Raw genomic sequence first — 144,179 nt, forward strand, 5'->3', positions numbered from 1 at the left:
TAAGAAGTCATGAGAAGATCAAGGGAACACTTTGGAGTGACAATAAAAAATTTGGGAGTTGCATGAGTAAAATTCATTATTTTATATAAATAAACAATTACATGTGAACTTGTTCATATGAGTAACACATGGGTGGGTTAATATTAAGCAATAGTAATATAGTAAAATGTATTTTTACATGGGCTCGACAAATGACATAAGCCACAAGAACTATAAAGAGAGAGTTTGGGTTTCATGAAAATCATTTTTATGCACCCTAATGTTGGATGGATATTGTAATGCTACAATAATTTTTCTTTGGTATTTGTTGTGAGTTTGGTCTATGAAGTTTGTTGATAAGTGGGAATTTTTTTTCAACCCTACCGAGGGATCTTGGCTTTCAAGAAAATAGTTTTTATGCACCCTAATTTTGGATGGATATTGTAATGTTTTGATAATTTTTCATTGGTATTTGTGGAGAGTTTGGTTTATGAAGTTTGTTGAGAAGTGGGAATTATTTTCAAGCGTGATGACTTCATTCTTTAATAATTGTTAGTAAGGTACTTTTTCCATACAACCCTATTATGTCACGAGTACTCATGTGGAAGGAGAGTACCCAAAAGAGTCAGTAGAGAGGTCAATTAATGTATCATCAAGCAACCAACAAGTTGACACAAGGCTAGAATTGTTATGGTATATTATAAAATATGAAATGTTGTTAACTAAACTTTGTTATCTAAATGTTGAGGATATCAATGTGTACCCATAAGCTCAATTATTTTAGAAATCTTAAGAATGTTTGGTATGAATTACAAAATTATTTCTCAGCATACAATTAATTGGAATAATGATTTAAATAATGTTATTACCTCAAAGAATTCTAAACTTCACATTTTTCTTGTAGGTGAAGTCTACTAACTAGGGCCCCTATAAAATATGAGGGTCGATTTTTTAACTTAGCCTTATAATTGGCTTAGGGGATCAAATGATTGTATATCCATATACGACTTGTATTAATATATATATAATTTAATTTATATAGAGTTGTTACATCCTATATATATCCACACAAGGACATGACATGTATTATATATAATTTCATTTATATAGGGTCTTTGTGACTTATATGTCCAAGCAAGGTGCATTTATATAGAGTTGTAATTCATTTATATCTATAATTAAATTTATATGTAGTTCTATAACATGTATATTCACATAGGTCTCCATACATATAAAGTTTCATTATATAGAATTCTTGATCTATAAACTATTGTGGATATTTCACAAGAACAATTCATCACAATAGATTTGATAAAGTGATTGAAATCTTTATTGCTAATTTCCTTTAGATTTCATATTCTTTAGTTAGATAATTTTCAATGGATTAAATGAAATAATTGATATACAAGAACTAGAAAACAAAACAAAATACACACGCCATCCAAAATAGACATAAAAATTTCCCTCGAGGACCCTTATGGGAGAAAACCTAGCTAGAAGGTGAGGTTGCTTTGCTCTCTTTTCTCTAGTATGAAAAATGTGTAAGTACAAAGAAATAAGTACTCTTTGTGGATTTACCTAAGACTTGTGGCCTGTATGAATGCTATAGAATATTAACCCTCACTATTTTTCGCTCTTAGTTTCCAATTGTAGTTGCTCTACTCAATTGTGGGACAAAATACAATTACATAGAATGGAGCTGCTACTCCTCCCAGTGGCTCAGTATTTAACATAGCCCAATAGCCAACCAGGGGTAAGGTTTGACTCCCTCAACCCTTAACTAGAGCTATGGGTTTGGACCTTATAAAGTAATGTTCAAATTCCACATGTGGCTAACCCCCATATGCATGAGTAATGTGGGTTGACATGGCATCCACTCATACCATAGTGGTCAACACGAAATGTCAACTTATAGGAGGCATAACTTTTGCATAAAAACTCCATTTGATGCGATTCTTGCACTAAATCAAATGTATTTCAATATAGAATAGCTCCGGATGGTATTGGGAAAGTGTGAGTTTATGGGGCCCAAAAAAGCATTGTTTAATGCCTTAAAATGGTTCAAGAAGGTTCTAGACCCTAATTCTCCAAAATGGAACCCTAGTAAAATTAACCTTGTAAGCTAATTCCTCCATTTTTTCCACTATGAAAGTATTAAGATAGATGACAAATAATATAATAACCTAGTATGGATCAATAATTACGATTTGTGTATCCACACATAGATTGTGTAGATATAATTTTTTTATTTGAAAATCAGTGAGGACCTATGTAATCACACATCATTACGGACTTAACCTTGGATAATTAATAACTTATATGTCGATAAAATATTGCTTGTGCATGTAATTTGTGTTAGTATATTGCTTACCATAGGTTTAGAATTACTAAAGGCCCATACCACACTTTGATAGTCATTCAACTTAGGCAATGAAACATCGTTGAAAGTATAAACTATTCCTTGTTGACCATTCAACCCATGCGATCAACACTGTGAAGAATAAAATTAATATCTCGTTGGCTAATTAACGTGAGGATAGGCTCTATTTAAGTAAACGCTATAAATGAAATTAACCATGCCTTATGGTTCCATCGTGGTATGTACAAGTTTAAACATTACATATAATTTGAAGTAAACTTAGTAGTCCACTTCATGAGAACATCATGGACACACAAAGTAATCTAGATTGAATAATAAATATTTATTGTAAATATATATCCAAGACATTCTTCATTAAGTGCATAAACATGTATAAATACACATGGTGGATGATAGGTCATGTCTTTGATAAATAACACAACTTATCATTATTATTTTTTGTAAATTAAAATTTTATATTCCTTCAAATCAAAGATATACACACCTTCAAAAGTCGAGATAAAGGCATTCAATTGTTTCATTATCGCAAAATAAATAGTTTTGATCAAAATCATAAAAACATAAATACTATGATTATCTATTAGACCTCTAGGGTCATTTTTTATTTAAAAAGTATAGAACTCAAACATAGAAATAGAAAAAACAAAATCTCTATAAGACATTCAACCAAACTTATTAAAAGCAGTGGCTTCGATAGGAATGGGCTCCTTGTTGTTGCCTAGGGAGCATCCATGATCAGGGGGGATGTGTAATTGCTTCTAGAAATGTCTGAGCCTTCAATCCATTAAGATCATGTGCCTATGCATCTTGTTCACGGTCAGGGGGATGTCCTCCTTGATTTCATTTTTGTCAACTAAAACTCTTCCAAGAAGAAATTTCAAATGCCAATAGATATTCACAGTGTACACATATTGGTTGTAGTTTCCCCTAGTATTCCTTGCATCTGGAACCCAATCTACCACCTCCATCAAAACCTCAAGGTTAATGAAAGTGTGCTTTTCATCAACTATCATCCATTTTGCATGAGCTATTTCCTCTTGAACTGGTTGGGGGGTGAGCTCATGGTATTTGGATGCCAAGCTCTTAGCTTGCATTTGTTCCCTTGAACGATCACATTCCTAACAATAAACCATACCTCATCAAGCCTTGGTTCTTTCATGGGGCATGTTGACTTACAAATGAGAGAACTAGTTGAGTATGTCTATGAATTACCTCCACGCATTGCAAAGACTAGAGGAAGCTTCCTATGGAGGATGATGAATCTACGAGGGGTCGATTCTCTAAACATCGGGAAGCCTTTGAGAACTCAACTCGACGAAGAAATTCTAGTCACCTGAGAAACCCAAGGAATCCAGACGAATGCAACAAGCTAAGTGGCCACGTGAGCTTTGTGGGGAGCAAAGAAAAATAATGACTTAGCTGGCTCGATTTGTGCAACCCCAAAGAGGATATTGTGGCATTTACGAATGAACCCCCTAAAACGAAAGCTAAGAGAAGAGACATAATTGCATCTCGATGCCACCCTACGATGATATCACTTGGTGCTAGTTTGACAAGGAAGGCAAGGATAAGAATCTACCTGAGCATACAGAGCGTAGAAGGAAATTTAAACACTGGGGCAACCCAAAAAGCTTAAAAACACTCAAAATGACTAATAATTATTGAACCAATGGGGGGTTGGGGGGGGGGGGGGGTGGGAGGAAGAAGCTTGGTTGAGCTGACTCTACCTTTGCATCCCCCATGAATAAACCCCAATTTTAGCAAGAGCACTTACTCAACAACATATTAGGAGAAGAAGCATGCTAATCTTAACCTTCTGGAAGATAACAATGAGAGTATGCCTAGCCCTGGTATGTTAAACTGCCTTCATTCTAAAAAAGATGCCCTTGACCAAGCCATTTCCATAAATAAGTAATGATTTCTTGTGCATAGGATTATGATCTTAGATGAAATGCCTGCCTCTTGCTTCTGATTGAACATCACTATAGTGCGAGAACCCAAGTTGATAAATTTGCCATGCGACCTACTAAAATTCCACATTAATCCCCCATATTTACTTGTACTACTTTCCAACCCAATTAATGAATTCACCTCGTGGGAATTAATCATGATCTTTTCCGAGTGGTGAGATATCGTATAGAAACTTGCGCACCGCATGTTGGGTAATTAAAGTCTTAAAGGGGGGTGTTGTCAAGTCCCACTGGCATGTAGGTTGGTTGGACGACGACAACGCACCTCCCCACTCGTCACGTCATAGATACCCCATCCGGGGAACACAATTTATCATTATTTAGATTAACGGTTACATAATAATTATTGTGACTGTTATTACAATGATTATTATTTATGACATATTAATCACCATATTATAACCTTATTGTAATATAGTTCATAAAACATGAATGCACCAAAACGAATGTGTTTGTTGAAATAAGTAACTAGGTTCGGTCTTCATAATGACATGTGTAATCATGAAATTGATGTAAATAAGAAAAATAAAAGTATTTTGTAATGCTTGAGTCATGGGTTTCATGCTCAAGGAATTTTATTTTATAGATGAAGCTTCCATTGTGAGCTATTAGGTTTGGCCATTAATTCATAAAGTCAATTAAGTCAATGTCATGTATTGAAGGCTTGTGTGGGCATGTTACATATCGTAAAAAGGAATTTTGTTTGAGTCATTAACCCTCTAAGGCTTTGTCACAAACATTTGTTCAAGTCAGCCTTCCAAAGGAACTAGAGACCATTCTAGAAGAGCATGTCAACATTCTCCCTTACACAAGTTGGCTTATTTCAAGGAGCAAATCCCTATATATAGAGAGTACTTGGCCTCACATAATACACCATTCAATCAAGCATTTGAAATAGGAGAAACACATGAGAAGCCTAGTAGAAGAAGTCTCTCATCAAGCGAAGAAAAGAGGAGAAAAAGCTGAGATAAATCAGATTTGTTTTGGGCCAATATACTTCACACGTGTGAAGAGAATTGATGTCATCTGTTGCAGAAGAAGTCGAGGCTAGCACAATCATCCTAGAGGCTGAATTAAGGAAGAAGATAAGGTATTCATAAAGCTTAATTGTAGAAGGAAGTCTTACTATCCAAGTGAAGGGAATCAAGTTTAAATTTGACGGAGATACCCTCAGCTACAATTAGGGTTTCTGAAGAGATCGAGGGTTGCAGGTCTAGAAGCCGAAATCTGAAGGAGAGCTGAAAGACAAGGGTAAGCAAGTAGTTTGACCATTATTGACTCAAGGAAGAGGAAATCAAATGAAGAAGTTTTGTGACTTGGTCTTGGAGAGGTTGATATGTCAAGGGTCTTGGTCTTGGTATTCGTCAATTGAAGTTTTTATAAGAAGAAGAATTTGTTTGGGTTTTCCTCTCAAGTTAGAGAGGTTTTGGCCCTGGTCGATCGCCTACATCTTGTGTCTCTTGTCTCATTATTGTTTATGGTTTGGTAACTATTTGATGAAGAACATCACTATAATAATCTAAGTAACAAGAAGAACCTAACCTAAAGAAGTAAAAGTTATTCACAAGCAGTTATCATCAAAGAGAAATCACCTCAATTCCTATGCCCTATATTTCTCAATAGTGTTGAGCTGAATGGTTGTATACTATAACTAATGTTGAGCAAGTTAAATTCTCTCAAGTATTATAATTGATGAATCAAAATCTAATAGACAATTCCATTATATGTTGAATAAATGTGATAACATGTACATATAATGACTTTGTAGGTTATAGTGTTTGAAGTGCACGAATAAGCCAAGATTGGAATCAATGACAATTGTTAATCGGCAGCTACAAGTGTTAGCTTTGAGTTTTGATTCAATTTTATCATATGCAATTCTAACTCTAAAAATTGATATAGCTAAGATACAAAATTTAGTATGTAATTTGTTTTAGTGATGCATTTTGTTGTTATTTTTATATTCACTGGGATAACATACATTGTTCTGTTTGTTTGGGACTAACCACACAAGGCTTAAAGCAATTACAACAATATACTTGGTAAGAGTTCAATATTTCACTTATGAGAATTGAACCTAGGTGGGAAGGATACCAATCACCCCCCTCAACCACCTGAGATAAACCCAATTCACAAGTTATTATATATCCTAATGGAATTGTAAAATATGATTATAATTATTTTATTCATATTATTAATTCTTTTAGAATATTAAATTACATAAATAGTTATATGTACATATTTGTTTATTAATGTGATAATGTAAGACAATTTAGACCAAGTAGAGTGTTGAAGACACATAGATTATATTACACACACACAAACACATATATGATTAAATGGAATTATGGTTCAAGGTATTTCTAAAGGATACAAGGGAATATTCTTCACAAGTTGACATAAAAAATGTGATAATCACAATTCTTGACATCATTATAATGGAATATCTTAATGGAATTTTGAGTTATGATAAAAAAAAATATTCAAATTATGACTAGAGCAACTTAGATTGTTGAAGACACCTAGATTATTTTACATTAGCAAGTTGTGATTCTAACATAATTTTAATTCAAGATACTTCTCAAGGATACAAGGGAATATTCTTCATAAGTTGACTTAAGAATTATGATAGTGGTCATCCCTAACATTATTATACAAGAATGGTATAGTTGACTAATAAATATTGGAAGAAATAATTGATTAATTTAAGTTAAAGCTTTTACTAGTTATAATAACATAAGTAGTTATAACCTTCTAATCACAAGGTATACAAATTTATATTAGTTGAATCATACAGAGTCTCATTATTCTTATCTTTAAAAGTGGCGATAAACACATTCCCTCTAATTATAGGACCATTATAATAGCCACATTTAGCCAAGCTATACATAAATATTTTGGAAATGATAATTAGCCTATGGCTAGAAATCCATGATAAACGAGTTAATGGCCAAGCTGGGTTTATTAGATATCATTCAATTATGCCAACTACCTTGTTACTCTTGGGATCATTGCAGAGGAATGTTGTAATAATAAAATTGATCCCTTATGTTGTTTTATTGAATTTAGAAAATATTTTAACATCATTCATAAGTCAAAACTGTGGAAGAGGTTGGAAGAGATAATGATTCCTACTCACGAGTCGAGGGTTGTTATGACAAGGTTGTATGAGAATATTATTTCCAAGTTTAGGACCATTGAGTGTTGGTCGGAGGAAATCGACTACAAGATTAGTGTTAAGCAAGAGTGTCCCTTATCGCATACCCTTTTTGGCATATACATTGATAAGCTAGAAGAGTGTTTGGAAGATGCATGTTGTGTTGGCCTAATGTTCACCAATATAGTCATAACTATTCTCCTTTATGCCAACAATATTGTTCTTTTGGCAAGGAGCCATTACAATCTTGGAAAATAATGACGAATCATCCAAGATGGGTATGACTATTAATATTGAGAAAACTAAAGTCATGATAGTTAAATCCAGAAATATCACATATAATACTTTCATATATGACAACAATAACTTGGAGGAAGTTCTTTCATACAAAAATCTTGGAATCAATATCCATCACAAGCTCAATTGGAATTGTAGCTTTCAGAAAAGAATAAATGGAGAATGAAAATCATATTATGGGCTTATGGGCTTGAAACACTTGTAAGTTAGTATATCTTTGAGTATGAGGTTAAAAAAAAATACCCTCCTATTTGAAACTCTCGTCACTCTAATTATTTTATTTGGATGTGAGGTTTGAGGTTGCAGTATCTCTAGAGAGTCATGTAGGAAGATAGAACAAATCCAAAAGTAATTTATAACCTACAATCTCAAGAATAATCCTCTTGATTGAAGCAAGTCTTTCCCCCATTGAAAGTGTGTCTATGACTAGGCATCTTATGCATAAGAAGATCCTAAACAAAATGGAAGTTAAGAGGTTTCTTGAAATTGCTTCTAACTCTATCGAAACCCCCCATCTTTGACTTGAGCAATGATCGCATAAGGATGCCCCATCTTGGCTAGACGATTGGGGGATAAAGGAGGAGCTCATTTTGCATGATAAGGAAAATATTATAAATATTATTACATCAAAATTCAAGGAGAAATTGTGGGGTGATAAAGAGTTAGAGGGAAAAAGGAACCTAAGATATTATACGGAGGTGATCAATCACAACCTCATAAATAAAAAAAATACTTCATTGTTTTGATTACTATTAAGAAGTAAATAAACATTGCTAAAATAGGAACAAATTCTCATAAACTTCATAGTGAAATCAGGTGTTGATCAATTCCCAAAACATCATGGGATGAAATATTTTGTCACATTTGCAAGAGTAAGAGCGTTGAAGATGAAAAACACTCTTTTAGATTGTTCATATTGTTTTGTTTGTATTCATCAACTTCTCACATCAATGAGTACACAAACCCATTCAACACTATAATTCCAAATTAGATTATGCTAAAGACATATTTATATGAATAACCTTTTCCAACATATTTATATGAATAAACTTTTTCCAATTTGTTATCGTCAAAGTAGATTAGAGTAAACTATTTTCCTAGATTTAATGATAATTACATTGTTTTGTTTGTATTCATCAACATCTCACAATAATGAGTACAAGGTCATAAGGATTCCTTACTAAAATAACACGACTATCTATGTGTAACAAGAGGCTAATGACTACGCTTGCTAGGATCATACATGCACAACTTGCTTCATCCAAGCATTCCTTTAATTTATCCACATATTTGTCAAATGATTAGGGGACAAATGACAACTTTGATTAACCCCTACATCATAATTAATTTTTTTCAACTAACTTCACTATTTTCAAACTTAGCAACAACCCTCTCCTACAATGTTTTAGGTGTAGCCCACAACTCATAAGGGATTCTTTAAGTCTTCCAATCTGTGTGGAAGGTTGGTTTTAAGATGCATTAAAAATCTAAAAAAGAAGAAGAAAAGATTAACTTTAACATTTCAAAACTCCTCAACTATAATCTTAAGAGTAATTTAATTAATGGGCCTAGACTATGCCCTAAAGCTGCTTCTGTTTGGCTAAGAGCTTGTCTTTCTTGGACATAAGGAAACATGTTAAAGACCCAAGACCCAGAGGAGAGGCATCTAGCCGGAGTGAAAGCCTTCCCCCTTACGGACCACCAACAGTTATTTTAGGTGGTGTGGTTTTCCCTGAATAACAGTGATTTCCTGCCCCCTTACGGACCACCAACGATTATTCCAGGTGGTGTAGTTTTCCTAATAACAATGATGAATCAACCTGTATTCTCGATTAATAGCTAAAGCTGACTATCTTCACTACTGATTTAACATACCACTTATGATAAATTTTCCCACCTGTAAAAAAAAGTCGTTTAATAAAAATATTAAAAATAATTATCATTTTAAGAATAATTTAATTTTTAATTAAAAACAATTATCATTTTAAAAGTAATTTAATTAAACAATTAAAGAAAAATAATTATTGAAAACCAATTTACCTTTAACTCTTTTACAGTTACTTTCAAAAAATAAAAAACTTTCACATAACTTTCACACCTCATATTATTGTTCTTTTCCAAAATTATTTTATATAATTTAATTTAAAAAATACTCATCATAATAATTCAAACTAGAAATAAAAAGACTCTACATCTATGAAGGAAATTTTACTTTATTACTAAACTGAATAAAAAATAAATAAAAAAACCAATTTAATAATAAATATCTTTTAATCAATTTGATTTTGGTTTCAATTTAATAATAACTCTATTTTAATCGATTTAAATTGTAAAATGAAATTGCTGAATTAAGATACTTCCACGAGAACCAAGTTCCCCATCTTTAAAATTTCTGTTTGATATTTTGTTTTTCTAAGATCTTGAATGGAAATATAATCTGTGAACGGGAGATGAAGTAACATTAAAAAAAAATAATGTTACATTGTTTGTTGCGAAGTTGGTTTGATATTTGGACAATTTACATATATACCAGAGAATGAAAGATTTTAGAAGTAAAGTAACTGTGAAAGCAATTATGGGTAAACCTGTTTTTGTTGACTGGGTTTTGCTGCTTTGGAACCGTATCCTATCCCTATCCGATCATCAAAATCCACACCAAATCTTTTTGTCTCTAGTGCCAGGCACTTCAATTTTGTAATTTATTTTTTCACACCTGTTCAAGGATGCTCCACCCTATTGCTCTCTTGCTTGCATGATGATTATTCAAATAATCTATTCGAATCTTCCCTTTTCCTTAATATTAATTTCAGCAGATTGCCCACACATCACATTTCTCGGCCATTCTTACATCTGTTCAGGACCTTTTCTTCTCTCATATCTTTTTATCGTCTTCACAGCAGAACCTAATCTGTATTGGCATTTTGGTCATAATCCAATCCGTACCAGGTTGGATTTTGTTTGTGGTTGTATTGTTTCTTTTTAAATTTGAGGTATTTGGGTGCGAGGTTTAAAGAAAGGGCTGAAACTTGTGTGCCCTAATTTGGGTTTTGTTGGCAGGTTATGGATTGGATTTGAAGAGAATAGCAGAGAAACAGAGGACGAGGGCATTTGGGCTGAAGGATGCGAGACTTTTTTTTGTTTGTGGAGGAGATTGAAAAGCAATAATAATGGATGGAGCGCCGTTTGCTGAAGGTTCATCAACATTTCCGTCAGCCATGGATATTATGCCAATCATGCACGATAGCGATCGATATGAGCTCGTTAAAGATATTGGGTCAGGCAATTTCGGTGTAGCGCGCTTAATGCGCGACAGACAGACCAGGGAACTCGTTGCTGTTAAATACATTGAGCGGGGCGAAAATGTCTCTTTGTGATCGTTTCATTTTCCCCTTTTCTTTATAATGTCTAAACATTGGGTTGGGTTTGTCCTGGTTTTGTTTTTCTCCTGCCCAGTTTTATCAACTGATATTGTGTTATTTTGTCCGTGTTTTCAGATTGATGAAAACGTGAAAAGAGAGATCATCAATCACCGCTCGCTTCGCCATCCAAACATTATTCAATTCAAAGAGGCAAGCATAACTGCAAAAACACTTCTCCTCTCTCTTTCAGATATTAATATTCCTGTTTTCTTTAATAGAGAACTGGATGTTCTCGGTCAACACGAACAAGCTACAACTGTCTTATGCTAAATGTTTGGCCACGGTAAGGAAGGCACCCTTCAGCTGAGAGGCCAAGAGTAGGGTAATTATTCCGCCGTAGTGACCAGTGCAGTACCTGTCTCCATCCATTTTGTGCAAGCATTGGTACAAACACAAGCATGAACATGCCACTGAAAAGACTTGAACCCTGATGGAGATATTAATAGCTTCCCACTCTAACTAACCCAGAGGCCACCCTTCACAATATTGCCTATTTATCCATGTCAAAAGGAATGGATTCTACCAACGAAGTCTTAGTTTCATTGGTGAGGTTGACTGTGTACTAAGCTTGCCACTAGGGTTTCATTCTCACTATGTCCCATCCCGCAAAAAATGGATTGTCTAACAAAAGGACGGGCGAGGTGCATTGGTGGAAAAGCTACCTCTCATATTATCCAAAATATCCAGAGAAATACTGAAAATGCCAAATATAAGTAAAGAACATGGCTCTGAAGTATAATGATGATGATGAATTGCACAGAAAACGCCAAAGAAACAAGATAATATCTCCAGTCTCAGCGAATCATATCATATATTTTATAATGAGTGTATTTATTTCATATATATACTAATTTATCTGTCATTTCCCATGGTATGGTTTGGCTCCTAAGGAAATCCGTTCTTTGTGGTGCAGCTAGGGCATGTTTCTCAAAGAAACATGGGGTTCTTGTTTCAATATAGGAATTGGATCGTAGACATAGTCCAATTTGGAATTTTTGTAAACTGTGTGGAAAAAGCGGAAGCAAAGATTTCTGGAATTCTGTTGGCTAATTAGCTCTTCTTTTAACTTTTATAAGGCATATCATCATGGCACTGGGTACAGTTTAATGCCCGGCCATGTAGAACTACAATTTCAGCATTTGAATACTACGAAAAATGTAATATGTTAAATGAAAAGGTTTCCAAGTAAATGCTATAAATTACGGAGAATTATGATATTTTTGGCTAATCGATTTTTCCTCTTCTATTTAAGTTAAAAATTAATACTTGTTGGGATACAGCTTTTGCAATTTCGGTATTAAAACTATTACCAAACAGTTTGAAGATTTTTTTTTTTAAATTTTAGCTTGGAAGTTCTACTGTTACGAGAGGAGTTTTTAGTAACGAACTTTTCTTTGGAAGTTAGCAGCGAACATTTTGAACACCGAACTTTTCTTATTTTAATGTAAAGTTCTCCAATTTGGGAACAAAGATTGTTTTAATATACCTAGTAAATTGAAAGCATTGGATACTTTTATCGGTAATTTTTGCACCGACGACGAACAGCCCCTTTCCAGGTAATGCTTAGAAACCCATCAGAATGGAGCTTGAAGCGTTAACATTCAACACTAATACCCGACAATCCTTTTCTGAGGTACCAAGAGATTGCGCAAACGCATGAAAGGATAATACTCCTGTAAACGAACCAATGCATTAAGTCCACCTGCCTAACAAGATGAATCAGAAAGCCATGATATTGCATCCAGGGTGAGCCACATGAATAAGAGTTACCTCAAGTAGTTCAACACCGACGTCTTCTTTTAAGAATCACTCCTCACCTGCAATGGGGACAACATGGTTAATCAGTTCATTATTGATAAGTAGGATCGGCAGCAAGCCATCCAACGAGAGAGGAACTCTGCACAAGCTGGATTTAGAGGTTAATTTCTTCTCCATCATCAGTGATAATTATGGCCAAAGAACTGAATTTCTGAGTTCAGCTATGATATGGAGTCACTGTCATCTCGTGGATATGCTATGATTGCTATCATCCACATGATAGTTTCTAGAAAAAGCATGGCATAAGTTAGTCACAAAAAATTTGACCCAAAATATGTGGAGTATTCTCAGCATTTGAATGGTTAATACTGTTAACATTTCAGTACATGGTGATCAGATCAACAGAGTTAAAAAAGCTAAGAAAGCTGGAAACTTAACTAACTCTCAAAACTGTTGTTATAACTAGATCTGAACACACAAAGGGAAATTGAAAAATCTGGACAACAAACTAAAAGAAACTCTCAGCACACAGAAAACTCAGAAAACTGTCTGCTGTTTTCTTTACTAACTAAGGAAACAAACAATGCATTCTGCTGATAAAAGGGTATACCTATAACAGAGGCCCCTGCCTTCTTTTATCATGAAGAAATGCCAAGGGTTACATGCTATAAAACCTATCCAAGGCACCTAGAGAGAAGTGCCCAGTGTACATGCAAAGCATTCACTGGGCCTTCTAGAAATGTGTGCCAAAAACAGAACATTTCACCTGCATGCAAGGCGCCCCACTCTAAACTTGAGATCAGCACCTCCTCTCCTAAATTTGAGATTACCAACTCCAACAAACTCAAACTGAATCAGAAAAGTGCCTATTCTGAAAACAAAAGCTAATCTTGGACAGTAGTAACTCTTAATTCTGGAATTGCTCATTTAGAATAGCAGTTAATTCTTGAAGTTCTAACTTCTAAGAACAATGTATGCACAGCTAGAGGACTTCTGTGTGCCATGCTTCTTCCTTAACTGCTGCGCCTCTCCTCTGACCTGCTACCCCTCTCCTCTGTGCTACCCCACTGCTGGAATGCACCATCTGATGTGGAGAACAGCCGAGGAGCAAGTGCTTTCTATCACCATCTTTGCGAGGAAGGTTTTTCCACGATGCTGAGTCTCTCCCTCAACATCTCAAACTTGCCCTCAGCCAGGAGCTTTCTCAAATTTCAACAACTTGTGAATCTAAGAGAACATATTCTATGACAACTGCTCTGCTCTGAACTTTGTCTCTAATGAAGTGATACCAGATCTTAATGTGCTTGGAGCGATCATGAAATATCATATTCTGAGAGAGCTTGATTCAACTCTGATTGTCAAGTAAACAACAGTGGGCTCCAATGTCTTACTGGTCAACTTTGCTAGTAGTTTGCAAAACCGGTTAGCCTCACAACTAGCAGAATTATTTTTCAAGCAAAACTTTGCAGGAAAACTTAAGGGGGTGTTTCCCACCTAACTGGATGGCATCCCTAGTAAACCTGTCAACATAGGCTATTGCATCTCACCACGGGGGATTCAAATTGGGCACTTGTGCATCTGCTAGCATGGATAGCCAAATGCCAAACAACATTGGCAACAAGTTAACAACTAGTTGAGCTAACCCTTTGGGCTACATTGCTACAACTAGTGGTACTTGCTTTCATGTACATTACTTTTGTTGAACTGAGTGCAACTAAAGACTGTTTCTTGCCAAAACAGGATATGGTTCTTGAACCCAAACTGAAACAACACCCTGCGGTGCTCCTCTTGTCACTTGCAGAAGATGTCCAATGATAATAAATAAAATATGCAACAAAAACCCACCATCTTTATCATACCTTAGACAATGATGAACTGTGCTGTTCAAGTATCTAAGCATGTGTTTTGCAGCCCTCCAATTAATTTGTTGTAGTTCAATATTTTTCTGGCTCAATGTGTCACTCCAAAAAAATTACGAGGTATATTATTCTCTAGGTACATAAGAGAATCAATCCACTGCCTGTATAAAGAAGGATCTACCGAATCTAAATGCAAATTAATAGATAAATTAAGATTTGGACCATAGGAGTGGCTAGAGGTTTGCAATCCCTCAATTGGAATGTCTTCTCTACTACATACTTTGCCTATCTGAGGAGGACTTCCTTGGAATCCTAGCAAACCTGTACTTCATGTTAAACTCACTTGACAATTTCTTCTTTGATCCATCCCAATATTTCACTGGCAACGTATCAACTTATGCACAGTCAATTGATTTCTTAGTGAAATTATGTTAGTTTTCTAAAACCCAGCTCGCGTCTGCGAATTTTTACTAAGTAAAATTTAAAATTCTGAAACTGAACTTTAACTTTAACTGAGATATATGCTGAGTTTCCTAACTATCTTGCAGCGGAAATAAGGAACAATTGAAGACAAACACACAAGTGAACAATACACACAAATTTATCCAGGAAAACCCAACTGGAGAAAACCTGCAGTTTTGGTGTTTTTATATTATTCAGCTCAGCAAGAGATTACAATCATGAGGGAAGAACTTCCCTTTGTCATCAGTCTCGACTTCTTTCTCCGCCTTAGCCGGAGCTGCCTTGGAGTCAGAAGCTTCTCCCTTATTCTTCTTCATGGGACACTGGGTTGCATAATGACCCATCTCTCCACAATGGAAGCACTTCACCTTGGAGATGTCCTTCTTCTTCTTCTTCCCGTGTTGTCCCGTAGATGCCAGAGTCGCATCCTCCTCCTCCTCTTTCTTGATTCGACCTCCTTTGCTGCTATTTCCTGCCTTGGTCAACTGTCTGATTTCTTCTTGGCAAAGAGCTGCCCACATCTCTTCCCATCCTGGAAGATCAGCTTTGCCAAAAATGCTTTGGACAAATGCCTCCCAATCCTTGGAGACTGCATTCAGGGTGGTCCTCACCATGAAATCCTAATTCGGTGTGGCTCCTATGGAAGGAAGTTGGTCCTGAATCTCTTGCAACCTGTTGAGGTATAGATCTATCTGCTCCTCCTTCTGCATCTGATACGACCGCGACTGATTCTCTAATAGCATCTTCCACTGCACGAAAGTGCCATGATACAATGTCATCAAAGTATCTCACATCTCCTTTGTCGTATTCTTCTCGGCAATATGTGGTACGACATGATCCTTGACCCCATCAAGGATTATGCACTCTGCCTTCGCCATTGCATCCTTATACTTCTCATTATCAACTGGGTCGATTGGGATAGTCATGGTTCTAAAGGCGAAGCCCTTGATGCGATGTCTATCCAGCACTGACAGGACGCTGGCCTTCGAGATGACAAAGTTGGAAGCCCCATCCAACCTGTCATGATCCCTCAGTTCGTTCACTACCATCTTCGCTCCTTCTTCTGGACTCCCTCTAGGATTCAACTTCCCTCCTGGAAATCTCCCTCTAAGTCATGATTTCCCTACTGGAAATCTTCCCGCCAACTGTCGATCCGCTCCTCTCTGATCGTCTTTGCAATTGCAACTCGGATTTGGATTTCTTGGCTCGAAATATGTCAAGGCAGCGACTCCCTCTATGATGCAGGAGCATTCAACCCAAGAGAAAATCATTGTAATTAAGTAGGCATAAGGGGTCATGCATTTTAAGGAAGTTGGATTCCTAAGTGATGAATTAATGTAATATTTAGGCTTTTGAGTGCATATAATAGGAATTAATAAGATAAGTGAGAGAGAGCTCTTAAAACAGTTCCATGATTCGAGGAACGAGAGAGAGCTCTTAGGAATTAAATGGAGATTAGAAGTGGACATAGAGGATAGAGGACATCTAGGAGTCAGTTTAATAGATTTAGGAATCGACCCAGAATTAGTTCAAAGAACCTTTCTGATATAAATGTAAGCCTACGGGCAAAGTGGAAGGAGGAGGCCACTGATATTGAAGAATAGGCTTGTGAGAGACAAAGAAGTCTCGATTGTAATCAGTTGTTCATATTTATATATACAGAGGTTCATTTGGGAACTGTGTAATGTGTGAAATAAGTATGTAATGATTGATTTATGCGTGAATTCGTAGGTTCTGTAACAGAAGGTTGCAGGCAGAGTTCTGTGGATACGCAGAGGAGGGTATGATTCAGAGGAATCATAAGGGATCTTTGAATCCAGCTGAAGGAACATAGTAAGCTCTGTAGAGGTAGCGAAGTAAGAATTCGCAGAGTTAAGCTCAGAGGAAACGGAAGAGCAAAAATAATGAAACCCTGAAGAAATAACCAAACCCATGGAGAAACACTGAGAGATAGGGTAAAACAAAGGAAAGGGGCCAAGTGGAGTAGTAAAGAGGTGATACACAGGAACCATTAGATCTTATAGATCAACAGTCCAGATCAACCACTGAGGATCGACGAAGAGAAGTTCTCAAAGGCAGATTAGTGGATTTCGGGCGAAAGGAAAGCCGTAAGCGGTTTTTACCGTTTGGCTCCGATTCCATTCATAACTCGACACGTAATAGAGCAGTGGTGAGGGGAAACTGCTTTATCGGGCGGTTAAACCCCATGCTTGTTATCTACTCGAATCGGGGTGAACTGTCGGATCTATTAAAGGAAGATCAACGGTGGAGGATCGTCGCGCAAATTTGGTTGATCAAGCGAGCGACAACCGTCAGATCGATTTCAGATCGACGGTTAAGATTTAATTGGCAATGGCGTTTCGGCAAAGCCAAATGACAGCGGGGAGATGGAATAGTGATACACCGATAGCGATAAAGCAGCGATCGACGATCGAAGGTCGGGACGATTGGAGCAGCGCTAAAGAATGATTGGAAAGTGCAGACCCGATGGAGTGATAGTAGCGAGGTATAATATTTGAGATCCGCTATATGTGTTCGAAGCGGGTTTCCTGTGTGTTCCATTTATTTGCGTTAAAGTGTTGTGCCGAGTCTTTTAAGGCTAACATATATATTATCGTTCGATAGTCGCATATCAGAGAGAAAGGGGTGATGATATATATATATGTGTGTGTGTGTGTGTGTGCCCGTGGAGGAGCAATCCCCGATTGCGATAAAGGTAACCTCGGGATCTGTGTAGAGGCCGTACCAAAGCGGAAAAAGGTGTGTTTTGCGTATAATTCCTTTGTAAATGGGTTATAAAGGAAAAGAGCACCGATGAAAGGTTGCATATGTGTGGTATAAGGGTATTTGAAGGTTATGAAGGGTTTTAAAGTCCCGATGAAAAGGATTTGAATGAAAAGTCGGAAATAAAGGTTAATGAGGATTTAAGCGGGGTGATTAATTTTCGATAGAAAGGAAAAGGTGGTTAATGTTTAGACTTTGTTAAGTCTATGAATCATTCCGCATAAGACTAAAAGAGGGCCTTAACCATTTATGGTTGAAGATTTGACTCCTTTGAGAGTTAAATACCTGGGACAAATGTGTGGATGCATTTTATATGCATACTGTGGGTGAAAGCGGGGGTAACCCTATGTCATTTTGGTATCAGAGCAAAATAAAGAAGCTCTGTGTGAACATTTCTTTGAAAGAATTGAGAACAAAGTTCTGTGTTAAGGTGTTTATGCAGGCAAGATGAAGGATGAGATTCTAATCTGACGGGGAGTAGGCACACAGAGGTGATGTGTAGCAGAACTTGCAGATGCAAAAAACAGAGGACAATCCATTCAAGGTACAGGTGGAATGGTGAAACAAGATCATGCTGAGATCTTAAAGGTGAGGTGATATGTTCTGTTTTGATTTGAGAATCTGTGTTTATACATTGATATGCAGGTGATAGCATAAGAAGGTGAGAAGGTTGCAACATCTAGAGCAAGGAGTGACTGAATTGGTTCTAGAGGAAAGAACTAGAGACATGCTAAAAGACTGAGCTCAAAGGAGAGAAGCTTAGTGAGGCATATGTAGCAAGAAGGAGACTTGTTACTGCAGAGGTATTGTTGCAGCTCACAAAGGTAATTCCACAAAGGATGTGGGTAGAATTACCAAGGTAATGAAGGAAGCTGGTAAGACTTTCTAAGTGAAAGAAGAGGTGGTCAGAACCAAGTATTTCATTGTGATTGAAATACAAGAGGATAGTTGTGTTCTTGAGAAGTGCAGATGAGTTGAAGCCTAGAAGGAGCAGAGAGAAGTGCTCAAAGGAGGTTCCAGAGATAGAGAACCAAGGGCTTGCCAAAAGACCAAGTACAGAGAAAAGCTTGGTGAGGTAAGTTGCAACAAGGAGGACTTGTTGTTACAGAGGCTTAATGCAGCTCATAGTGAGTGAGTGAGGAGCTCATGAAGAGAGAAGAGAAGAAGATGATTACTGATAGTCATAGCAAAGGTTCAGAGAGAAGTCACAGCAGAAGATATGAGAAGAAGAATGCCAAGGCAAATGGCAAGAGGATGAGTCAAGAGGAAATTGACAAAGAGATTGCAGAGTTAAAAGAACAACTTGATGCATTAAGGAGAATACTTGAGGAAAGCCAGAGACTAGGTTGGGTCTTGAGGAAGAAGCCAGTGAAGTGGCATGAGATGCAGAGAAGGCTACAGCAAAAGCAAGTAAAATGGTTGAGGGAAAAACTCAAGGAAGCTGAGTTAGAAATGGAAGAGTCCATTTGTGAACCAAAACAGGGAGAAATTTTGGGAGAAAGTGAAGATGAAGACTTGAAGACTGAAACTTCAAGTGAGGCCAAAGAGTCACATGGTTTTAAATCTGACAATTTGTGTATGTTTGCAGGTGAAACATGTAAAGAAAGACAATTTTTTGATATTGTCATAAAGGAGAAAGAAGACAAGCAGAATCTAAATTCTGTTATGGAAGAAGATGAGATAGATAGGTCTCATATACAGTTGGAGAAAGATATCAAGCAACCAAGTGAAGGGCTTGAAGAGATTGAAGAGGAGACCACCGAAGAATTTCTGAGTCATAAAGAGAACTTGGAACAGCAAGGAGATATGATGGCTGAAGCATCCAGTGAGACCACAGGGTCTTATGTTTTTAAAACTGATAGTTTGTGTATGATGGTAGGTATTGCAGGAGAAAAGCAACCTATTGAAGATATCTTCAGAGTAGATGAAGATCTAGAAGCGAAAGGTGACAAAGAAAACTTCTCAGAAGAAGAAGAATTTGACGCATACAGAAGAAAAATTCTATGGATGAGTCTAAAGAAGCTGTCATAGCGATGAGGAATCAGGATCTTATTTTGATGAAGAATGAAGGAATACTCTTTATTTTAATTTATAAAAATTAGTTTTTAAAATTAATCTAATTTTTATTTAAAACTAATATACTTTTGGTTCCTTAAATTAATTGTTATTATTGTAATAATTTTATTTTATTATTATTATTATTATTATTATTTTTTTTTTATAACTCCATGTTTGATGTTTATAACTAAAATATATAATAATAATAATAATTTTAAAAGTAATTCATTTTATATAATTTTTAATTTAATTCATTTTAATTTTTTCAACATGTTTGAAATTATTTATTTTTTGATTTACTTATTAGTAATTTTAATTTTAAAAAAATATTATTGACTAAATTATTATTTCACATAAATAATTTAAATTTTAATTTTTTAAGAAAATAATAATAATAATAATATTATTATATTATTATTATTAATTTCCCTTTATCTTGGTCAAACTAGTTGTTATCATGTCATTTCTGGCTGTTATTTTTTAGCCGTTGAGTCATGGATTCTCTGCTCTGTCTATTTAATGTGCTAAATGTGATTTGCTCATTCAACTTGTCCTGACGATGAACAACATTGGATGGTTCGAAACGCGTCGACATAAGTTTTTCTATGTGATTTTCGCTGAAGATTCTTCAAAAAGTTGATATGGATCACAGAAGTCTCAGTTCAATAATTGATTAATGTTATTGATGAAAACCAAATGCAGAAGAATATTAATGCAGATGGTGAGACAAGGATAACTCTGGGAGAAGAGTTATAGAGGGACAACAAGGCAAAATGTACTGAAGAAAAAGAGACTATGTTAGCTGAAAACATAGTAAAGGATCATTAATTCACCATGATGATAGGCACAGTGGAAATAGCCGTGGAAGTTGTTGAGACAGTCAGAAAAAAAGAAGGACATCTACTGAAAGATGTTAAGGAAGAAGAAGACTATGCAAAAGACTTAGCAAAGGGAAAAAGGACATCTAATGATTTATCAATAACAAAGGAAGGTATGGAAAATTGTGTGAAATTTCCAAAATCTACTCCAATTGAAATTATTGAGTTATATAGAAAATTAGATTTTCAAAGAAGGGAGTTGGAAAAATAGAGAATAGATGTTCAAGAGAGATTGCTGAAAAAGGAAAACAAAAACATTGTCATGAATGACAATCATAAGAAAAAGGAGATGGTAATGAAAGTTCAGCAAATTGACACTGTAAAAGAAGGAGTTCACTACAGTGGACAAGAGCAAGAAGACATCATTAGAGCAGATGATATGGAAGAGAGACTAGTTGACAATCTCATGAGTTCTTTTGAGAATTCAAAACAACATATTGATGTGCTGACAAAGGAGAAATAAATAGATCAACAAACTGAATTGTTGCCAAAGGAAGATAAGGCACGGAACCCATATGTTTTTGATTTTAACAAGTGTTTTGTGAGTGCAGGTTTAGTTGTAGATGCTGGAGGAAATTTGACATAGATGAGCAGCCAAATAAAGATGAAAGAAGAAGATTCTGTGGAAGAATTCAATCCATGGAACAGAGATGCTCAATTACTCGAGAGAATGCTGGAAAGTCATGATTCGGTGCAGACAGAAATAATCATGAAAGAGGGTAAGGATGATAGGGAGGCAGTAAGCATAGTAAGCAAAGCAAAAGTTGGAACAAGAGCAAAAGAAGAAGAAAAAGTAAACCAACAGCTACAAAGTGGAAGTAACCAGCAGTAGTTTGAAGAATTAGTGGACAACAACAACAACTTGAAGCAAAGAGAAAGAGGAAGAAGTAATTGGCAAAGTATGGACCAGCCCATAGATGTGCTGGAAAAAGAAATTGAAGAATTGTGGCAGTTGATGATGAAGCAATACAAATGGAGGAAAATGGTAGCAGTAGGAAGCATGATCAATCAGAGTTTGAACCTGATTGACAAGAAGAAGAAAATGGAGTAGAAGACAGTAGACATACAACAGCAATAAAGGCACAAGGCATTTGAGCAGTTACAAAACAAAGTATGGGAACCAGGAAGACAAAGATCATAAGACACATGATCAGGAGATCATGAATATTTTCTACTTTGGGAGTGTGATGCAGGAGCATTCAACCCAAGAGAAAATCATTGTAATTAAGTAGACATAGGGGGGTCATGCATTTTAAGGAAGTTGGATTCCTAAGTGATGAATTAATGTAATATTTAGGCTTTTGAGTGCATAGAATAGGAATTAATAAGATAAGTGAGATGTTTTGTAAATGCTCTCAAATAAATGAGATTAGGAATTAAATGGAGATTAGAAGTGGACATAGAGGATAGAGGACATCTAGGAGTCAATTCAGTAGATTTAGGAATCGACCCAAAATTAGTTCAAAGAACCTTTATGATATAAATGTAAGCTTACGGGCAGAGTGGAAGGAGGAGGCCACTGATATTGAAGAACAAGCCTGTGAGAGACAGAGAAGTCTTGGTTGTAATCAGTTGTTCATATTTATATATACAAAGGTTCATTCGGGAACTGTGTAATTTGTGAAATAAGTATGTAATGATTGATTTATGCGTGAATTCGTAGGTTCTGTAACAGAAGGTTGCAGGCAGAGTTCTGTGGATACGCAGAGGAGGGTATGATTCAGAGGAATCATAAGGGATCTTTGAATCTAGCTGAAGGAACAGAGTAAGCTCTGTAGAGGTAGTGAAGTAAGAATTTGTAGAGTTAAGCTCAGAGGAAGCGGAAGAGCAAAAAGAATGAAACCCTGAAGAAATAACCAAACCCATAGAGAACACTGAAGAGATAGCGTAAAACAAAGGAAAGGGGCTGAGTGGAGTAGTAAAGAGGTGATACACAGGAACCGTTAGATCTTATAGATCAACGGTCCAGATCAACCACTGAGGACAGGCAAAGAGAAGTTCTCAAAGGCAGATTAGTGGATTTCGGGCAGAAGGAAAGCCGTAAGCGGTTTTTACCGTTTGGCTCCGATTCCATTCATAACGCGACATGTAACAGAGCAGTGGAGAGGGGAAACTGCTTTATCGGGCGGTTAAACCCCATGCTTGTTATCTACTCGAAATCGGGGTGAACTGTTGGATCTATTAAAGGAAGATCGACCATGGAGGATTGTTGCGCAAATTTGGTTGATCAAGCGAGCAACAACCGTCGGATCGATTTCAGATCGATGGTTAAGATTTAATCGACAGTGGCGTTTCGACAAAGCCAAATGATAGCAGGGAGATGGAATAGCGATACACCGATAGTGATAAAGCGCTGATCGGCGATCGGAGGTCGGGACGATTGGAGCAGCGCTAAAGAATGATTGGAAGGTGCGGACCCGATGGAGTGATAGTAGCAAGGTATAATATTTGAGATCTGCTATATGTGTTCGGAGCGGGTTTCCTGTGTGTTCCATGTATTTGCGTTAAAGTGTTGTGCTGAGTCTTTTAAGGCTAATATATATATTATCGTTTCGATAGTCGCATATCGGAGAGAAAGGGGTGATGATATATATATATATATATATATATATATATATATATATATATATATATATATATATATATATATATATATATATATATGTGGTGTACCCGTGGAGGAGCGATCCCTGATTGCGATAAAGGTAACCTCGAGATCTGTGTAGAGGCCGTACCAAAGCGGAAAAAGGTGTGTTTTGCGTATAATTCCTTTGTAAATGGGTTATAAAGGAAAATAGCGTTGATGAAAGGTTGCATATGTGTGGTATAAGGGTATTTGAAGGTTATGGAGGGTTTTAAAGTCCCGATGAGAAGGATTTGAATGAAAGGTCAGAAATAAAGGTTAATGAGGATTTAAGCGGGGTGATTAATTTCCGATAGAAAGGAAAAGGTGGTTAATGTGTAGACTCTGTTAAGTCTATGAATCATTTCGCATAAGACTAAAAGAGGGCCTTAACCATTTATGGTTGAAGATTTGACTCCTTTGAGAGTTAAATACCCGGGACAAATGTGTGGATGCATTTTATATGCATATTGTGGGTGAAAGAGGGGGTAACCCTACGTCACTCTACCTTGGTTCTGTCCCGTTAGGTATTGTTCTGCTTCGACAACAACAACACCCCACTAGCTTCCTAATCCACAATCTGCCCACAGCTCCCTATGCCCCAGCAACTGAAGAAATTGAGCCTTCCAGCAAAGCGCAATATCGGCAAAGGCTGAAGCACTCCTTTGGCCAACCGCGTCAAGCCTACCTGACTGAGTAGGATGACGTGGCTCTTTGTGACCCCCTTTGCCTCTCTCTACCTCTGCGCTGGCCCTCTCTTTGGCTCGAAATGATGACGCAGGCCCTCTGCGTCGCTCCTTCTTTGCTGCTTTCTGCTTAGGAGCAACTCTGTCTCTCGGGACAACTGCGATTGCTGCAAATACTTCTGATTATGCTGGTGCCTTCAATCCTCCTGTGATCTGCAATGCTTTGATACCATGTTGAAATTTCTTAGTCTGACAGGTCAGAAATTCCTACTGCATTATTTGGTTTATTTCACCTACTTATTTATTCCTTAACAAGTTATTTATTCATATAAATACTGAAAATAAACACAAATGCAGCCTCAACTCATATATAGATCATCAACTGAGATAATAGACAAACACAGAAGGGACACTATTATTTTTGGACAATCGTCCCCGGAAAAACCCAATGCGGGAAAACTGGTGTAGTAGTTCCGAGGGTTTTATTGTTATGCAGATTTCTTGAGTACAACTAGGGTGCCAAACTAGCTCACCCAACAAAGATTTTTACTCGGCAATAATAACTCTTCTCAGAAGCAGATATTCAGCTTCTCAGCACTAGTTTGCCCCACGAAAATCCTTCCAACGCTTCTCCAAGGCTCTGCGTTAGCCCTGCTAGCCTCTGCGTAGCTCTGGAACACCCTGTGTCAGTTCTCTGGCCTTCTGCGTCACCCACGCATGTCCCTCAGCCTCTGCGTAGCCTCCTTAGTCACTGCGTTGACCCTTTGGCACTATCTCTGCCTCTCTGCTATGTACTCAGTGTCCCTCGCTGCAACTCAAATCACTTGTTCGATTTTTCTCAGCAAACCCGCTCCAGAAAATCGAACTGACTGATCAATCTTGGTGTATCTCCAACTGACCCTCAAGCCTCTTCTTATACTTTTCCTGTTGAGTCTTCAATGGCTGAGATTAAGTCCTTAATCGACGACTAAGATTAGATTTGGCTTGATCCATGTCATTCAGAACCTTCTCACCCAGTTTTATATTAATACCCATTAATATTTTAATTTTCCTAAGTTTAGACTTAGGAACTCCATTAAAAATATTAATTATTTTAATATCTTTTTAACCATGTGGAATTTCCCCAAACCATTTTTGGATCTTGGAAATCTCATGTGCTTTAACCTTTCCACCAATTTTCATGGCTAGAGCACATCCGATGCTACCCCAAATCAACAATGTCTAGGCAAACTTGGCTAGAGGGAAAAGCCATAAAGGATGCTTGAGGTTTTCAACTTGCTCACACCATTGATATTTGAAACACCCAAGTTTGTCATTGTCTTATCTAAAGTGAAACCCTATAACTAGAGACCGTGCAAATACTACTTTCTCTGGTTCTAACATTGGTTTCAAGATGTTTCTATGCCCTAATCAATGTTGCAAACATTGCCATTGGGACAAAATTGCCAAGGGTCCCAAAAACCAAAAAAATTGTAAAAATCTAGAAAATATTGGTAAAAATCAGCAAACATTGGCAAAATTAAGATACTAACAAAATATCGGTAAAAATCTGCAAACATCGGCTAGGCCAAAAAATTGCGATTTTGCGATTTTTCCATGATAAAATCGAGATGTTTGCAACATTGGCCCTAATAACCATGTTTTTCTTGAGATTTCAAGCACCACAATTTGTTTAGACAACCTTTAGTTCATGGCTTTGAGTAAAGCCACTCATATCCCATGGCCAATCTGTATCCTGAAATACTGTAGCCTTTCTCCACTACCAATCTCACCTCTTAGATGAGGGCAGTTGGAGGCCAAGCTTAATCTTGAGGTCTTTGGGGCTAAGGCCTTGATTATGTTCTAGAATGGACTTGTTCGTGCTTACCAAGTTGAACTTTTGCTTGAGGCTCAAGAGAGCCATTTTTATGTTACACTGAAAAATATTATTGTTTGAATGGATGCTCTTTCTTAAAAAACCTTCAATGTTGAAAACCAAGTAGTTTTGATAAGAGGTTTTCTTCCAAACTTAACTAGAGGTGGCCACTATAGGTAGTGATTGTTGAAGGGAAGGTTAGTCTAAAGGGAAAGATCCTTCCAGGATATATATGGCTTAATAGCCTCCATGACCATCCAAATTCTCTGTAGACCAAATGTTTCAGCGACTTTAACATGAGAGGGTGTGAGTAGGAGGGTTTGAAATGAGACCCCTTGCCAAGAAATCTTCTCACGTGAGAGGCCCTATTTGATCCAATGTTGATGTAGGACCTTCCATTGTTCCAAGCTTCTTTCCCATTGACAAACTGAATCACCCATTTAGTACTCGGGGATTGAACTTGTAAGGGAGGTTTTGATGATTCCCAAGCCTCCAAACTCTCTTAGGGTGTAGCAAAGCTCCCAATTAATTTTGTGGAACCCGTTCCTTTTGTTTGTCTTGTCATAGAGAAAATTATAAGAACCTTCTCCATTTGTAAATATGTCGCATTAGAAGGAACCCAAAAAGAGAAACAATAGACATGAGCTGCAGCCAACACATTAGAGTGCAAATTTGGAATTTCATAGCTAGTGCCAAGATTTTGGTAATCCACTTTTCAATTTTTTCTCCACCGTCAGCACAACAAACTCCTAGAGGTCTTGAGGCAAAGCTTGGAAAGCAAAGGGATGCCTAAGAACCTAAAGATTTGACTTGACAAGATCCAGGGCCAATTTTGTGAGGCTAATCAGTGAGATGTAATTCATTGGCTTGGTTTGCAACAATACGTCTTGGTCCATTATAATATATTTGACCTCGATGCACAAGGGAATTGTCCAAACACTCTATACTATATAGTGTGAGCCCATGAACTCTGGTACTCGAGAATTATTAAGAAGGAACCATCAGCGAAATGTCCTGTAACGAATAAAATATATAAATAATATAAATATAATGTAAAAGATAATAATTATAAATAATAGTTAGTTAAGCTAGTAATTAGGTTGAAGAGGCATGTCTAATAGGACATGACTCTTCATGAAGAGACACTTGCTTGGTATATAAGCAAGCATCTCGTTCTCATTTGTAATTCATCATCATTCATTCTTATTCATTTTAATATATAATATTTATATCCTAAATGGATATCTTGACATTCCAAGTCTTTATGGAGTAATTAGCAAGCCTCTCGTTTTCATTTGTAATTCATCATCATTCATTTTTATTCATTTAAATATATAATATTTATATCCTAAATGGATATCTTGACATTCCAAGTCTTTATGGAGTAATTAATTTTTAGAAGGAACTTTGTTCGCTTCATTTGGTATCAGAGCAGTTCGGTCCTCTAGGTTGCTTAACAGGTGCACAGAGCTCGTTCTCCGATCCAGGTCTTTGGCTATCGAAATTCGTCAACCTTGTTGCTGTACAATTGAAGCATTTTGCTCAGAATTTGGGGGTTTCTCCTTTTCTCCGTTTTTCTAGGCCTTTGGCCATAAAAAATAAAATTAACCAAAAAAATAAAAATTATAAGTAAATAAATTACAAAAAGAAGAAGAAAAAAAAGTAAAAGAAAAAACAAAACGGATACAAAATCTCATACCAAGTATATTTAAAACTTTTTACGTGGAGAAGCCCGTGGTTTTGCGTGGAGAACATTTTAACGGAGGTTTTAAAAACAACCCATGGTAATAGCCCATGGTATTTTAACATCGTGACCGTGTCATATGAAAAGACGTGACCTTTATATTTATTAAGTGGGTTGACATTAAAAATTTATCAAGGAAGTAATTAAGTATATAAAAAAAGGGACCAATTTATTATTAAAAAAGAAGAAGTGAAACTATTATTATTATAAGATAATAAAGTTATTTTGAAAAGGGGTCTTAATATAAAGAAATACATACATATATAGAGGGAAACATTATAAAGGAGTATTTTTTCAATAAAAGGGTATTCAAGTTTTTAACAATCCACATTAAAGGAGAATATTTGAAAAAGATATATAAAAAATAAGGAATTACTTAAAAAAATAAATTCCCAAGTTCATCTTAACAAAGTAAAAATGGAGTCAACTGTTGACGATAAAGAAATTGAGTGTAGTCCAAAAATGAGAGATGAAAGGTTTCTTGAAACCTTTGGTAAATATGTTGATACATTATTTCAAATCAAAGGATCACTCGCAGGAAGAGACATCATAATCTCTATCTGTCCTGCTGAAAGAAGTAATTATGTTAGTCCTAAATGTGCTAACCAATTGGTGATTCTTGAATCAAATATAGTTGAAACAAATATTTTTGGCAAACAATACGATATAAGCAATTTACACCTAAATATTGGAGATTATACCTTTACCTCACAATTCACCGTGAAAACCTTACGTTTTAATGATAGTGACATTGTTTTGGGTTTACCTTGGATGGAAACTCTAGGTTCCTTTATTCTAAATACAAAGAAGAAGTTTTTGACATTTTCTTACAAAAAAAAGAAAATAACGCTCCAAGAATTTACACTAAAACCAAATTCAGTAACGCTAGAAGATATCTCAGATATTTCAAAAGTAATTTCTCAAGAAGGTAAAATAATATTACAAAATATGCAAAAGGAAATTGACAAAATCACTATTGACAAAAATGAAGAAGTTTCCCGACTTAAAAACCATAGTGAAAAATTGTTGACGCAAATTAAGAAACTTAAGAAGGATAACAAGTCATTAGAAAACCAGGTACAACAACTTATCAAGACGGAAGCATCAAATGTAGGAATTCAAGTTGATGACAAAACAACAAATACCGAGTCAGTGAATGTCACAACTCAGGAAGAAGACAAGCAAGTTGAAGAAAAGACGCGCTTGGATGTTGCAGTTCAGACAATGGACATCCCAAGTGAATGTTCCATAACTAATTCAACAACATCTTCACCAGAAGAAAATATAAAAACTTTATATCGGTATCCGAATCACTAGAGTAGACAAATCAACCAAGCTACATATCAGGACCATTCAGACCAAAAACAACAAACTGATGTTCCAGAGAATAATGACATAAAATCAATCTAGTGTTATGCTGACAAGTCGTTACAAAATTCCAGTGATCAGAATACTATACAGAAGATTAATCTGGGATGGTCTGATCCCTTCTCAGTGCGACAATTATGTTTGTCACTAAGAAGATCATATCAACTTGTATCGACGAGGATGACTATTTTGAGAGACACAGACTTTCGAAGCCGAAAAAGAGATCAAGCCTTTTTCATCGACAAGCTTTGAGGACAAAGCTTTTTGAGGAAGGAGGCAATGTAACGAATAAAATATATAAATAATATAAATATAATGTAAAAAATAATAATCATAAAGAATAGCTTGTTAAGCTAGTAATTAGATTGAAGAGGCATGTCTAATAGGACATGACTCTTCATGAAGAGACACTTGCTTGGTATATAAGTAAGCCCCTCGTTATCATTTGTAATTCATCATCATTCATTCTTATTCGTTTTAATATATAATATTTATATCCTAAATGGATATCTTGACATTCCAAGTCTTTCTAGAGTAATTAATTTTTAGAAGGAACTTTGTTCGCTTCATGTCCATTAACCAATTGTCTGACATTTGGTTCCTAGAGGGGTTCCAATATCCATGCCCAAGTTGACTTTAGAGCACAATAAATAAGTGAAGGCTTCATTGACCAAGACATATAAGGTAATTGCCAAGGGACAACCTTGTCTGATTGGACGAAATTTACCCACCTTCTTGGACTTGCCTCTATTGATGGAAGCACAGGATGATGCACTTGCAAATCGGGTTTCAAGACTGTTGATGAAGTTGGGACCAAACATATGCCTTTTGACATGGAAATGATGAAAGATCATTCCATTTAGTCATAGGTTTTTCTGAAGTCAATTTTGTTGAGCAGGGCATCAAGGGTAGAAGACCAAGTCCATTGCATGCAATCTATGACCACAATAACATTGTCCAAGATATACTTCCCTTGCATAAAACATGTTTCTTTCATGCAAATGATCTTAGGAAGAACACGCTTGATGCCCAAGGCCGACCAAAATTTTATGGGATGTGTTAGGCAGAGTGATGGGTCTCCAATTGGTAATCAACTCCCTGTCTCCTGCTTTAGGGATGAATTGAGGAAACAGTGGTCGATCCTTGCCTTTAAGGAGTTGTTATCTTTTCCTATTTCATCATGGGCAACTCATTCTATCTTTTTTCTTGCATTGATGATGAATGAATGGTTCGCTTGAAACACAGTGGCTCCCAAAGTTATGTGCAGTGAAAGCAAGAGCACCAACCTACATCACCTGGTTCGAGTTTGACAACCTTGAAGTTCAACAAAAGTTCGATGATGAAAATTTTGGGTATAAAATTCTGCATTATGTTCGACATATTACAAAATTTGAAAATTAAAAAATATATATAATAAAATTCAGTACTCTCAAACACATATGATAGAAATGAAATAGCATGCCAACATGATTAATCACTAAACATACATTTCAAAGCTTGTTCATAATCTAAATCCTGTTAATGAAACATAAAATTAAAAACATGAACATTACATCAAAAAGTTTACAAAATTGAGTGTGCAAAAGTAAAATTGGAATGTGAATACAAAATTGAGCCCTCAACCATTTACACTCAGCACATTGAAATACAATGTTGAAGCCTGAAGCCTGAAAGCAATTTGAGGTGGAAGTTAGGACAAGGTCGACTAGTCACCAGAGTGCTTGTCGGTGGTCATGCAATGCTAGTGAAGTGTGGAAATGGACACCATCACACCAGCTGTGGAGCTGAAACACAATTTCTGGTTTAAACCTAAACCTGGAGTGTGTAGCTTGTAAGGTCTTGGTTGGTCATATCTCCTTTGCAGCAATTCATGTGGAGGGAACCTGCATGACATTGACACAGTCGAGGCCGAGGTCATGAAATCCAAGATTAAGGTGTGGAATGAACGTGGGTGGCCACAACCTTAGGGTTTTTTCCCTTTATATATATATATATTTTAAATTCGTGGGTTGAATCAAATTGAACCTCAACGAATTTGTTCATATTTGGATCAGGTTCAGCGATTTTCGAACTTGGAGGATAATGTTTGTTGAACTCGGTGACTTATGCACCAACCATGCAACTGTTTTTCTCCAGATAGTATTGCAGCCACTCAAGTCAAAAGTGGAGCTCAAACAATAATATCCTCATTCCATGAAGAATGTTGTTATTACAACTCAGAGTTTATGAAGTCTGAGCAGAAAATAACCCGTTACTATAACCCACAACCTCAAGGAATTGTAGAAATTTCAACTGAAATGAACCCACCAAAAACTGTATTTGATCAATTTAACCAACAAAATAGAGTATGCAAAACTCTTGGGTGGCTCGAAGAAAAAGAATCAGGAGCTCTCCCAACATTAACAATGTCTAGTGGATATTATCCATCACATCGTCAATTTGTGATAATGGAACTAATGCCATGCTTGTGACTCTGAAATGTGATGTCCAATTCTAGCACACGCATGCGCCATACATTTTCTATGCTTAGTTATTTAAAAAAAAATGGGAAATAGCTCATTGGACTGAAAAACCAGAAATAGCTCATTCTCTTCTTCCCACATTTAATGCAAGAAAGAGGGTGCTGGTACCTTGTCAGCTTATTACTAATAGCAATTTTCACCATTAATAACCACACACACATGGCAATATATCATGCAGGGTAGGAGCATGCTCTCAAGGATTTAAACCTAGGTCATTGTGGTGGCAACCACCCCAAGTTGCCATTAGACCACACCATGATAGATTTCCATGCTTATCTTCATTCATATCTCACCAGTCATTTAGTCACTCAAACATTCTTCAAGAATGATAGCATTCACAATCTGTGAGGCAATGCTGTTTGAACCATTTTTAGACCAGAGCAATAATTTATCTACTTGAAATTACAAGGGAAAATAAAACTTCTAAGATGACAAAAACTAAGGGGATACTCATACAGCAAAGTTATTCAAATATCAGACAGAACTGATTTCTTGCAGAAATTTAAAATATCTAGACTGAAGAGAAGGGTGGGGCACCAAGAGGGTGCCCTCTCTTGCTTGCTTGTTCCCTGTTGTCTCCTGCATTTTTTTCTCACTTTTTTTTTGCCTTTTTCTGGTAACATGCTCCCTTTTTTCAACGCAAAATCAAGTGTTATGCAGAGTTTTTGTACTGTTACTCTCTTTCCATTTCATGATATGTAAGATACATGTTGCCTTGCATTAACCACTAAGAGTGATGCAACTGAAATTAAGAAAACAAGGATATCTATCAACCTTTTTTCTTGCTGATCTTCTTAGATTATTTTAAGAGCTTGAAACTGGAATCTTGAAGAGAGGAGCTCCTTGCTTTGTCAACTCAGCAAGAGTTGGATCCTCCTCACTGCAGTTGTTCTTCCCTAGCTACAGGATTTTGTAGATGGTTATGTGTTACATAGGTAAAATTGGTTATTGGTTTTGTTTAGGTTTTATGTTTCTTTGAATTGAATTAGTTGGAGTCTGAGACTAGCAGGTTCTTTATGAGTTAATTTGGCTAAGCACAATGCTGGATAATGTTGTACTTTGAGATTTCTGTGGTGACAGTTTTCAAAATGGTTTTTTCGGAAGATCCACTGTATCCATTTTTCATATCAATGTTTCAAATCCAGATCCAGATCCTCATCAGGGCAAGAAGTCAATTAGATAAGGGGGATTAAATTAATCCTAAATATGCTGAAATGCTAAGAACATCAGCCTAAGAAACTCAAAAGCCTAAAGGCCATAAAAATAGAGAATAATTTTGAAGATAAATGAAAATAACCGGCATAGATCCATATTAAATATGAATCTAACATGAGTTGAGAGGGATCCAATTTTTTCACGTGCAATTTTTTTATGAGCCTAAATTATTTAAATGTTTTGTATAGCTTTCCTTTTTTTTGTTACTTCTAGATTTTTATTTTTTTTAAAATTTTTATTTTGGCTGACATGAGCAAGATTTCAATTTTGATGACGGACAAACATCGTTACACATCAATACTAGGTTGTAGAATGAGCCTCTTGGCTCAATAAAGGCAAATTCAAGTAAATCATAAATATATATCTCATTTTTTAAAACTAAAACATAAAACTGACAATATAAAGTAAAAGTAGAAACAATAAACCCTAATCCTATAAGCCCTAAGGGTTAGCTCAACTGGTTGAGTCCCCATTGTTAAGTGCCTTGCCGATCGGGAGGTCACAGGGTCAATTCTCCTCTATGCCCTTGGGGTTAGGCCCTGCTAATTTGGTTGAAGGGCTTTAAAAGATTCCCTTCGGGGTTGATCTGCCTAGATTTTCCCGTGGATGTAATGGCCACCCAGTGTCCGTGAACCACAACGTAAAAAAAACCCTAATCCTATGAACTAATAGAATAAAATAAAACACCCAACTATAGTAAAATGTTATGGAATAAGCCTAAAAGATGGAAGAAATTTGTGGATGACACTAATGTGACATCATATAACATGTTAAAAAGAATATTTAGACCATGCAACCCACGATACCTGCCAACAAGGGTCCCATCGACAGTCAAATGGGAAAAGTGAAGGGCTAACCGATGATGCAGAGGATGGCAGGACAACCAAGTCAGAAAAGTTAAAAACTAGTGAACAAGTGAAACAAGGCAAGAAATTGATTGGCACTATAATTGATGAAATAATGGAAGTTAGTGAAAATTAAAATTAACCTTTATGGGACAGGATTCAACATGCCTGTGAACATTATGTTGAGAGCTCTTGTGTTGAATTCATGATCATTGTGTATTTGGTTAAGTGTGGGGTCATCAGGACTTGAACATGAGGAGAACCTGTACCAGTCATTTTCTAATATGCCTAAAAAAAAGATAATAGAGCCAAGTTGTTTATAGGTGACACAATAAATTCATTGGCATCAAAATCACAACATTACAACTAGTCTAATATTATCCAGCACTGTTAAATTTTCAACTATGGCGGCAACTGGAAATTATTCTTCTAATTGTAAATTAATTTTGCAATTTATTTGCTACAACAAACAACGAATAATTCACAATTGCAATTTTCACCAAAATAAATACTGCGAAAGATAAACTGGAAACTGAGGAAATATTGGCACACACAAAAAAGTATAACACCATTATTTTTTGACAATAGTCCTCGGAAAAACCCAATTTGGGAAAACCGGTGTAACAATTGAGGGTTTTTTTTATTAAGCAACAGTGAGAAAATTTTGAGTACAACTGGATGCTAAAAATTGGCAATCCTACAGAGAAAATACTGGCAAAAATTTAGTGAGGAATTTTCCTTACCCCACAATCAATCCTGGCTTAATCAAGCCACTCGAATTGGCTCTTCAACTGCCTCTGCACAGGCCCCGCATCACTTCTGTGTAGGCCTGAAACTCGCTGGCTCGGAACTGCCTTGAATTAGCTACTGACTGATTGTCGTTGTTTGGATGCCTCTGGCTTGGCCCTATGGAATTTCTCCCGACAACTAGCTTTTAAAATGACCCTTCCTCCAGCTAAATCGAATTTCCCTCTAGAGGCTACTGCGCAACCCTTGCGTCAGCCTCTCTGTGGCTATCTCTACCTCTCTGCAAGCTACTCTTTGGAATTGGAAGACTTCCTTCGAACTAATTGTTTCTGCGTCTCCTCTCTGGCTCAAACTCTTTCGGCAAAATGTTGCTGCTCTTTGGAAAATCGAACTTCCTAAAGAAACTCGACCTCAAGTGTATACCTCTATCTACCCATCAACCACTTCTTATAATCTCCGGTTGGGACTCCAACGACCAAGATTAAAACTTAGTCAATGGATGAGATCATTTCCTAGTCGATTTGTGTGAGTTTCTAGAGAAATCTCACCTTCCTTAATTAATTGTTGTTAATTAATCATTTTCCCTAAGTTAGACTTAGGAAAAATGTAATTATTGATTAATTAATTAAGGCATTTCTATGTGGATTTTCCTGAAACCTTTTCTGGGTTCTGGAGTCTTAGTGTTTCTTAGCCTCTTTGATGGCTGTCGAGACTAGAGCACTACCTGATGCTACCAAAACTAACACTCCCTCTTAGCGAGGAAGGTGTACTCTTCCAACTCTAGTGCTGCACTACTGCTACAACACTCTGTCTCTGTAACATCCTCCATACACTACTGATGTTTGACAGGAAACTCTAATGGAAATGACTGCACTGCTCCCTCAGTCACAGTGTTGCTCCCTCAGTCATTGTGTTGTTCCCTTAGTCACCGTGCTAACTTTGATTCATCTGCCACTGATTGTAGCTGAACCATGCTGCATCTGCACTGCAACTCAACTCCCTCTCAATTGTTGTTGCTGCTGACATTGCACTGTACAACTTGTAATGTGGCCAACTCTGCATCTGCACTACAACTCAAATCCCTCTCAATTGTTGTTGCGGCTACTGCAATTGAGAATCATCCAAAATACTGAATCAACTGTGTCTTTGTCTCGCAACTGTCTCCTGAGCGTCTCACTGCTACTAGCCTTTGCACTGGCCACTGGGAATCTGCGTTGCTGCTGACTTTGCCACTGAGCTTCATGCTGCTGCCAACACTGCTCTATGCTCCTCAGCATCTTGACTGCTGTTAGTCTGCAACTGTCACTTTGGAATTGATTGCATCAATTGACACGGATCCTCCTGCTACTGAATACTGTGGGCCCCTGTAGCAAGGTAATGATCCATGAGGAAACACCAACTGATGCTGATCCCAATGGACCTTGCCCAAATCTTTGCGCAACTTTGGGACTATAGCTCCATACCACCCCACCTCACTCCTAGAGGTATAGCTGCAAACACGGCGAAGTCGTCCTCCAACCTGGAGGACAGTTTGTCTATCTCTGGGGATGCTGCCGCCTGGTCTTGCTTCTATTGCTTGTCCTTCTTCCTTTGAGGACACTGAGTACTGTAGTGGCCAAACTCGCCACACCTAAAGCACTTGACCTTAGATAGGTCCTTTTTTCTTCTTCTCCCCTTGTGAACCCTGCCCTTGACTAGGACCCTTTGATTCAAGGGCCACATTATCGTCCTCCTTCTCACCTTTCGATCCCTTGTTGCTCTTTCCATTGATGGAGGTCTTCATTAGTGCTCGCCTCATTTCCTCCTGCTGCAAGTCTGACCACATCCTGTCCCACCTAGGTAGAGTATCTCGTCCCAAAATGCCTTGGACAAAGATTTCCTAATCCTCTGAGACACTGTTCAGGGCCAAACACACAGGCTCTTTGACTTGAGGCGCCTCACCTACGGCTGCAAGCTGATCTCGGATTTCTTGAATTCTAGTGAGAAAGGGATCAATGCCTTCACCCTTATGCATCTTGTTGTTCCTCAACTTCTCTTCCAAGAACATCTTCCGCGGCTCGAAAGGGTTCTAGTATAGCTGTGCCAGAGCATCCCACATCTCCTTGGCTGATATATGCGAGACTATATGGTCCCAGACTCCATCTAGGATCATTCGCTTCGTCTTTGCCATCTCCTTCTTGAATTCTTTCAGCTGATCTGCATCAATAGGTTCTGCCACAATGTTCTCTACATAGGTCTTCAGACCATGCTCATCAAGGAGAAAGGACATCCTAGCCTTCCAAATGACATAGTTGGAGGCACTGTCCAATCTGTCTTGATCTCTCAACCCGACTGTGGCCATCTCTTCAAAAACTCGAACTGAAACAAAAATCTCCCTCTTTCTCCTGCTCGACTGCTAGCTCTGATATTCGCACTCCCTTCTGGAGTGAGAAAATCTGCCTGTTGCTACTACTGGCTGCAACTGAAAATTTGGATTTCTGTAGCTATAAACCCTCTGAGAAAAATTCCCTCTGTGTGTGCACCTTCTCTTCCACTTGATGCTGATTCTTCTCTAGCAAATTTGCTGTAAAACACTTCTGTGCCCATACAAGAAATCTGCTCAGCTAAAATACTGATCAGCTTCATTGGAATTACTTCCCGACTTCACTAACTTCTTGCTGGAACTGCTACTGGGCTCTGCGAATTTTTCTTGCCACCTGCACTAGAAAAATCGAATCCTCTGCCCAACAGTTTGAACTGTCTAGCCTTTGCGCAAATATGAAAATCAAGCTGCTAGACTCACTTTGAATCTGGACGATTTCTTCCTTTCGCCTTTGAGCTTCTTGTCTGATCAAATTTGCTCTGGTACCATGTGGAATTTTCAACTATTGCAACAACTGAAAATTATTCTTCTAACTGTAAATTAATTTTGTAGTTTATTTGCTATGACAAATAACGAATAATTCACAATTGCAATTTTCGCCAAAATAAACACCGCGGAAGATAAATTGGAAACTGAGAAAATACTGGCATAAAAAAATATAACACTTATTTTTTACACTAGTCCTTGAAAAAACCTAATGTGGGAAAATCGATGCAACAACTGAGTGTTTTTATTATTAAGGAGCAGTGAGAAAATTCCGAGTACAATTAGATGCCAAAATTTGGCAATCATGCAGAGAAAGTATCGGCAAAAATTTAGTGAGGAATTTTCCTCACCCCACAAGCAATCTTGGCTCAATCAAGCCAGTCGAACTGACTTTGCGTAGGCCCTGCGTCACTTCTGCGTACGCCTGGAACTCTTTGGCTTAGAACTGCCTTGAATCAACTACTGACTAACTGCCGCTGGTATGGATGCTACTGGCTTGGCCCTCTGGAATTTCTCTCGGCCACTAGATCTTGAAATGACCCTTCCTCTAGCTAAATCGAATTGCCCTCTAGAGGCTATTATGTAACCCTTGCGTCAACCTCTCAGTGGCTATCTTTGTCTCTCTGCAAGCTACTCTTCAGAACTGGAAGACTTCCTTCCTAAGTCACCTGACACGGGGATTCGGGACACGTAGGATTCGAGATTCGTGGTGTCGGATTCGGACACGTTGACCCCCCGGAACAGGACACGTAGGATTCGTTATATATTATTTTATTAAAATATATATATATTAAAAATTAGATATTTCTTACACAAATTTTAATTAATGATACAAATTTATTGATATCAAACATAGATCTTCATCTATAGCTATTAGCATGCATAGTACATACAAAATTCAAATAAATGTCAGTGGTACTAGTCACATAAATGATAAATCTATTAAAAATTTAAATCATGATTCATAATTCATAACTGAAAGACAACTTACAACTACAAGATAGTAAGATAAACACACTGACAACTGTAGTTTTCTCATTAAGTCATCAAATCAAAATGTGTTACATTGGTAGTGCTGGTGCAATGCCAATGGCAAATAGAAATAGAAATAAAACAACTGCAGGTATACAAGCCTCAAGGCATCAATCAACATCAGAATCAACATCAATTTCCTCATCATCATGGTCTCCACTGCTCTCCTCTGCATCCTCCTCCTCCCCTGTATCCATAGTCGCCTCTGCATCTGCTGGTGTGGAGGATGACCCCTCTAAGTCATCAAATCTAACAGGCTCTAGCACTAGATAATTGAGATCCATGTTGGCCAATGCCAACTCAACACTGGTGTCCAGACCCATATCATCAGGAACAGTGTTACTTGGGAGCGGGAGCGACATTTTCAGAAGCTCCTGGTTTGGTGCTCTTGATTAAATACGAGTTCCATACTCTAATACATGACAAAATTCAATGGAAACATTGCAATCCCCCAATCCTAAAATCTTGAAAAACTGATAAGTCTGCTGGATTTTGAATGAAATCTAAAATTCTACTTTCTCCATATGAAATCCAATGAGGTTGGAACCACTCTCAAACATCCTGAGTCATTTCATGGTAATGTTAAAAATTTAAGTAAAAGGATGAAAATGAAGATTAAGGAGAATGTCAAAAGTGACATTCTCCTTAATCTTCATTTTCATCCTTTTACTTTAATAATTTAACATTACCATGAATACCATATCAATACTAGGGCCTAGACTTGATCATGAAGCTGTCAAAACGCTTGCCAAATGAAAATATGCGTGGCTGTAATGACCAAATGCGGCTTTTTCATACCCGCGCAGGTCACTTTTTGAGCCTAGCGAGTCCTGGAAACAGGACACGATTCCCAAAATCGTGACACGTAGATGAAAATCAGGACACGACCTTGGATTCGACGAGTCAGGAAAGGACACGACGTGTCATTGGATTTGGACACGAATCAGGGCAGAATCGCGTTGGACACGCTGGATTTGGGATTCGAGGGGCCTCTAGGACGAATCTGGTTATCTAGCTTCCTTCAGACTCACTGTCTCTGCCCCTCTTTGGTCTTTGTGTCCCCTCTCTGGCTCGAACTCTTTCGGCAGAATGCTGCTGCTCTCTGGAAAATCGAACTGCCCAAGGGAACTCGACCTCAAGTGTATACCTCCATCTACCCATCGACCTCTTCTTATAATCTCTAGTTGGGACTCCAACGACCAAGATTAAAACTTAATCAATGGCTGAAATCATTTCCTAGTCGATTTGTGTGAGTTTCTAGAAAAATGTCAACTTCTTCAATTAATTGCTATTAATTAATTATTTTGCTTGATTTAGACTATGTAAAATTTAATTAATGATTAATTAACTTAATTAAGACATTTCTATGTGGATTTTCCTGAAACCATTTTTGGGTTCTAGAGTCCTAGTGTTTCTTAGCCTCTCTGACAACTGTCGAGACTAGAACACCATCCGATGCTACAAAAACTAACAAGGACTACATTCACGTCTTCTGAAATCAGTCAAAGGAACAAGCTTTGGGTATAGGATTGGTGTAGGCTAGGTGCATTGTAGAAGTTTATCATTTCAAGGAAGTGATACAGTAGTGTGCAAAGGGCTATGACTCTGTCTACATTCTCATTTGTTCCAAATAACCAGATAAGTATCACATTTTGCTTACTCAAGCTTTTAAGATGTTTTTTTACCAAAAGCAAGGTATTCGTAATGGAAGAAGCTAGAGCGTCCTTGGCACAAAATGAGGCATGTGAAACTTATTAACCAATGGAGACAAATTCCTTGGCAAAAACCTGAACAGGAAAGCTGGTATGATTAAAATTTTAGATATTGAAGCCTATTTGTACTTATACATGGTATGCTTTATGAGAACTCCAGGGTTAGAGTGGACCTCTAAATTTCCCAGGTGCTATCTCTGAGATAATATAAAAAGGATTTTATTTGACTGTGAGGTTTTATCTGAAGAAGTGCCTCATCAATTGTCAGTATTCCAGGACAAGATGAAGATGCATATAACTTCATATGTTATTTATGCTTTGTTTTTTGATAATGAGTTTACTAGTTTCCCAAAATACCCTGATTTAAACCCTAAAGTGGGGCATATACAGTTATGGCATACAAAATTTTTGGTTCAAAACATAGTAGCAATATTCATATATGAATTCGAATTGGATTACAGTTCAATACCAGTGTTGATAAAATCGCTGATTTTTTCCTTTGGCGATTTTTTCTGATTTTGCAAAAATCAATATATTTTATTTTTTGTAATATGTGTTGCAGTTTGCCAATTTTTGCTGATTTTTTCGTCGATGTTTCCAAAAAAATGTTGTCTGGATCCTTGTTGATTTTTTGCCAATGCTGATTTTTTCAATGCTGCTCAATACAGAAAATATGTAACGTAGAAATAAAATATGGTTCTGATATGGAAGTATATATTTCATAGATATGAAAATGTGCATTTTGTTCCAAATTTTAGAAGAGTTTCCGCGTCAAGAACGTTCAATACAGAAAAAGAAAAAATAATCCATTGCTTGAAAATTTTGTGATTAATATTACTCTATATTACCCATGAGAGTGTGGTCTAGTGGCAAGCAACAATGTGATATGGGTTGTATTAATAAATGTTACCAGACTCGGAATCAGCAATAAATCGGCGAGGCAAAAGAGCGAAGAGTTTTAATTGGATCGGGGAAAAATCGGTGAATTCAATAAATAAAGATATACACATATTGAAAAAAAAACAATTTTCATTGATATTTATTCAACAAAGCCATGTCTAGACTCCAAATAATGCATAATATCAATAGATGTCCCAAATATCATGAATGAATAAGTATCTCATATATGATATGAGTCGAAACATGATCCAAAGTACTAAGTCCTAATTCCTAACTAGTGACTACATAGAACCAGAAGCATTTGCTTCTAAAAGTTTATAAAATACTGCATACTAATCAGTGAAAACACAGTAACTGAAATCTCTTGATTGCAGCTGAAATGATACGATAATGGTTTGCTACTGAAATCTCTGACAGAGCACACGCTAAAGCTACACTGGAGCACACTGCACACTACGCCTCTATTACACTATGACTCTATTACCTTCTTGACGTATGAGTTTTGGGCCTGAGTAGTGAGAAGTAAGTTACAAACCGACGTTTAATTTTTAACATAACTAAACCACACAACGAAAAATGCGGGAACCCTAAAAGTTAAAACCTGTGCTCACCGAGTTGAGGGCTGAAAATCGCCTCAGTCGCCTAAATTGCAATTAATCAGTGAGTCGCGAGTCAAACTCGGTCAACGCAAGTTTGACTCGCCCAGAGTTGAATCAGATCGTTTGAGGGAAGAGCAGAGTTTGACTCGTGATTAATCGCGAGTGATCAGAGATTCATGTTTCACTGGTATTAATGCAGGGACCTTGGTTCAAACCCCCCCTTGAGTGGGTGTGGATGAAGAGGGCAGATGCAAGTCCTAGGCTACTTTGACAACAAAGATATGCCCTTCATAGTGTGGCAGCTTAACCAAAGAGACTATAAGAAGTGTTTCTCAAAAAATTTAAAAATTTAGATATGTTCAAGATCCTTTTAAATATTTTTGAGGTTTTTGGTCTATTTGTTTTTTGGATTTGTGAGTCAATGAGGATCAAATACACAAGGTATATTATCAAATACAATCAAAAGTAAGTTGACGATACTGTATTTGTACTGTACAAAAAATTAGCCAAACTTTGTACTTAAGTCACCAGATTCGCGCCCCCCCCCCCCCCCCCCCCAACGTGTCGTGAATCCGTGTCAGACACGATTCGCTGTTGACATGTGTCTGATTTTCTGCTGGTGTGTGTCCGAATTTTGGGATTCATGTCAAGGAGTCTGATTTGTGCCTAGAGATAATCGTGATTTTCGGACACGTGTCTACCAAAAAGCGACATGTGGGCTTGATAAAAGCTAGAATTGGGCTGCATTTGTCCATTTGCATTCATTGTTTGTGTGTTGTGGGATTGTGGGAGTGATCGACAAAGGAGATACAAGTGTTTTGGAGGTGATTCAAGCTATAGGCAAGTGGATTTCCCTTCTATTTTTTTTTTCTAGTTTTTCTACAATAGTCTATTGTCCTTTTTGTTTACATGCACAACCTTACAATGATGCGTTTTTATTTTTACAACGTTCGTGGCTCAATCAAGGGTAGTAGGGAAGGGGCAAAAGAAGGGGAATAATGTCCCCACTCTCTCAATTTCATCAGGGTCTGCTAGTCCAGGGCAGAGACAATAGTGTATGTGCACACCAACCTTCGTCTTGTTTACAAGCAGAGGGAGGAGTGGTTGAAGGGAAAGACAAAGATGTGTGATGTGTTCCCTGATGATATGGGTTTGGACAACAGCGTTGAGTTGGCATTGGCCAAATCGGATCTTAATGAACCAGTGTTAGAGCCAGTCACTTTTGATGATGGTGATGAGGGGTCATCCTCCACACCAGCAGACGCAAAGATTACATTGGATACAGAGGAGGAGGGTGCAGAGGAGAGCAGTGGTGGCATTGATTTTGATTTTGATGTTGATGAGCTATAGGCATAGCCGATACCCTGCTGGCATCAATGTATGAGATTCTTCCTTCCTGTTCTATGGTTCCGGGTTCTAGTGTCTACCTTGTTTTGTATTTGCCATTTTCCATTGGCATTTCTAGTTGGGAGTCCTCAAGACTCAGTACTTATCTAATACATTTTGATTTTGATGACTTAATGAGAAAACTACAGTTTATGGTTAATTTCTTGTGTTTGTCCAATGTCAATTTATCGTATTCGTCATTGATGTAGTAGTATGTGCTAGTTGTAAACATGTATCATTGATGAATCATGATTGTATACATAATGTTACAATGTACATGTATGATTGAATTTGTATCATCATGAGAATTTGTGTAATATATATATATATATATATATATATATATATAGAGTATTAACGTGTTCTACATGTCATGTTCCGGGGGGTCTCCGTGTCCCGTGTTGGACTCTCGTATTTGCGTGTCCTGCGGCCCTGTGTCAGGTGACTTAGCTTTGTACTAACACTAAATTACTTTACAACAAAAGTCAATACAGGGTACATAATTCGTGATTGTTTTGTGTCTGGAGCAAAGGAAATGAAAATGGGGAAGAACCCTAACAGGTTGAAACATAATATAAAGAAGAGGGAGATTGCTTTACTGAGCAAAACCACATGTACACAAAGGTTTATTGTTTTAATGGAAACCTTTGCAGAGTTCCAAAAATGGCGCATGGTGAATGTGTACTGATTGAAATTTGTAGACAGTACAAGTATGGTGTAATACTCAGTGTATAAGGCAAAAGAAACAGACTTCCCAAATTTTTATCATATTTTAAGGGTGGAGTATTGCAAACAACCTGATAAGTTTGTTGAAGGTCTAGGTGAGTTCAGATTAAATACATATTCATTGGAAGGATATGATCTTGATAGGACGTTTGAAAAACTTTTAAAGGCTGTTGGTTACTCGAACTTGTTCACTGCTAAGACACACAAAGAAGAAGAAAAGAAGAGCCTTTAGTTGATTCAGGTTATCAGGTTGCTTGCTGTTCAGGAATACCATTAATGTAACAATTTGGGCAAAATGTAAACACAGATTTATCCAAGGAAAATGTTTGACAATCCAACATACCTTTGTAAGTGTTGAAGAAAAGAATTGTGCAGATCATGGAACCAAGGAAAGAGCCAGTGAGGCTGAGAAAATGAATTCAATCAGCTCTACTGGAAATGATTCCTCAGCTGCTCAATCTCTTATTATCACACCCGGTGACATGGTTCTAATTCCCCAGGACTAGAATATTGAATTAATTTTGGATATAGATTGCCAATTTGGGACATTCTAGAGATGCAATACAGATAAGAAATGGTATTCCATGAATGAGCTATCCAAAAAGATCTGTTAAATTTAGATAACAATGGTATGTTCTATGCTTAGCACAATTACTTCAATGTTCCTTTAGCAGCCCAATGACAATTTCCAATAGCAATCACATTAACCATTAATCACATTGACAGTAAAAGTAGATAGAACATGAAACAAAATGCAGAAGACAAGCCAAGACAAGAGGACACCAGATTTGGCGGATGCCAGGGAAAAACCCCAATGTGGGGAAAACCCTTTGATCAATTCTTCTTATTATTATATCAAAATGTTCAGCAGAGAGAGAGAGAGAGTACAAAAGTCAAATTGACTTGCCAAATTCAAAGTCAAAACAACCCTGTCAAAATCTGCAGTCAACTGCAGTCAAATCAGCCCTAACCAGAAAGTCAAAAATGGTCAACGCAACTGTCAAACTTGCCTCCTTGAGCTCGGTCAACCACAGTCAAACTCAGCCTTCCTTGTTGGTCAAAATCAGCCCAAAATAGTCTAGTCAAATTCGGTCAAAGGAGAGAAAATTGCTGTAATTTTCTGCGGTCAAAATTGCAGTCAACCCTGAAGTCAGTGCTGGTCAAATTGCCCAGATTCCCTCGATTTCTATGCCTAGAAATGTAGCCTAAAAGGACAGAAACAATCCTCCAAAAATCACAGTCAAAGCTGGTCAAAGAACCCTTGGTCAACGCTGGTCAAACTTGGTCTGCTTCCTGAAATTTTTGGCCCTGCAACTCAGCCCAGAAATTTATCCTTCTTGTTCCACACGTGAGAGAGAGAGATGCCCAATGTTGTACGAACCAATGAGAGAAGGTGAGTGATGATGATGCCAAATGAGGTGAAATTTCACTTGTATTTATACAAGTCGTTGAGGGTGAAGAGTCATGTCCATTGGGCTTCATGAGCCTACATGATGATGTGGCCGACCTGAACAATTTGCATATGTGTGGGCACGAATTCGAAATTACACTTCTGCTTGTCCAAATGAGATGTTCTTTATATCAATTTTGGTGCTCTCGTAAAGAGGAATTTAATGCAATCACCATCTCCATCAAATGAGTTGTCCCAAGGTGGAATTTGGCCCTAGATGCCAATTTTAACACTCCTCAACTAGGGAGAATTCCACTTGCCAATCATCGATCATCATGTGTTAACTTTAGGTATGTTCTATGCTAGAGCGATTTATTTGAATTTTCATAGTTAGCTCAATATCTTTTTGAGATTAGCAATCACATCAGCATTAAAATAAATTGCAGATAGAACATAAACATAAATCGCGGAAGACAAGCCAAGACAAGAGGACACAAGATGTGGCTCTAGATAGGGACAAACCCCAATGTGGGGAAACCCTTGATCAATTCTTCTTATATGTTCTTCAATAGTTCAACAGAGAGAGAGAGAGAGAGAGAGAGAGATAATACATTTACAACAAAAGTCAACATTTTGACTTAGAGCATAGATCTTCTCTAAGAAGATGATACATGAGATCAGTGGAAGACATGCTGCTTCAACTGATTCTCCAAGGTGACTCCTTCACCTATCATCATGCTGCATCTCGTCATCTTGTTGTACCTCACCGTGCTGCACCATGCTACACTCATCATCACAATTCTGGACTTCATGACCATGCTGTACACATCATACCTATGCTGCATCTCATCATGCTTCACTAACCACGACTGTACCCATCACTGTATTGCTGAGTTCTTCATTGCACTATGCTGCACTATACTTGCAGCTCCCATTGCTGTACCAATGCTGCACCATGTATCGTTGACCACCATGCTGCTCCATAACTTCTGTCATGTTGCCACATAGCCTTAGCAGCTGCCACACAGCGTTAGTAGCTAGATAGATTATGATCTCACAGTCGTAGGAAACACACAATGCTGATCTGTGTGTTATAGGAGCTAGGTATAGGTAGCAGTTCCTTTATCTAGACTGCTGATAAGAACCTTTTGTGACAGCACATAGGATCTCCTCATCTGAAGAGACCTTTCTCTTTAATTTGACTGGTCTTTAGGACAGTGGACAAGATGTGCACCTAAAACACAACAATGTCTCTTTCTTACAGTAGATAGGAGGTGTAGAAGACTGCGTTTGCTGCTGTTCCTTACTGTGATTGGTTAGGGCACCCATGTGCTACAACAACCCTCAAACAGTCACCTAAAACATCCCTCAAAAACTGCGGCATTGTCAAGGGAGGGTATCCTTCATTCGTGTCACTGTTCTGGGCACTTTTCAGCCCAAGAAGCCTCCACGCTATCCCTATTTTAATTAGGCAAGGCCTACGACCTACCACAGAGATTGCTGTCACCTATTAGCCAACCAAACAATGTCACCCTTACCTTAAAGCTGCCCACAAACGGTCTGCAATTCTCCTTACCTAACCCGCCTTCTTTTTAGCGTGGAACAACCCTCCACGCTGTCACCAAGAGGTTCTAACAACCCTAAAACACCCACGCTGTCCCTACCTTCTTTGTTGGTTAGGGCAACGAGTTAGAGAGCCTCTTTATTGCCTCTTTTCCAGCATCTAAGGGCTGTCTCAAACAACGTATAGGGTATGATAAGACTGCGTTTAGGGTCAGCTGTTAGGCCTCCTTCACCGTGCTAGATCTCCCTTTGAACTGCGGCCAAACCTTCACAAGACCTGCGGCTAGGGCATCCTTCTTTTACAATGAATATGGTCTCCGTCTAGACCTGCATTTAGGGCTTCCTCCTCTTAGGCCTCTCTTGCACTAAAACCCAAAACAAGTGGAGAGAAATCAAGAGTGAAGTGTGTGTCCAAATGACAATTAAGTCACCTCTTTTTATACTAAAACGTTGAGCACATGTGGGGTTTATTTGGTTGCTGGCCGACCTTGACGAATTGTCTTGTAACACAAATAAATTCATAACTCCATGAATACTTATCGGAATCGGATGATCTTTAGATCAATCCTACACTTCTCGATGAGAGGGATCCAAGAAAAATATTAGTTGCCATAAATAAGATGACCCACATGGAGTTTGGCCCTAGTTGCCAATTTTAACATCATGCCATCCTATCATCATGTACCATCTCTGTGTCTCATCTCATCTCTCCTTTGCTAAACACTGATATGAATAATGAATAAGAATCGATCGAGAGTGAGTCACAAGACCTTACCACTCTCCACTGATAGATGTTAGTCTTGATCCCAAATCAAGTTGTTGAACACCATGCATCCTAGACATAGGGACTACGTCAGTACACGATGCGTCCATTGATAGTGCTATGGTCCCTATCCACGTTTCCCAACTCATTGGCCAGATGAGAGGTACTTCCCATGAGTCCTAGACTACATGGGTAGGATGTATGCTGGGGCATCAACAGGAGAAGGTGAACCACTCATCTTGCTCATATGCCATAGGAGAAGGTGAACCACTCATCCTATGCATATGTCAATCGTAGGGGAAGGTGAACCACTCACCCTACACACAGTCAACCATCATGGGGTATCACAGGGGAAGGTGAACGACTCACCCTATGGTCGCTCATAGCTCCAAGAAGTACCCCAAGCCCCCAGGAGCTCCTAGAGCTTAGTGTCCAACTCAAGCGGGATCCTCATAGGAGGGTTTTTCCATGACTCCAATTCTCTCTTGGAAGGCTAAGAATTTGACCTTCCCTAGGGGCTTCGTGAGGATGTCTGCGATCTGCTCATCAATCTTGATGCGTTGGAGCTTTATTGCTCCTCGTTGTACCATATCCTGGATAAAGTGGAACCTGATATTAATGTGTTTGGAGCAGTCGTGGAACACGAGATTCTCTGAAAAGAGAATCCCACTTTGGTTGTCGCAGAAGATTACAGTGGTATCAAGCACGTGCTCAAATAGCTCACTAAAGAGCTTCCTCAACCAAACAACTTGACAACAGGGCATACTAACTGCAATGTATTTGACCTCGATGGTGCTTAGAGCAACCGATTTCGGCTTCCTTCTCATCCAAGAAATTGAAGCAGACCCTAATGAGAAGCAACATCCAGACGTGCTCTTACGATCCACCACACTGCCAGCCCAGTCAACATCAGTATATCCATGTAGCCTCAAATTCCCGACAATGTATCTCAGTCCATAGTTGATTGTGCCACGAAGATATCTCAAGAGATTCTTAGCGGCAATCTAATGTATGTGATGAGGCTCGACCATAAATTGACTCAACATATTCACAACGAAGCATATGTTAGGACGAGAGTTTACCAAGAACATGAGGGCCCCCACAAGTTGTCTATATTCAGAAGGATTTGCCAATTTGGGCCCAACAACACTTCCACATAGCTTCTTGAAGTTGAGTTCCATCGGAGTAGACACAGACTTGCAATCCACCATCCCACATCTCTCGAGCAACTTCACAATGTATTTTCCTTGAGAAAGGAAAATCTCACCTGGATTTTGCCAGACCTCCAGGCCTAGGAAGTAGTGCATCAGACCTAGGTCCTTCATCTTGAACTCGAAAGCCAACTCCCTCTTGCATTGATAAATGAGAGGGTCTGCACCTGTCAGAAAGAGATCATCCACATAAAGGACCAAAATGAGAGGCATGTCCTTTTCAACCTTGAAGTATAGGTTAGGATCCGCTTCGCTCCTTGTAAATCCCAACTTCATAAGATAGCTATCAATCCTCTCATACCAAGCCCTAGGGGCTTGCTTCAACCCATAAAGGGCTTTCTTCAACCTGCACACGTGTGTCATTCGATCTTGTACTTCGAACCCCTATGGTTGTTCTACGTAGACTTCCTCCTTAAGCAAGCCATCTAGGAAAGCAATCTTAACGTCCATTTGGTGTAGGCCCCATCCTTGAGAGGTAGCTAGAGCAATAATAGCTCAGATAGTGGTATATTGGGCAACCGGTGCAAATATCTCATCATAGTCCACTCCATCCTTTTGAGAGAAGCCTCGAGCAATGAACCTGGCCTTATATTTTTTAGCACTCCCATCAACTCCATGTTTAATTTTGTATAGCCATTTTGAGGTGATCACAGATTTGTCCTTTGGTCTAGGCGCTACATCCCAGACATCATTTTTCATGATAGATTCATATTCCTCATTCATCGCATCCTTCTAGACTTGGTGCTTTACAACTTCTTTGAATGTACATGGCTCAGATTGAACAATAGTACTCATAGCAACTAAGTACCCTTGATACCTGTTCAACTTCTTGCTTTCACGGAATGTCCCTCTTGGAGCAATATGTCTCTCAACATCTTCGAGAGTATCTTTGAGCCACAAAGGTCTTTTCCTTGAGGTAGAGGGATCACTAGGTGGTGGATCAATGGGATCCATTGGGCCTTCAACATCAGGCATAGGTTCATCTGAAGGAGGTTCATCTTGTTTTTCCGCAACATCATCATTATTATCCTTCCTTGGAATGGGGAGATCTTGGGCCTTCCCAAGGGCAGTATCTTCATCGAAGGTGACATCATGGCTAATTTCCACATCTCTTTGTCTAGGCACATAGATTCTATATGCCTTTGAATTTTCACTGTAGCCCACAAATATACCTTTCTTCCCAGATGATTCCAACTTGTTTCTTTTCTCTTTAGGCACATGAAAATACACGAGACAACCAAATATTCTAAAATGAGAAACATCAGGTTTCTTACCAGTGAAAACTTCTTTAGGTGTCTTGAAATCCAATGCTTGATGCGGGCTCCCATTTTGAACATACACGGCAATGTTGACAACTTCTCCCCATAAGAACTTCTGTAGACCTTGATCACAGAGCATAGCACGGGTGGCTTCCATGATTGTTCGATTCTTCATTTCAGCAACACCATTTTGCTCAGGAGTGTATGGAACGGTTGTCTTTCCCTCTTAATATCAGCCTTTTTACAAAAGTCATTGAATCCATTTGATTCATATTCGGTTCCATTGTCGGTCCTCAATATCTTGATCTTCTTCCCTATTTGATTTTCCACCAAGGCTTTGAAAGAACAAAACCATTTGAACACTTCATCCTTCTTTTTCAAGAAATAGATCCACGTTTTGCGAGGAGAAGTCATCCACAAAAATTGCATAGTTTAAGTGTCCTCCTAATGATGTTACGGGCAACATACTAGATAGATCATAATGGACCAATTGAAGAATGTAGGTATTTTGACTTTCACTTGAAGGTAATGGTCCCCTTGTAACTTTCCCAACTGCACAACTCTAACAAACTCCTTCATGGTTCATGTTGAACTCAGGCATACCTGTGACTAGCTTCCTTACACCAGGTAATGCTTTGTAATGAAGGTGAGGTAATTTTCGGTGCCATAATTCAGATTGAAGAGAAGTATCGCAAGTCAGCGCTCCCAAAGGACTTCCTCCAACTCGATAGAGACCTTCAACCCTAAATCCAAGTGTAAAAGCATCTTTAGGGTTTCTTTGCCAAATACGTACCTTTCCATCAATGAATGCTACCTTGAAGCCCTTATCTTCCATTGCAGAAATAGACACCAGGTTCTTCTTCAAATCGGGCACATACAACACTTCTTGTAGATGAATGGTTTGACCTTGATTCAAGTGAAGAGTGACAATACCTATTCCTTTCATGGGATAGGTGGCATTATCTCCAAGTATGATTTCCAAATTAGTCTTCTTTTCAAACAAATTTGAGAGCGCCATCCTTGTACCCAGTGAAGTGCCTTGAGGCTCCACTATCAATCAACCAATGATCCAAAGTATTTGAAGGAGAGGCAGTGGATGAAGCGGAAATGAGATAAAATTCTTTTTATTTTCCTACTACATTCCTTTCCTCATACCTGGAATGTCTCATCCTTTTGGGAGGTCAACCATTTCCACCTCGAACAATGAGAGCATTCCTCTTTTCTTTATTGTTGAACCTATTGTTCCTTTGGTTGCCATTGCCTTTGCAGTTGTTGTGGTTGTTGTTGTCATGACTCATCATCCCTTGGAGTATCGTTCTTGTGAGGACACTCTCTAGCATGATGGCCAAACCTGTTGCAATTGTAGCACCTTCTTTTTCTTCCTTCTTTGAATCCTTACTTGAATCCTTGACCTTGTTTTCTTGGACCAACATTATTCTTCCTCTTAGCATGAGCGGAGAAAGCAGTAGGTTCATTTCCATTTGAAGGCTTGTCTCTCTCCATCATCCTCGTCTCTTCTTGAGTGCATCTAGCCAATAATTCATCGAAATTAGGAATCCTGTCGTTGTTGAGAATGGTAGTGTTACATCCCATGCTCTTGTAAGACCTTCGAGAGCGATGAGAGTGATCTCCCTATTAGCAACGACTTCTCTAATAGATAGAAGGTCATTCTTGATTTTTGTAATCCTCATGAAGTAGGATTGGATAGACTCCCCTTTATCCATCTTGATTTCCTTCAACTTGTTCTTGAGAAAGAGGATTTGATTTGCATTGTTCACTTTGAACATCCCAACCAACTTATCATACATCTCCTTAGATGTTCCTAAATCAGAAATATAAGCAACCAAATGCTTTTGAATGGAGTCTATAATAATTCTTTTAGCTTTGACCTCACCTTTCTTGTATTTTGTCTTTGCAGCAGCAGGTGCATTTGAAGGAGGCTCCACCACTCTTCCCTTCACATAGTCCATGGCATCATGCTCTTCCAAAGTCAAGTCCAAAGTCATCTTCCATGCATGATAGTTAGATTTTTCCTTGAGCTTATCCTTAGATTTGAAGTAAGATGTAGAAGCCATTGAAGCTAGATCAATAGTCTTGACCAACAAATTTTTCTTAGTGATTGCTTTTATCTCTCTTGCTTGGGCTTTGTCTTCACCTGTGCTCTGATACCATGTTAAATTTAGATAACAATGGTATGTTCTATGCTTAGCACAATTACTTCAATGTTCCTTTAGCAACCCAATGACAATTTCCAATTTAGATTTCCAATAGCAATCACATTAACCATTAATCACATTCACAGTAAAAGTAGATAGAACGTGAAACAAAATGTAGAAGACAAGCGAAGACAAGAGGACACCAGATTTGGTGGATGCCAGGGAAAAACCCCTAATGTGGGGAAAACCCTTTGATCAATTCTTATTATTATTATTTTAAAATGTTCAATAGAGAGAGAGAGTACAAAAGTCAAATTGAATTGCCAAATTCAAAGTCAAAACAACTCTGTCAAAATCTGCAGTCAAATCATCCCTAACCTGAAAGTCAAAGAACTTGCCTCCTTGAGCTCGGTCCACCACAGTCAAACTTGTCCTTCCTTGTTGGCCAAAATCAGCCCAAACAGTGAAATTCAATCAAAGGAGAGAGAAAATTGCTGTAATTTTATGCGGTCAATATTGTAGTCAACCCTGAAGTCAACAATGGTCAAACTGCCCAGATTCCCTCGATTTCTGTGCCCAGAAATGCAGCCTAAAAGGACAAACAATCCTCCAAAAATCGCAGTCAAAGCTGGTCAAAGAACCCTTGGTCAACGCTGGTCAAACTTGGTTTGCTTCCTGAAATTTTCAGCCTTGCAACTCAGCGGCTCAGCCCATAAATTCCTCCTTCCTGTTCCACACGTGTGAGAGAGAGAGAATGCCAAATGTTGTACGAATCAATGAGAGGAGAGAGAATGTGTGAGTGATGATGATGCCAAATAAGGTGAAAGGTCACTTGTATTTATAGAAGTCGTTAAGGGTGAAGAGTCATGTCCATTGGGCTTCATGAGCCTACATTATGATGTGGCCGACCTGAAAAATTTGCACATGTGTGGGCACAAATTCAAATCACACTTCTGCTTGTCCAAATGAGATGTTCTTTATATCAATTTTGGTCCTCTTGAAAAGAGGAATTTAATGCAATCATCATCTCCATCAAATGAGTTGTCCCAAGGTGGAATTTGGCCCTAGTTGCCAATCTTAACAAGATCCCATCTAGGCTTTTTTTTGTTTGTTTGGAATTCATGGTGTTGACTAGTGGGTGTTTTGGTGCATTGTTCATCTGGAGTTCATGAAAACCATGTCTATGTATCAATGTTTTCTTTTAGATTAGCTTGAAATTGATGGAATACATTTACTCCTTTAGTTGTGTTATGTTTTGAACAATCTATTGGTGATTTAAGATTCTTTTGGGATGAAAAACTGTTTGTTTACTCATATTATAATGGCATTTGATCTCACTTCTTCGAATATTAGTTTCAATTATTGAATATTCTTTGATTTGAAGTGTAAGTTTTGAAAGCTAAAGATATATGAACAATATGGAAATGTGTGCATTTAGCTTTTGAGTGTTTGATTATGTTGAAAATGTAACTAGTATCAGTCTTCATAATTGTTGTTTAGCTCATGACATGATGTAATAGAAAAAGAAAATCATTGTAAAGATCAAAGAAAAATATTTTTATTAGCAAGGGTTTCATGCTCATTTGATTATATGAATAGGTAAAAGCACCCATTGAGTGCTTCTAGGTTTGAGTCATGAGTCATTGCACTGGTCATTATGTTCTAGACCCTTATTGGGCTTTTTGTATTAAAGAAATTATACTTTGTATAAGGAGACTATACTTCAATACTTAAACATCTTGCTCAGGTTTTGTTACAAACTCTAAATCACATCCATAACTCATCAAGATATCAAACTCATTATATCTAGGGTTTCAATATTTTTTCAATGACATTGCAAGTTCTTTCATATGGCAAACCCTAGAAACAAATCAGATCAATGAATCTAACAACTTTCAGAATTCATATGTTAGACTCCTCACTAGGATTTCATACATATCCTAGATTTTATACATGAGTTTCAATAATCAAAACTGATCACAAACGTAACTAGCTTCTACTAGGGTTTGATGTACACCCTATATTTCTTATTCACACAATCTCAACAATCACTATATAGATTCATAGATTCTAGATTGTCATATACGAGAGAATTTAACTACTACTAGGGTTCAGCTGCAAAACCCTAGATTTCCCAAACAACATCTTCCTAGAATATCAAACTCAAACAAGGGCTTAGATTAAACCCTAAGAGTTATGACCAACAATAATTAGGTTAGCATACGTATATAGGAATTCATCATCATGTATAACCAAATCACGTGTCAGGCAACATTAATACATTAGACATATACCGACCTAGACTAAGCTAGGGTTTCAACCAAATGAACACACACTTAGGGTTTCATTCCTAGGATTTTAAATACATAACAAAGGTTTTGCATATATATCCAACCAAACCTTAAGGATCTAGGGTTTCAATTCATAACATAGCAGACCCTACTTTAAGTAAAGATATTTGACCATTTTGGAAAATGCCCTAAAATCATGCTCTGTTGTCTGAGCCGCCCTTCTGCTACGCTTCTCGTAACCTTGGCCTCCTGCCGCCGCCATGGCTCCTCCTGAACCACATCTTTCGGCTCGACTCCCTCCAGAAGAGTCCGCTTCAGCCTTCGCTAGTCTCATATCTTCATTAGGACCTCCTCGAACCAAACCTGTTGTCTCCAAATTCGTAAAAAATCTTGAAGATATCCTCGAAATCATTCTACTTACTTCCTTGCCCCGTTGAGATGCTCTTTCATTGTCGGAAAGAGGCTTGGTGGGTCAATTTACTGGCCTTTGGCCCTCTCCAAAAACTGTGCAAAAATGGGTGGAAAGGAACTGGTCTCATTCCACCCATGGGAAAATCTCCATTCGATTTTGTGGTAGAGGATTTTTCACCTTCCATTTTGAAACTAAAGAGGACAAAGATCTGATATTCAGGCATGGGCCTTATATCATGGATACAAAGGGTCTATATCTAAATAGATGGACGCCAGACTTTGACCCCGAGTTGGATGTCCCAAGCGCTGTTCGAGTCTAGGTCCGTCTTCCTCACCTCCCCCTTCATTTCTCGGGAGATGAGTCGGTAAAAGCAATAGGGAATGCAATGGGAAAATACATAGACAGAAGCGAACCAAAGGAGAATATGCATGCTTGCGCAAGGATCTATGTCGAAGTCGACCTAGGCAAAGGACTCTCGGAAGCAGTAAAGATCAAAGTGGATAGCTGGACGCACATTCAACAACTGGACTATGAGCAGATCCCATTCAAATGCAAGGTATGTCACGAGTATGGCCATTTCGCTAATAGATGTTCAAAAAAAGAAGAACCTGAAGTAGTAGAAGCCCAAGAAACAAAATGGGAACTAGTAAAAAAATCTCATTCCACACATGGGAAAATCACCATTCAATTCTGTGGTAGAGGATTTTTCACCTTCCATTTTGAAACTAAAGAGGACAGAGATCTGATATTCAGGAATGGGCCTTATTTCATGGATACAAGGGGTCTATATCTAAACAGGTGGATGCCAGACTTTGACCTTGAGTTGGATGTCCCAAGCGTTGTTCAATTCTGGGTCTGTCTTCCTCACCTCCCCCTTCATTTTTGGGGAGATGAGTCTGTAAAAGCAATAGGGAATGCAGTGGGAAAACACATAGATAGAAGCGAACCAAAGGAGAATATGCATGCTTGCGCAAGGATCTATGTCGAAGTCGACTTAGGCAAAGGACTCTCAGAAGCAGTAAAGATCAAAGTGGATAGCTGGACGCACATTCAACAACTGGACTACGAGCAGATCCCATTCAAATGCAAGGTATGTCACGAGTATGGCCATTTCTCTAATAGATGTTAAAAAAAAGAACCTGAAGTAGTAGAAGCTCAAGAAACAAAATGGGAACCAATAAAAAAGAAGAAGATTGCGAAAAAAACATTTGCCCCGCCAACCCCCTCCTTGTCAGCCCCTCTCCCATCGAGTGCTCCCCTAACCCATTCTCCTATTTTGCAACCCTTCTCATCTAATCCCCTCCTTGACTCCAATCCCTTTGGACCTCTCGACTCTTCCCTCGACCATCCTCTTGCTTCTCCTGAACCTCTCATTGCTAATCCTACTTCATCCCCGTTCCCTCCCCCTTGGAACCTCCTCCCTTCCTCTCTTTTCCCTCTTCTCTTCCCCCACTTTCCCTCTCAACCCCCCCTCCTTCCTTTGAAAGAATCCTCAAAAGAAACTAGTCCAGAGATTACCTCCTCTCTTCAAACCTTCAAAAAAGACAAGGAAGAAAGACCAATAAAGAAATAAGGGACGAAGCAACAACAAAGGAAATGGAATTGGGAACACAACAACCAATGGACTCTTTCCTTGAGAAAAGCACAGGAAACAAGGAGAAAAGCCATAAACCTAACCTAGGGAAAGGACCCTCTGCATCAACCCAAAGCAAGTAATGAATTTGGTTTCAGGGAATCGTAGGACACCCTACGAAATTCAATGCAACAAAACACCTCCTAACATTGGAAAAACTTGATATATTCATGATCCAGGAGACCAAAATCAATGAACATGAAATGGGAAAAATGATTCAAAAACTAAGGAGTTGCGATGGCTCAGCTTTCTAGACAACTGGGGCATCGGGAGGAATATGTACAATGTGGAGAAAGGACAAATGGGAACTGCAAAACCAACAAATAGATCAACATTGGATCAAAACAAAATTAAGAAATAAATTATTTGATCTACAAATCTGCCTTTACAATGTGTATGCCCCAAATCACTATAGAGATAAAGAGTCATGTTGGAGGTCCCTCAAAGAAAACCTAATGCAGGATCAAAACAAAAGCCTTATAGTAGGAGGTGATTTAAACTTGGTTTTGAATGCTGAGGAGAAATCAGGAGGTATTTTTCATGCAGGCCCTTCTCGAGACTCCCTTGAAAGTATAATTGAATGTCACAACCTAATGGACATTCCCACAAAGAATGGGAAATATACTTGGAATAGTAAGAGTACTGGGAAAAGTAATATAAAAGAGAGTCCGGACCAAATTTTAATACAAGACAGTATCATAGCAGAATTTAGCTCTGTATCTTCAAAAATCATTCCCTCAGCGACCTCTGATCACAAACCAGTGGCTATCAGCTTAGGGACAATCGAAAACTTGGGCCCTCTCCCATTTCGATTCAACCCTTTATGGAACAACAAAGAAGAAGTTAATCAAATAATAGCAGTAGCTTGGACTCAAAAGATCACGAGCTCGCCAAGCTATGTGTGGGAAACAAAATTAAAAAGTGTTAAGAATAGTCTAAAAATTTGGGCAAAAAATAATCACAAGGAACCACAGAAAAGAAAGGAAGAATTGCAGAGAGAAATGGAAATAGTTCAGAAAAAGATAAAAGGCAGGGAAGACACAAAAGAGAATCAATTGAAGGAGAAAGAGCTGCAATGGGAAATCTATAGAAACAATAGGAAAGAGGAAGAAGAATGGAGACTCAAATCCAGAAATCTTTGGATTTAGGCCAGGGATAAAAACACCACATTCTTCCATAACACAACAAAGATGAGAAGAATCATAAATCAGATTGACACAATAAAAGGTGAAGGAGACCAAGAGATTAAAGGGAAAGAGGCTCTTAAAAAAGAAGCATACAACCATTTTGAAAAATTATTAATAGTTGGACTAGTAAATCCAGATTTTGAGAGTTTCACAAAGCACATTCCTAAGAGGATAAATGATGAAACAAATTCAAAACTCTTGAATGAAGTTAAGGAAAGTGAGGTCCAAGCCGCTGTGTGGAGCCTTCAGCTCGATAAAGCACCAGGACCGGATGGTTTTTCAATAGATTTCTACCGCTTCTACTGGCCCATCATTAAAAAAGATCTAATAAGAATGATATAAAATGTGTTCCGGAAAAAGAAGTTGGGAGGTTACACAAACTCGACCTTCCTAGCCCTCATCCCAAAAGAAGCAAGACCCTCAACTTTCAATCGCTTCTGGCCTCTCTCTATGCAATTCATCATATAAAATCATCACCAAAATCCTAGCCAATCACATAAAACCTCTACTACCCAACTTAATCTCAAAAAACCAAGGTGGTTTTGTCCCTAGCAGATAGATCGTGGATAACATCATGATTGTTCAAGAGGCATTGCACTCCAGTTTAGCAAGAAAAGAGCAGGGCTTCATTCTAAAACTTGACATGGCAAATGCTTTCGACAGAGTCAATCTGTCTTTCTTATCAGTTGTCCTAAATAAATTTGGCTTCTCTATTGAGCTTATAGAAATTATAAATGCATGTATTGTTGGCCTGTGGATAGCCCCTCTCATCAATGGAAGGTCGTGTGAGTACTTTCAAAGCTCTAGGGGATTGAGACAAGGCTACTCGTTGTCTCCCTTCCTCTATATATTAATGGCAGATTCGTTGAGCAGAAACCTTGAGCATTGCAGAAGAAATTGTACCCTAATAGGCCTCTCAATAAGCTCTGGAACTAAAAGTATAAACCACTCCCTCTTCGTAGATGACACTCTTCTAATGGGAGGAGCTTCTTGTATAGTGGCACGAAGATTCAAAAAAGTGCTTGACATGTTTATGGAAGTATCAGGCTGTTTACTCAATAACAAAAAGAGCAGAATATATGGATGGAATGCACCCTCCCGCACCCTCTAGAGAATTTCACAAATCCTTGAGATCCCCCTCCAAGCATAGTGGAACACTTTCCTATATTTGGGATTGCTAGTGTCAAAAGAAAATCTGAGAGTAGAGCTGTGGATAAGCCATATAGAGAAAATAAAAAAAAATTACAAACTTGGGGCTTGATCTAGCTTAATCTAGCGAGTAGAGTTACACTAATCAAGTCAATCCTGAAAACTCTTCCCCTCTACCAATTTGCAACAATTCTAGCTCCGACAAGTGTGCACAAGCAAATTGAATTAATCATAAGAAGCTTCCTTTGGCAAGGAGGTAAATCTGAGACAAAAAAATTCAGTCTCATAAAATGGGAACAAGTTACATCTCCCTACGAGAAAGGAGGACTCTCAATTAGACTTTCGGGAATGATGAACTTGGCCTTAGGAGCAAAAATAGCTTGGAGATTCATCACTGGGGACAACTGCTGGTGGAAGCAGGTGTTGGAATCCAAATACTTGAATTACTCTTGTTTCTCCTTTCTCTCAAGGAAAACTCCAATCAGGCCCTGCACCCAAATGTGGAAACTCATAAAAAAGGCCCTACCTCTCATCAAGGATATTACATCAAGACTACCAGGTGATGGTCGAGACATAAATATATGGAACAATAGTATAATGGGAAAACCTCCTTTATCCACCTACCCAGAAGTTCAAAGGATAAGGAGGTGGATGAATTCAAAAGGGTTATGTACATTGGATTCAATTTCACAATGGGATCAAGATGACAACTCATGGAAAGAATGGAAGACACTTGATCTACCTCAAGATCTCAAACATCAGTGGGACTCTCTAATCTCCCTCCTCAAAGGAGCAACCCCAATCAATCAAGGAATTCAAGACTCTTTCATATGGGACCCATCTGGAGGAGACTACTCAGTGAAATCAGGATATCTAAAACTTCAAGAACAACAAGGGCACCAGGACTGGTCTCCATGGAAATCGGTATGGAAAACTAAAAGTCTCCCAAAAATTAAATTTTTTATATGGACACTTTTAAAAGGGAAAATCCTTACAGTTGACAATCTCAGGAAAAAAGGTTTCATCGGGCCTTCTCGATGTCCTATGTGTCTCATTGCAAAAGAGAGCATCCAACATCTCTTCCTTGAGTGCAATTTTGCAAAAGAATGTTGGAATCTTCTTGTATGCCCTCTGGACATAGTTGTGAATCTATCTTATCCCATCACTGATTTCTATGTAGCATGGAAAAACAAGTATCCTTACTCTTTCAAAAATAAGAATACCATTAAAAGCTTCTGGACAAGCTTACCCTCCTTCCTCTGCTGGAAAATTTGGCTTGCAAGGAACAATCAAATATTTGAGAACTCTAAGCCAAAAGTTGGCAACGTGCACTAAAAACCATGGGGGTTAGCAACATAATTCAACCAAAGGAACAAGAACAATAGATTTCAACTAGCTACAACAAAAAGAAAGAGCATAGATCAACTATGCAGATAGTAGGCCAAAACTGCCAATCATTCCCAAAAGGAAAGAGGTCAATAAGATCTGGAAAATCCGCTTAAAGGAGGAAGAATTCATACTATGGTTGAACACTCTTAATAGAACTTGTCTTTTCTTTGATGGTGCATCAAAGTCTAACCCAGGAAAAGCAGGTGCAGGAGGCATTATTCTCGACCAAGACAGGCAAAACACTATACCTCTTTTGAGTGACGATTGGGCACAGTCTCAAACAACAAGACAAAGGCATTTGGATTCCTTTTGGGAGCAAAAAAAAAAGGAAATTTACTGAACCTAGTCATTTTGGGAGATTCCTCCTTCCTAATCCAAGCAATGGTCAAGAAGACCAAACCGAAAAATGCAACGCTAGGCCAAATCTTCAGGCATCAACTAAAAGATTTGGGAGAAATCACCTTCCTGCATATCTCAAGGGAAAACAACAAAAATGTAGACAATCAAGCAAATAAACAATGGGCTGATCCCCAGGAGAAGTGTGGATTGAAAATGTAACTATTTTTTTCCAATTCCATAATCATTGCTCTCCCCTCACAATCCAATCACAGTCACTTTGTAAATTGGATTGGCATTCATCAAACTCTGCTCCTATCATTTCAGGACTGGAGCATAATCTCTTCCATATCTTCCTTGTTGCTGCTCTCTGCCCAATATCGATCATCCTGAAATATCGACCCTCTCCCTCTTCCCGTGACCTCCTCTTGTCCTTCTCCCGCATGCTGCTCCCCTCCCTCATGTTTTTCTATTTATTATCTCCCTCCCCCGCAGTTCTCTCCATTCCCTCCCTTCGCATTGCTTCCCTTTGCATTGTTCCCCTCTGCTTTGTCTCATTGTCCCTCCCATCGCATTGTTACCTTGCTACTCGCCCGCAGAGAGCCTCCCTTATCCCTTCTACTCTTTCTGCAAGACAAAGGCGAGCAACCATCTTCGTTTCGGGCTTCCCTGCTCCCCGATGCCTCTCTGCCCTTCAGTATAATTTGGAACTCCTTTTGTCAAGCCACAATTCTTTACAACCTCCTCTTTCTCTGTCAAGAATTGCTGTGTCAACCCTTACTCTGTCAAGGCCTTCGGATTTGAGCTTCTCTCTATCCTCATAACTCCAGTCGGAATTCTGCAAAGGCTTCCAATCGTAGCAAAGGGAAAATGGATCCCCTTGATCGAGCATCCAAGAACGAGGCCTGTGTTCATTGCCGAGCCAACAAGTTTATGATTGATCAACTGAGGGAAACAGTAAAAGAAATTCGATGCCAATCAAAGTCAGAAAATGCATTCTTAATGGGATGACTTGCCAACCAAAACACACAAATTGAAGCTCTGAACAACAAGTGCGCACATTTGGAGAACTCCATAACATTCCTGAAAAGTATCCTCACCAACCAAACTGGGGAAAACTCAGTCTCTGGGGATAGAAGCAGCAGAAACAAGCCAAGAGATGAGCCCACTGTAAATCAGAAGTAGTATGAACCAATATTCAATCTTTTATGGATCTTTTTTGTAGTTTTTACCCGACATCAGCTTTAGTAATTCAAGCTTTGTAACTAATTAGTTTCTTGCACTATGAAATGTAAATGTCATGTATTTTTGCAACAATGTGTAAGAATCTATAAGCAATCAGTAGTAGGTAAATTCAGAATTTATGAAATTAGGAACGTAGCTGATTGGGTAGGTGCCTTCTTCTTGCCCTCCCTTTCAGTCTTGCTGGCTCCAAAAAATCTTGTAATGGGAGCTTGCTCCCTCTTTTTTTGAATAGAAAATCCAATATCCGACTTTGTTAAAAAAAACATAGCAAACCCTACTTTACTAGAATTTCAAAGGTTTGGGATTTCAGATAACACCATTTCAACCCTAACAAGTTAGGGTTTTCATGATCATACCAAAACCCCAAACATGACATCATCAATATATCAAACATAATAGCAATTTCTTTACACCTCATCGATAACCCTAAGTAGATTAGGGTTTCATTCATTATCAACATACCCTTAGGTTAGGGTTTTCTAGAGACCCTGTCTAGGGTTCTATAAGAACAATCAAGGATGTAGGGAGGGTAGATTTATCAAAAGATGAATCACCCTAAACAAGAATCTTTTATGATTCAAGACAACCAGATTTAACGATGTTAGTAATGTAACACAAAGTTCAAAATAAGATGAACGTACTTTTATATATTAAGAGAATTTAATAAGATGTAGAGTCTAAGACATACCTGGAGATGTTCAAACCCTATAAGGATTCCTTGAAGTGTTTTCCTTGTATTCAACCATGATCTTTTATACCTGTAATACATACTCTCAAGCAAAACATGTGATACCAAGAACATGATTTAATTTCTCAAGTTAGGTCTTCTATGTAACCATGGAGGATGGAATCCTATGATATCGAAGATTAAGTTATTGATTCTTTCAATCGACAACATGACTTTTACTTGACACCCTAGATTGCTTGTAAATCCTTAAGGTTCTAATACGTATGTTATCTGAGGATTACAATTTTTACCCTAGACTAGCTATGAACCATTTAAGGTTAGATATATTGCAAAACTTAAAAGCTTATGATTATATTTACCTTGTGTTTTCATACCTCTTATTTTATTAGACTTGTTATACTCGTTGTATATGCATCAATACATGATTTCCTTGAGCTGATTCTTTGTGCTTTCCATAGGACAAACTTCGGGTTCCTTTCAAACTGAATACTTGTTGTAGTCATAGATACCTCAGATCATTGGAGAGTCTAAGACATACCTGGAGATGTTCAAACCCTATAAGGATTCCTTGAAGTGTTTTCCTTGTATTCAACCATGATCTTTTATACCTGTAATACATACTCTCAAGCAAAACATGTGATACCAAGAACATGATTTAATTTCTCAAGTTAGGTCTTCTATGTAACCATGGAGGATGGAATCCTATGATATCGAAGATTAAGTTATTGATTCTTTCAATCGACAACATGACTTTTACTTGACACCCTAGATTGCTTGTAAATCCTTAAGGTTCTAATACGTATGTTATCTGAGGATTACAATTTTTACCCTAGACTAGCTATGAACCATTTAAGGTTAGATATATTGCAAAACTTAAAAGCTTATGATTATATTTACCTTGTGTTTTCATACCTCTTATTTTATTAGACTTGTTATACTCGTTGTATATGCATCAATACTTGATTTCCTTGAGCTGATTCTTTGTGCTTTCCATAGGACAAACTTCGGGTTCCTTTCAAACTGAATACTTGTTGTAGTCATAGATACCTCAGATCATTGGTAGATTTCCATAGGCAGCTATTCTGAGATCCTTTTCCTCAACGAGTTATAGACCGAATGTACTACTTCACTGTATATACATATCACTGCTTCAACACATAGTGCTTTAACTATAAACATATTAATGAGCCCGAATTCTTCTTTATGACTGTGACGGTGACTTCACCCCATCTCTGAAGATGTTTTGAATTACAAACTCAATCTTTTAAGATGATCTGAATTACCTTATTGTCCGAATTTCTTCACTGTGATGAGACCGAGCTTCACACTGTACTTACTTTTGAGATATAACTGAAGTAAAACTCTGTCACTTGATTTGTCTGCTTGAAACCTTGTCACTTGATTTCATTGAAACCTTCTCTGTAATTTAAGTGAAGTATCATCTTTCTTGACTGTGATTTTACCGAAAATCCAGGAACCCAATTTCTGAAATGATCTGAATGATCTAACTCTGAACTCCTTAAGCTGGAATCTTGATCTAACTGATATGTTCTTCAAGACGAATGCAAATAGAGCCTTTCACTGAGTGGTCTTTGAACTGCCTTTGATCATGACCTTAGCTCTGAAACCATGTTGAGAAATCTAAAGAGTGGCAGTTACACGATTTCTCTTATTATGACATTCTCTTGTGATGTTTTTCATTATTATTATTATTTGTTTTTTCGAATTATCTTTTCTTATCATCAAGACTAATGCCAAGCAACAAATAGAAGAGAACACAAGATGTAGGCACACTACTAGGGCAAAACCCAACTCTAGGGGAAAACCTGGTCAAAATTGTTCCTTCAGTGGATTCAAGATGAGACGACCAAGACCCTTTAACTTAGACTCGAGACTACCTCCATCCATCAAGTCAACCTTGTCATTCTTCAGTTCAATAGCTCCTGTAGCAGTGATTCTTCTTCACACTTTGATCCTTGCAATGGCACCGAACTTGTATCTGGAGATAGCAATGATCTCTGAACCATCGGTGTGTGAAAACACCGAACTTACTCTGGAGATAGCAATGATCTCTGAACCATCCTTGTGTGAAAACACCGAACTTACTCACTGAGATAGCACTGAGAGTTGTCCACTGTGATAACATCGAAGTTTATCCTTTAGCATCAAAACCTTATCACTGTGATAGCACTAGCATCGAGACTTTATGACTGTGATAGCATCGAGATACTGGAGAACCGAGACGTCATCATTGTGATAACACCGATCCATTCACTCTGGTAGCACCGAGAGACATCCGCTGTAATATCACTGAAATGTGGTCACTGTAATATCACTGAAACTATGGTAGCACCGAAATTGTCCACTGAACCTGTCTAGTGAGATCATCTCTGTAATTAACCTGAGCTCATATAATAGTATCGAATTTCTGAAGTAGTATTGAAACATATCTCTGAAATTTCTGCGAGCTTTCTTTTCTGTGTTTGTTGAGTGAAGTTCATACTCCAATATATAGTTGTTTCCGTACTGAAATGAGCCGACATGAACATATGAAGAGATACGTCGCTGTATTAGGCCGACATGAGATTATTGAGGGAAACCGACTTGATGATGAGTTCTTTGACAGCAAGGAGACTTTGATGGATGGAGGAGTTTTGAGTCTTCAAACAAAATTGACTTTGACAATAACCTAAAACCTACAATGGAGGCTTGACCTATAACAATTGACCCAAACATGAAACCCATGCTTTAATAAATCAATTAAAAATAATAATAAAATTCTTTTTGCTTTCTTTTGACAAATATATTACATTTTGATTACAAGTACAATTATAAAGACCGGACCTAGTTACATTCTTTAACATTTTTGACATGTAGTTAGACCTACTCTACATCATCATATCAATATAGTGATCATTGATGATATACTGAATTTTGTATTTACAGTCTTTAGATTTGTAAGTTATTTAATGATTTCAGTTCTAATGTTTTGTTTAATGAATGGTTTTTGGTTTTTAACTTTGAATATGTTTTTTTAGAAGTAAAAAAAAAAATTATATTTTTCGTATATGGTGTTTCCCCACTGTATCTGGATCCAGACTTTTCAAAAATTTGGTGGATCTGTATCCAAATCTGTATCTGCCTCTGTTTCTTGGTAACTTAGCATGGTACGTAACTGGCTGGTTTGGTACATACTGGCCATTTCCAGTTCCAAACCTCAGACCGGACCAGTTTGATCCCCAAACTGGTTGGACCAGCTGGTTCCACTGGTTCCAATAACTCTGGGCTGTACATCGAAGGTTTTAAAATCAGCCTTAATACATGAGGCTATATGTGGTGCTAAAACTGAAGTAAAACTGAGCTAAAACAATTATTGGCTACATATCATTGATCATAATAATCCTCATCCTCATCAACAAAAATGGAACAAGATGCTTGTTCAGCAGAAGAGGCGACTCTACCAGTACTTGCAGTTCCACTTACATCACCACTAATATCAAGAGTAGCAAGAGAGAGCTCTAATTCTGGACAATCCACTTCCACATCGCGATCTTTATGAGGTCCACTTGTATATTCTTGATCCCTACGAGACACAAGGCATAGGTTTCAGTGTTTTGCTGCATTTTAGGTACCGGATAGCCCCTGGCTAGCCATTTCCTGCAACATAGCTACGAATCTAAGCAGCTAAAAATATTGGATTTGTGGTAAGAATTATATGTTATCAGTATCTAGACTGTTTGCTGCATGCCAGTTTTAGTCTGTTGTTTTGTTGTGGATTGTTATTGTGTGGTTTGCTTCATCAAACCACAAAGGATGTTTGTGGAAGAAGAGCTCACACTATGCTAAGCCTTGAGGCTTATTTGTTGTTCTTATTTTGCTGTTTACTTCATTAAAATGTTATTTGAAATCCCACTGGCTTGTGTATAATGTTATTTACAGTTTGAGGGAGGTATTGGGGGTATGGGGGAGAAGGAAGAGCAAGGGAAAAATGTTCGGAGGAATGGGGGAGGTGTGATTGATAGGAGCGGCTAGATGTTCACGGGATGGAGGAAGGTCTTGAGGGAGTAGGGCAGAGCAGAGGAGTAAAGGGGAAGGGAGGAAGAACTCGCGGCAGGGAATGTATGTGCAGAGAAAGCAGGGTTCAAACTTCAGAGGGTATGAGCACATAGAAGAGAAAAAGGAAGGGGATGGATGGGAGGGAGGCATGGAGTAGCCCATGGGTGAGCCGTGGTAATGGAGCAGGGATGCAGGCACAGTCACCCAGCCAAGCCACAGATAACAGCTCCATAGGGGGTCAAAGGCCAGCAGATCCTCATCTCGAGTAGGTTCATGAGCTAGCAATTCCATTGGGGTCACAGGAAACCATGTTGAAACAAAAGGCTACAAAACTAGATTAGAATATGATATAAAATATAGGTGTAAGTGCAGGGGGTGTAAACAAAATCAAATTCAATATGTTGAGAATCCAATGCAAGGCTTGATCATCGTGCTCTAATACCAACTAATATGAGTTAGATGACAAATAAAAAAATAAAGGATTTCTTCCACTTGTCCCTATCAAACCAAACACAAACCCCACTACAGAACCCTGTAAATAACATGCTAAGGAGGGGGAGACATCAAAATTTTCTTTTATAAAAAACTCAAAGATTCATGCAAGGGAAGAGCATTAGCTTGGTTAACAATACCAGAGAACCATCCCCCACAAGTCATTGAAAGTGTGTATGGAGATGAACAACAGCCAAAGTCAGAAAGAACAAAGGCAACCATGAAACAACATAGTACAATAGCCACAACGTGGAGCTCGTGGCATGGCAAAAGACTCCAACAGATAATTGGTTGCAGTTAAAAAACAAGAAGGCTAGCTCCATGAACAGTTGCCATATGCCTTTACAGACAAGGAGGCCATCTTCACAAAGAACGATGAGATATCATACAATCAATAAACAGCTTCTTTAACACAGATCCAAACATGCTAAGGAGGGGCAGACATCAAAATTTTCTTTTATAAAAAAACTTAAAGATTCATGCAATGGAAGAGCATTAGCTTTGTAACAAAACCAGAGAACCATCCCCCATGTGTTGTTGAGATAAACAGCAGCCAAAGCCAGAAAGAACAAAGGCAACCAAGGCAAACAAATACCCACTGTAGAACTATGAAACATCATAGTACAATAACCATAACGTGGAGCTCTTGGCATGGCAAAAGTCTCCAACAGAGGATTGGCTGCTGCTAAAAAACAAAAAGGCTGGCTCCACGAACAGTTTCCATATGCCTATACAGACAAGGAGGTCATCTCCACAAAGAACAATGAGATATCATACAATCAGCAAACAGCTTCTTTAACACAAATCCAAACATAGAGGCAATTGCTAAGAGTAGAGTCCTCAAAGCCATAGATGATAACCCTCCCCACCTCCCCCCGCGGGGAACCCAATAACACAAATAACTGGCAGAGATTCACAAAACATAATATGAGAATATATTACTGCTAGATACATGAAACCCAACAGGAGAAACAACAGAGATCCATGAAGTCAAGGAAAAACCATTGCAATAGGGAAATCCCTTCTTGTAACCATAAACATCCTCCATGGGTCATGCCATGGAGTCCGTTGTGGAGAAAATTCTCCAGACTATATTCTCTAGAGGCACCAGAGTTCCACTTCAAATCCACCACTGGTACCTCCCTAATCTGCCTGGACATTGACATGCATTGTTCATCGTGTAGGTGACACCCTAGAAGGGTTTGAAATCAGGGCTGCATGAAGAGGGAGGTGACAAATGCCTCTCCTCTTGTCTCGTTTCTCTCGCTTTCCAACTGATTTGACCAGATCTGCCTGTCTTTTCCCCCTCTCCCACAAGGATAGCCTCACTTTTTGTATTTACAATTTCAGTTAAGCAACTGTTACAGATGACAGCATGCCACAAATGTTTTTCATTCATTTGCAAATCACTAATACAATACACTATATCACCATTTTTACTTTTGTTTACACGTCAAACTGTTGGAGTATAACACTCTAATATAACTTGATGATAAGGAGTCCTTTATTATAATATGATAAATGTAATGGCGACATTAATATTAGTATGTTAGGCACAATTAATTAGGTGGTTAGGTTGTATGGGTAGTGCAACTACCCAATGATTGAAATTAAAAGGGAAGCAGTGCCATTGCATCAGTTGACTTCATTGTAATAAACACATTTTACATGAGTCCATTTCCTCGTCTATTCGATCTTTCTTGTATGCTTAAAAGTTTCACTCAGTATCAGAGATAAATTGAAGTCTCTCAGCCTGTAAACCTCTGGACCTATAAAGAAGTTGAAATTCAATGTTTGTGCATTGACAAAAGAGAGAAGGAAAAGTGATTGATGTATGTGAAATGAAAGACAAGCAATTATTTTTTAGAATTCATAAAATTCATAGAAAAGTGTTTGGATATTCTATTGGATAATAATGAATAGAAAATTTGTGGTTCCTTCCTGCAATGTATATTTCCCAATAATACAATGTATAGTTGATTTGTGGTTCAGATGCAAACCACAGATGGTTGATTTGCAGTTCAGATGGATGGACTGTTAGAACTATAAAGCGAATAGAAGATAGCCATAGGAATGAATGCGTTCATGCCCACCATAGAATTTTAAACACCATTGAAGTGATAGACACAACAACAGAAACACTGCTTTCTCTGAGTGTAATGCCCCACCTCCAGCCATCACCTCTTATCTGATTTTTGATTGGATGAAATCTAATTCAATAGCAAGATAGCAGCTGACAAAGAAGAAAGACATCACATTTAGAATTGCTACCCTATCAAACTTGAAATGCGAATCAACATTGAGCTAATATTTTTCAAGGATTAAATGCCATGCAATTATGTTATAGCAGAAGCACTGCCATGCCATGCCATGTCAGAGCAGCAAAATGCACAATATCAGAAAGGTGAAGATTAAACTGACAAGTTAAGCAAAATCCCTACAGCCTAGCCATATTTCAGATGGTCAGTCAAAATTAATCACTTGTAAAGAGGATATCCACCATTGAAACAGTGAATCAATGTCATTATCTGTAGAGAAACAATCTGCACAGACATGACTTCCAGCAATACAATGTAAACTGTTATTATCTGATTATTTTAATTTATAGGCAATAAGAAAGACCAGACAATTTTTATTTTCAAAGAAGGAGAGAGCAAATGTACACACCGTATGTATATAATCACAGACGGTTTATTATTATTTGAAGAAGAGGGGGGAGGAACATAAAATCTTTTATATATTTTCCTCAGACAATGAAAATCTCTCAATTTCAGAAACAGAAAATCTATTCTTTGAAGTTTATTTATACAATTCTTTCTTTGCATGAGAATATTTTGAGTCTTTGATAAGTTTACATGAGACTGGATATGGACCAGTTATCTATAAAGAAAGTTGAAAAAATGATAAACCCAAGGATACAAAAGGCAACAAATGATGGTGACAGAAGCAGATCGTGAATTTTTATTCTGAGTAGTTGAATTTTCAAGACAGCAGAATCAGAGGTGTTACTCAGGATTAATGTCCAAGTGATTTGGTAATTCAGGATTTGTGCAGATTTGGGCATTTGGGAACTTGGAGAATTGCACTGATTCTGGAGTTTGGAAATTTGAGGAGTTTGGAAATTGGGGAATTCAAAAAGTTGCACTGGTTCAGGAATTTGGAAATATGGGAATGCGACCCTAATGATGGTGATGAGACAACTTGATGGAGTGCCTGCTTGATTTTGAACTGGGGAGGAGTGAAGTTACTTAAGAATAGTTTTTCAATTCATGTTTTTGTTTTCACTTCGTATTGTATTGTCAGGAGGGGGTGTTGGAGTATAATGCTTCAATATAGCTCAATGACGACGAGTCCTTTATTATAATATGATCAATGTAGCAGTGACAAGAATATTCGTATGTTTGGCATAATCAATAATGTGGTTAGGTTGCATGTACTATGGGTAGCACTGTTACCAGAAATGGGATGGTAGACACCGTTCCTTGAAAAAAATGCTCTAGAAACGTGATGACACGGAAAACGCCGTTTTGTATGTTGGTTTTTGTTTTCATTTTCATTTTCAGATCTCAGAAATTTATCTTGTGTTTCCTTTTTGGGAGGTGGCTGCTGCATATCTTCAACCATGCCATTTACAGCTTGATCCAACCATGCCTTGAATTTCTGAAATGAACCTGTTTTTTTCTTGGGCACAGTCGTCATAGATGGAGATGGGTTTTCCTTTAGGTTTTTCTTCTCTGTAGATGATGCAAGTTGCAAGGAAATATTGGACTGATTTTAGTTCCCACATTGTTCACTAATTCAAGGGGATTGTACGATTTAATAAGTTCAGAGTCCAGAGAACTGGTTGTACACAGGATGCTTGGCGTTAGGAAATTTTCCTATCTACTCCTCAAATTTTTGAGGTAGATGGGATAAATAAAACCCTTTGAGAATTATCCTTCCGCTAGCATTTGATAGATAAATTCCCTGAATTCATTCACCGAAGCTACTAGATTTTGTAATGGATCTATTTTTTTTTCTTTTGGTTTAATTTTAAGAGTCGGATTTGAATCTATTTACTCGGTTGAATTCCTTGAGCATTGCGACTGTTGTTGTAACATATCTCTACATCATTTACCAAAATAAAGTTTTGAAATGAATAGTAACACACGTTTTAACTAGAAAAGATACCTGTGGCACATATATTCCTGGTTTCAAAGACAGCAAAATATTTATCTAGCTAGGCTTGTACAGAAAACAGTTAGAATTCTGTTAAAATTTTACAATGTTAAATAATGAGGCATGTTAACTAATCCATTATGTGATTATTACAATTTCATTTATGTAAAAAATGATTGTTTTGTTTTATGTTTTTCATATTTTTCTCTCTCTCCTTGTTTCTTGAATGCGAAACCTCCAAACTCTGTTTCTCGTCCCGTTGTCATTTCTCATTTCGTTTCCTGTTTCTCATTTCTGGTAACATGGATGGGTAGTGCAACTATCCAATGAATGAAATAAAAGGGGAAGCACTGCTATTGTATCTATTGACTTCACTGTAATAAATACATATATTTTACATAGGTCCGTTTCTATCATCTCTTCAATCTTTCTTGTATGCTTAAAAGTTTAACACAATTTTTTTTTGGATTTGATTTTGAGGGTGGCAAAATCATGCCACAACAGATGTGTATATTTATTACATTTTCTTTTGCAAACTTTTAATTTTTCTATTTATATCAATGATAAAAATGATCTTTCAACATATCCTTGCAAAGGGAAGGTTAGATTCTAAAATTCTTCCATTATATATGTGCGATGGATTTTATAGCTGCATTTATGGTAAGAATTCTTTTGTTGGAGTGTGGTGCAGGTGATATTGACTCCGACCCATCTAGCAATTGTTATGGAATATGCTGCAGGGGGTGAGCTGTATGAACGCATTTGCAATGCAGGCCGTTTTAGGGAGGATGAGGTGATTTCCTTTTGATGATTTGACAACTAAATATATGATCCTGGTTCATTTTTACTTTTTATTTTTGGTGCAAGTGTTCACATCTCTTCTATGTTTGCAGGCACGTTTTTTCTTTCAGCAACTTATTTCAGGTGTAAGCTATTTCCATTCTATGGTAAGCAACCAAGTACTATATTAAACACTGCTATTTGATGCTCTATTTAACGGGCAGGGTAATGTGCAATTTTTTTTTCTTAAAAATGCATTATGTGAACCTTGAATTTTCAGTTAGGGCACTTTAATTTAATAACAGCTTTAGGAATAAGACTTTTGAAATATTCAGAAATTGATGTTTACCAATAGAGATGCTCCTTTAATATATAAATAAGTTGTTGGGTGTGATGATCTAGGGTAATTTTTCCTTTGCCCTTGGGTTTCAGGAATTAGGTTTTTTCAAAAATTTCTTTTGCTCATTCAGACATGTCCATTCAGTAGTGCAATATAACATGCTTCATAATAATATCACTGTCTATTTTTCAACAATCCAATATTACCATTCATTCAATCAATAAGACCTCTGTTCATGATATCACTGTTTATTCGTACAAGTAATCCAATCACATGCAATTAATCTAACACGAAATTCCAAATCCACAAAATATAGCCAATGGTCAATTATACATTCAACTATCAATGACAAGAACTGCTTAAATAAACTTCGCAGACTAAACGGCGCACAGCTAGGGTTCTCTGCAGATTCTAATTGAATGTAATGTCCCTTTTTAAATTATTTTGGAACATGATTTATTTCTACATTTTGGGGCCAATTTTGGAGAAGATGGGGCCCATTCGATTTTATTAGGAGACTTAGGAGTTAGAAGTAAGTTATTTTGGTTTTGTTCACACAAGGAAAATAAGCACTTCCTAAGCCATTAGTTCGAATTGCATGAGAGGGAAAATCGATGGCTTAGTGACGGACCCACGAAGGAGCTCCACTAAATTTATATAAGGAAGGTAGCTCTCCTCATTTCATTCATCTTATGGGAGTATATCGATTTCTCTTTGGTTGCTCGAGTTGCTTAGTCAAGTCACTGGCTGTTTAGCACGAGTTCTTCAAGGGAAGAGCTCACCCTTTCTTCGGGGGACTTCGAGTGCCACCCTAGGAAGGTTTTCTTCATTTCTTTAGGAGGAGGATCACATTGTGATTCCCAGCAGTAGCATTCCCTTCCAGGTTGTGTGTATTACTGGGGGACATAATGGAGAGGAGGCCGAGTTCATTGGTGGTGCTTAGCAGTGGAGATTTGATGTGAGATTTTCCAGAGAGGAGGCTAGGGAAGATTGTCGGCATCTGGGAGAGTTTGGGAACCGATTGAGCTTCTGGCTTGGCAGTGTGACTTTCACACTATCTGGGCTAGCACCGAGGTAGCGTGTGGGAGCTCATTTGGTGGGTAGAGTATCAGTCCTTGAGGCTGAGCTTTGCTGTGGAGGTTAGAGGAGATATTTGGAGTGGTGTTTGCTTCCATTTCAGAGCTTGGAGGAGGAATTTGTGGTCATTTCTTGCAGGCTGTATTTCTGGAGCTGTTTGGAGGGTGTGGGCCATATAAGAGGTCGAATTTGGGAGGTCAAAATCCGGCCAAACCATTTTTGGGTTTTTGACAAGGATTCCAAATATAAAGTTTTAGAATTTTCTAAGCACCAGAAGTGGGGTTTCCAGCCGTATCTTTGCAGCAGACAGTGCAGAATTGTTGGGGATTGCACGTTGCCTTTGGGGTCAATTTTGGGAGGTCAAAATCGGGCCAAACCATTTCTGAGTTTTTGTGGGTTTTGGTCAAGGAGCTTGGGGCTGAATCTGTAGCATTTTCCGAGCAACGGAAGTGGATTTTCTTGCAATTTCTTTCCAGCCAGCAGTGTAGTTTTCTAGGCAGCGAAGAGCATTAGAGGAGCATACATTTTCCAGTACTTGATATCATTGTCTCATCACCTGGATTATGTCATGCCCAGGTGCATTCATCCATACTATTGTACTGCTCCATTGATTGATAAAATGGTTCAGTTGGTCCTACTTTTGGGGTTTTTATGAGGATGTGTTGTTTGTTTAAAATTTATGTGTTGTAAATCGTTTTTGCTTTGCATATCACTATTTATTTAAGTTTGGAACATTACAGTGGTATCAAAGCATGATCTTGGCCTAGTTGTGGGAAATTAGCCAGAAGATCATGGAAGCTTTGGGTATGAGTGCACAGTGACGGGTGAAACTGGAGACAAACCCATGGCTCAAGGGAAATCCAGTATGCAAAAATTCTAGGGTAGAATTCATTGGGACGATGAGAGGTTGGCCCAGTTGAGGAGGGTGATAGACCAAACCCATACTCGCCCTTACAACAAAGGCGTTAGAGGTGAGCAGGCTGTGGGAGTGAAACCATCTACATCGTGGGGGGAAAGTCGACCAGATCAGGGCACTAGATGTCCTGAAAAGGAGCAGACAGGACAAAGACGGTTAGAGGGTGAGACCAAGGGGCGCTTTTGCTCGTGGAGACCTGGCTTTAGATATCAGGAGCCTGAGGAGGAGGTTGTGCATGATGTTGAGAGCCCACAGGATGGTGAGGAGGACATTGATATACCCAGTGTGGCGTAGGAGTCGCCTTTATTAGAGACCTCTTTGATAGCCCCAGTTGACACCCTGGTGGAGAGGATAAAGCTTACTTGCATAGGGCCATTTATTGAGGGAGTGCCATCCCTGGACGAGATGCCAACAGTCGCTGAGGTATCTGGAGCCGTGACCGAGTTCACAGGTGATAGATGCCCATGACAGTTCCATCAGTTTCAGGCCGACCTTATGGCATTAAAAAGGAAGGCCGCATTAGTGTGAGAGGCGATTCTGCAGCAGAACGAGGAGTTGGAGGGCATGGGAGTGGTTTGTGCTGAGTCCACGACCAAATTGACTAACGTTGGGGAGCAGTTGGATTCCCTACTGGTGCAGCTAGAGTGCACATTGGAGCACGAGAGCAGCCCTCTTTGGGCATACATAGACGGCGTTGGCAACACTGTTAGGTTACCTTGGCCCATTGGACAGTGGGAGACAGATCTACTTAGTCAGATTGTACGTATTAACTAGGATAGCGAGATGAGACGACCTGAGTTGCACTGGGTGCAACACCCGCATGCTGGGGTTGTTCTATGTGCGGGAGTTCGTGCATTCAATCCCTCTCTTGGGTTGGGTGGCGAGAGATTCTGAGTTGGTACCCAATGGAGTGGACTATGGAGAGGGTAGTGGACCCAGGTTGAGCTCAACAGGAGTTTCCAGGCATTGGGGATGTTGGAAGCCCCGACTGACATTGGGATCCGGGAGGGACTACTTATCATTTCCCATGTATGCCAGTTGACTATGACTGGGATGGTGCAGTTGATCTAGTAGTTGAGCATGCACATTCGCTAGGGGAGTCTCGGTCAACACTAGTGGCCGACCAGTTTATGGATAGACTCTTTTGGTTTTTTTGGTATGGCATTTGTACATGGGATCACTGGGGGATCAACATACTCTGGCAAGAGTTTGTTAGAGGAGGTGGCATTGGTAGGCCACCAGATGATGCCTTGCTTGGAGGGCTCTTCACTTTTGTGCGGGGCACAGAGGACGCAGAGGAGCGAAGCAGTGGTGGCATCACTGCTGACACAGGGAGAGTCACTTCTCGGATCCCTCAAGGGGGATTTGGAGGGAAGATCCATTCATCGACGAGGATAATGATGCGATGGTGAAGGTGATGATACTGATCGGGAGTGGTTTGATACGTAGAGAAATAGTTCTAGGCCATCATATCCAGGGATGTGTGGGAGCATTTAGTGTGGAGCAATGGTTTGTAGATGTACATGGAGACACATGGGGGTGTGTCGTAGTATGTTGGACTGCGTTGTGGAGTGGGAGTGCCTCACAATGCATTGAGTACATGCGGGGAGTGACAGGTGCAGTGACACAGGATACAAGATGGTATAGACGTAGCCGGGGGTATCCAGTGGTGTATAGTGGCATGTCGAGGAGTGCGGCATATAGTGGTATGTCGAGGAGTGCGGTGGTATTTGGTGGTATGTAGTGACACATGATGCGGTGCAATGAGCTCTTGGAGCATTGCCTCCAGGGAGACTTATGGACAGGGACAGTAGGTGTACCATTGGATGCAACTCACCTAGGATCGATGAGGACATTGTCGAGCATTTGGGGACACCATGTTTAGTGGAGGCAGGGCCTTGAGGGAGTTATCAGTAGATCTGAGGCGGAGAGAGGGTCATCCGTAGGATTACTCTTGAGCATTCCGACAGACTCTTGATCATACTCTTTGGGACATACCCACCCATCATCCTCCAGTGTTGCTTACAGTCGTAGAGAGTTTGGTTTTTGCACTTTGACACTCTCCATTCAGGCAGTAGGGCATGGGGGACTCACCCTAGGCACTTGGATGAGACACCACGTGTCATGGGCCGAGAGGAGACTCTCCAGTTGAGACACTTGGTAGGTGAACGAGTTGACGGTTACAAACTTGGGGATGGCATGGTTGATTGTCGAGGTAGCATATGTTCAATCCCTAGGCTCACACTTGGGGAGGTGACCGAGAGGGAGTTACATGGTGCTTTTGCAATTGGACAACTGGAGGCGTTAGGGGAGCATGAGGTGCGGAGGACGGTAGTCCTTGTTGGCAAGATGATGCTAGGTTTTGGCAATACCCGAGCACATCATCAGGAGCTGGGATAGCAAATCTTGTTGTGTGATTTGGCAGGCACAGAGCAACTGGATATTTGTGGCACAGGTTCTTGATGCTCGGTGCCTACCTATTGGATACCTACAGGAGGCAGAGACGGGGCACTGAGGGGTCCCAATAGCTAGTAGCATATCACAACGACAGATAGAGAGGATTGGGGGTTGTGGACCTCCAGTATGGTTATGGGATCCAGGGATCCAGTGGATTGGTGGGATACTCCACTCCTTAGTGAGCATGATCGGGATAACAAGCGGACTGATTCATTCATAGATGGACACATGGGCGAGCATCGAAGTCCTCACGATAGGACAAGGCAGATTGTTGCTCAGGATTTGGGCTAGCCATGTAGTGATATGCACTGGCACTTTTGAGTCACTTTGGCAAGATTGGCCTAGGCTCGATCATCGCATAGATTATGGCCGAGAGTTATGGGAGAGGAGGTTCTGGTATGAGCATACTAGGCAATCATTCATCACCAAAGTTTCACGATGTTAGCAGGATAGGTTCCTTCCGCGATGGGCATGGGGATTTTGGCATAACAGGGCTAAGCAGTTCAACTACCCGTAGAGGTGAGTTGGTTTCTACAGGGGAGGGTCATCCAGATCTTCCATTTGGTTTTAGTGATTCATTGATGGTGTGGGGAACTTCACCGGTGTGGCAGGGTGATCGACAGGAGGAGATCAGGGGAGGCCTGAGTAGACGAGGGTTCACTTTCACCAGGATTGGATTGTATCTTCAGGAGTTTACTCTTCTAGTGCATGAGATGGACTACTCAGTAGGGAAATTTCATGGGTAGTTGGGTAGAGTCCGACTTCATCATGATGCTCTACTTATTGCTAGTATGCAGAGGGCTTCTGGTACCTATATCTGGTTGGATAGCGAGTGGAGCAAGGTGTGCTTCACATTGATTAGGATGGCTTGGGACCCTGGTATCGAGGGATTCCTTCATGTCGGGACAGTGCTAAGATTGGGGATGACTCAATGGTACATTTGGGACCCTGGTATTATTGGTGGTTACAGTGGTGATCAACAGTTAGAGAGGACACTTGTTCAGGCATTGCTTGAGGACAAACAATTTTTGGCGGGGAGGACTTTAATGTCCCTTCCTAAGTTATTTCGGAACATGATTTATTTCTACATTCTGGGGCCAATTTTGGAGGAGATGGGGCCCATTTGATTTTATTAGGAGACTTAGGAGTTAGAAGTAAGTTATTTTGGTTTTGTTCACACAAGGAAAATAATCACTTCCTAAGCCAATAGTTTGAATTGCATGAGGGAAAATCGATGGCTTAGTGACGGACCCGCGAAGGAGGGAAAATGGAGGGAAAAAGTGCTCCACTAAATCTATATAAGGAGGGTAGCTCTTCTCATTTCATTCATCTTATGGGAGTGTATCAATTTCTCTTTGGTTGCTCGAGCTGCTTAGCCGAGTCACTTGGTGTTTAGCATGAGTTCTTCAGGCAAAGAGCTCACCCTTTCTTCGAGGGACTTCGAGTGCCATCCTAGGAAGGTTTTTTTCATTTCTTCAGGAGGAGGATCACATTGTGATTCCCAGCAGTAACATTCCCTTCCAAGTTGTGCGTATCACTGGGGGACATAGTGGAGAGGAGGTCGAGTTCATTGGTGGTGCTTAGCAGTGCAGTGGAGTTTTGATGTGAGATTTTCCGGAGAGGAGGTTGGGGAGGATTGTCGGTATCTAGGAGAGTTTGGGAGGTGATTGAGCTTCTGGCTTGGCACTGTGACTTTCGCACTATCTAGGCCAGCGCCGAGGTAGTGTGGGGGAGCTCATTTGGTGGGTAGAGTATCAGTCCTTGAGACTGAGCTTTGCCGTGGAGGTTAGAGGAGATATTTGGAGTGGTGTTTGCTTCCATTTCAGAGCTTGGAGGAGGACTTTGTGGTCATTCCTTGCAGGCCATATTTCTGGTGCTGCTTGGAGGGTGTGGGCCATAAAAGAGGTCGAATTTGGGAGGTCAAAATCCGGCCGAACCATTTCTGGGTTTTTGACAAGGATTCCAAATATAAAGTTTTAGAATTTTTCTGAGCACCGGAAGTGGGGTTTCCAGCCGTATCTTTACAAGAGACAATGCATAATTGTTGGGTATTGCACGTTGCCTTTGGGGGTCGATTTTGGGAGGTCAAAATCGGGCCAAACCTTTTCTAGGTTTTTGTGGGTTTTGGTCAAGGAGCTCGGGGCTGAATTTGTAGCATTTTCCGAGCAGCGGAAGTGCAGTTCCTTTCCAGTCAACAGTGTAGTTTTTTGGGCAGTGCAGAGCATTAGAGGAGTAGACATTTTCCAGTACTTGATATCATTGTCTCATCACTTGGATTCTGTCATGCTTGGCCTAGGTGCATTCATCCATACTATTGTATTGCTCCATTGATTAATAAAATGGCTCAGCTGGTCCTACTTCTGGGTTTTTTATGAGCATGTGTTGTTTGTTTAAAATTTATGTGCTGTAAATCGTTTTGCTTTGCATATCACTATTTATTTAAGTTTGGAACATTACATTGAAAGACTTAAATGGAGTACCCTTGAATTTGTCATAGGAGGACCAATGCTGAATTCAGGATCTATTCTTCTGCAACCATCCTTAGCGTTTGCACAAACTACGAGATTTCTGCCACAGTTCCAAACAACTTTTAGTAGGGTCCGACTTCTATGTGACACTTCGGTCCTATTCTAGAATCCACGGATTGATATGATCTGCCACATGGATCATCTCGCACAAGATTACTCCAGAAAATTGCCATTTGCCTGAGAAGGTTCGGGATTCCCGCCTCACAAGGGTTTGGCTCCAATGACTTCAATTTGTCCAGATAATCCACCTTAGAAAGTTCGTTCAACTTCATGATAGTTTTGTCACAGACTGGCCCATAAAAGTACTTAGCTGTTCCTCAAAGAAAGAAATCCCCGTGCCAGAAAAAAGACAAGAAAGATAAAGAATTTTATCAACAAGGGTGGAGTTTTTCACCACTGAAATTGATAGGAGAAAAGGGGCCTTGAAACCATTAGAGCTAGGCTCAAGAAAACAGATGAATTGATCCACAAGATGATGATGATTTGATCTCAACTTCTCTCTTTATAGATTCCTCCACTGGCTTCAGGATTTGAGGGGTTGTGGGTCAACCCCCTAGTTTTGGGTTCTTTTGCACCGATCGACCCAACTTTTGCCTTAAATTGGGAAAAAATGTGTTTTTACCCCTTTATCTATAGCCTACGGGGTTGGATAGGCTATTTTGTCCCTTATTGACCTTCAATTTGAAGAAGACATTACAGTCCCCCTTGCCCGAAATTGCTTTCCGTCAAACAATTGCAGATTTGAGTGCTGTAAAATGTTGAGAATTCAAGTGTAGCAAGTTTAGGTTTGATTTCTCTTTACATGTGAATGTTTAATATCTTCATATTACTTATTTAAGTGATCTTCATCAAGCAATTATACAAAATGTTGAGTCTTTCAAGAAAAACAGAGAGACAAGAGACACTAAAAATTAGGCTCCAAGCCAGGGCAAAACCCCACAAGGGAGAAAACCCAACAGCAATCCTTGTCTTATAGAATTAGATCAAAATAAGATATTCAAGACCAAGACAAAAACTGCCACCAAAATTCCAAGTATAGCCCTCCTCCAGGTCACCTCCAAAGTCAAAGTTAGCATAGTTCAAACATGCCACTTTCTTGAAATTTTGGCCCCTGAAATTTCGGGCCTTCAACGAGCTCTGAAATTCAGCTTTGCAACTAGCTCTGAAATTCGTCCTCCTTTCATTGAAATTCCTCCACGTGTGCAAGCTATTTCTCTCCCTCTTCTTGGTCTATTGTTCCTTCGTTGGGTGCATAAGATGTATGTGACGATGAGTGAGTGTGTGTCCCTCAAAGTGATCGAATTGTTTTCTATATATATCTGTCCAGGAGATCAAATAGGTGGTTCTTGGAGGCCCAGGCTGACTTGTTCCCAAGGAGGGCCGACTTGACAATTTTTAGTGGACTTTGACTTAATAAAATTCATTTTTTTTCTTACAAATGTCCAAATGGGGCATGACTCATGTACATTTTCTTTGACTCATAATAAATTCTTTTCGACTTTATAAGCATGAAGAACATGCTATGACCAAAAATAAATATAATAATGAATATAATAAGTACATCAATGATTGTTTTACATTACATTATGAAGACACCCACTAGTTACATTTTCAACATAAAATTTGTTCTTCCCACATGTTGTCCTCCTCTAACAGATACTTCCATCTAATAACATATTCTGGAATTACTCACCCTCGTAACTTCTTTTCTTGTATGGCCATGATTGTCTTTGGAATCAATTCTAGATGTCCTTCTTCATCTAATAGTGGTAGTTTTGTGGTGACTTGCTGTCCCATAACGTTTTTGGGAATGACAGATGGAAGAGGTTACGGATTCTGCTATCGCTCGATAATTCTAATTCATATGCCACTTTGCTAACCCTTCAAAGAACTTTGTAGGTTCCATAGAATCTTGCTTTCAACTTTTCTGCACTGCTTTTCTTTAGCATAGGTTGTCTATAAGGCTGCAATCTCAAGAAAACAAGGTCTCATACCTCAGAATTGCATTTCGTTCAATATTGGTTTGCGTACATCTTTTGCCGGTTTTGAGTAGCCTACATGTTTTCCTTGAGCATATTGAGAATGTCCCGACTCTCCTGTATCCAATCTTTAGCAATGGGTGCCTTGCTGTCTCCAAAAATCATGTCAATAAAAGATGGTGCATCATACCCATATAGTGCTTCGAAAGGTGTCATCCTAATGGATAAATGGTAAGTGGTATTGTAGCAATGCTCCCCAATTTACAACTATTCGATCCATGCTTTTTGCTGACCCGTCACATAGTTATGTAAGTACCTTTCAATCCACTTGTTCACGATCTCTGTCTAACCATCTGTTTGTGGGTGATAACTAGTGCTAGGGGTTAATTTTGTTCCCACTAGTTGAACCCATAAACTTGCGTTCCGTTCGATGTGGGTATGTGTACATCTTTTGCCGGTTTTGAGTAGGTTTCATGTTTTCCTTGAGTATCTTAAGAATGCCCTGACTCTCTTGTATCCAATATTTAGAAATGGGTGCCTTGTTGTCTCCAAAAATCCTATTGATAAAAGATGGTGCATCATAGCCATATAGTGCTCTGAAGGGCATCATCCTAATGGATAAATGGTAAGTGGTATTGTAGCAATGCTCCCCAAGGTACAACCATTTGATCCATGCTTTTTGTTGATGTGTCACATAGTTACGTAAGTACTATTCAATTCTTATGGATATAATTATGTAAAAGTAATAAATATAGATAATAAATAATAATCACAATAATATGTAATTAATTAAAATAATAATGAGTGAAACAAAGAGGCATGTCTCTACAAACATGACCGTTCGTGAAAGGGTACTTACCTGGCTATATATACAGGACCCTCACTCTCAATTGTATCATCATTCTTACTCATACATTTTAATATATATTCTTGTATCCTAAATGGAGATCTACATATTCCAAGTTTTTTGGAGTATTTAACTTGAAGAACGAACTTTGTTCGATCCGTCAATCCTCTTGTTCATGATCTCTGTCTTACCATCTGTTTGTGGGTGATAACTAGTGCTAGTGGTTAATTCTGTTCCCATTAGCTGAAGAGTTCCTCCCATAATACACCCTTGCTGAACATTTAGATGATCCATCAAATGAGGGCAGGGATAGTTTACTTACCTTGCATGTGAGCTTAGAATGAGGCTGTCCTTTGGGTTTATTTCTGTATCTGAAGTTACTGTATTCATTGGAATTCGTGGAAGCTCGCGTGTTTTTTTCTTGTGCTGCATACTCCCGAAAGTATTCGTCCAACAGTCTATTTGGATCAACAGCTTCTTGGTTTGCTGTGGCTTGGTTATTTGTGAATTGAGGGAGTAATGGTTGGTTACTCCTTTCGCTGGTTGCTTTGGTGTTGTGTGTATAGGGGGACCAGGGTTATGATTCCCGTTACCTCCAGTGGTGGTTTTGTTGTTGCCAGCAACATTTTGGTTTCCTATGAGATGAGTCAACAACTGAGTGAGTTGTTGCTATCCTTGAGCCAATACTCGAGCTATATCTTGTTGCCCTTGAATCAAATATTGTTCTTGCAGTTATATACGAGTCATTGCTGTTGCCCTTGGAGTATTGCATTTAGCAAAATGCCAGGATCCTGTTCTCCTTGCTCCACTCTTTCCCCCATAGTTGAACGATGGGTGTTCCTTTTCTTTCTTACTGTGATGTTGCTGGTATCTGCTGGAAGCATACAAGGCTCATGAACTCACAAGCTGGCAGGACGCTTGTTCTCTGATACCACTGTAATGATCTAGGGTAATTTTTCCTTTGCCCTAGGGTTTCAAGAATTAAGGTTTTTCAAAATTTTCTTTTGCTCATTCAGACATGTCCATTCAGTAGTGCAATATAACACGCTCCATAATAATATCAGTCTATTTTTCAACAACACAATATTGCCATTCATTCAATCAATAAGACCTCTGTTCATGATATCACTGTTTATTCATACAAACAATCCAATCACATGCAATTAATCTACCACAAAATTCCAAATCCGTAGAATATAGCCAATGGTCAATTATACGTTCAACCATCAATGACCAGAACTGCTTAAACAAACTTCGCAGACTAAACAGCATGCAGCTAGGGTTCTCCGTAGATTCTAATCAAAAGACCTAAATGGAGTACCATCTGTCACAGGAGGACCAATGCCGAATTCAGGATCTATTCCTCCGCAACCATCCTCAGGGTCCACACGAACTACAAAATATTTCTGCCACAGTTCCAAACAACTTTCAGTAGGGTCCGGCTTCTACGTGACACTTCAGTCCTGTTCCAGAATCCACAGATTGAAATGATCTGCTACAGGAGTCGTCTCGCACAAGATTACTCCAGAAAATTGCCCCTTGTCTCAGAAGGTTTGGGATCCCTGCCTTAGATGTGTGCTTCAGCCTTCGGTTTGTTGGTTACAGACTGCCTCAGGAAACTTGCGTTTCTGCCTCGGGTAATTTTGGTGTGCCTCAGTCTTGGTTCTGTTGGCTACAGGAGCCTTGTCTGTCTGAAGAAAATAGCGTTTCTGCCCAAATAAACTTGAGGCTTGCTTCAGGCGAGTTCTCACAAGGGTTTGGCTCCAATGACTTCGGTCTGTCCAGATAATCCACCTCAGAAAGTTTGTTCAATTTCAGGATAATTTTGTCACAGACTTGCCCAGAAAACTAATTCACTGCTTAAAAAAAGAAATTTCTGTGCCAGAACAAGACAAGCAAGATGAAGAATTTTATCAACTACAGTGGAATCTTTCACCACCGAAATTGATAGGAGAAAAAGGGTCTTGCAACCCTCAGAGCTAAGCTCAAGAAAACAGATGAATTGACCCACAAGATAATAATGATTTGATCTCAGCTCCTTTCTATTTATAGATTCCTCCATGGGCTTGAAGATCTGAGGGGTTGTGGGCGCAACCCCTAGTTTTGGGTTCTTTTGCCCCAGCCAACCCAACTTTTGCCTCAAATTGGGAAAAAATGGGTTTTTAACCCTTTATCAAGACTATAGCCTATGGGGTCGGATAGGCTACTTTGTCCCTTATTGACCTTCAATTTAAAGAGGACATTACATTGGGTCTTTCAAATTCACAGAATAGGCTAAGTAGATATTATGTATGGTTGCTGAAAATAAGTAGTTCTAATAAATTTGATAATTTCACAGATAGGATTTCAAATCCTCAGAATAAGCTATATAGATATTATATATGGCTAATGCAAACAAATTGTTCTAATAAATTTAATAATTTCACTGATATAATTTGTGGGAGATGAACAACACTAAGATTTTCCCTACCTTTGTTTCAGTTGCAGTATATTTATGTTTTATGAAGTGATTTGATTTCACTGCTGTAGATGAAGTTGTCATCCTTGCTTTTTGGTATTCTTTTCTGGTATAGAAACAGTAATGATTGGATCTCTTATGTCCAGCAAGCATAGTTGCACTGGGGACACTCCCCCACCCCTGAGTTGCCTCTGTGGCCTTTCCCTGTCTGCAGCTGATGGGTGGATGGCAAGTGGTGTTGTCTTTTTCTTGGGGACATAGGGGACATCCTTTCTGTCATTGTGGGGACAACTGGCAAGTGGTGTTGTCTTTTTCTTGGGGACATAAGGGACATCCTTTCTGTCATTGTGGGGACAACTGGCGACCCCCTATTGAAACTAGCACATCTGGCTCCAGTTTAGGTAAAATGAGCAAAAAACAAACTCTAAACCAACTATAATTCAAGTTACTTATCCAGGTTTCGAGTTATTTCTTTCTTTAGATTGGCTGCCCCTCCCTGCTATTCAAAACACAACATCATACACCTTGGAGTGTTAATTTTCTGAGTTTTGAAGCCTTACGGAGCAATATTTTCCAGCCAGGTTGGAGCTACAAATTGTAGCAGTGAAGATTTGACATGGGAGTTGGAGATTGGTCCATCTACATACTCTTTTATAATTTTAATTTAATAGATCAGTATTTTTTTTTATCATTTTAGGGAATCATGAAATTGGTGTATGTTTCATGTTTGCTCAAAAAGATGATGATCATGCGTTATGCTCATTTTCATTGAATTTCCTTCATTTAGTTTATAAATTTAAGGTTTAATAATTTGGATTTCATTATTTATTGTCTAAATTTTCCATATTTAGTTCATAATGTGATAATTTTCACCGTCTCCTTTACCCATCCCCTCAAAATTTGGGGATAACTTCTAGTTGTCCCTTCAAAATTTGAGGCTAACTTCCAGCTGTCTCCCAAACTTGTTCTCCTATCCGTTCCTGAAATCTCGTGCAACATAGCTAGCAAAACAATGCAACCATTTCATGCAAATAAAATTCTTAGGCTGACCTTGTTGACCCATGATAATTCATGCATTGATCAAAATACATCTTTTCATTGCATTCTTTCCATCTCATCTAGGAAATATCTTACAGGCAATTTGCAATCCAATGGTTTTAGAAATCAAACTTAACGATCTACAAAAATTTCTGAGATATTTCCATAACTTTTAATTTTTAATGCCATTTTAAATGTTTTGTAGAAGCTAATAATAAATGCTACTTTTCTTAATAGACTGTGTCACTCTGTCCTTTTGAACAACGACCACTTATCTTGAAATACTAAAGTTTAGCAATAAATTATACGTCAAATATATCTTTCCTTGAAGATTTTTTCTGATTTTGTCCTTTCATTTTTAGGGCATGTATGTGTTTTGGTATTAAAGCTTAGTGGAATTTGAGATATTAATGTAACTGCATATAATATGAAATAATAGACTTTTCTACCATGACCTAGCAAAATTGCAATGTTCAATCAATTTTTATGTGATTAAGGCCCTTGTTACATTTATACTCAATTGGATCTCATTAAGATGTTATCATGTTTCGAGTATACAAGTTTTTTCACTGTCGTTAGAATTAAAGGGATTGATTTTTGACTTGGAAATTACGCAGCAAGTCTGTCACCGTGATTTAAAGCTGGAAAACACTCTTTTGGATGGAAGTCCTGCACCTCGTCTCAAGATCTGTGATTTTGGCTATTCCAAGGTACTTTTCATGTACCTCCAACTGGAAAATTTCTTGTGCTTGTAGAAAGATACCCTCCAGTTTATTTTTAAGTAATTTAAGTTTGGATATGGCTTCTAAATGCGTACCATTTTCTTTTAGTCTTCTGTGCTTCATTCACAGCCCAACTCAACTGTTGGGACACCTGCATACATAGCTCCAGAAGTTTTGTCCAAGAAAGAATATGATGGAAAGGTAAGCAAGGCTGCAGGAAAATTCTGCTTTCTCCCTGGTCTAATTTATCAAAGCAATTCTGACTTATCTGATCAATAGCAGCTGATGATCACTGAATTAAAAAAAATTGAAATGAAAAGATGTTTACTTTGGCTTCTGGATTTTGCAGATCGCAGATGTATGGTCGTGTGGTGTGACTCTTTATGTTATGCTCGTAGGAGCATATCCATTTGAGGATCCTGAGGAACCAAAGAATTTTCGCAAGACCATTGGTGTAAGTGAATTTTGATTAGGGAATAATGGATAAGCCTTAGCATGATCACCATCTATATATTGACAATCAATACATTTTGGATACTGAGTCTTTTGGGATGTGTTAACATGTTTTATTTCACATTCATGTGCAGCGTATAATGAGTGCGCAATATTGCATACCAGATCACATTACATCCGAATGTCGGCACTTGCTTTCTAGAATTTTTGTTGCAAATCCTGTCATGGTCAGTATCTTTATGTGTACCCTTTACTTGCAATCGGTTACCAAGATTGCTTGGCCTTTATAAAGGCTTTCTTAGTACTTTCTAAAAGTTAATTTTTTTTTAGATTCTTAGAAAGCTGTATATTGTAGTTTCTCTAAATTAATACTTCTTTTGAACTGGTTTAATGTGATGCACACAACAGCGAATAACAATGACTGAAATTCAGAATCATGAGTGGTTTTTGAAGAATTTGCCTGCAGACTTGTTGGATGCTCATACTAGCAATCAATACGATTGTGCAGACCAACCTGCACAGAGCACTGCCGAGATTATGAGAATTATTGATGAAGCAAAAATTCCTGCATTGGGGTCAGGGTTAGAGCAATATTTTGGAGATGGTCTTGATTCCGATGATATGGATCTGGACGATGACGCTGACCTAGATGATGATAGCAGTGGGGAGTCTGTTTATGCTATGTAAGACTGTTTTTTAGAGATTTTTCAGTGGATAGATGACATCTTTGATTTCTGCATAATAGGAGGATTTATGGAAGTTATTCCTCCCGTCTGCTGGCTTATCTCTGTGTGCCATGGTATATAATTAACTGCTATATGTACTGGATTGGACTATGAAAGCACTAGCTTTGTTCCGGTACAAGCAGCAGTAGCTGATGTAAGAGATCTATCTGAGGCCAGGATGGCCTGATGTAAAGTATGGTGTGAATCGTGATGTTTTCAAGCTCTTCCTTGCAGAGGGAAACATGCTAGAGATGTAAATTTATATACAGGATTTCCCTGTTATGGGAATACGTGCATGCTATTTTTATACTTTAACTTTATCGGAATTATTGATTAGAATATATGGATTCCAATGTTGTAGTGATATTCAATGGTAAATCAAAATCTCGACCATGAGGAGCTTGACAAATGTGTGGAATTTGTTTTTGAAGAGTCGGGATGTATAGCTCTTTCTTTGTATAAATGTGTAAAAGTATGTCACTTCTAACGGGAAAGAAGGTATGAGTATTGGAAATGGAATGCATTTCTGAAGCAAGGATTCGGGGAACACAAAATCAATCTATCTATAAAATGGTGTGTGAGTTGTGATGCCATTGTTTTATTAAGATAGCGGAATGTTCATATAGATGTATCAGTAGGAATTTTCAGATTCCACGATCTCTCTGATGTCTTTATAATCTTTTCTTCAAAAAGTTTGTCACGTAACCATTGACACCCGATTAAAAATAAAAATTGTTTTTATGGTATAGACTGGATATTCGAGTATAACATGAAACTATCAGACACCCACAAATTTTAATGTTTTTATTTTTTATTTTTTTTTATTTTTTATTTTTATTTTTATTTTTTATTTTTATTTTTATTTTAATGATGGATCTTATATTTCATTATTGAACAAAAGAGAACACATCAATATGTTTACATCAATGAGTCAAAGTATCAATATTCAGGCTACCTCTTCTTGCATACATAAGGAGAGTTGGCATATCTGCCTCAATCCTGGTTGATAGACGCTGTAAATTACAAGTGGGGTCAGGTGGCTACCCAGTAGATGCTGCAGGACATCTCCTTTGCTGCAAAAAGAAGATTCACTATTAATCTTATGCCATCCCAAACACAATTACGTGCTTGTCTGACCATCCATATAGCCCAAAAGTTACTCTTCTCTAATGGAAGGAGGTTGCAAAGGGAATGGATGCTTGCCAATCTTGTGGCATCCCAAATTCTTCTAGGCGTGTCCAACCACCCATCCTTTCTGCCCTTAAATATGACCCCTTCCCATGGAGTGGCATACACACCAACCTATATTTGGAAAGCTATGGCAACTTTGCAGCTCCATGACATGCTTAACTATTTTTGTTTCGTGGCAACTCATGCAGCAACTGTTTGTAACGCATGCATAATGGAGACTGCTTTTAACTGCTATCCTATTGTTGTGACCTGACTACCCAAGCACACTAGATTTGATGAAAGAGGTGGATTTCCAAATATCTTGGCATCAGCTAACTTCTTTTTCTTGAATAACCCATCTTTTATTAAGGTCTTTAACGATTGGGTCAATTTTCTAATTTTAGAATAAAGTTAATTAGTTATGTAGCTGACGAAGCACTTTCCATAAAGCCATTTCCAATTCTTTGAGTTTGTTCCTATACATCCAGATTCATCTTGAACAAGCTAATACGCGTAATGATTTTACGTGTCCTCGATTTATTTAACAATGCTCCAAGGAAAGTAATTACGCAAATTTTTGTGCCGTATATTTCCAGACGACATGGGAGACCTTTTTCGGGCCAAGCTTCTTAAAAAGAGGGGAATTAAACTACTCTATCGTTGGTTAAGGGAAAGGTCCAAATTGATTTTATGACGAAATCTCACATCATTTGAAGTTCATAAAATGCTACTGTATTTCTTTTATCATTAATTGGTCAAACTTGTGAAATCCTAAAAAATTAACTAGAGGCTTTGCAAGCCTCAATTTTGTCTTGATATTTTGGTAAAGTGATGGTATTACATGCTCTTCACTAAGGGTTAAATCCCTTGAGGCATGCTTTGTCTCTCACAGGCCTTCTCATCTATGCAAGTGAGTTTGTTTCATGTGTGTTAAGCAAAGTGTTGTCATTGATGTCAAGTAGTGTTGAGTTCAGAGGGGGATTGTTGAGCAGGATGACAGTTGGTTGTAATTGATGTCAAGTAATCATTGCAAATGTGTTTTTGGTGTTTGCAAAGTTTTGTAGTGATTGCAGATTGCTAGATGTATGATCTAATAACCTATGTTTGAAGGCATTTTGTTTGCAGTGGAGTAACTCAATTGCTCTTGCAAAGTATATAGTTGAATGGTCCTCTCAGAGACCTTTCCAATGGTATATGGCACTTAGAAAATCTCCCAAGGATCAAGGAGAAAAGATCTTTTGAAGTTAAGGAATGACTGAACACTTTTTGGATTGAAGTCATCCGCGGGCATATTCGGGCCACTAGCATATCCGGATTAGCACACCATGGAACGAACAATCGAATATCCAGATTCATCCGAGAGATGAGGAGATCTGGGGTGCAAGAAACTATTGAGGAATATCCAGAATGGTGGCAACGTCCAGATCCCTCTGAACGAGTGAAGAATCTGGGATGAACAAGTCATTTGGGCTTGCGGGAAATCCCATCAGGAGTATGTGCACAAGTGCAAACTTGGAAAAGTCTCGGATCCAAATTGGCCTACGGCAGAGTTTCGATTGGCCTAAGGTTCCACACAGCGGCGGGATATCTGGGCATTTGACCCTTGGAAAGTTTATGAAGAACATAAAAAACATCCCGGACCCCGGATTTGGTTTTGTAGCAGTACATGTGGGAGTGTTGACAGATGGCAGAATTATATTGGATGATAAAGGATGAGTTGGCATAGATATCGTAATGACGTCAGCTTGATGATGTGGCAGGTGACACATGGCATGGGGTTTTGGATTTTACGGTGGCACCACTCAGATGTGGCGTGATGATGTCATCATGACATAAGCATGACATCTGCTAATGATGTGGTGAAAGCATTCGGATTTGTGCCCAAGGGTTGGTTTGTGAACAGTTTTTAACTTTTTAGTGTTAATAAAAAATCCGAAAAAGCTGTGACTGGGCGGGGGCTTGAATCAGCGTAAAACACTAATGCGACATCTGGATGATCCGGGAGCAATGTACCATTCAGTGCATTTGGCAATCCGAGCAGCCAAGCTTGTTGCAGATTTGGCTTAGTGCCAAAATGCTTCGGATGCTAGATGCAATGCAATGGGATAGGCTCTGTTGTGGCAGGGTTCCAAAGGCATATGATATCCGACCCATATACAAATTCTGGGGGTGCAGGGATTTTGCACTATGACAAAGTTTAAAACACTCAAGACCATAGTTGGCGGAAAATCACTTATAGCATGTAGAATCGGACTTTACAGATTATGGAGCTAAGTGCCTTTGCAGCTTTAGTGTAAATTTCTCTGCGCGTTAAGGAAATTTGGGGCTCGACAGGTAAATTTTGGTGTTCTGTGTGTAAATAAGGACGAAGAGTGAGAGCGCATGTGAACTGTCAGCCTGGTGATATAATGAAAAACTGAATGCTGAGTTTAAGTGAAAAATTGATGAGGACCGAGACTGTTAATGCTGTAGCTGAGAAAAAAAAGCTAAGAATGCAAAGTGTGTGGAGTTGTGAAGATCTTTTGCAAGAGAATGACTGGTGGAGAAGAGGTGTTAGCTGCAGCCGACCAATAGAATGTATTGTTTGCATGCATTGTTGTAAGAGTGGAGAACCTATATCAAATCTGGGTGAGTATGTGCTGCATATTAGAGAAAAGAAGAGACCAATGAAACTCAAACGACATGAATATGAAGAGTGTGTAACAACTGTCCACGCATCAATTGAACAACCAGTTTGATTTGGAAGAGGAAGAGATGTGCAATCTCATATAAAACTAGGAAGGATAATTGTTGTTGAGAGGACAACAGACAGGCAATCTCGATATGAATGAGAGAATAAAGGGAACGGTTAGACTAGTAGTAGATCTGGAGTTGCAACTTGGAGAAGACACAGTTTCTAAAGATAAGAAGTAGAGTTGGTGACTATAAAGATTGTGGAGATTGCAGATCTATGTAGATCTGCAGTGACATGCGCTAATGAGCAGGTTGTGCTAATGAGATCCAGATGTTGTCAACCTGTAGGGAGGCCAAGAAAGCCTGTAGGGGTCAAGAAAGCCTGTAGAGAACCGAAAGAGCCTGGAGAGATGTTGTAGAGAGAAGATCTGAGTGCTGAGATAATATCTAAGACAGAAAGGTTGCTGCAGAGGACAATGCAACAGAGTTGTGAGATATCTTCCCGAGTAAGAGTTGAAGCAATGAGAGCAACAAATACAGATATGAAAGTGAACAAAGTACCTGTGGACCGGGTTTGAAAATGGATGAAAAAGGGATATGCTAGGTTTAGCACTTTGGTACCTGCACATCAAGGAGTAGGTGCTTCCTTCAGGTAGAACCCTGAAAAGAAAGGGGATTGGTGCCTCCTGCAAGTAGGTGCTTGCAAATTAGGGAGTTGGTACTTCCTACTGATTGGGGCCTATTGGGTGCTTGCAAATTAGGGAGTTGGTGCTTCTTGCAAGTTGGGGCTTGCAAATCAAGGAGTGGTTGCTTTCTTCTAGTTGGCATCAGTAAACATGATGTAACAAGAAGTTGAAGCTTACATATTGCAAAACAAATTAAACACAATTGATGGTTTTCTCCCTTTATGGGTTTCCACATAAAAACCATTATTTCGTACGTGTATGATGTCTATGGTTGTTGCTGTGTGATTTATGTATTGTCTACATGGGTATTTTCTGAAATTTTGAATTTGTCTATTAATTGTTAAAATTGGTTATAATATTGATTCACCCCCCCTTTTAGTGTTATCCTGGTTTCCAACAATATGCACGGGGCAAAGGGAAAGTCTTGGGTAAATTTGTTGAAACAAATACCCCCTACATATGCCCTTTGAGCCGAAGGGATTTCTCTTGTGTTATAAGCCCACCAAAATTCATTGTTACACTCCTAGAGCTGGGAGGAACATGTTCACCACAATGATAATAGAAAACATCTCATGAAAAATAATATGAACTCCAAACATATCATAACCTAACTATTCATTTAGTTGTGAGCAATGAACCTTGAGTTTATATATCAATTAAACCATGTAATATAATACCGTATTGTTGGGAAAATATCACATTGTTGTCAATTCCTTAAGACCAACATATGAACTCCAAACATATCATCGTCTAACTATTCATTTAGTTGTGAGCATTGACCCTTCAGTTTGTATATCAATCAAACCATGTAATCTAATGCCCTATCGTTGGGAAAGATCACATTGTTTTCAATTGCTCCATACTTCAAAATATATTATTCTAAACACTAGGAAAGGCTTCTTGTTTGTTGCAAGTACACAAATTAACAAAGGAACCCCAAGATTGCTTGAAGCCTTGGAGCTTAAGATCACTTTACCTCCAAACGCCCTTCCAAGCAAGAACCATTGGGAATGAATTATGTATTCCCTTAGCATGTATTGTGACCATACACGATAGTCATGCCACGTGCTATCAACCATGTAGAGTCATGTGGAATGTTCCATTCTCCATTTTGTGACTTAGCAATGTTTTCAACTTAATGAGAAGCATTGAGCCCACTATTAAAGGGAATTTGTCTATCTATTTAGGGTTAGTAAAACTTGACACTTGAGCTGATTATGTCATCCACAACGTAATTTTTGAGAAACTTAACCCTTTCTATGTTATTAAAGTAAATATTAATTTAATAATGGTCAAGCAGGTACCAGACTTAGTCATTAATAAAGTCAATTGGACTTTAGTATTTTATTTTTTTTGTCTTATTTCACTCTAGTGTGTACTTTGGTCTATCCTAGATTCATAGTGTATTGACTCAACTCCATTGTAAACTTTATAAGAAAACTTCTGCCTTAAGGGTGCATCTAACATCAATACCATATGGCATTAGAGGTATGGGACCTTCAACTTGACCTACTCTGTGAGTTGACATGAGAGAAATTGGTAGATGGACTTTTGGACATTTGGTACCAAATCCAGGGATATCGCTAAATAGGGGAGCAACATCGTTCATGAAGGGCAAGCTTGGAGAGCACAAAGAGTCCTCCAACTAGTTCATGTAGACATTTGTAGACCAATGATCACAACATCAATCATTGATGCCACATATTTCCTTTTGTTTGTAGATGATTAAGGTAGGAAAACGCTGGTGTACTTTTTGAAAATAAAATATGAAGTGTTTAATGAATTTCAAAAGTTCAAAGCCTTGGTAGAAAGAGTCAGGTTACCAAATTACCTCTCTTAGGTATGATAATGGCGGCTATTCCAAAAGATTTAATTACTTTTGTACTAAACATGGGATTTGAAGACAATATATTGCACCCTACACTCACAATAAAAATGGAGTGGTTTAGAGGCAAAACCGTACCACCACAAAAATGGCCAGGTGTATATTTTAGAACACATGTATTTGATAGGTCTATTTGATGATGTGTTAAAATATCCTAAAACAAGCTATCTAAACCTGTAGATCAAATCTAGTTGTTGGTAATATTAACCTTTGCATGCAAAGGAAAATGAGAAAAGCAATCACACAAAGTGCACAAATATTCCTGCCCTTCTAGATCAGTTCATCATTCAAAATTATCGTTAGAACTTACAAATGCTGCCTTATAGAGAAAAATGGCTCTAATAAATTAATCAAATGAACAACAAACTTGAAAATTACAATTTGCAAAGAAATTGAGGTAGCATGCCCTCAAATCCGTATGATTGTATGGAATTTGTACGGATGGCGTAACAACCTACTCTGTTGGAATGTATTGCTACTCTTTTCCTCGCTGCTGACTTGCTGCCTTCTCCTTGCTAAAACACTGTTGAATTCTTGCCAATGGTTGAAATTCAGATCTATGATTTTCTCCTTCACTCATGTGACTTGTGAAATGACTGCGTTGTGTGTCTTTGTCCTTTTCCCTCTCTTTCTTTTATAACTTTGACATGATCCAAAACCTAATCTTCAATGGTTGAGATCTAATCGTGAGATTAGTGACTCACTTTTAATTAAATTATTAAGTGACCCACTTTAGTTAATTTATTAATTAAAAATCACTTTAATAAAAGAATGTTCATTTTAATAATTAATTAATAAAGTGAACTTCTGAAAGAACATAGGATACTTTTAATAGTCCCTCCTAGCGAAGAAGGTATTCTCTACCACTCCAAGCTTGTCTCAAAACCAGATGAACTTTCCCTTCACCAAGGGATTGGTGAAAATCTCTGCCAACTACTCCTCTGTAGAAATATATTGGATTTTGATTGCTCCCTTAAACACCCTGTCTCTGATGAAGTGGTGATTGATCATAATGTGCTTTGACATGTTGTGAAACATTGGATTCTCTGAGAGTTTGATACAACTTTAGTTATCGCAGTTAACCTCTCTCGTATCAAGCTTTTGACCAAACAATCCTGTGAGTAGCTTGCGAAGCCAAATGGCTTCACAACTAGCTATATTGGCCGCCATGTGCTCTGTCTCAAATAAACTTAGTTCTCCTGAGGTCTGCTTCTTGTTGAACTAGGAAATGAATGTTGACCCAAAACTAAAGCAACACCCAGATGTGCTCTTATGATCTGTATCACTACCTACCCATTCTGACTTTAAGTACCCTTGCAACCTCAAACCATCTCCACCAAGGTACTACAATCATATCCTACTGTTCCCCACAAATATCTGAGCACGTGCTTTGCTACAACCTATTGAACCTCCTTTGTTTCCAACATGAATTGGCTTAGGGTGTTAACAACAACGCTGATGTCTAGTCGAGTATTGACCATATACATCAATTAGCCAATCAACTGCATGTAATATCTATAATCTACCAACTTTGAAATTGAAGAATCAATCTTCTTCAAGTTGTCACCATGGGAGTGGCCATCGGTCTACTATCCTCCATCCCGAATCTCTTCAATATCTCGAGAGTCTACTTCCCTTACCTGAGGAAGATCTCACTCGATTACTGCTAAACCTCAAGCCCCATAAAATAATGCATTGGACCAATATCCTTCATCTCAAATTTTGATGCTAGATTTGATTTGCAACCTACAATTCGTCTCTCTGCACCTGTTAGAATGAGATCGTCCACATACAACACCAAAATGAGTGGCTCAAATCCAACCAACAAGTATAGGTTGGTATCTACCTCACTCTTGGTGAATCATATGCCCTCCAAATAACTGTCAATCCTGGCATACCAGGCCCTAGGTGTCTGTTTGGGTCCATACAAGGCTTTCTTAAGCCTACATACACGTGTCTCTCTGTCATGGACCTCAAACCCCTGTGGTTGTTCAATGTAGACTTCTTCCTCAATGGTGTTGTTAAGGAAGGTGATCTTCTCATCCATCTGATGGATGCACTATCCCATCTCAGAAGCTATTGAAACAACTACTAGAATAGAGGAGTATATGGCTACAGGAGCAAAAGTCTCCTCGTAGTCTACTCCCTCTATTAGAGAGAACCCGCAAGCCACAAATTTGACCTTTTGTTTCTCCAAACTGCCATTGTTGCATGCTTTACCTTGTAAAGCCACTTGGAAGTCACAACTGATTTGCTCTTTGGTCTCAACACAATCTCCTAGACATCATTCTACATGATGGATTTGTGCTTCTCCACCATGGAATCTCTCCACACTTGTTGGCTGGCTACTTCCTCAATGCTAGAAGACTTTGAGTCTATGATGTTGGTCATCAAATCCATGTATGTTGGAAAATTCTGTGAATGTCTACTCTCCCTGAGAGTGGTCCTAGGAGGCTCGACATGCTCTTGAGCATCTTGTAAGGTCTGCTTTGCCCACCTAGGAATCTTCACTGATGTTGAAGGAGTTGAATGCTCATCCTGTACAAAAGGTTGGCTATCTTTGCTACTAGAAGTCTTTACTTTCTGCTCCTCCTTTGGTTCCTCCTCCTGGGGACCCTCTGCAACTATTGATATTAGGTCTTGAGATTTGCTAGATGCCAAGTTCTCCTCGAAATTGACATCTCAGCTCAACACTATCTTTTGTTGATCTATCAGGAAGTCTCTATAAGCCTTCAAATTCTTGTTGTATCCCACCAAGATGTTCCTCTCACTTGAGTGCTGCATCTGTCCTATTTTCTGTGGAAAATATTAGTGAGAAAAGGGTTCCTTGAGTTGTGCCTTAATCATAGGAGCCAAAATGAGTTCCTTCTTGTGCACGAATCAAGTTTCTAAAAATTAGGAGATTCCCTATAAATTAGGACAAGTTCCTATAATTCAGGAATCACTCCCTAAAAATTAGGATGAGTTAGGATGCAATTAACTGATGTCTTGAAATTGAAAGTCAAGTTCTTTATTTTCTAGTGTGAGTTGATTGAAGAAAAACACAAGTGATTGAGTTTCAAGCGGTTGAATTGAAATAGGATGAGTTGCATGAGCAATTAACTCATGCTAACTCAATCATGTTGAAGAATGTAACTAGCGTTGGTCTTCATAATTGTACTTGTCAAAAGAAAAATTATTATTAAAGAAAAATGACTTATTAAAGCACGAGCTTCATGCTTGGTTCAATGTTTTCCAGGTAAAAGGCTCCATTGAAGGCTTCTAGGTTTTGTCTTAAGTCATTAGAGTCATTGTCATTTTAATAGACCCTTCTTGGGCTTTTGTATAATGTAAAAATAATTATTTTTGAGTCAAAAAGGTTATTTGTCATCTCTACACCAAGTTGGCCCTATCCGCATGAAGTCGACCTATATTAGGTCAATTCGACTGAGCATAAAGGCTATATATAGAGAGGCAGTTCGACTTATTTGGAGCATTCACTCAACAAGTTCGATCTTCAAGGAAGAGAGGCAGAAAAGAGAGCGAAGTAGATGGAGAAGGACGAAATTTGCTGGGAAGACCTAATTCGAGTTTCTGGGCTATCTTTCTCTCATACATGGGAAGTTTCTGGGCAGTTGCTAGAACTGAAATTCAGTGTCCACTGCAGGTCCGAAATTCTGTTGCTTGGGGATGAAGTTTTGCTGTTGGGGGGTTGAAATTCTAGATTGAAGCTGTTGTTGGGGAGATGTTAGTTGGATACTTTGACAGGGATCATCTATTTAAGGGAAGGGCTGACTTGGTGGTTGGAGGAGGCCTTTTTCTAGGTTCAAGAGGTCTTGGAGAGTTTCATCTTGATTTGAATCTACTAGTGGAAGAGTTGGACTGGGTTTTCCCCTTGAAGGGGTTTTTCCCTCGCTGAGCGCCTACATATTGTGTCTCTTGTTCTTGTGGTCTTCATATACATATAATTTGGTAATTTCTTGATGAAATATAAAGTAATAGAGAAGTAAAAGAAGGCAACATAATTCACAAGTAATTATCAAGAAAGAGGAATCAAGCCCTAATTCCCATAAGCATTGATTTCTCAACATGGTATCAGAGCCAAGTTAAAGAAGGTTGAAGATCACTTTGTTGGCTTGGAAGAAAAGGTTACTCCCTCTATGGCAAGTTACTTGAAGATGGGATTCAATATCGTAAGAATTTTCGGAAGTTGGATTGGAAGAATCATCTACAACCTATCTAGTAAAGTCAAGAGTGAAGGATTCTTGTCCGCACTTACAGGTACTCTTGATGATGACAACGCATGGATCATTGATAGTGAAGCCTCAAGGCATATAACAATAGAAGGTGGAAAACTTCATACTCTATCAAGGGAAACCATGATCACATGTAGTGGAGGTAGGAGACAACAAAAATTATGGAGTCAAGGGCCTTGAATCTACATCACTGAAGATAGAAAGTGGAGCAAAGCTACACCTCAACAACATACTCTATATCCCAGGTTTGAAAAATAATTTACTATCCATTTCTTGTTTAAAAGATAAAGGAGATAGGGTTTCCTTTATAGATGGTAAAGTTTTGGTTTGGGGAAATGATTCAAGTATTGAAAAGGCAAACATTATTGGAGTTCGTGAAGGAAGGCTATATCAAGTTATAACACCATCTCCTCAAGCCCTAGTTCACATGGAGATTAATCCTATCGAACTTTTTCATAGAAGATATGGGTATATTCATTACGAGATAATACTCTCACTTAGTCAAATGGTAAAGGGCCATGAAGGGGTATGTAATGGATGTGCTTTGAGAAAGTATACAAGGAAACCTTTTACAAGTAGTGATACAAGGTCTAAGGAGATATTAGACTTCATTCATTCTGATGTGTGTGGGCTAATGTCTAACAAATCCCTTGGAGGCAATCTTTATTATGTGACCTTCATTGATGATTATTCTAGAAAGACATGGCTCTATCTCCTCAAGAAAAAGGACAAAGTGTTAAAGGAATTTAGATCCGAAGTGGAGACCTTAACCGAAAGAAAAATAAAGACGTTGAGATTTGACAATGGAGGGGAATACACTTCAAAAGAATTAATTGCATATTGTAAAGAAGCAAGTATTAAGAGGGAGCTCATTGTTCCCTACAACCCCGAGCATAATGGAGTCATAGAAAGGAAAAATAGAACAATTGAACAATGTATATGAACTATGATGTTTCATCAAGATCCACCAAATTTTCTATGGGGAGAATTAGAAAGCATATATACAAAATAGAAGTCCTCATAGAATCGTTGAAAATATGACATCAAAAGAAGCATTCACAGGGAAAAAGCCATGTGTATATCATCTTCAAATCTTTGGGTGTCTCACATACATCCATGTCCCAAAAGACAAGCAAAAGAAATTGGATTCTATAAGCATCAAAGGGATCTTCGTTGGTTACAATCTTTCTTTAAAGGCATATAGAATCTACATCAAGGAAGGAAGACAAATTGAAGTTATCAGGGATGTTATATTTGATGAAAATCATGCCTACAAAAGGTCCAAGGATATACCAATCAAATCCGATGATGAAGGTGTACCACTATTTGAAGAAAAAGAGCATCATGACAAGATAACTATAAAGCAAGAAGGAGAAGTAGGATTAAGTGAGCCTATTCAACTTGTGATCATTCCCAAAACAAAGAAGATTCCAAATTGGTTAAAAACTACACTTGAAGACACTAAAGGACATGGAGTTACTAAAGGAACTTTTAGAGAAAACAAAAGACCAAAGAGATATTAAGGATATGCAACATACATGAAAAAATTAATAGAATCTAAACCAACTACATTTGAAGAAGATGTTCATCAAGAAGAATGGAAGAAGGCGATGCAAGAATAATATCAATCCATCATGAAGAATGGGGTCTGGGAAATCGTTCCTAGACCAAGTGACAAATCGGTTGTCACCTCAAAATGGATTTACAAAATCAAACATGCTGTTGATGGAAGCATAGACAAATACAAAGCTAGATTCATTGCAAGGGGTTTCTCACAAAAGGAAGGTATAGACTATGAAGAAACCTTTGCTCTTACTGCTAGGTATACTACTATAAGATCTTTGGTTTCACTAGCTACTACTATGGGATGGAATATCCATCAAATGGATGTCAAAACAACATTTCTAAATGGAACCATTGATGAAGAAGTATACATTGAACAATCATGAGGCTTCAAAATAAATAAAAGAGATACACATGTTTGTAGACTCAAGAAAGCCCTATATGGCTTGAAACAAGCTCCTAGGGCATGGTATGCAAGGATGGATGCATATCTCTTAAGAATTGGGTTCGTCAAAAGTTCTGCCGATGCAAACCTCTACATTAAGGCGATGAAGAATGAACTAATCATTGTACTACTATATGTGGATGATTTGTTTATTATAGGTGTAGATCGCATGATACTAGAATGCAAGAAAATTTCGACAGTTGAATTTGAGATGAAATATCTGGGATTCATGCACTATTACTTGGGTTTGGAAGCCTAGCAGAAACCCGGTGAGATTTATCTGGGTCAAGGTAAATACATAGTCAAGGTGTTGTAGAAATTTAGTATGATGGATTCCAATCCTGTGACTACTCCAATGATCACTAATCTCAAGAAGTTGAGAAGCTCTGACTCTAGTATCGTCGATCTGACTAGCTATCGAAAGTTGGTGGGTTCTCTGATGTACTTGGTGAATATGAGACCTGATATATGTTTCGCTTTAAATGTTCTTAGTCAATTTCAATTGGAGCCTCGTCATGACCATTAGATAGATGACAAACATATTTTGAGATACCTATGTGGCACAATACATCATTGTTTGAAGTATGATGGAAAGGAAGTCAAGTTACAAGTTTTACCGATTCCAATTGGTGTGGCAGTGAAACAGATGGAAGAAGCACTAACGATGGATGTTTCAGTTTTGGATTTGCATTGATTTCATGGATGAGTAGAAAACAAGATCTTGTTGCGTTAAGTAGTGCTGAAGAAGAATGTGTTGCCGCATGTGAAGTAGGAAAGGATGCTGTTTGGTTAAGAAAACTCTTGTTAGATTTGTTTGGAAAGCCTATGGATCCTACAATGATAAATTATGATAATTAAAGTAGCATCAAGATGTTTGAAGACCTCGTATTACATGCAAGGATGAAGCATACCAGTAACAAATACCACTACATTAAGAGTTTGCTTTGAAGATGGGGTCACGAAGATACAATATATCTCGATAGATGAACATGTAGCTATTGCGTTGACAAAATCTCTTCCTAATAATAAGTTTGAATATTTTAGAAGCATGCTTGGGTTTGTTGATGTTACAGATTTAGTTGATAGGGAGAGATGAAGCATCTTATGGTAAGATTCTTGGGAGGACATATGACCGACCTATGTGTTGATGTCTAGATCCTGTAGTAGGGAGTGTGGCGTTGGTGATGGACCTCCGGCCTTGGATACACATCTAGATCCTGGGTTGATGGTAGATCTTAAAACCATAATGATACCTAGAGTGGCTAAAGCTTGAGTCCATCTTATTCCCACTCAATTAAAATACCATGGTCAGGTATCTAATCTGCAGTACTAAGTGTTCTACAACTCTTCATAGTTAATTTCATTTTGATATCTTCCATGTACTCTTATATGTATGTAATTATGAAGACCTCCCTAGTTAAGAGGGAGCGTTAAAGAATGTAACTAGTGTCGATCTTCATAATTGTACTTGTCAAAAGAAAAATTATTATTAAAGAAAAATGACTTATTAAAGAATGGGTTTCATGCTTGGGTCAATGTTTTCTAGGTCAAAGCCTCCATTGAAGGCTTCTAGGTTTCGTCTTGAGTCATTAGAGTCATTGCCATTTTTATTAGACTCTTCTTGGGATTTTGTATCATGTAAAAATAATCGTTTTTGAGTCAAAAGGTTTATTTGTCACCTCCACACCAAATCGGCCCTGCTCCGATGAAGTCGGCCTACATAAGAGAAATTAGACCAAAAAAAGGGCTATATATAGAGAGGCAGTTCGACCTATTTGGAAAATTCATTCAACAAGTTTGATCTTCAAGGAAGAGAGGTAGAAAAGATAGCGAAGTATCTGGAGAGGGACAAAATTTGCTGGGAAGACCTAATTCGATTTTCTGGGCTATCTATCTCTCACACGTGGGAAGTTTCTGGGCAGTTGCTAGGGACGAAATTCTATGTCTACTACAGGTTCGAAATTCTGTTGCTGGGGACCAAAGTTCTGCTATTGGGGGGGGGGGGTGGGGGGGGAAATTATGAATTGAAGCTGATGCTGGGGAGTTGTTACTTGGAGACTTTGACAGGGATCATCTATTGAAGGGAAGCGCTAACTTGGTGGTTGGAGGAGGTCTTTGTCTAGGTCTAAGAGGTTTTGAATAGTCTCATATTGATTTGAATCTACTAGTGGAAGAGTTGCACTGGGTTTTCCTCTTGAAAGGGTTTTTTCCTTGGCTGAGCACTTACATCTTGTGTCTCTTGTTCTTGTGGTCTTCATATACATATAGTTTGGTAATTTCTTTATGAAACATAAAGTAATAAAGAAGTAAAAGAAGACAACATAATTCACAAGTAATTATCAAGACATAGGAATCAAACACTAATTCCTATAAGCATTGATTTCTCAACAAATCAATCACAAAATCATTCCTTAATTAGAAAACTTACTAATTTTAGCCATCCAAATTTCTATAATGAAGGAGCGAAGTCACATTGTTTATCATTATTTTGGTGAGCACGAGTTGGTGAGACCAAACAATAGGAAGCACGATTTTGTGCGTGGAGCTTGTGAGAGAAAGAGAATGAGCCTAGGTGAGACTTGTGGGAGTTTGAAGAAGGACAAGTTCCTTGGGTTAGGAAGCATGGGTTAAGGTGAAAGCAAGGGTGTTTCAGGTTAGTGTAAATAGAGGGAACATGGTTGTTCTTTAATGAAACTTTATTTTATTGTAAAAGATCCATTGTTCAACCTTCTTCAATATAATTCTCAATAACAAGCAAAGGGTTTTCCCAGTTAGGTTCCCTAGACAATTCTATGTTGTTGAATTGTGTAATAGTGCATTTATTTATGTTCTTATTCAAAGTTTAGTAGAGAAATTTAGTGTTATATGAAAATAGATTATTTTTCAGATTGTTCATATTAGTAGATCAAAATTTCATGGATTTTCTACATGGTATTAGAGCCTTCCTAGAAGAGGAAGCCATAATGTTTGTGAGGAAATTTGGGCCAATAATAGAGTTGTATAAGTATCTACAGGTAGTCCTAACTAGGGTCGAGAATCACAAATGGAAAGCACATGTTGAGAAGGATAAGAACAACTAGAGGTATGTTGATTGGTGTTTCATGTTGACGTTTTGCGAAGTGGATATTGTTCAGGTTGAATAGTGTGTGTTTGGAATATTAAGAGCAGTGAGGAGGGCTGCTAGAAGGTGCCAAAAGGAGCCCTAAGTAAATATTTGTGAAGGACTTCAAATCTTGTAGGAGAGGAAAAATTATAGCTCTAAGAACAATCTGTTATGAAGGAAGATAAGAACTGTTAGTGAGAAGACTTGTGGTCTAAGGATCTATGGATTTTGAATTACTAAAGGAGCAATCAAGTGGGCTAGATTACAAGCCCTAGTTCACTATGCAAGAGAATAACTTCTTCAGTGAGAGTGGCAACCTCCAAGCCCTAGAATTTCCATCATTGTAGTGGCAAAAGTGGGTAGTCCAAAGAGTTGTTCAGAAATGAAGTTTTGAACAATAGATCGAAGACCCTATGTGTTGGTGACCTTGAAGGATAAATGAGAAACTAGAGGTTAGAGTTGTTGGAGCTAATTTCAATGACCTAAAGGACTTGTGATCATTGATAGTGGCAGATTGTGGAGCTGGAGATGCATGCCTTCACAGGGAGAAACCTTAAGCAACAAGGATGGAAGTTCTCATAATAGAGAAGTGATGGTTGAGTGAGCACAGGATAGAGATCTCAAGATGGAGCCTTAACCAATATCACAGTTTCAGTCTAAGCTAGTTGGAAGTTGGGCTGACCAATAGGATGATGATGAGTAGATCCCAGGGTGAGTGGAGGCAGCCACTCAGTCAGTGACTTCCAATAGAGGTATATTTTGATCCAAGCGGGCAAAGGATTTGGTTAAGGGAGATAAGAAGAGATTTGAATCTTCTAGTAGCACTTTCAGCTAAGGGAAGCAACCACATGGGTACATGGCACTTATGACTGAAGTGATAGACTCATAGAGTATGGTAGGAAAGAACAAGTCTTTAGATTAGGTTCTGTAGAAGAAAGCAGGGAAGTCTTCTAATTCAGAGGGAGTAGTTGAAACAACATAGAACTTGGTGGATTTGAAGACAAATCCAGGTGGACGAGGTTCTTCCAGGAACACCTTCCTCGCTAAGAGGGAGTGTTGAAAATATTAGTGAGAAAATGGTTCCTTGATTTGTGCCTTAATCATAGGATCCAAAACGAGTTCCTTCTTGTGCATGACTCGAGTTACTAAAAATTAGGAGATTACCTATAAATTAGGACAAGTTTATATAATTTAGGAATTAGTCCCTAAAAATTAGGATGAGTCAGGATGCAGTTAACTGATGTGTTGAAATTGAAAGTTGAGTTCTTGATTTTCTTGTGTGAGTTGATTGAGGAAAAACACAAGTGATTTAGTTTCAAGTGGATGACTTGAAATAGGACGAGTTTCATGGGCAATTAACTCATGCTAACTCAACCAATCACAAAATCATTCCTTAATTATAAAACTCACTAATTTTAGCCATCCAAATCGATATAAAGAAGGAGTGAAGGCACATTGTTGATAATTGTTTTGGTGAGCACAAGTTAGTGAGACCAAGCAATATGAAGCACAAATTTGTGCGTGGAACTTGTGAGAGAAAGAGAACGAGCCTAGGTGAGGCTTGTGGGAGCTTGAAGAAGGATGATTTCATCCAGTTAGGAAGCAAGGATCAAGGTGCAAACAAGGGTTTTTCAGTTTAGTGTAAACAAAGAGAACATGGTTGTTCTCTATTGAAGCTTTATTGTATTGCAAATATTCATTGTTCAACCTTCTTCAATATAATTCTCAATAACAAGTAGAGGGTTTTCCCCATTGAGTTCCCTAGACAATTATGTGTTGTTGAATTGTGTAATTGTGCATTTATTTCTATTCCTATTATGCTGTAAAGTTTAGTAGAGAAAATTTGTGTTTATATGAAAATAAATTATATTTCAGATTGTTCATATTAGCAGATAAGGATTTTATGTATTTTCTACATTTTCCACATGTATGTGGACATAGACTAGACAACCAAATGTTTTGAGGTGTCTTATCTCAAGCTTCTTTCTTGTGAATGCTTCCTCCTATGTCTTATCCTCCAGAATCCAATGTTCACTGTTGTTTTCCAAATACACAACTGTGTTGCATGCCTTGAACCACAAAAACACCAACAAACTTTGATCATGGATCATCATCACAGGCCTTCATCACACTAATGCTAGATCAATTCTTACTCTCTGCAACCCCATTCTATTATGGGTTTTGAGCGATTGTCTTCTTTCTCTTGATGCTTGCCTCTGTTGACACCTAATCATAAGGATTAGGTGAACAAAATGTAAATAAATAAATAAGTAATGTGAACAGTCATCGGGAGATGAAGTGAATAGTCTCTCCCTCATGTATATAATGAAGACTAACCTGAATGAATAAACATACGGATCAGTCACCATTTTCAGTTTCCCTCTGCTTTGTAACTCCCTCCTGCATATTCTGCCCATGTTCTGCAAGCTGACATCTCTGTCATATCCCTGTGAAATCTCATTCATTGTTTAATGTATTCGTTGAAGTGCGTTAAGGAGACTATTCGTTGTGTGTGAGTTCCATTTTGCTGTTTGTTATACGCATGTATTTACTGTGAGCTTCAACCCATGACCTGCGCTCTACAATTAATCCGCCATTACCAATGTTTACCACAGTTTTGTCCACCCATATGTTGAATGCTGTCTGTAATATGATTTACGCTGCTCCCTCCATATAAACACTGTTTCATATATGATTTACGCTACTCCCTCCATATAAAGACTGTTTCATATATGATTTACGCTGCTCCCTCCTGGTATTTTTTAACGCTGGCCTAAATGGTGGCCCTCTCACAAAGTTTTACAAATGAGCCCTCGCAATATTAACACAGGAAGCAACAGGTTTCTGTTGCCTGACTGCAGTATTACGCCATAGTAGCTGCCATCCCAAGCCTTTTGCATGGATCGGAGCAGCTCGCTGCATGGTTCACACTGCTACTTTGAAGGAGGGTGTACAAACGGACAAGGCACCAACAACATTAGGTCCCTATTCTCAAGCAATTAAAGCTAACAATCTTGTATTCGTTTCTGGTGTATTAGGTCTTATTCCTGAGACTGGAAAGTTTATCTCAGACAATGTGGAGGACCAAATGGAACAGGTTCTGAAAAACATGGAAAAGGTGCCTGAGTCTGCTGTGTGAATGATGGTATATATGTTGAAGTTTTTTTTGGCATACACGTTGAAGTTTCTTCACATAACGTTGGCATATACTTTGAAAGTTTTGGGTATATACGTTGAAGACTTTTTGGGCATGTAAAACGTGTTAATAGCCACGCGTTGAATGTACTTTGAACGCTGTTGAATGTACTCTTAACGCTGTTTAACACATGGAATTGTATTGAAGTTTTATGGTATATACGTTGAGATTAGATTGGTGAAGACCAAATTCAGATAACTTTGTTGCCTTTTCATGTAAAACAATTCAAGAATGTTGCGAAAAAAATGATGATGAAGAGCTTTGAAATCTTTTGAGAATGCATAGCTGATCTATGTTTTATATTTTCATTAAAGACAAAGACAGTACAAAGTCCTATATGGAGAGAATGCCCTTTTGAATTGTAATTTAAAAAAAAAAATTACCACCAGAAGTATAATTTTACTGTATATTGGCAGAAGTATTTTTCTATTAGTAGAAGTTTTCTCCACAAAAGCACATTTTTGTTAGCAGAAGTATATTTTTTTACAGTACTCAATTTTTTACAATACAAAATTTTTCAATGCATTCAATCATATCTTCTTCTGAAGAGGCTGTGTACCTCACTCATAAAGAAAAGAATCTTGCCCAAGATTCTTCCAGAGGAAGATATTTTAGAGGCATGGGGGGTAGACATTCTCAAGGAGAAAAGACAGATTTGCACTGCATTCGCTGCAAAATAAATGGATCACATGATGCCTCTACATGCAAGCTACCATGGGACAAAATTGAGCAGAAAAGAAACCAACAGAAAGGTAAAACTGATGATACAAAGAAAGGTAAAGCACCTGAATCCACTCACTATGTTGTGGCACAATGTAACATTGGAGCAAAAGAAGATTTATTTAATGCTTCACTTGCTTCTTAGAAAAATGATTGGTTGCTTGATTCAGGAGCAACCTACCACATGACTCATAGAAAAGATTTTTTTGAAGATTTCACTGACAATGGTGATGGAGCAGTATACTTTGCAGACCAATAAAAAATCAACCATCAGGGCTTGACACAATCAGGCTTAAACTTCCTGGTCTTCCAGAATTTCTTTTGCATCATGTTCTATATCTCCCACAGCTCAAGAGAAACTTGCTGTCCTTGGTCCACATCTGCCAGCAATGTCACTCCATTCATATGTTTGATGGCAAGCTTGAGGTAAGAAAAGCATCTGACCACTCACTTGTCATGAGGGTAATAGAAGAAGAAAGGCTTCTCAAGCTGGAAGGAACCTCTGCTCGTGCACAACATTTCTCATACAATTCTCATCATGAAGAAGGTACACTTCCATCAAGTTTATTATGGCATGCTAGATTTGGACATTTGAACTATGACAATCTCCGTTTGTTGAAAAAAAATGATGTTGCTGGTTTGCCTACAATTCCTAGTAAACTTAAGCAATGTGATGCTTGCATCTTAGGAAAGCAAAGCAAACAGTCTTTTCATGATCCACATTCAAGAGCACATAGAAAACTTGAACTCATTCATTCAGATTTATGTGGTCCAATGCTTATTCCTTCTGCAAATGGAAATAAATATATGATGACATTTATTGATGACTACACTAGAATGTGTTGGGTTTATTTATTGAAGAACAAATCTGATGCTTTTCAAACATTCAAGAACTTTCATAAATGGATTGAAAATGATGCACAATCTCATATTGGGTCTATTCACACTGATAATGGAAAAGAGTACACATCAAATGAATTTGAAAACTATCTTCGCCAACATGGGATCAAACATCAAACAACTGTGCCTTATAATCCCCAACATAATGGTGTAGCTGAAAGAATGAATAGGACAATCTTAAATATGGTACGATCCATGCTTTTCTTCAAAAATGTAAAGATAATGTTTTGGGCTGATGCTGTTCTATGTGCTGCATATATAAAGAATAGATGTCCATCTAATGCTATTAGAAACAAGACTCCATATGAAATGTGGTATGGACATGTTCTTTCGGTAAAGCATCTCAGCGTCTTTGGTTCCACTTGTTATGCCTTGATACCAAAGGTACATAGAAACAAACTTGGTGCTAGAAGTCGTAAGTGTATCTTCCTGGGGTATTCAAACACCTCCAAAGCATACCGTCTCTATGATGAAGTAAATAAAAAGTTTGTTGTATCTAGAGATGTAATTTTTCTTGAATCATCCAAAAATGACAATGTTGTTGAGCAGAAACTTGATCGCTTGGATAGATTTGCAAAAGCAAAATCATTTCAAGAATTTGATAATCAGATTCTACATCTTGAAGGGGGGATTCCTATACTAGATCAACATGTGGAATCTTCTTCTGAAGAACACTCTCCCCCGCATGAAAATCCTACAACAGATGATGCTTTAAGTGATGTGATTGATAGAATTGGGAGACTCAATCTTGATTCAGTCCCACCTCAATCAACGGAGCAGCTTGGACCATCTGAGAAAGGTCCCCCAAAGTGGTTGACAAAGACACTTGAAAGTGTTCATCCTGATGAGGTTGGAAATACAGGAACTTGAAATTCAAAACGACAAAATGGAGGTGATGTAGATGACTCTAATTCACCTGTTGATATGGAGGTTTCTTATGATTGTGAATTGAACTTGTCTACAGATTTTGAACCAACTTCCTTCAAGGAAGCTGCTTCTCATGATGAATGGAAAGAAGTGATGCAAAAGGAGTATGATGCCCTCATAAAGAACGACACTTGGAAGCTGGTTGATCCTCCATTAGGAACCAAACCAATTGGCTGCAAGTGGGTCTACAAGAACAAGTATAATGCTGATGGCTCACTTGACAAGCAAAAAGCTAGGCTTGTGGCAAAAGGCTTTGCACAAAAGGAAGGGGTCGATTATGAGGAGACTTTTTCCCCCACAGCAAAATGGGCTACCATCTGGACACTCTTTGCACTAGCAGCTCAGAATGGTTGGAAAGTCCATCAAATGGATGTAAAAACTGCTTTCTTAAATGGAGATCTAAAAGAGAATGTTTTTATGTCTCAGCCTGAAGGATTTGCTGTGAAAGGACATGAACATAAAGTATGCAAACTTGTGAAGTCCTTGTATGGCCTCAAACAAGTACCGTGAGCTTGGTATGAAAAACTAACTGAGCATCTTCTGAAACTCAATTTCAAACATTTTGATCTTGATGATGCAACTTTATTTGTCAAGAAAGTTGGAAAAATAGTTGTATATCTTGTGGTATATGTAGATGATCCTTTAATGACAGGGAAAAATGAAATCTACATTGCATCTATAAAGAAGGAATTGGGGAAAAGTTTTGAAATGACTGATTTGGGCTATGTTCATTACTATCTTGGTATTGAAGTAACCCAACGTCCGAAGTCCATATTTCTTTCTCAAAAGAAATACATTGGAGATCTATTGAATAGGTTTGGCATGACATAATGCAATCCTCTTACTACTCCAATGGAACAAAACTTAAAGCTCACATCTATTGAAGTAAAAGAATTTGAGGATGCAACAAAGTATAGACAGCTTGTAGGAAGTCTCAACTACCTAACTACTACCAGACCAGACATTTCGTTTCCTGTTGGAATCCTATCCAGGTTTATGCAAAAGCCTTGTGAGGGACATTGGTTTGCTACAAAAAGAGTTCTAAGGTACTTGAAGGGAACTCAAGACTTTGGAATCAAGTATACACAGGTGGACGACTTCAGCTTGATTGGATACTCTAATTCAGACTTCGATGGAGACAAAGAAACTGGGGTATCTACTTCAGGATATGCTATGAGTCTTGGATAAGGATCTGTCTCCTGGAGATCATGCAAACAATCAATTCCAGTAGATTCCACAACAGAAGCAGAATACGTGGCAACCACTGAAGCAACAAAAGAATTGTGTGGCTCAGGAAAATTCTTGAAGATTTGCAGGTAAAACAAGTACAATCAACTCCACTCATGATTGATAATACCTCTGCAATAAAGTTGGCCAAGAACCCAAAGTTCTGTGATCGAACGAAGCACATCAATACTAAATATCGTCTGATTCGACATCATGTTGAGGCCAAAACAATCCATCTCTGTCGTTGTTCCACTAATGAGCAAATTGAAAACATCTTCACCAAAGCGCTTGGAAGAGAAAAACTTGAACGATTCAGAATGATGTTGGACTCACCAACATCCCTTCAGATTAAGGGGGGGAATGTTGACACCTAATCATCAGGATTGGGTGAAAAAAATGTAAATAAATAAATAAGTAATGTGAACAGTCATCTGGAGATGAAGTGAACAATCTCTCCCTCATGTGTATATGAAGACCAACCTGAATGAATAAACATACGAATCAGTTTTTCTTTGAGGAGTTACTACTTGGTCTGATAGCCTCCTTGCAAAAATTGGTGAACTCATTAGAGGCATATTCACCCCCATTTTCCGTCCTTGTCACCTTGATCTTCTTTCCTATAATATTCTTCACCTAAGATTTCAAAGCTCTGAAATGACTAAATACCTCACGCTTGGTATTCATGAAATAGATCCAAGTCCTCCTAGAGAAGTCATCACTGAAGGTCACATAGTAATATGCACCCTTTACTAAATATACTGACACAAGCCTTGCTAAATCATAACGGATTAGATCCAAAATACCTTTGGATCGAGTCTCGCTGCTAGAGAAGGATGCCTTGAAACTATTTCCAATTGCACACCCTTTGCATGCCCCCTGTTGGTCTAGACTAAAGTTTGGAATCCTAATGACCATGTCTCAATAATTGTAGAGCTTTGTGATGGATATTTCCCATGTTATTGTGCCAAATATTCAACATGCTCTCATTGGTGTGCACTAGTGCCTAAGCAAGATGACCCTAAAGTATATATAGGTTACCTTCTCAAACTCCAATCCTCACTATGGTCTTTAGATGGGATCCATCTGGGAAGAGCACATGAACACTTTCCCCCTTTGAAAGTTAACCTCATAACCTTTTTCCTCCATGATTGAGATGGAATTTTTTCTTCTTCTTTAGGCCAGGTATATAGAGTACCTCCTATGCATCAAAGGACCCTATTGACTCAAGCTGGAATTGAACTACCCCCGATCACCTCACTACATACTTGGCATCATTACCAAGCTCAATATGGATCCTTGAGTTGTCCTCTGCAAAACTATTGAATAAATCTCTAGCCTCACCATTGTCCAAGTACCAAGTGATTCTAGCAATGGTGTTGGTGGAAAGACAAGTAACAAGTGAAAATTCGTTATCGAACTTGGAAGCAAGCTAGCTCAACTGTGTCTCTATTGTCAATGAAATTAGGGTTAACACAATATTTCTGAAATTTTGTTAATTACTTTTGATGTATATGTCCTTTTATCTTGTTCCAATATATCATTCAATGATTATAATTAAAAAATTCAACAATTAATAATAGTAGAACAATAGAGATTGTTAGCAATCCACAGTGTCCCAAGGCTAAGAAAGGAGACCGATGGTGGTAACCTCAAACCAACTTTGGATACAATAGCTAGCCCTACCAAATCAAAGAGGGATCTCTCAAAAATTTCACAGCCAATGAAGTGACTGGAGAGGAAATGATATGTTAGGCTAGATACTAAGCTTACTAGGGTTTGATTTTATGGTTTGCTGGATGAAGCTCATAGATCTTGGAATTAGGCTATGGTTTCAAATGATCAATTGCAGAGATATAATGGGGAAAGGTAGGTATGATCAGTGATAGAAGAAGGTTTTCATTGTGGTATAGGGATGAAAATATAGAGGATCCGAATGAGCATGTAACCATGAATTCACTCATCAGAAGAAATAGGACACTAGCATGAAAATCTCATCAAAACAGAGCATATAACTTGTGAATTCTTCTTAAACACTTATGAGATGATCAAAAGAAAGCATAGATATGGTATTAAGGAGAAATATATATTCAATTTTATGATAAAACAAAGAAAAAACACTGTCACAAAGCATACCACAAGAATCCCAAGATAATAGCTGCAATTGCCTGTTGTATTACTGCAAAAAAGTGTACACTAGCTCCAAGATATGACTATCAAGCATCCAACCTCTAATATGACTTAGATCCAGATACAAATGAATGAAAAACTTAATTTCCCCCTCTCAGGGGTCGAATCCATCATCATAGGAATTGTTTGCATCAAAATCTATAACCATACCTAAAACTAGGGAGGTTAGAAACCAACTCCCTGTTTAGACTAACTGACTTAGTTTGACTTTGAAAGCATTAATTACAATAAAATTAACTCTTACCATCCCTAGAAAAATTAACTACATAATTTAGAATTATCTCAAGACTAATTACATAAATAAAAATCTACTCTTGAACATGCAAACTTCGAAAATAGGTTTCTCCACATAAGCGCAACGAAATGTGTAGAAGCGTAGTGAATTTTGGCAAGATGTTTTGGAGGGATTCCCGGAGGAGTTGTGGGCTGAAAATGGTATCTTTGGAAATATGGGGATGTCTACTAGGCCTCTGAAGCTTCAATTATGCAAAAAATCCTCTCCAAGACCACTTAAAACTCAATTTTCCACAACTACTTCAGAAGCGCAATGTGAGGTCCAAAAAGGTGGCAGAAACATGAAAATTGGCTAGTTTTTTTTACCGTTTTCTCCCAAAATATGAGATGAAATGAAAAATAAAGTTTATATATGTGATGTAGGGACCAATATATTTCCATACATGTAAGCCATTTGTCATTTGAAGGCCCTAAGAAAAAACGCAGCGTGGCTACGCTGCGCTTCTTCAGGGTCGAATTTCTGGGTTTTCTGCAAACATAGGGCTCAAAGATGGAGAAATATCTCTCTAAATTTTTTTTTTTGACAAAACGGGGAGAATTTTTGTTATGGAACCAGCTCAAGAAAAGATAGAAAAGATAGATCAACGCCTTAGAATTCAGCCTCTTTGAGGGGGAAACCTCCTTTACATTACATAAATTAACAATTCTTGGATGATTCAAATGAAAAAACCTCCTTTCTATATATAGGAGTCTAAGGAGTCACAATATAATCCAACCGACCTAACAATAATAATATAAAGCCACAAAAATAACAATAGAGGAATTCTATGGGGCACAGTAATAACAATATAGGGGCACAACAATATTAATAAGGGGTATAACTACAATAGTAATGGGGTAATCACTAGTATTATAGGGACCCAACATGCCCCTCTCATTCAAAAAGTGTTGTACTCAACGCTTGAGTAGTTCTCGATACTTCTGCATAAAATTCTCATCCTCCCATGTGGAATCTTCAGCAGATAAGTTCTTCCACTTGATAAGATACTCTGAAACTGAACGATTTCGTAGTTGCCGAGTTCTTGTTTCTGTGACTGCTTCCGGTTCCAATATAATTTTTCCTTCCTCGTCAAGTTCTGGCAATATTGTTTGAACTGGGAGCTTGTCGCCTATAACCTTCTTTAAACATGAAACATGGAAAACTGGGTGTAATCGAGAAGCTGCAGGAAGCTCCAATTTGTATGCCATAGTACCAATCTTTTGCAAAACCTTGTACGGACCATAATAGTTTGGTGATAATTTATTATCCTTCTTAGCTTGCTTGAGGGACATTTGCTTATATGGTTGTAGCCGTAGGAATACCCAATCACCTACATCAAAACTTCTTTCACTGCGATGTTGATCTGCCTATTGTTTCATTCTATTATGTGCCAACATGAGGTTATCCTTTAAGAGTTGGAGGACTTGTTGTTGATGTTCGATGTGATGTTCCACTGCCTGAACCTTAGAATTTTCTCTTAAATATGATGTGATGGATGGTGGTTGATACCTATAAAGTGCCATAAATGGGGTCATTTTTGTTGCTGTATGGAAGGAAGTGTTATACCACCATTCAACCAGAGGCATCCATTTGACCCATTGTGTCTGTTTATCAGATACAAAGCAACGAAGATATCCTTCCAAACATTTGTTTACTATCTCAGTTTGCCCATCAGATTGAGGATGATAAGATGAGCTATGAGCTAACTGAGTACCAAGACAAGAAAACAATTCTGTCCAAAAATTTCCAGTGAAAATGGGATCTCTGTCACTTACAATAATCTTTGGGTTTCCATGTAGCTTTTGAATTGTTTCCATAAATGCAGTAGAAACTGTACTGGCTTTAAATGGATGTGATAATGCACAAAAGTGTGCATACTTGGTAAGTCTGTCAACTACCACCATGATGACACTCTTTCCCTCAGACTTGGGTAAACCTGTGATAAAATCCATTGAAACCTCCTCCCAACGTTGGCTTGGAATGGATAAAGGTTGTAATAGACCCGGTGTCTTAATTGTTTCAACTTTATTTTGTTGGCAAACCAAACATTCAGCCACAAACTTTTGAATATCTGATTTAAGGCCATCCCAAAAAAATTCCTTCTTAACCCTGTGGTAAGTTTTTAAAAATCCTGAGTGCCCTCCTAAGGGAGAAGTGTGCAATTCCATAAGAATCTTTTGTTTTAGCTGGGAATTCTTACAGAGGTATAAGCGACCTTTGTACCATAATGAATCATTTTTCCAGCTAAATGTATCAGATGTACTGGAATCTTGTTGTAACTTTCGAATAAGTGCCCACACTTCTTCGTCATTCTTCCATTCCTCCCTTGCTTCGTTTATCCAATCTGGTTGGATAATAGAAATGGCGCACAATAATGCTTCCACATCCTCATCCTTTCTTGAGAGTGCATCTGCCACCACATTTTGCTTCCCTTTTTTGTAGATGATTTCAAAGTCATAACCCAACATCTTTGTGACCAACTTTTGTTGCTCTTCAGAGGATAATCTTTGTTGTAAAAAGTATTTAAGGCTATCATGATCCGTTTTTACCTTGAAGTGTCTACCCATTAGGTAGGGTCGCCATTTCTTAAGTGCATGGAGTATTGCCAACATTTCCTTCTCATAAATAGCTTTGCTTAAAAACTTTCCCTTGATTGGACAACTTTCAAAAGCAATGGGTCTTTCATCTTGCATTAGAACAACACCAATTCCATTTCCTGAAGCATCACATTCCACAATAAAGGTTTTTGTGAAGTTCGGTGTAGCTAAGACTGGTGCTTGGCACATTGCCTCTTTAAGATGTTCAAAGGCCTTTGTTGCTTCCGGAGTCCATGAAAATGCATCTTTCTTCAATAATGTTGTTAGAGGTGCTGCTATTCTCCCATAATTCTTAACAAACTTGCGATAATACCCTGTCAACCTGAGAAATCCTCGCAGATGCTTTATGGATGTGGGGATTTTCCATTCTTTAATGGCTTTAATTTTGCTAGGGTCTACCTTAACTCCTTCATGAGATACAATATGACCCAAATATTCCACCTCCTGGACTCCAAAGAAACATTTGGATCTTTTTGCATATAATTGTTTCTCCTTCAATAGTTGTAGCACCCTGTCAACATGTTCAACATGATCCTTCCAAGACTTGCTGTAGATTAGTATATCATCAAAAAATACTAACACAAATTTTCTAAGGAATGGTTTGAAAATTGAATTCATCAAACCTTGAAATGTTGAAGGTGCATTGGTAAGGCCAAAAGGCATGACCAAAAATTCATAATGACCCTCATGAGTTCTAAACGCTGTTTTCGGAATGTCTTTAGTCTTCATTCTAATTTGATGATATCCTGAACGAAGATCCAACTTGGTGAAGTAAATTGATCCATGCAATTCATCCAGTAATTCATCAATGACAGGAATGGGGAACTTATCTTTAATAGTGAGCTTGTTGAGTTCCCTATAATCCGGACACATGCGCCATGATCCATCCTTCTTGTGCACCAATACTACTGGAGCAGAGAAAGAACTTTGACTCGGTTGAATTATACCGACCTCTATCATTTCTGCAACCATACGTTCAATTTCAGTCTTTTGGACATAGGGATATCTGTACGGCCTGATGTTTGGAGGAACACTTCCTGGAATCAGATGAATAGCATGATCATGATCACGCATAGGTGGAAGAACTTTGGGAGTCTCAAATATGTTGGAATGATTGTCCAGGACTTTTTGGAGGTCTGGAGAAATAGATGATTTCGATGTGGAAACATCTAGCGATCATAATTGTGCAATTACACCTCTTTGCTCCTTTCTTAGAAGCTTTGTCATACTATTAGAGCTGATTATCTTTCTTGGTTTCCTTGCAATACCCCTTAATTCAACTTCCTTTCCTTCCATAGAAAATTTGATGAAAAGTTCTTGAAAATTAAAAGCTATTATACCCAGGGATTGTAGCCATTGGACTCCTAGTACAACATCAACACCTTTGATTGGAATGGAAAGCATTGGGCTAGTCAATACATATTCTCCCATGGATAGCTTGATATTATGGCACTTTCCAGAGCAATTTATTGTTCCTCCATTTGCAACCATCACTTGACACTCTGGTGTTGGATATAGGAAGCAATTCAATTCTTTTGCTACCTTACAATGAATAAAATTGTGGGTGCTTCCTGAATCAATCAACACTATTCGTTTTTTCTTCTTGATTTGTCCTTCTATCTTGATGGTTTGAGGAGTGGTAATTCCCGCCAATGCATTACAAGATATGGTCAGATTTATTTGTTCTTCATCTAGGCTTTGTTCCTGGAGTATATCCTCTTCTTTTGACCTTTCTTGCTCCTTTTCTTCTTCCTCTTCACAACCTATGTAGAATAATTTCTTCTTAGCACACTTATGACCTTTAGTGTATTTGCTATCACAACTGTAACAAAGACCTTTTGCTATTTTTTCTTCCAATTGTTGTGGTGTCAACCTTATAGGTTGTGGAAGACTAGGGGCAACAACATTTCCGTCTTTATAGTTGTGAGTGGTATGCTTCCTGGTTGCCATAATTTTGCTTTCCATTTTTCTTGCTAACCTGAATGCCTTCTCTAATGAATCAGGTTCCCAAAGGCGAACATCATGTTGGATATTATCCTTTAAAGACCCTATGAACACATCAACCCTATGCTCCTCTGGAATATCTTTTACCCTTATGTTCAATTTTTGGAACTCCTCAATGTGCTCCATTATTGAACCCTTTTGTTTGAGACTTATCAATTGGCTCAAAAAAGTGTTGCTTTTTGTATCCTCATAATGTGCTATCAATTCTTCCGTAAAAATTGCCCAAGTGATAAATGGTTTATGAGAGAAAAGCCATTGATACCATAAAAACTGATTTGGTTCCAAATATAAAGTTTCCATACGTTCCTTTTGTGTGTTTTGCACATTATTGAGATCGAAGAATTGCTCCATCTGTAATATCCATGTGGCAGGATCCTTGCCATCAAACTTCCTCATATCGATTTTTGGAATATGGTGAGTCTTCCATCCAACATTAGCATCTACGGAATCATGATTAACATTTCTTTTGTTCTCATCATGAGTTTCCTTTAGTACCCTTTCACCCTTAGGGACCATTTCTTGTAGCAACTTATTCATATTTATCTTCAATTCGTCCATGTCTGTCTTCAAATCTATCTTCAAATCATCCATCTTAGCTTCCACGTCAATCATCTTAGCTTCTACGCCTTTCTTTAAACAGTCCATCTTAGCTTCTACACCTTTCTTTAAACCATCCATCTTAGCTTCTACATCTTTCTTTAAACCATCCATCTTAGATTCTGTTCCTTTTTGTGCAAGGGACAGTTGTTGCACTTGGTCTTGTAATTTTGATATATCATGTTGCATTTCTTCCTCTTCTTCATGAGTCATGCTAGAGCTTTCAGGTTCCTTACTAGGTGTTTGCATTTTCTTTCCTCGGGGCATCAGTTACCGATAATAATTCTTTACTATGCCCTTTGAATTCATTCAAAATAAATTTTCAAACCAAGCTTAAGCAAAAATTTAAGAAAATCTACACACCTTTTTTCACTTTGTAGGAGCTCGATATTGCCTCTGATGTATCTCTGTACTTTCTAATCATCTAGTTTTGAATTTTTGAGCTGTAGTAGCCCTCTGTGTCCTCTTTCCAATGCCACAAGTCTGACCCAAATTGGATTCTCCAAGGAAGCGTTATGTGAAATCTCCCACAGTGACTTGCTTATAGACTAGTTCAGTAGAGCGAACTTGTACGACATGCCACGAGTCACTGTTTCTACTTTTGGATTTGAAACATGCATACAAGAAACTAAAGTCCGTCCTCTTTCTACACCTTCTTATGAAATTTCAATCCGATCCCCAGAGAGAAAGTTATGACGATTTTCCCCAGGTCACCTGTTTTGAATGTAATTCAGGAGTCTGCAAAAAAACCAACTTCCTCAGATCATATCTCCGCAAATATCACGCGAAAAGCTCTGAAATTCGGACCTAAGGTTAAGCGCGATTGTTTCTCAAATGGTTTTTTTTTGCAACTTCTGAAACGTCACAGAAAAAAAGTTATAGCGAAAATGCCACGATGACCTGTTTGGAGTAGCGAAACCCTAGAATCCAAAGCTCTGATACCAAATGTTATGAAACCAGCTCAAAAAAAGATAGAAAAGATAGATCAACGCCTTATAATTCAGCCTCTTCGAGGGGGAAACCTCCTTTACATTACATAAATTAACAATTCTTGGATGATTCAAATGAGAAAACCTCCTTTCTATATATAGGAGTCTAAGGAGTCACAATATAATCCAGCTGATCTAACAATAATAATATAAAGCCACAAAAATAACAATAGAGGAATTCTATATGGCACAGTAATAACAATATGGGGCCAATAGGGGCACAACAATATTAATAAGGGGTATAAATACAATAGTAATGGGGTAATCACTAGTATTATAGGGACCCAACAATTTTTGTATATAAGGTTGTTTTGAAGAAAAACCTCTCTCATTTTTCAAAAATACTTTCCCATTTGTTCAGAATCCAAGTTTGAAGTTGGTCACTAAAAACACAACGAAAAATTGCAGAAGCGCAATGTGTGGTTTGGAGAGTGATTTGGAGGCCTTCCTGGATGAGTTAGCTGCTGAAAAAGGTATGGTTGGAAATATTATTATGTCTAATACATAATAGAGTCATCAAGAACTGAAAAAAACCTGCTCCAAACCCATAAAAAACTGACTTGAAGTCAAGCTGTCCATAGTGTAGCAACCAGTGTTGCGGGGGAGCGCCCCCCCCCCCTCGCTCCCGCTCCCGATCAGCGCTCCGGGCGGGAGCGACTCGGGAGCGGGTCGGGAGCGCGCTCCCTAAAAAAAATTTCGCTCCCTGTCTTTTCGGGAGCGTTTTGCCTTTTTTGCATTTTTTTTTTTTGTAGTAATGTTCGAAATGCAATTTTTTTTGAAAGAAACAAATAGTTTTTGAGTGGGGCAACTTAATGATCAAGTCTAGGCCCTAGTATTGATATGCTATTCATGGTAATGTTAAATTCTTAAAGTAAAAGTGACATTTTCTTTAATTTTCATTTTCATCCTTTTACTTAAATTTTTAACATTACCATGAAATGACTCAGGATGTTTGAGAGTGGTTTCGTCCTCATTGGATTTCATATGGAGAAAGTAGAATTTTAGATTTCATTCAAAATCCAGCAGACTTATCAGTTTTTCAGGATTTCAGGATTGGGGGATTGCAATGTTTCCACTGAATTTTGTCATGTATTAGGGTATGGAACTCATATTTAATCAAGAGTACCAATCCCTCTATGTACCTTGATGTTAGTGACATTGGTTGTCGAACTCCTCTATCATGACCCTTCTAAAAATGTATGCATCACTCAAACAAAATCTTGACTTGACATGCTATGCTTTTTCTATCTTATGTTAATGCTTAGAGGGTGATATTAATGACAAAGATCCCTATACAGATACAAAGGTAATGACAAAGATACCTCTGGATATTAATGCTTGGAGGGTGATATTAATGACAAAGATCCTGATTTTGCAACAAGACTAAAAAATTAGACATTTCTCGTGGTGGCAAGAGGCCCAAGCATAAGAAATAGATAATAGATTTACTTCTCTTTTCTAGTTTCTAGTAGCTTTTATAACTATTGACTCTTTCATATTTATTATGATATTTTTTTAAACAATATATGACAATTTAAGTTTGAAGTTGGCAATTATAACTCATTAGTAATGAATTATGAATATGATGCTTCATGAAAGTTGAAAGTTGTTTCATTTCATTTCATTTTATAACATTTCATTTCATGTTAGATATTATTTGTTGTAATGGTTACACTTAGCTTACAAGTACAACTTTGGTGATCAATGATGATAAATGTTATATATTGAATTTTGAAAGCTTGAAACTTTAAGATTGATGAATCATGAGACTCAATATGTTGTATGTTACTATGTTACTAACTTGCGGACGTGGTTGATGAAGATTATAACTTCTAGATGATTGTTGTTATATGGTTCAATCTATGCTTTTTTATGTTTTTTATATCTAATTCATCATTCTACATGTTTTTTTTGACATATATGTATCAAAAATTAAAAAATATATAATATATATATATTTTTAAAAAATCGCTCCGGGATTCGCTCCCAAACCGGGAGCTTCTGAAAATGGTCGCTCCCGCTCCCGCTCCCGCTCCCGCTCCCGCTCCGCTCCCGCTCCCGCTCCCGCTCCCGCTCCCGCTCCCGCTCCCCGCTTCCGCTCCCGCTCCCCGCTTCCGCTCCCCGCTTCCGCTCCCGCTCCCAAGTAACATTGGTAGCAACTCTCCTGTAGAAACTGTATTTTGGGCATTTCTCTCGAATCATAACACCTATGCATAAAATGAAGGAGGTTTTTGTTCTTTGGTCTATGATTTACAAAAAATTCTTTCACTTTTGTAAAATTCATCTTCATTACTTCAGAAAATGATTTTGAAGTAAGACTGTCCCTGTGTGCAACAAATGACCTCAAAACCCTAAAAATCATGCAAATTGCCTCTGCTGATAGCAAGAAGTCCATCCCTACAATGGTGGTCCTGTTCCTCTTGAAATTGGTGGCAAATAGATCATTCAACCTATCATGGTAGCCCAATTCTTGAAAATTTTCACAAAACCCTAGGCAACCAACATCTTCAAATGATATTTTATGAATGGTGAAGCATTGATCTCCTTCATATTGGATGGTTCAAATCTAGATATGTTCCCTCCTTTGTTATAATTCATCTCCTCACTGGCCATGGGTTTGGTTTTCATAATATAAACCCTAGATTGTTTGGTGAGAAGGGAAGGGTAGGATAGGGAAAACATGGGAAAAGGATTAGCTAGTTTTGGGAAGGGAATGGAGGGGATAGGGATTAGGGAAATTTGTGGGAAAATTCTAGGTGGTAGGGGTAGATTTTAGGGAGGCTAGAGAAGTGAAATACCTTGAAATGGGTGAGGAGAAGATGGAAAAAAACTAAAAAACACAGTCCTAACCCAACAATTTGCAAAAACGCAACGTAGGCTAGGGTTTTAGGGAAAAACGAAGGAAATGAGGGGGAGGAATGTGGGAAATGATTGGGGGAGGTGTATGAAGTATGTATAAAGGTGTGGGGGTAGGAAAACTAGGAGTTTTCTTACTGAACTGAAGCAAACACCAAGGAAAGCCAAAAACGCAGCTAAAAACCCTAGGAGAGGGATTTCACCACTTGCTGAAGAAAATTCACTAAATGAGAGTTGATGAGAGGCTATAATTACTTGCTGAGAGTGTCTTGAACCTGTAGAATGCTGGTTGAACCCTCTTGTTTCTCCTTTGGCCTCCAAAAACAAAAAACACAGTGAGCTAGCAAAAGCGCAGCGTGCCTAGGCAAAAACACAACGTGTTAGTTGTTTAGGGCTTGAGGATGGAAATGTGAAGTCTCTGAATGCTGAAAATATGTTGAATGGTGGATGAGAGCTCTAGGAAGACAGAATGAGGTCTTTGAATGCTTTGGATGGTCTTTTATAACTTGAAAAGTTGATTTTTTCTTTGGTGGTGGAATGACATCATCATGTCTTTTTGAGAAATAATGAGATGAGGTAGTGTACTACAACTTTGTAACTTTATTAGGAAAAGTTACATCTTCATGAAGAGTGAAATGTACTTTTTGGAATATTTTGAACACTTTCCCTAATTACTAACTCCCATGATGACTCTGGTGGTGACATGACTCCTAAATGACAATGATGATATGACCTAATAATGACACCAAATGAATACCTAAAACCATGATTAAGGACCTTTGAAACCTTGCAGTGATATGATGACCTTCAATGATGACCAAGACACTCTTTTGGTGACCTATCACAAGGAGTGATGACAAGACCATGACAACATTTTATGACCATGAGCATGGAAAGAGTAGTAATGACCTAGAACTGACAAATGATCCAATTTTATTTGAAAATTTATTTGAAAATATAACAATTTTACCTAATGAACCTATCAACCACATGGAAAGAGTACATTTGATCATTGGTGACTCATAGACACTAACAGAGATCACAATGCATAAATAAGAGACAAGATTTACCTTGGGAAAACCCACTACGGGGAAAAACCCAACAACCTTTTCAATATAGAAAATATTCTTGTTCAATAAGAGACACACCTAGGCCTATGTTCAAACATGGTCTTCTCCTCCAATTCAAGTCACCTAAGCTGATTATGCATTTTTATCTTGATCCCACACTTCTAGAATTTAGAACAAATAGCCAGTTACCCAAAATTTTGGCCCTGCAACAGTTTCCCTAGTAACCCAATTTTTTTTTGCGCCCTGCAACAGTTGCCACATAAACTACGAATCACATAGAGAGAGATTCCTTCACATGTGCGAGTTATTAGAGAAAGATAGGGGAGAGAAAATTCGACCTTCTTTGTGCTTCTTGTCCTCTGTTCACTTCCCCAAAAACTATCTTGAGAGAGGAATGTGAATTGCCCAAATGAGCATCTCAAGTTGCCTTTATATAGTAGTCTATCTAGGGTGAATGGATGTGTCTCTTGGTCAGGGACGAATTGACATGGAGGGAAGCCAACTTGAGAATTTTGGAGACAAAAAATTCATTTCAAGAATTCATATTTACATATTTTAAAATTTGCAAAGGTACTTTGACTCAAAATAATTTTTCCTTTGACTTTGGAATTTATAAATATGCTTTACAATGAAAAATATTATTACAGGTGACCAAAAGTACATATGAAGACCAACCATAGTTAAAAATTCAACACTCCCTCTTAAGTAGGGAGGTATTCATAATCATTGTCATAGATGTTCTCAAATCAAACAAATTTATCTAAAGAAAAGGTTATCCATTATTACTAGCATCTTCTAGTGGCCATATATGGGGTAGTACTAAGCCCATGGAAATTCGATCAACATATCAGGAGTCACTCCTCTAGAGTGATCGGTCCTCAAATCCCATGGCCACTTCCTAGGCCAAAATGCTGAGACCCTCAACTAGCAAGCACTCACTCACCTTCCCTGTTGAGCACTCTAGGCCAAGACCTCACTCAACCCCTACCTAGTTGGTGATCAGGTCTAGATGATGAACATGACCTCCCTCCACCAAATCTAGTTTGTGATCAGGGTCCAGGACCTCACCCCACCCTTCCGGTGTTTGATTAGGGTCCATATGTTGAAGGAACTCACTCCACCATGTATGGTGTGTGATCAGGGTCCATGGCCTCGTGTGTGATTAGGGTCCTCCTCCAAGAGACACTCACTCAACACTGCTTTTGATCCCTCTAGGTCTCTTGGACCCATTCTCCCTTTTGAGATAATGTCCATCCATGCTGCAAAGATATCAACACTCCCTATCAATGAGAGGGGTTATCTCCATGAGCTCCAACTTGTCTCTGAAGTACACAAACTTGTCTCTTGAAAACGACTTTGTCAGAACATTAATTGTCTATTCATTGGTGAATATGTACTCGAGCCTTATTTATCTCCTCTACACCATGTCACATATTTAGTGTACTTGATCTCAATATGATTCAACTTGTCATGGAACATGGGTTTTTTCTAAAAGCTTCACACATTTTTGATTATCACAGTGTTTCACAGTCGGTTCCAACTCTTGGCCAAACAATCCTGCAAACATATTTTGGAGTCATACTGCTTTGGTACAAGCCTCATTGGATGTGATGTATGTGAAAATTTGGAAGCCCAAATTTCTATTGCAGCAACTAATTAAGTTCCTTCTATTTGTTAATTCCTGAACAAATTATTTACTTCTTCCTACAACAAATACCTAAACTAATATACTACAACCTTCACCAATTAAAATTATATGCGGAAACAAGACACTAAGCAAGAAAGAAATAGAAAACACATTACACCATTATTTTTGGACAAATGTCCCCGGAAAAACCCAATGTGGGAAAACTAGTGTAACAATTGAGGGTTTGTATTATTAAGCAGTATTTTTCTGAATACAATCTTTGGATTCATTACTGGCTATCCAATACATAGAATATGTCTGACAGAGAGATGAGTGAGATATACCTCACACTATCAATGGTGATCCTGACTGCTCCAGCCACAGAATAGCTAGTCCCTTGCTACCTCTACATTGTCACTGCGTAGTCCTTGCATCACAACTTTGGGGGACTGCATCACTCTTTCTGCAGATCAATTTTCCTCTGAGAATTCAACCTCTTCCCTCCTGGTCTCACACCCTGGCTTCTAGCTCTAGAACTTGACTTCTCCAACAAAATACAGATCTCCTCTCAGGCTCTACGCTGCTTCTGTGTCAGACTACACTTCCCATCGTAGCCTCTATGTTGCCTCTTCTAGATCTCTCTCTGCCTCCTCTGCAGTGTATTCCGGATCAAGAAATTCTCCAACCAGAACTATCCCTACCCTCACTACAAGAAATATCCTCAATCAATTCTCTAGCAACTGCTACGTTGCCCTCTCTGAGAAATTCAATCTCTTGATCTCTTCCCGATGTGTTTTCTAAATGTCCATCAAGCCTCCTCTTATAATCTTTTCGTTGAGAACCAACGACCTAGATTATATTCTAATCAACGGCTTAGATCATTTTGGCTTGTTCCTTGTCTTCTTCTATAATTTTCACCCACAGTTTGATTAATACCCTTTAATTATTTTAATTTCCTATGTTTAGACTTAGGCACCCATTAAAAACAATTAATTATTTTAATAAAACTATCTATGGGTGGAATTTCCCAAAACGATTTTTGGGTATTGTGGAATACATGTGTACAAGCCTCCATACAAATTTTGAGGCTTAGAGCACATCCGATGCTACCAGAAATAAAAACTCCCTCTTAGTGAGGAATGTGCTCCTGTTATGAAACCAGCTCAAGAAAAGATAGAAAAGAAAGATCAACGCCTTAGAATTCAGCCTCTTCGAGGGGGCAACCTCCTTTACATTACATAAATGAACAATTCTTGGATGATACAAATGAAAATACCTCCTTTCTATATATAGGAGTCTAAGTGGTCCCAATACAATCCAAGCCTACATAACAATAATATTGTAGGGCACAACAATAACAATAGTGGGCTTCTATGTGGCACAATAGTAACAATATGGGGGTAATAGGGGCACAACAGTATAAATAAGGGGTATAACTACAATAGTAATGGGGTAATCACTAGTATTATAGGGACCCAACATGCCCCTCTCCTTCAAAAAAGTGTTGTCCTCAACGCTTGAGTAGTTCTGGATACTTCTGCATAAAATTCTCATCCTCCCATGTGGAATCTTCAGTGGATAAGTTCTTCCACTTGATAAGATACTCTGAAATTGATCGATTTCGTAGCTGTCGAGTTCTTGTTTCTGTGACTGCTTCCGGTTCCAATATAATTTTTCCTTCCTCATCAAGTTCTGGCAATTTTGTTTGAATTGGGAGCTTGTCACCTATAACCTTCTTTAAACATGAAACATGGAAGACTGGGTGCAATCGAGAAGCTGCAGGAAGCTCCAATTTGTAAGCCATAGTACCAATCTTTTGCAACACCTTGTACGGACCATAATACTTTGGTGATAATTTATTATCCTTCTTAGCTTGCTTTAGGGACATTTGCTTATATGGTTGTAGCCGTAGGAATACCCAATCACCTACATCAAAACTTCTTTCACTGCGATGTTGATCTGCCTGTTGTTTCATTCTATTTTGTGCCAACACGAGGTTATCCTTTAAGAGTTGGAGGACTTGTTGTTGATTTTCGATGTGATGTTCCACTGCCTGAACCTTAGAATTTTCTCTTAAATATGATGTGATGGATGGTGGTTGATACCCATAAAGTGCCATAAATGGGGTCATTTTTGTTGCTGTATGGAAGGAAGTGTTATACCACCATTCAGCCAGAGGCAACCATTTGACCCATTGTGTCTGTTTATCAGATACAAAGCAACGAAGATATCCTTCCAAACATTTGTTTACTATCTCAGTTTGCCCATCAGATTGAGGATGATAAGATGAGCTATGAGCTAACTGAGTACCAAGAGAAGAAAATAATTCTGTCCAAAAATTTCCAGTGAAAATGGGATCTCTGTCACTTACAATAATCTTTGGGTTTCCATGTAGCTTTTGAACTGTTTCCATAAATGCAGTAGAAACTGTACTGGCTTTAAATGGATGTGATAATGCACAAAAGTGTGCATACTTGGTAAGTCTGTCAACTACCACCATGATGACACTCTTTCCCTCAGACTTGGGTAAACCTGTGATAAAATCCATTGAAACCTCCTCCCAACGTTGGCTTGGAATGGATAAAGGTTGTAATAGACCCGGTGTCTTAATTGTTTCAACTTTATTTTGCTGGCAAACCAAACATTCCGCCACAAACTTTTGAATATCTGATTTAAGGCCATCCCAAAAAAATTCCTTCTTAACCCTGTGGTAAGTTTTTAAAAATCCTGAGTGCCCTCCTAAGGGAGAAGTGTGCAATTCCATAAGAATCTTTTGTTTTAGCTGGGAATTCTTACAGAGGTATAAGCGATCTCTGTACCATAATGAATCATTTTTCCAGAAATGTATCAGAAGTACTGGAATCTTGTTGCAGCTTTCGAATAAGTGCCCACACTTCTTCGTCATTCTTCCATTCCTTCCTTGCTTCGTTTAACCAATCTGGTTGGATAATAGAAATGGCACACAACAATGCTTCCACATCCTCATCCTTTCTTGAGAGTGCATCTGCCACCACATTTTGCTTCCCTTTTTTGTAGATGATTTCAAAGTCATAACCCAACATCTTTGTGACCCACTTTTGTTGCTCTTCAGAGGATAATCTTTGTTCTAAAAAGTATTTAAGGCTATCATGATCCGTTTTTACCTTGAAGTGTCTTCCCATTAGGTAGGGTCGCCATTTCTTAAGTGCATGGAGTATTGCCAACATTTCCTTCTCATAAATAGCTTTGCTTAAAAACTTTCCCTTGATTGGACGACTTTCAAAAGCAATGGGTCTTTCATCTTGCATTAGAACAGCACCAATTCCATTTCCTGAAGCATCACATTCCACAATAAAGGTTTTTGTGAAGTCCGGTGTAGCTAAGACTGGTGCTTGGCACATTGCCTCTTTAAGATGTTCAAAGGCCTTTGTTGCTTCCGGAGTCCATGAAAATGAATCTTTCTTCAATAATGTTGTTAGAGGTGCTGCTATTCTCCCATAATTCTTAACAAACTTGCGATAATACCCTGTCAACCCAAGAAATCCTCGCAGATGCTTTATGGATGTGGGGATTTTCCATTCCTTAATGGCTTTAATTTTGCTAGGGTCTACCTTAACTCCTTCATGAGATACAATATGACCCAAATATTCCACCTCCTGGACTCCAAAGAAACATTTGGATCTTTTTGCATATAATTGTTTCTCCTCCAATAGTTGTAGCACCCTGTCAACATGTTCAACATGATCCTTCCAAGACTTGCTGTAGATTAGTATATCATCAAAAAATACTAACACAAATTTTCTAAGGAATGGTTTGAAAATTGAATTCATCAAACCTTGAAATGTTGAAGGTGCATTGGTAAGGCCAAAAGGCATGACCAAAAATTCATAATGACCCTCATGAGTTCTAAATGCCGTTTTTGGAATGTCTTCAATCTTCATTCTGATTTGATGATATCCCGAACGAAGATCCAACTTGGTGAAGTAAATTGATCCATGCAATTCATCCAGTAATTCATCAATAACAGGAATGGGGAACTTATCTTTAATAGTGAGCTTGTTGAGCTCCCTATAATCTGGACACATGCGCCATGATCCATCCTTCTTGTGCACCAATACTACTGGAGCTGAGAAAGAACTTTGACTTGGTTGAATTATACCAGCCTCTAGCATTTCTGCAACCATACGTTCAATTTCACTTTTTTGGACATAGGGATATCTGTACGGCCTGATGTTTGGAGGAACACTTCCTGGAATCAGATGAATAGCATGATCATGATCACGCATAGGTGGGAGACCCTTGGGAGTCTCAAATACCTTGGAATGATTGTCCAAGACTTTTTGGAGATCTGGAGAAATAGATGATTCCAATGTGGAAACATCTAGCGAACATAATTGTGCAATTACACCTCTTTGCTCCTTTTTTAGAAGCTTTGTCATACCATTAGAGCTGATTATCTTTCCTGGTTTCCCTGCAATACCCCTTAATTCAACTTCCTTTCCTTCCGCAGAAAATTTGATGAAAAGTTCTTGAAAATTAAAAGCTATTGTACCCAAGGATTGTAGCCATTGGACTCCTAGTACAACATCAGCACCTCCCATTGGAATGGAAAGCATTGGGCTAGTCAATACATATTCTCCCATGGATAGCTTGATATTATGGCACTTTCCAGAGCAATTTATTGTTCCTCCATTTGCAATCATCACTTGACACTCTGGTGCTGGATATAGGAAGCAATTCAATTCTTTTGCTACCCTACAATGAATAAAATTGTGGGTGCTTCCTGAATCAATCAACACTATTACCTTTTTCTTCTTGATTTGTCCTTCTATCTTGATGGTTTGAGGAGTGGTAATTCCCGCCAATGCATTACAAGATATGGTCGGATTTATTTGTTCTTCATCTAGGCTTTGTTCCTGGAATATATCCTCTTCTTTTGACCTTTCTTGCTCCTTTTCTTCTTCCTCTTCACAATCTATGTAGAATAATTTCTTCTCAGCACACTTATGACCTTTTGTGTATTTGCTATCACAATTGTAACAAAGCCCTTTTGCTCTTTTTTCTTCCAATTGTTGTGGTGTCAACCTTGTAGGTTGTGGAAGACTATGGGCAACACTTCCGTCTTTATAGTTGTGAATGGTATGCTTCCTAGTTGCCATAATTTTGCTTTCCATTTTTCTTGCTAACCTGAATGCCTTCTCTAATGAATCAGGTTCCCAAAGGCGCACATCATGTTGGATATTATCCTTTAAAGACCCTATGAACACATCAATCCTATGCTCCTCTGGAATATCTTTTACCCTTATGTTCAATTTTTGGAACTCCTCAATGTGCTCCATTATTGAACCCTTTTGTTTGAGACTTATCAATTGGCTAAAAAAAGTGTTGCTTTTTGTATCCTCATAATGTGCTATCAATTCTTCCGTAAAAATTGCCCAAGTGATAAATTGTTTACGAGAACAAAGCCATTGATACCATACAAACTGATTTGGTTCCAAATATAAAGTTGCCATACGTACCTTTTGTGTGTTTTGCACATTATTGAGATCGAAGAATTGCTCCATCTGTAATATCCATGTGGCGGGATCCTTGCCATCAAACTTCCTCATATCGATTTTTGGAACATGGTGAGTCTTCGATCCAACATTAGAGTCTATGGAATCATGATTAACATTTCTTTTGTTCTCATCATGAGTTTCCTTTACTACCTTTTCACCATTAGTAAGTATTTCTTGTAGAAAATTTGTCAAATCTGTCTTCAAATCTGCCATGTCTGTCTTCAAATCTGCCATGTTTGTCTTCAAATCAGTCTTCAAATCATCCATATTAGCTTCCATGCCCTTCATCTTAGATTCCATGCCATTTATCTTAGATTCCACACCATTTATCTTAGCTTCTGTTAGCTTTTGTGAGCGTGACATTTGTTGCACTTGTTCTTGTAATTTTGATATATCATGTAGCATTTCTTCCTCTTCTTCATGAGTCATGCTAGAGCTTTTAGGTTCCTTACTAGGTGTTTGCATTTTCTTTCCTCGGGGCATCAGTTACCGATAATAATGCTTTACTATGCCCTTTGAATTCCGTTAAACCAAGCTTACACAAAAATTAAAAAAAAACTACACACCTTTTTTCACTTTATAGAAGCCTGATATTGAATCTGATGTATCTCTGTAATTTCAGATCATCCAATTCTGAAGTTGCAACCTGTAGTAGCCTTCTGCGTCCTCTTTCCAATGCCACAAGTCTGAGCCCAATTGGATTCTCCAAGGAAGAGTTATGTGAAATCTCCCACAGTGACTTGCTTTTAGACTGGTTCAGTAGAGCGAACTTGTACGACGTGCCACGAGTCACTGTTTCAACCTTTGAATCTGAAAAACACAGACAAGAAACTACAGTCCGTCCTCTTTCTGTACCTTTTTACAAAATTTCAATCCGATCCTCAGAGAGAGAGTTATGAAGATTTTCCCCAGGTCACCTGTTTTGAATGTAATTCAGGAGTCTGCAAAAATGCCAACTTCCTCAGATCATATCGCCGAAAATATCACGTGAAAAGCTTGAAATTCGGACCCAAGGTTCAGCGCCAATTCTTCTCAAATGGGTTTTTTTTGAGACTTCTGAAACGTCACAGAAAAAAAGTTATAGCGAAAATTCCACGATGACCTGTTTGGAGCAGCGAAACCCTAGAATCCAAAGCTCTGATACCAAATGTTATGAAACCAGCTCAAGAAAAGATAGAAAAGAAAGATCAACGCCTTAGAATTCAGCCTCTTCGAGGGGGAAACCTCCTTTACATTACATAAATGAACAATTCTTGGATGATACAAATGAAAATACCTCCTTTCTATATATAGGAGTCTAAGTGGTCCCAATACAATCCAAGCCTACATAACAATAATATTGTAGGGCACAACAATAACAATAGTGGGCTTCTATGTGGCACAATAGTAACAATATGGGGGTAATAGGGGCACAACAATATAAATAAGGGGTATAACTACAATAGTAATGGGGTAATCACTAGTATTATAGGGACCCAACAGCTCCAGTAATGCAACCTAGTGAAGCATCACCCTTCTTTGTAACATCTCCCTCTACGCTGTTGATGTCTGACATCACTGCCCACCAACTACTGTGAAAATGATGCATATGTACTGCTGCTAGCCCTGCCATTGTCAACACTGCATATGTACTGCAACCCTCATAAGTTCTTCATCTGTGCTACTGTTGACACTACCACTGCCAACACTACATCTGCACTGTAACCTTTTCTAACTGCTGCTGCTACTGCATCATCAATGAAAAATAATCCAAAATTACTAAACAAGTGTTCAACATGATGCATCTGTTGCTGGAGTTCTGACTGTGGCTAGTCTCTGTGCTGACCCTCTGAACCTCTGCGCTTCTGCTAACTTTACACTGTGCCAAATGCACTGCTGCAAACTTGCTCTATGCTGCTCAATCTCTGGTTTTTTTAGCCACTGCAGTTGTAATTCCAACACTCCTCTGAATCAACTAATCCTAGTCCATCCTGCTACTTCTGATATGGGCTCCCATAGCAAGGTATTGATTCGAGAGGTGGACTCCTCAAGGATCCTGCCCATTTATGGTTCTTTCGAACTACAGTTCTAGATCACCCCAACTCTCCCCTAGAGGTATCTGGGAAACCATGGAAAACTCTTCCTCCTTGATCTTTGCGGATGCAACCTTCGGATCATGCTTCTTGTCCTTGTCCTTCTTCCTGAGAGGACACTGTGTAGCATAGTGACCAATTTCACCACACCGAAAGCACTTGATCTTCGAGACATATTTCTTCTTCTTACGCTGCTCTTGCTACCCCATAGATGCAAAGGCTGCATTTTCTTCCTCCTCCTTGGACTTCGTCCCACTGCTACTGCTGCTATCAAGTTTGCACTTGACCAATTCTCTCCTCATCTCTTCCTGCTGAAGAGCAACACACATTCCTTACCAATATGACAATCTCTCTCTGCCTAGTATACTATAGAAAAACACTTGCCACTCTTTTGAGACCGAATTGAGGGCCAACCTCACCATCTCGGTAGGCTGAGGTGTTGACCCCACAGTTTCCAACAAGTTCAGATTTCCTGAAGCTTCGTTAGGAAGGGATCAATGCATTCCCACTTCTACATCTATGTGGATCTCATCTTCTACTCCAAGTACATCTTTAACTGCTCGGAATAACCTTCATATAACATGGCCAATGCTTCCCACATCTGCCAGGCAATATCCTTGCCAACAATGTGACACACTATGTGATCTCTCACTCTGTCAAGGATCAATTGTTTGGCCTTCGACATTTCAGCCTTGTACTTCTTGAGCGGATTTGGATCTGTGCGTACAACTACCACACTATCGACATAGGTTTTGAGATCGCGCTCATCTAGAAGGCATGCGATCCTTTCCTTCCAGATCACATAGTTGGATGCACCCTCCAACCGATCCTGATCTTGCAACCCATTAGCTGCCATCTCTGCCAACTAAATTTCGAACTGTTTCCTCTCTCCTTTGTGCTGCAACTGGGCTAGCCTACACACTCCCTGCTGGAGTTAGTAGATCTGATGCTCCTTGCTGCTACTCAGAAAATGAGAATTCATACTTCTTGTCTGGAAGTCCTTTGAGGAAGAATTCCCTCAACAATGTCTCTCTTCTTCCTTCTGAAGTTTTTATGCGCCAACAACTACTGCAGAAAACTGCGTCCCACCAAAAAACTGCTCTGCGCTGCTCCCTCAGACACTGAAAAACTTCGATTTGGAAGTCTTTCTCTCTGCCGACTCACTCAGAGAGTCTTTCCTCAAATATTTTTCCCTCCTAGCCTGGACTGCATAATCCCTCTGGGGATTTGATTTGCTGCCTACGCAACACTTCAACCCTCCTTCTCTTCAGTGCTAGTATCTTCTGGCTTTGCTCTCTTTCTTCACCTACACCTTTGATACCATGTGAAAATTTGGAAGCCCAAATTTCTACTGCAGCAGATGATTAAGTTCGTTCTATTTGTTAATGCTTGAAATAATTATTTACTGCTTCCTAGAACAAATATCGAAACTAATACAATGAAACCTTCACCAATTAAAATTATATGTGGAAACAAGAAACTAAGCAAGAAGGAAATACACAACACATTACACCATTATTTTTGGACAAATGTCCTTAGAAAAACCCAATGTGGGAAAACTGGTGCAACAACTGAGGGTTTGTATTATTAAGTAGTAGTTTTCTGAATATATTTGGATGCCTTGCTGGATATCCAATACAGAGAATATGACTAACATAGAGATGAGTGAGATATACCTCACACTATCACTGGTGATCCTGACCGATCCAACCACATAATCGCTAGTCCCTTGTTGCCTCTGCGTAGTCATTGCGTAGGCCTTGCGTCATAGCTTCTGGGGACTGCATCACTCCTTCTGTAGATCGATTTGCCTCTGAGACTTCGACTTCTTCCCTCCTAGTCTCACACCCTAGCTTTTGGCTCCAAAACTTGACTTCTCCAGCAAAATACAAATCCCCTCTTAGGCTTTGCGCTGCTTCTGCATCATCCTATGCTGCCCATCGTAGCCTCTATGCTGCCTCTTCCAGATCTCTCTCTGCCTCCTCTGCAATGTATTCCAAGATCATGAAATTATCTAAACGGAACTATCCCTACCCCTCACTACAAGAAATATCCTCAATCAATTCTCTAGCAACTACTACACTGCCCTCTCTGAGAAATTCGATCTCTTGATCTCTCGCCGATGTGTTTTCCAAATGCCCATCAATCCTCCTCTTATAATCTTCTCGTTGAGAACCAACGGCCTAGATTAGATTGTAATCAATGGATTAGATCATTTGGCTTGATCCTAGTCTTCTTCTAGATGTTTCACCCACAGTTTGATCAATACCCTTTAATTATTTTAATTTCCTAAGTTTAGACTTAGGCACCCATTAAAAATAATTAATTATTTTAATAAAACCGTTTTCGTCTGGAATTTCCCAAAATGATTTCTAGGTATTGTGGAATACATGTGTTCAAGCCTCCTTGAAAATTTGAGGTTTAGAGCACATTCGATGCTACCAAAAATCAACAATGTACTCCAGAAAATGTAAACATTGAAATGAGAACTGATACTCTTACCCGTTTCGTAGAGATAACAAAAAAGTGACTCGATTTGAAAAGGGGCGATGTAGAACGCACATATTTTTTTTAGAGCATAGTTTTTGGCACTTTAATTTTTTTTTATGTACATTACGTTTTAGAATGTTAGTGATTTGCATGCTGATTTAAAAAAGTGGTGATTCTGCATCAGGTCCTTTTTTTAAAAGACCTATTTTTTGGCTTTAAATTTTCTAATGTATAAGATGTAAATAATTATTTTCTAAATTTAACAATTTTTGAAGTGGTTTTCTTTTGTAGTGAAGAAGGTTGATATTTTGAAGTTTCAATATTCTACATATTTATACATCGTTAATTAATTTTTCAACGCACATGAAATGATTGTCTCTAAAAAACAATAATTTTTAACATTTGACATAAAAATAACCATTTTCAACATAAATATAACTAAAAACTTACACATTTTGATAATTTTTTTGTATTTTTTTTTTGCTAGAAATGACATGTCGAAATCACAATTTTTATAGGAAAATTTTAACTAAAAATGGTTAAATAATAGTGTTTTTTTTTTAATGAATTTCATGTCAAAAAAAAATAATAATCATTGTCTTTTTCAAAAAATAATGATTAACATAGAAATTAATGCAAAAATCACATAATACAAATATTGAACACATAACAACATTAATTGAATGCTTATTCTTCTCATAAAATGTTAAAGTCAAAACAGTACAAGTATAACTAACTAATAGTTACAAAAAATGAGCTTGATTTCCAAGCATAACTTAAATTTAATCAATAATATCACGTAATCCAAACTCTTCATCCTCTAGAGTTTCATCATTGTCTTCTTCCACAATATTTTCTGCTTCATTTTGCTCATTTTCCTCTTCTAATGGATCTTTGATGTCTGCGAATCTCCCAATGTATGCCTTTCCAATCATTCCATGTAATGGTGGTTGGGGTTCCTTTGCCTTTTTTGCCCCACATGATTCACTAAAGTCCCATTTCTTGAACCCAATTTCTTGCATTGCATCTAGAAGAAATTGAAGAGTATTAATTCTTTGCTGAATAAAATTGCACTGTATTGGATCTTTTTCAATGGCAATGCAATTTATTCATTTTTGAAGGCAACATGCTAGTGTTGTACCTAATTATCAAGCACAAAATAAATAATGAAGTACATTAGTACAATGACATATAAATTAAGAAATAAGATATTCAAATTCAATTCCATATAATAAAACTTACTTGAGACAAAAAATAAATCTAGAACCTAATCTCCTTCATTTGAACATATGTCTATAAGATAGTTAATCAATAGCTGTGGCTTTTGATAAATGTTAACTACCTCTCCTTTTGCTTCTTTGTCTTCATATGTTAGTTTTCTCACAACAACATCATAAGCCAGTACTTGGCTATGACTCTTTCTATCTACCCGATTAAAAATCATAGACATATAGCTATCATATTTTGCCCAACTATCAATATGGATGAACTCACAATCATTTATAAATGGTTGATCTTCACGGTTAAGAAGATTTGACTTTTGCCTGTAACATGAAATAGTAAAAGTTCAATTAAATTGTATATAAATGATTTTTTTAACATTAATCAAATATACATTTTCAACGTCTTACCATGTAAGTTGCATCCTTGAGTTTGTTTTCCCCTTGAATCTTGACAATAACATTGCCAATTGTGTGTCTGAATGAAATGTCACAAATCTCCATAATGGTGATGATGTGACTTCTAGAAATCCCACAACCACTTTACTAAGAGCTTGATAAGTATAAGGGTCACTATCATAGTCAATGTTTGGAATATTTAGACCATGGGGAATATCTGCAATAACTAGGGCATAATCCCTTTTAGGTATGAGTTTAGCAATGTTTTCATAGTCGTCTTGTATTACTTAATATTGAATAGTGTCAAGCCCATTCCAAATGAAATGAGTAAGAGTTGGATCAAGTTCAACATTCTTAAGTCGTTGCCTCTTCAGGCTTTCGATCTTAATTTTTTCAATAAAGGTTCTAAAACTATTTGGTGCTCCATTTTCATCCTTCCTCATCTTTAATAAAATAAACAAATATATGTGTAAGTTATAAGATAAAAATAATATATGGATGAATAAAAATGAATGTATAGATCAACATACCTTTTTAAATGTAAGATAATTTATTTTTAATGTTGATGTACAACTTGAATCGGGATAGTTGCGTACAACATCATCCCAACTATCTTCATTCAACAATTTAACCATTTGTTCTTGTATTTTCATGTAAACTTTTTGACTGCATAGATAAAGTAAAAAAATTAATATGATGATATGTATAACAAATACTACCAAGAACAATATGTTATATTTAAAAGAAAATTATAATCTAGAAATAAGTAAAAATAATTCAACAAACTTATTTTTGAAATTCATCAGACATTTCCTCCAATGATAATTCCCCTGACCTCACACGAGATAATATTTCTTGGACAAGTTTTTCATCCTTCATTCCTTGCAATTCTCTCCAAGGTGTGATAGTCATATCTTCTGGAAGCTGCTTCATTTCAGGACCTGATTTACTGTTGCTACATATCAATGGTTTAGACCTTTTGAATTTCTAGTTTTTAATGCCAATGTTCTCCCACATGTTAAAAATATCATTAATCAATTCCCATATCTCTCCAGTTATAAATTCCAATTGGAAAATGTTAACAATACCTCTGAATAAATCAATATTTACTCTACCGCTTTTTGAATTGATTTTCTCCTCAATTTGATAGCCTATTTCCATACAACATTCCTTTCGGAAATATACAATAACATTTATCTTATCCCCACCACATTTTTCTTCAAATTCACTATGAATAAATCTAACCCTTTGGATGAAAGTCATAGACATCCTATATTCATTATCTGAATTATGATCCCATGCCACTAACTTTGCTTCTGTATCTGATAAACCAGCATAAATGATACATTTCATTGTTTCAAAACGTGGGTTATTGGGATATTCCTCCATCAATTGTCTTTGAGCTTCTACAGAATGGTTCCCCCCAAGCACATAATAATTGTATTCAAAACATTTTGACTTATCAAATGCTTCTTTGTTGGGAACTTGAAATGGATCAACAAGAAGCACATAATTAACCACATGAGCATATGGATTGTACCTCATCAATGTCTTCAAATTGTGAACATGAAAGTGGTGTGGTTTTCTGATTTGATATTTACATTGTCCTTCACTTTCCTTATAGATTTGTCTCACATTAAGCTGAAATGTACGACAACCCTCAATTAAGTTTCTCTTTGTCAAGTTCTGTCAAATGGCATTTTGTTTTGTTTTAATAATGCCATCCTCTAAATCATTTCTTGGTGTAATGATTTCTCTGCCTTCTTTTGAAGTTTCATTAGGATCTTGACTGTTGGTAATGACTAATTCAAAATGTTCAACTTTACTTTTCTTCCTCATAACATTCTCATCATTAACTAGAACAGATTTATTCTTGGGCATTGTTACTTTTGGTCTTTTACGGCTCTTCTCCTTTCTGACATCAGTTCCAATGTCATCCTCAATAACGAAAACATATTCTTCAGTGTCAATTTCAACTTCTTCATCTTCAAAGGTAACCTGTCTACCTTTGCTAGATTATCCAATAGATGCATTTTTTTGGACCCCTTTGATGTAGTTTTGTAGCATCATGAATTAGTACCTTTTGCTTGTTTGCCATATCTTCTTCTAACACTGAGTAGAAACTGCTGACAACTTTCATAATATGATGCTCTATGAAATGAATGCCTCCCAACATAATTGAACAACTTTCAACAAAATTCTGCCAAACAAAATATCATATGTCAATAAAAACTAAGTTATAAAAATGTAATGAGACAGTTACAAGAACGCAAAACAAAAATATAAATAACAATACTTACGATATTTTGTGTCATCTCATTTACAATTTGTTTACACAACTTTGTAGATACCTCTCTCGTGTCGTACAATGAAATGATAACTGATATTTAATCCTTTCATGTGACTTGGGTGGTTTTGTAAGTATGTAAACAACTTCATTGTCCGGTATCGAACACATGTCTATGACCTTTCCCAACACCTCATAAATTCCATTATCGTTAGGTATATCAACATATAGATATATCTACACATCTTGGCTTTCTGTTTCTTTCACATACCAGACATTTGCTGGAAGTTTCACTTCTTTTTATTTCTTCCAGTATGAAATCATCTTCTTATCGTTTGAGGCACTTGAAAGATTTGTAGTTATCAGCCTAGGTTTGGTTCGTTCAACAATGTTTTTTGAAGATCTACCTTTAGCAGTGTTTGGTCAGAAAGATTCACAGAAATCTTCTTAGATGCCATTTCCCTGAAAAAAGACACATATAAATCAGTAAATTACAAAAAAAAATAGCTTAAATTAACAAACAAAATGATAAATGATAATTAATTTTGTAAAAAATAACAATTCTTTTTTTTTTTTTTTTTTTTTTTTTAAATAAGAAATTTAAAAAATACAACACCCTACCACCCCACCCTAGAAATCAACCGGCCACCCGGACCGGCAGTTGGGCCAGCCCGCCTACCCCACCTAGCCCCCCACCAGTTGGTTTGGCAATGGCGCAGGCGGTGCAGGATCTAATGTACTTCCCAACATCCTGACAAAGTTTCGGCCAATAAAAATACTTATTCAATACCGCCATTTTTTTCTCTACTTCGAAATGTCCAACAACCTGACTGTAGTGGGCTTCCCAAATAATATTGGCATGCTCACTTGAAGGAACATAAATGTTTCCCAGGTGGTATAACAATGCATCCTAAAGGTGAAAATTTGGAACTTGCTTTCCTTCTAGGAGTGTCTGGTATATGTTATCGAATTCTGGATCACTCTTGTAAAGATGTAGCCACCCTGATGTCTCGTGCCCACAGGAGTCGAGCACAATGATCAGTGCCATGACCGAGGATCGGCCGAGGCAATCAACGATGTTATTGGTGCTGTCCTTCTTATACTTAATGTTCAAATGGAACTATTGCAGATAGGTGGACCATTCCGATGGCAATCGTTATGCAACTGTTGAAATATGGCAACAAGAATATTCCAATTTAATTTGTCCTTGAATTTAATTGTGAATTAAAATCGAATTTAGTCTTAACAGCTACTTGGAAATAATTAATTAATTTATTTTAAATTAATTAGTTGGAGAAATTCAAGTTAGAAGTATTTCTGAAGTCATGCAAGAGTTATCCCTTAAATTAAGGAGATAAGATTGAGTTATATTTGAGTGGTAATTAGTTAACTCAGTTTATTGAGTTAAGTCCAGTTAAATTAGTTCCAAACTGTTTGAGGAACTAATAGTGAGTTAAGAGTCAATTGATGCATTAATGCACTCAACTAGTGCTATTCTAGTTAACTGAAGATTCCCTCATCAGAAACTCATGCATGTCTATTATGAGAAAGATCCAGTTGAGATTAATGCTCAAGGACAGTGTACTATCAGTTGCATGTGTTTTCTCATGGAGAAAACTCATGCATGCAGTGAAGGATTCATCCTTGATAATTGCATAGTTTTGATTAATTGGTTTTCCACTTGGTAATAGGAAAATCATCCACAAGGAACAACGCAAGGAAATAGGAGCTTGGAGCGCAGAGAGGAAGGCTAGAGAGAAGCCAAGATTGCCTGTGAGCATCTGTGAGGATTGTACTAAGAGCTGGCTAGCTGTGAGAGATAAGGCTTTGTATAATTCCTATGTATTTCCACCATGTATGATAATACAATTGTGTGGGTTTTTTAGCTAAGGCTTTCCCCAAAGTATTTTCATGTGTATTGTGCCATTGATTCTTCTTCTTCCGATTATATTGTTTAGCTCGATCTTTAAGCTTCCACAAATTGATAGTAGAAGTAGGTTATAGTATTATGCTTTGATTTATATTGCATTATCGGGTTAACCTACATAGATTTTATACATGGTATCAAAGTTGTGAACACTATATTGAGAAGAGAATTTGAAGTTTGAAGTTTGGGGTTGCAGGTGCAAATCGAATTCATATCATACTTCAAGGTTGGCCAATGCCATTCTATGGCTTGAGACTCGAGTATGCCTTGGAAGGTAGCTCAAATTACATAGCATGGAAAGATAGAATGGAGGCTGTATTAGAAGACAATGGCTTGAAGGAATTCATTGATCAAGAAATCCCAAAGCCAGCTTCAACTAATGCACAAGAGTTGGTTGAGTGGAAGAAGTGTGTGGAGAAGGCGAGATGGATCATCCTTGAGGGAGTTCGAGACTATATTATCTCAAGTCTCCATGGGAAGGATACTCCATTTTCAATGTGGAAGACATTAAAGGACCTCTACCAGAACAATAGCGACTAGAGGAAATTGGCGCTCAAGGATAAGCTTCGAAGAATCAAGATGGAGAAGGTTTATACTATTTCACATATCTGAACAAGCTCACCACTTGCAGAGATGAGCTTGGTAGTGTGGGAATAGCTACTGCCGATGATGATATGGTGAGCCTCGCTCTCCTTGGACTTCCAAAGAGTTAGAATAGCTACCAGGACTGTGTGAATGGAAGGGAGAAACTGCCAGATTGGGAACGACTGTGGTCAAATATTATGCAGGAGGAGATCAGGAGGAGCACACGAGATGGTTTTTCATCCAAGAATGATGATGAAGAAAATCTGTCCTTAGCAAGTAAGGCAAGGAAAGGGAAGGGGAAGGCTTTCCATTTCAAATCGAATTCTTCTTATGGAGGGAAGAAGGGTGACATGTCTAAAGTAAGATTCTTTAATTGTCACAATATGGGACATTATGCGACTAATTTCCCATCGAAGAAGTCCAAGAAGGGATCCTCGGAAGGATCGGAAGGTGAGGCATTAGCCTCTTAGTTCGAAATGGACTTTAACCTCATGATCGCATGCATGGTGTCATCGATGATGGGTTGTGTCTGGTATTTTGATAGTGGAGCCTCATTCCACATGACCGGTGATAAAAAATTATTCAGTGCCTTGGAGGAGAAAGACATCAAGATTATCATAGAGATGGGTGACGACGGAAAGTATAGTGTTTGAGGAGTGGGAACGGTTTCTTTTAAGAGGGAGCATGGAGCTCCTCTCACCTTGATAGATGTGATGTATGCGCCTGGACTGAAGAAGAACTTGGTATCGGTCGCGATGTTGGAGGACAAAAGCTATGATGTTTTCTTTAGTAAAGGAAAGGCATTCCTAAGACACATAGCCATGGGTCAGACCAAGAGGATAGGGATTCGGGTGAAGAATCTCTATAAACTAGAGGTAGATGATTGTGCAGCATTGAGTACGAAAGTAGAATTGGTGCAAAGCCAAGACATTGGCGAGTTGTGGCACAGGCGGTTGGGCCATTTGCATCATGGGGCTTTGAAGATAATGCAACGAATATCTACAGGAATTCCCAAAGGTAAACTTGAGCAAGTCGACACATGCAAAGGTTGTACCTTGGGAAAGTACACCAAGTCTTCATTTCATGATCGAGAGAGTCGAGAAGAGGCTATCTTAGAGTGAGTTGATACTGATTTGTGTGGACCATTCTTGATGGCATCCACATCGAAGCAAAGGTATTATGTGATTTTCATTGATGACTATTCTTGTAAATTCTGGATTTATTTCATGCAGAAGAAGGACCAAACCTTCAGAAAGTTTTGTGAGTTCAAAGCTTTGGTCGAGAAAGAGTCAGGGAAGAAGATCAAGGCCTTGAGAAGTGACAACGGTGGAGAATATGTCTCTCAAGAGTTTAAGGAATTCTGTGCAGCAGAAGGAATTAAATGAGAGTTGACGACACCTCATAACCCATAGCAGAATGGGGTGGCTGAGAGGAAGAACATAACTATTGTAGGGGCAGCACGGGCAATGCTGCATGACCAAGGCCTACCACTTCACTTGTGGGTTGATGCATGCAACACAATGGTCTACTTGCAGAATAGAAGCCCACATCGCATACTTGGGATGACGACACCAAAGGAAGCTTTCTCTGGTAAGAGACCAAATGTGGGTAACTTTAGGATCTTTGGCTCATCGGTATATTTCCATGTGACAAAGGATGCATGGAAGAAGCTTGAGCCGACAACAAAGTTGGGGATATTTGTGGTGTACACTGATACACCTCAAAACTATCGGGTGTACTTGCCTACCAATCGAAGGACAGTGGTTCACAGAGATCTCAAGTTTGATGAGAAGAAGGCCATGTGAGTTTCCATTGAGAGGGAGCTCCAACTACAGGCTGTGGAGGAACTGTTGGTTCCTAAGGAGGAGGAGCTTCAGTCTGACACGGAGTAGCCGCATGTAGAGGTTCCAGGAGTGGAAACATCCACTCAAGCAGAGTCTTCTAGAGATGGACTGAAGCACACAAGAGAAGATGACAGATTGTTGGAGGATGAGAGAGAGAATGTGGGAGCACCATCTTCTCAGCGCAGAAAGAGGAGGTCACCTAAGAGGTACATTGGATACATGGCCCTTGCTGGGGAATGTGTTGAGACCAAGCGATCTTCCTTTGAGGAAGTAGTGCAACAATGGGTTTGGGTTGATTTTATGGTGGAGGAGTATGACTCCATAGTTCGTAACAGTGTTTGGGACGTGGTTCCAAGACCGAAGAACAAGTCAGTTGTGAGTTCTTGTTGGCTTTACAAGGTAAAGCAAGCTACTAATGGTAGTGTGGAGAAGCATAAGGCAAGATTTGTTGCCCGTGGCTTTTCACAGGTTGAGGGGATTGACTATGATGAGACTTTTGCTCCTGTTGCGAGGTACTCATCTATCAAATCTATGTTGGCACTATCAGCACAGATGGGTTGGAAGATCCATCAGATGGATGTGAAGACTACATTCCTCAATGGCCGAAATGAGGAAGAGGTGTACATAGAGTAGCCAGAAGGTTTTGAGACCTTTGATCATGAGTCACATGTGTGCCAACTCAAGAGAGCATTGTACGGGTTGAAGCAAGCACCTCGTGCTTGGTACACCAGGATAGACAACTACTTCACTGGGTTGGGCTTCAAAAAGAGTGAAGAGGATGTGAACATGTACCACATCATGGTGAAAGGTAAGCTATTGATCATCGTAATTTATGTTGATGATCTCATATTGACTGGTGATGATCAGTTGATTGTGTCTTGTAAGGAGGACCTTGCAAGAAAATTCGAGATGAAAGACATGGGTCTCATGCATTACTTCCTTGGCATGGAAGTGTGGCAGAAGGATGGGGAGTTTTTTGTGTCTCAGGGCAAGTATGCCAACGAGATACTCAGGAGATTCCACATGGAGAAGTGCAAGCCCATGCAGACTCCTCTAGCAGGTAACTGGAGGAAGGAGGTTGCTACTTCAAGAGAAGTGGTAGAGGCTACTGTGTACAGGCAGCTTGTGGGTTCACTGATGTACTTAGTGAACACATGACCAAATTTGTGCTATGCGGTGAACTAGCTGAGTCAAGCGATGGTTCAGCCTACCAAGATGTTTTGGAAGGCGACAAAGCATGTATCCAGTGTTTTCCCCTGATTATTTTCTGTGTTTCATGTGCATTGATTCTTCTTCTTCTGGCTATATGTGTTCAGCTCGATCTTGCTCAATCTTTAAGCTTCCGCAAAGCAAATTGATAGTAGAAGTAGATTATAATAC

General features: G+C 38.3%; 1 protein-coding gene across 1 annotated transcript; it reads left to right on the top strand.

Moving 5' to 3' along the window:
- Nucleotides 1-10,387: 10,387 nt before the first annotated feature.
- Nucleotides 10,388-87,871, top strand: LOC149150697 (serine/threonine-protein kinase SRK2A-like). The gene is made up of 10 exons (XM_089441045.1): nucleotides 10,388-10,729; nucleotides 10,841-11,145; nucleotides 11,278-11,352; nucleotides 71,879-71,980; nucleotides 72,081-72,134; nucleotides 86,225-86,317; nucleotides 86,438-86,530; nucleotides 86,679-86,783; nucleotides 86,917-87,009; nucleotides 87,191-87,871. Exons 2-10 carry the CDS (start codon nucleotides 10,951-10,953, stop codon nucleotides 87,467-87,469), a joined length of 1,089 nt encoding a protein of 362 aa, XP_089297171.1. The 5' UTR covers nucleotides 10,388-10,729; nucleotides 10,841-10,950; the 3' UTR covers nucleotides 87,470-87,871.
- Nucleotides 87,872-144,179: the final 56,308 nt, after the last annotated feature.

This window comes from Pinus tabuliformis, chromosome 9, assembly GCF_031772625.1.
Source record: "Pinus tabuliformis cultivar Carrire ecotype Pingquan chromosome 9, CPIR1, whole genome shotgun sequence".
Taxonomy (NCBI): domain Eukaryota; kingdom Viridiplantae; phylum Streptophyta; class Pinopsida; order Pinales; family Pinaceae; genus Pinus; species Pinus tabuliformis.

Bases quoted from the DNA above. Each gene is read 5' to 3' on its own strand.
- LOC149150697 (XM_089441045.1), top strand. From the start codon at position 10,951: ATGGATGGAGCGCCGTTTGCTGAAGGTTCATCAACATTTCCGTCAGCC. The intron at 11,146-11,277 runs GTCTCTTTGTGA...CCGTGTTTTCAG, and splicing joins ACATTGAGCGGGGCGAAAAT to ATTGATGAAAACGTGAAAAG. The intron at 86,318-86,437 runs GTACTTTTCATG...ATTTTCTTTTAG, and splicing joins GTGATTTTGGCTATTCCAAG to TCTTCTGTGCTTCATTCACA.